This window comes from Esox lucius, chromosome 22, assembly GCF_011004845.1.
Source record: "Esox lucius isolate fEsoLuc1 chromosome 22, fEsoLuc1.pri, whole genome shotgun sequence".
NCBI lineage: Eukaryota > Metazoa > Chordata > Actinopteri > Esociformes > Esocidae > Esox > Esox lucius.
In genome coordinates, this window is record NC_047590.1 from 22,909,298 (window position 1) to 23,053,476 (window position 144,179).

The 144,179-nt window shown below is 40.8% G+C and overlaps 1 protein-coding gene and 1 long non-coding RNA gene across 5 annotated transcripts; one reads left to right on the forward strand and one right to left on the reverse strand.

The window, feature by feature from the left end:
* The first annotated feature begins 3,423 nt into the window (after positions 1–3,423).
* LOC105009052 (protein ITPRID2) lies at positions 3,424–85,459 on the forward strand. 2 transcript variants are annotated; one of them, XM_034289626.1, is made up of 9 exons: positions 3,424–3,444; positions 12,923–13,120; positions 13,571–14,184; positions 14,382–14,445; positions 21,800–21,882; positions 49,086–49,158; positions 59,547–59,629; positions 69,388–69,457; positions 72,421–72,543. In XM_034289626.1, the coding sequence occupies exons 2-9, from the start codon at positions 13,003–13,005 to the stop codon at positions 72,513–72,515; spliced, it is 1,200 nt and encodes a 399-aa protein (XP_034145517.1). In that variant the 5' UTR covers positions 3,424–3,444; positions 12,923–13,002; the 3' UTR covers positions 72,516–72,543. The 2 variants fall into 2 exon arrangements, with proteins under 2 accessions (XP_034145517.1, XP_034145516.1); XM_034289625.1 differs by lacking the exons at positions 3,424–3,444; positions 12,923–13,120; positions 13,571–14,184; ... (4 more) ...; positions 69,388–69,457; positions 72,421–72,543 and adding exons at positions 79,052–79,510; positions 83,133–85,459.
* A 24,145-nt stretch (positions 85,460–109,604) lies between these two features.
* On the reverse strand, positions 109,605–114,311 carry LOC114839376. Of its 3 annotated transcripts, none has more exons than XR_003781847.2 (9): positions 113,956–114,311; positions 112,590–112,769; positions 112,160–112,280; positions 111,919–112,016; positions 111,756–111,821; positions 111,464–111,547; positions 111,192–111,329; positions 110,779–110,988; positions 109,605–109,811 (listed from the first exon to the last, which is right to left on the reverse strand). It is a non-coding gene; the product is annotated as an uncharacterized LOC114839376 (long non-coding RNA). The 3 variants fall into 3 exon arrangements; XR_003781846.2 differs by having other exon boundaries at positions 109,606–109,811; positions 112,590–112,741; XR_004575135.1 differs by having other exon boundaries at positions 109,650–109,811; positions 112,590–114,306.
* Between the last annotated feature and the right edge of the window lie 29,868 nt (positions 114,312–144,179).

The following is a 144,179-nucleotide window of genomic DNA, read 5'->3' on the forward strand; positions in this document are numbered from 1 at the left end:
AAATACATTTAGTGTTCACAGACAAATACACCTGTACAAAACTATAAATTCAAGAATCAAGGATCTTGTTCCACACTGAAGGCTTATGCACTCAAGGGGAGGGTTTTTGTTTGTTTAAATGGGCTGTCAGATGAGACATAGGCCTACTTTATTTGCACACCTTTTCTTAAAATAGGCTTTATTTGCATGACAAATATTATTTTTTCTTAAGTAAATGTAGTCTACATAATATGAAACCACACAATGGACAAGCATTAAGGACCAGAGTTTGAAACTGGAGACGTTAAATAAAATCATTACATATTTTATTCTATTTGGAGTAATCTATTAATACAAAATTAGAATAATCTGAAGAAAGGTAAGCTCACTCATTTTGTGTACTTACTGTTTTACTACTACAGTATGTATGGTCTTGATCCACCAAATGTGTATTTTGACTATTCTGAGTATGTAAGATGACTTGTTTCAATTTGCGAGACTGTAGACAAGCCGTTATAATTTGCATGCCTTTTTGTAGTTTTCTCGTTTTATGCTTGTATTTTAATAATGTTTGCTTTTTTAACATTTGAAACTGAAAAAATTGTGCAAACAAATAAAACTGAAAGTAGGATTTGAACTACAGTGCTTGCATTTCAGGTAAATTGTCAAGAGATCACCAGTTATAATTGTTAAAATAATAGTTAATGACAATAATCATATTTTTTTAAGTTGTTATATATTTTATCAAGTGAGATCCTGAGCAAATATCTAAACGTAACTGTTTCACAAATCACAAATCATGGTTAATTTAGAACTGTTTGTTTTGTCATCTACACTGATGAGCCAAAACATTATGACCACTATAGGTGAAGCAAATAACACTGCTCATCTCCTAACAAGGGAACATGTCAAGATCTGGGAAGATGGTTAGCGAGCAATTAGTTCTTCTAGTAAACGTGTTGGATGCAGAAGAAGTGGGCAGTAGTAAAGACCTGAGCGACTTTGACAAGGGCCAAATTGTTATGGCCAGGAGAATGTGTCAAAGGATCTCTGAAAAGGCATGGCTTGTGGAGTACTCCCGGTTAGCAGTGGTCCGAGGACGGACAAACCACAAACCAGCGACAGGGTGTTGGGTTCCCCTCGGCTCATCAATGAGCGAGGGCATCAATGACAATCTTGGCTGGTTCGAACCGACAGAAGGTTTACTGTGGCTGATGTCACAGAATATTGTAATGAAGGCTACGGGAGGAATGTGTCACAACACACAGTACATCTCACTCAACTGCGTATTGGGCTGCGTAGCCGCAGACCAGTCAGAGTGCCCATGATGACCTCTGTCCACTGTCAAAAGCGGACACAATAGGCACGCAAGCATCAAAACTGGAGCAATAGAAGCAGTAGAAGGTCGACTGGTCCGATGAGTCCCATTAGTAGTTGATATATTGTTTTTACTGTCACTTTGATGATTTATTATCCTGGCAGGTGAGACTTCCTGTTTGATGTGACAGATTGGCAGGACTTCCGGTTTTGTGGGTGGGACATCCTGGTGACGTATGCTAGGAGTGGAACTTCCGGTGTGAAGTATGCTAGGTGTGGAACTTCCTTTATGACATGCAGTGGATATAAAAAGTCTACACACCCCTGTTAAAATGCCAGGAAAGTGGAAAAAGGAGTGTGTAGACTTTTTATATCCACTCTATGCATGTCTGGGGGATGATATATGGCAGGGTGTGTGTGTGGCTTGTAATTTATGGTTGCTTTGATGTGTTTGATGTTTAACAATGAGTCTTCACGGGTCAGGCTTGTTATTTCCCCAAACATTCAATGTTACGATAAGTAAAACTAAGTTTGATGTTTAACAAGAGGGTGTTAAACTATCAAGTTAAATTCCCAAGTCAAACATAGGTTAAACAGGAGGCCCCACCCAACAAACCGGACGTCCCACCCATCAAACCAGAAGTCCCACCCACCTGTCACATCAAACCCAATATGAATTACTCCCATTTTCTTTTACATCACGTGGACGGCTGTGTACGTGTGCACTGTTTACCTGGGGAAGTGATGGCATCAAGAAGCACTATGGGAAGACGACAAGCTGGTGGAGGCAATGTGATGCTCTGGACAAAGTTGCTGAGAAACCCTGGGGCCGGGCATTCATGAGGATGCCAATTTGACCTGTGCGACCTACCTTAAAATTGTTGCCGACCAGGTATATCCCTTCATGGTAATGGTATTCCCTAATGGCAATAGTCTCATTCAGCAGGATAATGCATTCTGCCACACTGCACACATTGTTCCGGAATGGTTTGAGGAACAAGATAAAGAGTTCTAGGTATTGCCCTGGCCTCCAAATTTCTCAGATCTCAATCCGTGGGATGTGCTGGACCAACAAGTTCGATCCACGGCAGCTCCACTTCGCAATTTACAGGACATGAAGGATCTGCTGCTAATGTCTTGGATACCACAGTACCCCTTCAGGGGTCTTGTAGAGTCCATGCCTCAGCAGGTTGGCACTGTTTTGGCAGCACACGGAGGACCAACAGCATATTAGACAGGCTGTCATACTGTCAATGTTTGTGCATGCATATTCATTGAATAACCCTTTAACCTATAGCAGCTGTCAACAGAGATTCTTTAAATTACTGTAGCAACGGACCTTGTTTCTTACAATAGTATTTCTATCAATATCGGAAAATCTTCTTGCTAACAACCTATGATTGTAAACAGAAACCGGTTATGCTGTCATTTTACTTTTTTAAGTTTTATTCATTACTCAAAATGACAAAAAGAAACATCCCTGCTCATTGAAATCATTGATGATAACTAGGTGAGTAGAATTAATAAACATCAGATATACAAGTCAAGTCAAACCATTCCTGAACCATTTTTGCTTTGTGGCTTTTTCTTCCTTGGACCACTTTTGATAGTTACTGACCACTGTAGACTTGGAACACCCCACAAGGGCTGCAGTTTTGGAGATGCTCATAGCCATCACAATGTCCTTGTCAAAGTCACTCAGATTCTTAAGCTTGCCCATTTTTCCTGCTTCTGAGACATCAACTTTGAGGACAGAATGTTCACTTGCTGCCTAATTAATCCCACCCACCGACAGGTGCCATGATAACAAGATTATCAGTGTTATCACTTTACCTGTCAGCGGTCATAATGTTATGGCTGATCGGTGTATGTTAGGTGTTGTCCCTGTTTAATGCTGTGAACCTTCAATTATATCTTTCAGATTAAAAATAGCAACCCTGATCACTTGATAGGTGAGCAAATTAGTTATTACGTTTTAATGATTGCTTTTGTAGTTTTGTCATCAAAAGTTTTAATGTCCTTTGTTCTTGGTCATGTGGAGATATTGACATCTGTGTCCTTGTCTTGGGGATCAGAGAGATGTTGGATCTGAGCTAAGTTGGCCGCGACAGGATGAAGGTTGTTGGAGGGTGTTGTCGCCATGTTCAGGTTTGTAGAGGAGGATGGTGCTGTGACTGGAAACAGAGGTTACTGCTGTTACTGATTCTGTGGGAGAGGGCTAGAAACCTTAGATTGTTACTGGGTTAAGTTGGTTAAAGGAAGTGGAAAAGTGGTAAAAGGATGGGTGCAGTTGTTGAATTTAGGATATGGGTCTGTAGCCCTTGCTCTAGAAATCAACTTCTCTGTGGTCTGCCTGCCTCATGTGAAAGTCTGATGATTGGTCTGATATTATGTGAAATATCTTGAGCTGGTGCAGGTATTAGTCTCTGGCTTGTTCGTAGAGCTATGTGACAGAAAGGCTGGATGCTGGAAGACAGAAGAAAAACAAACAGGGCATAGACTGACTAGCCACTGGGCACTCACAAATGTGAAAAGGTGTATTTAATGTTAGTGTGCCTGTGGGGCAAGTACTATGTACTACCTCCACATCTAAAGACAGGTTCACTAGTTGGAAGGCAACCATGAAAGGCCATGTGGATTTTGTACCGGTGTTTATACATTGTCCAGAATTTATCAATATTATCTACACTCCAACAACTTTTATAGTACTTATAGCCTAGAAAGTGTTCCAGTATTCTACTTTACCAGGAAAGGTGACATGCAAAGTTTCCTTCCAAATAACCAATATTTCAGTAATGTGGTTCTCATGTGTAAAGTAATAAAATAACTAAAATCTTTATACTCATAGCTGTGTTTATATAATGTGTCATTAAAAGTACATTCCTGAGAAAGATAATAGTTAAATTCAAGGAAACACTTAATTTCATGTCTAGAAACTAACGTTCTGAACATGGTGAAGGGCAGGCAGGACTAGTGATGGCCATACAATTACAGTTTCTCTAGCAGTACAATATTATGCTAGCAGCGCTAACTCAGATTTTCTTTTTCAAAATAAAAGCCATCATTGAAATATATAAGGCAATATAGTTAACGATCTAGTCTGTAAATTTATGTTTAATGTCCTTCCCTATACTGTCCTTGTTTGTTCTTTTTTACGGACTAGATTGTTAACTATATTGCTTTATAAAGTTCAATGATGGTTTTTTTTGTGATAAAGAAAATCTGAGTGCTGCCAGCATAATATCCTGCTGCTAAAATAATGCTAATGAAGCATAGCTTTAGAAGGGAATCATTACTTTTAATATTCTTTAACAAAAAGAGAGGTACACCGAAAACTGTAATAATCAATTATCCACAAACTGAAAGATTCAAAAGGGCAACTTAAATAGGGCCCCCAAAAATGGTATCAGAGTGCGAAGATTTACTTTATATGTCTTTGTTGCTGTACTACGTTTTTTACACAAATGGCTACATACAGAGAAGAGATATGAGACTAGGCTAACTTAGCTGAAAATGCAAGGGGTAATCATTCAGTTTTTCACTTTGAGGCTCTGACTGACAATTTGTTCAATTTAGATACTAACACAGAGGTTGACCATGACCATCAACTCCATTTTTCGTTCCATAATTTGGATGACGTGGACCACTTATAATATATAACCTCAGTGGCCTTAACTGACTTTCAACAGCAATTTCAAATGTTTATTAAGTTGGTTTGATGTCGAAAGTAATAGCGTAATTAGTGTAAAATCTCTGCCTTCCAGTATTGTAGTTGGCAATCATCTCTGATTATTGGCAGTCATCTCTGAAATCCTATTCTCGATATAAATGCAGATTGCATGTTATGCAACGATGCATAGATATTATATGGCATATAGAATTCAATGATTAACACTAAGACCGCCAAGCCTTTCAAACGAACATTAACACCCAGAGGCGAACACCATTTTCCATCATTAGCATATAGATCGGCCCTATTAGCATACACATCGATTCCCCTCTTAGACGTTCCAAATTTTGTCTCTCAGAAATATTTATCGACTCTGTACTTTTCAGCCGTCGTACAACAATATATATCTCCCTGTAATACTATGAATCTCATATATTTAAAAGAGTAAATGTATTATTGTTTTCAAAAGAAATGAACCAGCCATCGAGTGACTGGAGTCATTGTTTTCTTTATAAGTACTGTCTAGCTATTAGCTAGCCATTTACAGTAATCTTTGTACAAGAATATACTTTAGTTCTGTTAATAAATGTTCTTTCAGCAAAAAATGTATGGCTGAGGTAAAAGTTGCATTCCTGCTGTTTAAATAACGTAATGGCTATTACTTAGGCATCAATAGCAAAATGTAAAACTCAAAGAAGTAGTGAAATTTTGGGTGGACAAAACATTATATCCAACCAATGGGGTGGATTCCAGCCAATCAAAATAATATCTCCAGAAATCAAATTATCTGTTTCTCAGGTAGCTATATAGAATATATGTTACAGCAATCAACAGATGATTGGTTAACTGGGAAAACAAAGCATAGTTGGAATAATCCATTTGAATTGTTTGAAACAAAAATGGAACATAAGAGAAAACAAGCATTCAGGGCTGAAGAAATCAATATTCTTCTTGACGTGGTAGAGAGGCACAGGCACCAAAGTAGCCTACTAGTAGCCTACGATGTGGAGTTTTAGACTTGTGAACGTTCATTTGGAACGCTTTTTCTTAATTATTTCTTGTTTTACGTACATTTATATCAGCAAGACAATGCAAAACATGTGGCACATTATGTAACGAAAAATAGACCCTGAACTTTTGAGTAGATTAAATCCTATATCAAGCAAGCAATGGGAAACCATTTCATTTTCAAAACTACAGCAGTATTTTCAAAAACTAAGAGTATTGTTAAAAGAAGAGGTGATGCAATAAATTGGTAAACATGCCCCTGTCCCAAATTTTTTTAAACATGTTGCTGGCATCAAATTCAAAATGGGCATGTATTTTTCCCAAAACAATAACATTTCTCAGTTTCAACATGTTGTCTTTGTACTAATTTGCATTACATTTACTCCTGGGCCAAACTGTAAGCTAATGCAAATAGGTGTTTTATTCTGAAGAAATGGTAGGACAAACTCTGTGCATGTTTTTACCCAGCTATCAAGCTAATCGTGGCAGCTTGGATGGTAGATAACATGGGTGTGTGAGCATAACTGTAACATACTCATGATCATTGGTTTGATTGCTGCTAAATGTTTTAATGTGCATGTATATATTTTTTTGTGTAAAGTCTTTTTGAATTTTCAATGTTCGATTTCATCTCTCTAGCATCTGAGTTTTGTACTATACATAAAACCATGAGATGTGATAAAAGGTTCGGAAAAAAATCTCTCAGAAAGATATTTTTTAACTAATCGCTGACAGCCTGCATGTTTAGAGTTTTTTCATTGTCAGTATGAAAAATACTTAATATTATAAGCTGATGTATGGTTAGGAAAATTATTTGACTAGCTACATTACATACCAATCATTAGCATGACAGCCTTGTTTTGGCTGTATGCATACTTTCTATGCTTTCATGATTTCGTGAAGTCCTGAGGTGATTGCTTTCCTGTATGGCTGAAAAACCTGTTTATTAATGATACTCGTGCCTTTGAGCTAAGGTCCAATGTGTTCCATCAAATAACACACAACGCTAGAAGACACAACAAAGAATATCTTCAGAGGTGGGAAAACCGGCCCGCGAGGCAGTTCCATTCAGCCCAACAGGCAATTCCATCCGGCCCACGAGGCAACTCCATTCGGTTTGCAGTAGGTAATAAAATAGCTTTGAGGGGAAATAAAAAATAACTTATCGGCCAAGTCACAGTACATCTGAATCTGGATTAAATGGACATTATAATAGACCTACTGTATGACTCTGTTAATTACTGCCCTTTTCTGGGCCGCAAATCATTCATAATTAACAAATTACAAAACAAATGTGTCCCTCCATTTAATTTCTAAATCCTGACCAAAAGGTTTGCCCTCCCATGGTCTAGATAACAAGTGAAATTGAATACTAGATTTGCTTTAGTTTACATTAAATTATGTCACTGCCACTTATGCCAGTAAAGATCTAGACCATTCATTTAAACTAACATTTCGATCAGAATATCACAAATAATGTCCTAATTGTAGTTAATGAGGTTGTCTTTAAACAACCAGACCTTTACCAGTTACCATTAATATGAAAGATGTAGCAAATGCCGTTTCTGTATTATACATTTTTTATTGCAATATTGGATGTGATATTGGATTTTTGATTTGATGAGCTGTAAACTGTAATCATCAAGATTGAAACAAAAAAGGCTTGAAATGTTTCACTTTATGTAATGAATCTAGAATATAAGATGTCACTTTTTTATTTGAATTACAGAAATAACTTCTCCACATATTTTTTTTTAGATGCACCTTTATGCCATTCAAACATATAGCATCTTCATATAGAAATGGCTTTTGATTTTAAATATGTAGCCCTTATGTGGGCTTATAAATGTTTTGTCGTTTAAGCCTGACATTTATGATTCTGTACTTGGTCTATAACATAAGTGGCCCACCACTTTAGAAAGTTAACCACTAAAATGCTATATATTTACTATACAGAGAATTAAACTATGTAGGCCACCCTCTGCTTATTGACTTATACAATCAATCCTGTCTTTAAAATACCTCAATACCTCTAAACTACAACAGCATTTTAACTTTAGATATGAAGCAAAGACAATAATATTATATATAGATTAGATTCAACTTTGTCATTGAACAAGTATAGTACAACAAAATGCAGTTTGTATCAAACCAGAAGTGCTGATGAGGGATCACAGAGTTCAGCAGGGTTACAGTAGATGGAAAGAAACTATTCCTGGGCGTGCTGGTGTGGGAACGAAGAGACCTGTACCGCCTGCCTGATGGTATGAGGGTAAACTGTTTGTGGCATATAGCAAGTTTACATTGCAAGTTTTGGTGTGTTTTTTATTTTTTTGTCCCATGTTATTGAATGTAGCTTGTCCTTCTGTCATAATTGTTTACACCTGTGTCTTGTTAGCTCCCTATTTAGCCTGCCCAGTTCTGTTCAGCCATTTTTGAGTCATGTGTGTCTTGCCTACTGCTGTGTATGTGTGTTATATAAGTTCTTTAGAGGGAACAATAACACCATGTTTTATTGCTGCCCATTCATGAGGTAGAGTGGGTGCAGTGAGGGCTGACTATAGGGAGCAGTGAGGGCTGACTATATGGAGCCGTTTAAACTGGTTTATTAACCATACGGACTGAAAACAAATTGGGGAAAAGGGTCTGGGTGGAACCTAGTGATGGGCAACTGAGGCTTTCAGAAGTGTTTGAGGCTTTCATCAAAATTGTTTGAAAATTGGTTTGATTTCTTGAGGGTTTGAAACTCACTGCACAGTAGTGTCACCTGTTGGTCAAGAAATTATCCAAAATGACTAGGTTTGTCATGCGCTTTCCTAAGGGAAATTAAAATGCCGGTTTGTATCCCGTGTTCTTCTTGCCTTTCCAGCTAGCATTTTTCAACTCTGCATCCTTTCTAATGTTTTGTATAATTAAGGCAGGAGTGTCATAAGATACACAAAACAAAATATGGCTGCATAGCAACAATGGATGGGGTCCTCCAATATGGTGAGTATAGGAAAATGGTCTGGTAGGGTACACTCACACTGCACGTCTTTGTATAGTCATATAGACCTCTGACTCAACAGTCCGCTGTCTAAGATGTGTGAGTGCCTGTGTATGTTTCAAAGAGAAAGACAGCATAGAAGCATATTGAGTATATGCAAAGTACTTCCATAGTGGGTATAGCTTAAACATGTGAAACAAAGTTGGTTTCCTGTCTGTAGCTTAAACGGTATAATAATTATTTATTAATTATATTAAAGCATGGGTAAAATCAAAAACCGTTCCATATGAACTGGGGATAGCCTAAAAGTGTATTAAAAAGTTGGCTTTGTGTGTCAGTAACTCGAACAGTTCAAAAGATACAGCCTAGTAGTTAATTAACACCAATTATGCTAATTAGCATACGTAAACTCGATAAACGTTTTCTTATTTGAAATAGGGATAGCATAAACTGGTGAAACAAAGTTGATTTTGTGTCTCTAGCTCAAAATGTTCTAAAGATACAGCTTAATAGTTAATTAACGCTAGTGGTCATTAGAGTTAGCATAACTTTGTGAATTCAGAGTTTGATTTTTGACAAAGCAACTAGTTTCCTTGTCAGCCCTGTTCAGAAGTATGGCCTACAGTCTGGAAATATATTGGTGAGCAAATCCTATGTACGGTTCAGGAGAAAAACAGTTTTCAATCCATTAATTAGCATTAGCTTGTGTTGAAAGTGGACAGAATCCTGTCAGCTGCAATTTTGCTGTCTTTTGAGATATCCACCAACAAATGCAGGTGGTCTCATATGGGGGTTGTATCTGGATGCACAATGAATATGGTCTGTATAGGTTATTGTTCCAATGAAGAATTGCACACATGCACATTGTGCATACATATACAGCGGGGAGAACAAGTATTTGATACACTGCCGATTTTGCAGGTTTTCCTACTTACAAAGCATGTAGAGGTCTGTCATTTTTACCATTGTTACACTTCAAATGTGACTCCAACCTCTCCACAATGGCCAAGACCAGAGAGCTGTGTAAGGACATCAGGGATAAAATTGTAGACCTGCACAAGACTGGGATGGGCTACAGGACAATAGGCAAGCATCTTGGTGAGAAGGCAACAACTGTTGGCGCAATTATTAGAAAATGAAAGAATTTCAAGATGACTGTCAATCTCCCTCGGTCTGGGGTTCCATGCAAGATCTCACCTCGTGGGGCATCAATGATCATGAGGAAGGTGAGAGATCAGCCCAGAACTACACGGCAGGACCTGGTCAATGACCTGAAGAGAGCTGGGACCACAGTCTCAAAGAAAACCATTAGTAACACAGTACGCCGTCATGGATTAAAATCCTGCAGCGCACGCAAGGTCCCTCTGCTCAAGCCAGCGCATGTCCAGGCCCATCTGAATTTTGCCAATGACCATCTGGATGATCCAGAGGAGGAATTGGAGAAGGTTGTGTGGTCTGCTGAGAAAAAAAATAAAGCTTTTTGGTCTAAATTCCACTCACCATGTTTGGAGGAAGAAGAAGGATGAGTACAACCCCAAGAACACCATCCCAACCGTGAAGCATGGAGGTGGAAACATCATTCTTTGGGGATGCTTTTCTGCAAAGGGGACAGGACGACTGCACCGTATTGAGGGGATTATGGCCAACAACCTCCTTCCCTCAGTAAGAGCATTGAAAATGGGTCGTGGCTGGGTCTTCCAGCATGACAATGACCCGAAACACACAGCCAGGGCAACTAAGGAGAGGCTCCATAAGAAGCATCTCAATGTCCTGGAGTGGCCTAGCCAGTCTCCAGACCTGAACCCAATAGAAAATCTTTGGAGGGAGCTGAAAGTCCGTATTGCCCAACGACAGACCCAAAGCCTGAAGGATCTGGAGAACGTCTGTATGGAGGAGTGGGCCAAAATCCCACCTGCATTGTGTGCAAACCTGGTCAAGAACTACAGGAAACATATGATCTCTGTAATTGCAAACAAAGGTTTCTGTACCAATTATTAAGTTCTGCTTTTCTGATGTATCAAATACTTATGTCATGCAATGAAATGCAAATTAATTACTCAAAAGTCATACAATATGATTTTCAGGATTTTTTTTTAGATTCCATCGCTCACAGTTGAACTTATGTACTTATGATAAATGACAGACTTCTACATGCTTTGTAAGTTAGAAAACCTGCAAAATCAACAATGTATGAAATACTGGTTCTCCCCACTGTATATACATAATGCCGTCTTGTACCGTCTTAGTACCCACATTTTTGATAAGTCTCAGATTTTTTTTATATTCCAAAGATGGAAAAAAGCTGTTCTTGAAATACAGCCCTGGAAAAAAATAAGAGACCCCTGCACCTTTTTCTTTCCTTTCCAAAAAAGTCGAAAGGAAGGTTTTGGGTGAGGAACAGAAGGGTTCAAATGAAGAGACCACTGCAAATTGAACAGATGTGTTTTTTTTGGAAAGGAAAGAAAATTGTGCAGTGGTTTCATAATTTTTTATGGAGCTGTATATTTTACTTGTCTTGCATTACATGTCTGTAAGGTTCATCTTAATTTTGAGTCTTTTACATGTTTGTTGGTTGTAAGTGCAACTGTCATTTGGAGTCTTGTACTATTCAACGTTTGTTGACACTTAATTATGGACAACAAAAATCCTACAAACTAATTTAGTTTAAATACCTGTAGCAATAGCTGATCATCAAAGATTTTTGAAAATAATCTACCTGCATGTTTTCACCATAGCGCAAGTACAACTCATTCACTTTTGTAATACAAAGGGTTATATTGGCTCAAGTTCTTTCCTCTCACCCAAATCTGGCCAATCCTTCATAAGGAGGTATTCAACAAGTAGAAAAGAAACAAATAGGAGCCATGAAAACAGATGTGCTTGAGCTATTTCTTCTTTACAGTTGCTTTTTACAATCAGTTTATTTTATTAAACATTCTAAGATGGGGAAGCTTGATGCCTTCCAGACATCATTATGCAAATACAATGGGAAGCAACACTCCTTTGATTCATTACAATTTCTACAGGCGCATGACCAAAAAAGAAAACTTTATTCGAGTAGGATTACTATGATGAACACCACCTTGTTTTATTTTGCTCATTTAGATTGAATCACAGTATCAATGGAGAAAACTAGGCTGACTACTGTAAATAAACTAGCAACAGACTCCACTAAGATAGCAGGCTTGCTAACTGCCATTCAATCCCCACAATGGACAACTTGGCCTGTAATTCCAACTCCAATGGTAAAAAAATTATTTAAGAGTTCCCACATTTAGCAGGCGAACAGCATTTCTTCCCAGTAACCATAAGAATGTTGTCTGGCTGCAGGACCTGTGTAGGAGAGTAAACACTACTAATTCCACTATTTCTGCCTGGTGGCACATATACTGTTTTGTTATTTTCTACATTAAGATAATCACAGTCGTGAAATTACATCTGATGCTGACCTTCTGACTTTGCTATCTTTCAGGTGATAATTCTCCTTTGTGTAAAAATTACAACTGCAATGAAAATGCAACTTTGGCTTGGTAGGGATGTGTGGCTCCATTTAGGTCTAGATTCCTGGTTTTAGAAAAAATGGATGAGGACAAAACTAACATAATTAAACTCGTAGATAGTTTATAGTAAGTAAAGAACAAATGTAGATGGCCAAGTAGGCAACAGCAAGTAGAACAACAGGAAGCAAACCGATATGATGCCAGGACCCAGAGTGCAGTGTGAACTGCACACATCCCTAGATATGGATGCTATATTCAGTACCTTCTCAGTCTCAAGAGAATCTTACTATAAACATTAAACTAGGTCCTAAATGGAGCAAGTATCAAGTGGAGTATCATTTTGAATCAAGAGAACCACATTTCCTCCACACTGTTGTGTTTGTTACCCTTATTGTTGAACTAAGTAATAGTGATGCAATGAAACAAAATCTAAAAAACTATTAAAAAAACATAATTTTCTAGGAGTGATTGGGGTGGAGCTGAATTATAAATAAAACCCAGCAGAGTCATTCCATCACCTGGCCAGGAACCTAGCCGGAGCTATGATACCCCGGCGCTATTTCAGCCCTGGATCCCGTGCCAGAGGGATCAACCTTGCAGTGTACCTGAAAGCCCAGTTGCAACGTGCAGAGCAGGAATGCCCCATGGTAGCCCTAATGAGTATGTCCTGCATTTAGTCCTGTCACTTTGTCCTTTCAACACTTGTGACTTCATCAAGAGTATAAGAGCTTTTGGTGTAACCCAGAAGTGTCAAACTCAATTAATGGAAGGCAAGTGTTTCTTGCTTCTCCCTTGAATTTTCCCTTCATTTGGTTGTGTATGTTTCCTTGTACACACTGAAAAGATAATAGCAAATACACAGTCCTCCCAAAATTGAGTTTAAACCCCTGGTAGATATTATTTACCTTGTGTTGTTCTTTTTGTTACCATTTGCATTTTTGTATGCTTAACATCAATCGAAATAGTCATCAGTGTTTTTGTTTGTATCTGTCATTTTGTAACAGACAAATTGTGCGTAAAACTGCCTATGATAATTTTTGCTTACAATATTCATTCACTCTTGCTGCATATATTTTACAATGGCTTTTCCTCTATGATCTTGCCCTTCAGGTCGTTTGTATCAAGCCACAGGGAGGGACAGCCTCTTCTCCTTCAGACAAGCCTCAAGTAATCTGACTGGGGTGTATGATGTCACTGACACATCTCTCATTCCCAATGTAAATATGAGCAGAATGAAGCCCAACCAACATGAGCTCATTACCCCACCAACTGCCTTGGGCATGTGTACAAAGACAGTCAAACGTGAGGGAGAAACCCATAAGACAAGAGATATAGATGAGAGTGACTACTCTGATTCGAGTGAAGACAACACATCCGGGTCTATGTTTGTGGAAAGTGGGCAGGAGGGCCTGAACGTCAACCTAACATCCGTGTGCTCTGACACCGAAAGGAGGTGTGAAGATAGGACAGGGTTAACTTATGGCCTGTTGTCCAAAGAAAGAAAATATGATTTAGAGCCGCACCTGAATGTATATGGCTCAGAGGCGGCTGTCAGGCCCAAAGTTAATCTTACAGAGGATAGGAGCTGTAACAACCAGGCTGATCTAGAGAGAGTTACAGAGAGTGGAATATCTTTGAAGTCTATCCCAGGTTCGGAGCCCGTAATTCGGCCACCGAAGATCCACATCTCCGAAGTCCAAACGGACTCTTTTGACATGGAGGAGGTACTGTATTGTAGAAAGTCTTTTGATGTACCTTAGGGCTTTGGGCTTTGTCAGGGTCTTGACAGTGAAAGATACAATGATTAATTTAATTCATTTGCATGTTTTATTTATACTTCTCTTAGATTGTCTTAACAATAGTTTTTGTTTTTGATCAAAAGCTGAATTATATACTACAAATATATTAACTTCTCTATCAGGTGCAGAGTCATGATGGTGAGAATGCTGAGAAAGGGACATCTAGACCCTTGTTTCCACTTAAATGTGAGTTTACTCCAATTGTCGTTCATATAAGAAAAATCTGTAAAACTTTATTTGAAGGAGTGTGACATTGTCATGATACTGTCATAGCCATGACATGACACATGTAAGAATCATTATGAACGTTTATGAATGTTTTCATTAGGTGTCATTCGGTTGATTATGTCATTTTTTATGCAAGGTTGACATTGTTTGGGATGTCTTTGTTATGAAAACTTGACATTAACTGAGTCAACACAACCTGTCAATGTCTTTATGACAACTTGACATTAACTGAGACAAAATATCCTGTCAATGTCTTTGTTATGACAACTTGACATTAACCATGACAACATTAGATTAGATTCAACTTTGTACTGTACTTGTACAATTACAATAATGAAATTGAAGGACTAGGGTAGCAGTTTCAACTGAAATGCAGGGATAGCAGCAGTGAGGTTCCAGTAGTACTAAGGGTGGATATGGTTAGTGATGGGTCAGCAGGGTTACAGCAGATGGAAAGATAGTGTTCCTGAGCCTGTTGGTGAGGGAACGAAGAGACCTGTACCACCTGCCTGATAGAAGGAAGGCAGTTTGGAGCATGGAGGTGAAGGGTCCCTGATGATGCCACACACCCTGTGCAGACACCACTTGTGCTGGAGGTCTACGATGGCCAGGTACCAGTGATGTGCTGGGTGGTTTCCACCACCCATTGCAGGGCCTTCCAGTCGGCTACGGAGAAAACGCCAAGTCATGCTGTGGCGCAGTTAGTCAGAAACATTACATAAACATGTCATAGCAGGCCTGATTATCAAACTTGAAGAAACTATTTAGCTTTATGTGTTAGCATTAAATACAACTGTCATATGTGTTTGGTTTTGACATTGGTTGTCATGAGACCATTATAATTGTGTCATGAATATTTTTCTTAACCTCAATTAAAGTGGCACAATTTGGATTTGTCATAAAGATGTCATGACGTGTTATAACACTGTCAAATGCATTTATAATAGTGTCATGGATATTTTTCTTGACCTCAAGTACAGTGGTACAATTTGGACTTGTCATGAAGTTGTCATGATGTGTTGTAACACTGTCACATACATTCATAACAGTATCATGAATACTTTTCTTGACTTCAAGTACAGTGGTACAATTTGGACTTGTATAAAGATGTCATTAAGTTTGTCAAATACTGTCATAAATATGTAATTAAATCTGTCAAATGCTTTTAAATACCTTAACAAAAGCAAGACATTTCCTTTATTGTTTTTGCACAAGAAATGTTTCCAAAAATAAAAAGATTTTTTGCAAGAACACAGTACTGTAATTTTTTAAGGTTGATACAGGACATCCATTTATGTACAGTGCCTAGTTCTTCGCATGAACAATATACTAAGTAATATAAACTATTCATAATATAATCACATTGAAAGCATTATTTATATAGTAGGCTAGATAGTGATAGAATAACAAATTACCTTCATGTTAACACAAATAGAACATGGCTGAGCAAGTTAGCAATTGCTAACTTACGTTTTGTTGCTGCGGCCGTTGAGCATTTCTGCAAAGCGGTCGGCAAGCGGGCCACTGGCGGCAGCCGCTTTTTTTTATAGTGCGCGTCGCAGTCGGGCCGCCGGTGGGCTGCTTTCATGACAATGCCTTCTAACAATACCCTGATCAGCGGCTCACCAGCGGCTAGCCACTTTTATGCAATAAACCCAGCGGGATGCCTCACGCCCCAATATTAGGTTTTATTTATAATAATCCTTTATAATCCTTTATAATAATTTTTATAATAATCCTTTATAATAATTTAACAAATGACAATGAACTGAATAAAATCTAAACAATTTATTTTAAATAGTGCAAGATGCATAAAAAAAAAACATGCATTATACAGCAAGCGTACAAAACAGACAAATTAATGTGCAAATTAATTGAAATAAAAATTTTACCAAATCAAATAGTGCAAGAAAACATGTCCAGCAACAGATAGTAAAAGTACAGTATTTGAATTTGAAAGTACAAAATAAACATAATACAATACAAAATAAACAAGGGCTAGAATGGCAGTAATATACATAAGAATGACCTAGCAGCAATCAATAGTTATTGAATATCAGATACATCAGTGATATAAGCTTATGAATGGTGGCATAACACTACAACTAGTCAGAATTAAGAACATTCACAGAGCTATAAATATATTAAGAGGATAATGCAATCATATATATATAACACTGTACATAGCAGCAGTAAAAAAAATATTTAAAAAAAGAAATAGGCAACAGTAGTGCAGCTTAGCAGCAATATTGGTTGTGCTGGAGATGTCATTCATATTCACGGCAGGTCCCTTGTACTGCCGCGACATCTCCCACCTGCACGGTAAGCTGCCCCTTTCTGGTACCTGGGGACCTGGTTCTGGACAGCCTCATCAGTGGCATCCTGGTTGGAAAGATTCTTCCTTATGGCTCCTGTAATACAGTAATCAGATATTGTACTTAAATGGTCTGACATGATTTTGAGAATTGCATGACATTCAAGACAAATGAAATGTTTCATGAAGACAACATGCTAGCGCAACTATAATCTTGTTTTTACCTGATTGTAGAGGCAGCTGTGCCCTCGGCTTGACATTATTTTCAGTCACACGTTTATCAGAAGCTAAAAAGCACAATGAAATGTCAATAACTTAGTGAAATAAACAAAACTGCCATATACATGTAATTTCAGAAAGGCTGTACAGTATTGCATTTCAGTAAAAGGCTCAAACAAATGCAGTTTCATTATGACAAGATGCTAGCGTAACTATAGTCTTGTTTTTACCTGATTGTTGAGCCAGCTGTGCCCTCAGCTCGACCCTCTCTTCAGTCAGCCAGCCACTTGATCTTCTCCAAATGTTCTGAAAGTAAAGACAGTTAATTATTCAGTCCTAAATATTTTACAATCAGAACTCAAATTGCAGTGTCCACCAAAATGTTAATTTTTACCTTCATGTGCAGAGCTAAAACTTCCCCCTACCTCTGCCTTCTTGCCCGTAAAAATAAACTGACATTGAAATAAAATTGGAAGCAACATGCTTTAATAACAAGTTAAGCATCTGGGTTAAGTGAATGAACCCACACATACCTATGTAGCCAACCTCTACATGGTGGCGTGGAGTACCTCTCTGGTGCCTTGGAGTACTGTGCTTGCTCCATCCTAAAAATAAACATAAAAGTTGCTGAACAGGTAAATATGGTGAAACCAACATGCGAGAAACCAACATTGCGAGATCAACATGTAATTCACATACCTGGCGTGGAACTGCTGCCACACAGTCATCCTCCTCCGGGAACAAAACTACAGGAAACGTCATCACCTGAAAGCAATGTTTAAAAATTATTTTTTAAACCGGCAGCATAAGACACACACAGGCTACCTAAGAACAATATGGATACACAGACAACAGGTCCAGCTAATCAAAATTTACTACCAAGAGTAACGTTACCCACATGATGTGGATAACGTTACACAAAGAAACACGATTTAGCCAACGTTACGTATCAGTTGATAAAAGTTACAAGGAGTAAGCACATATTATAAAATTCTAACTTGTTGATACCCTAAAAAAAACGATTTAGAAGTTAGTTAACGATTTTACCATACCTGTTCAACTGTTGATATGCGAAGAAGCACAAAACATCCGAACTTGAGGATAAACAAAGAAACAAAATATAGTAAGCAACCAAATGTGTTAGTACACGAATAAACAAGGGTTACTGTAGGTATTTAATCTCAGGACAACGCTGAGTTTCTCTAACTCTTTTTCCCGCCAATGATTTAAAACCTGCGTTCAGCTACCAGTAACTTGACTAAATAATCATAATGTTAATAGAATATTGCAAACAGTCATTGTTTAATACAAACCGTCATTACATTCTTACTCAGTAACCTAACAACACTTAACGCTAGTTATTTATAATAGAACAGAACTCACCATAGATGTAGGTGACTCGGCGTTCAACAATTTTCGGTCTGATGTCCGAAGAATCCTTGATCTTCGTTTGTTTCGGGAGTTCATCAAATTGACGATCCACATGTTGTATTGTCCAATTCAGAGCATATAGCTTATACACTTTGAACAAGAGTTGACGAGAGAACCAAGTCGCTAAAATGAATGTTCTAGTTTGCACGGTACAACAGCGTGGAATCCAAATGGCGTCAAAATGCCCATTTGGTCTTGCCTTAAACATGCGTTACTATAGCGCCATCTACGGACACGGTGGTGTTTAAACACAGTAAAGAACTGTCCCCCATGAAGCAAAAGTCGAGGCTATAGATGAAGTTGAGCTGGTACCATGCAGTGAAATTACCATTAGTTCGTGAAAATATTATGGTAAGCAATGGCGAGATGTGTTTACTGTACATGTCTACACAAAGTCCTTTACTCAAGCAATAGTGTCAAAGTCTATTTTATTTAAAAACCACCAATGTTGACCAAAATTCTGTACACTAAGATTTAACAATATTAAAATAAATCAAATAATCAGTACAAGAAAGGGGTACAATAGCATCTCTGCTGGAAGAAAATGGCAACACAAGCAGATAAAGCAGACTAAAGCACACGCCCTCTTTTCGGCGGCTAGCCGCCAGCGTAACGCAGTCGGGCCGCTGGTGGAAAGCCGCCTGAGATGCAAATTATCTTATGCAAATTGAGATCAGGAGAAAAGCGCCAAAAGCTGGTGGCCAGCTGGCTGTATGACATTATAGCAAAACGCCAGTGGTGCGCCAGTGATTGCTTTCTGGGAAAGTACTATCCGGAACACTTGACTGGAACTAGCATACAGCTAACTGGAGCCAGTTAATAACCAACCGAAGCCAGCTAACAACAAGGAATAAGGAACTAGCTAATCACTAACCCTTACAGTGCAACGATTGCAAAGTTCCTAAACAATACAGTTACAAAATTAAATTATTTTAATCCTAGGGATATTTTCAGGAGTGTTGTTTTTGAAAAAATAAAACAAAAATCAGTACAGTACACTAAAAAATTCCAAAGGAATGCACCACCGTCATGGCATTTTACATAGACATGGGTCTCTGTCATAGTTATACAATTACCACGCTTTTCCAACCCTCTACATACACTTTAACAGGCTAGTTATCAAACTGTATTTAAATGTCCAGTGTACTTTTGTACTTTACCGACCAGGAAAACAGGATAAATGATGAGAAAGACATGGCTTTTCCTTGAAGAGTTACGAGAACACACAGGTGTTTGCACCGTTAACGGTCCCAACGCAACAAGACCACATCAAACTGCCCCCTATAGGCCAACCGTAGTAAGTGTCCTTCAATATAAAAGTGTCCTTCAAATTTCTGTATCAACCCCAAATGTGACCATACATTTGTATGTGTCACACCTATTTGAAGACGCAAGTAGCCAGTCTATCTTTTAATAATGGTTACCGCACTGTAATCATATTAACAAATTTGATTATGTATATTATCTCTTGAACATATATTTACTTAGCCTATTGTTCATGCAAACCACTAGTTACATGAATGGATGTCCTGCATCATTAACAAAATTACAGTACAAACTATGTTCCTGCAAAAAACTTTGATATTAACTTGACTTGTTTTTTCACATCATGGAAAAGTCTGCCCAAGAAACCATTATAAAGGCGTATGGCTAACCAGTGGTGCCACTATCATTTTGAGGTGAATCTTCAGTGACTCAGGAGTGCAATTACCTTTATGACTCCATATTTCCAATTTGTATTTCTGCCATGGATGCTCAATATGCTGAGTATGAGCACCAGTCTCAGGAACAGCAACGTTCCTTTTATGGCAGACAGAATACTGGCTAAATAGGTTCTTCAAGTTTGATAATTAGGCCCATGACAGGTTTATGACAGGTTATGTTGTCTTCGTTACTGTCATGTTGTCATAAAAAAGACACAGACAGGTTATGTTGTCTCAGTTAATGTCAAGTGGTCATAACAAAGACATTGACAGGATATTTTGTCTCAGTTAATGTCAAGTTGTCATAACAAAGACATTGGCAGGTTATGTTGTCTCAGTTATTGTCAAGTTGTCATATCAAAGACATCGACAGGATATGTTGTCTTAGTTAATAACAAGTTGGCATGACAAAGACATCCCAAACAATGTCAACCTTGCATAAAAAATGACATCAACCGAATGACACCTAATGACAACAATTATAAATGTTCAAAATGGTTTCTTCATGTGTCATGTCATGGTTATGACAGTATCAAGACAGTGTCATGTCATTCCTATGCACACCCCTTCAAATAGTGTTACCGATAAATCTGTGTGTCTAATAAGAAGTTTTTTTTTGTTCTGCCCTCTAATGGTCAAACAACCAAAGACAAAAAAAGGAACTATACTTAAATGTATTATTTTGGAAACATTTTGAAATGTAGTATTAAAATAATTGTTATTTATGTAATGTTTTCTGCAACAAAAAATGCAATTGAATATATATTAACATTCATAGATGTCCAATCTCAAATTCTCTTGCTCGCTCTCTCTCTCTGTCAATCAATTACATTTTTCTAAGCATTTTTTACCTCAGCACACAAAGTCCTTATATACACACCCAGTCTAAAACCCTAAAGAGTATGCAACAACAAGAAATGAATACACAGTGGGTACGAAAAAACTAACAAATGAAACATAAAACAATGTGTCTAGTTCCGAGGCGCAAACTGCTGTAGTGTAAAACTAAGAACAGACATTTGAGATGGGTGGAGACACTGTGGTCCTATCCAATGACACAACAAAGCAGGAAATAGCTCCACCCATTTTGCCATGCACCAGACCACCAAAGGGGCACCAGACCACCAAAGGGACACCAAACTAATTCAAACCACCCTGAAGGAGGGCTGTGTATAGCCCCCAGAATTCTCTCCCATCATGAGTATTTCGGATGGCATGGGGTAACAGGAGTACGCCGTTGACTCTGCCCAATATGACATTGGAGAGAGAATATCCCAGGGCAGAAGGGAGCCTGTCAGAGACAGCAAGAATAGTTAGTTAATTCAGTGCTGTGCCATTAACTGTGACACCCCTAGCCCAAACTACACTTAATCAGACCCAACTGAAGTGAGACTGAGTCTGCATTTCACATTTATTGGCCGATCATTCCACAATAATGGAGCTCTATGGGATAAAGCCCTGTCTCCAGCTGTTGGTTTCCAAATTCTAGGTACTTTAAGGAAGCCTGTCTTGTGATCGTAGTGTATGTGTCGGTATGTACGCCAAGAAAATAGGAGCAAGTCTATATTCTCTCTCTATTTTTTTCAATTAAAGCACCCCTATTCTCTCTTTCAATGTATATTATCGCTCTCTCTTTCAACCACAGTGTTAGTTAGAGGAGCCAGTCAGCAGTCGGACAGCAGTGGCTTTACAGAAGACTACCCACTAGAGAAATCCATCCATGCCAAGGTAAATAATTGTATCATGGTCTATGTGAGCCCACACTCAGCTCCCTGAAACAGCTGGGGGTATGCAACTTGTGAATGATTGATTGAATTCACATCTGGGAGTGTGCTTATGCTTAAAGGAAAGTAGGGCATTACTGACAGCCTTATATCTGTGTGCTCTGAGCCCATGTTACATATACAAACTGCAAGTTGACACAAGAAGCCTAGGCTGCTCTGTTGGACAATGCTTGAGGGCATGTTGGTCCAAAAATGTAATCTCTACGTTATGTTCTTCACTAAAATTTTTATAGAAATTGTACAGAAGAGTGTTCATTTGAAAGGATATTCAGTTGTGTTTGATGTCTTGAACATAAGTCATTCATCTGAAGCCGTTAGTAAATAGTTGACTTCACAACAGTTCAATTATTCCGTTATGTTGTGTTGCATATGGTGCTGCGTAGCGGCAATCCGGTCAGAGTGCCCATGATGACCCCTGTTGTGATGGCAAATCCATTGAATAGAACTCTTCAGAAGTAGGTAGAGACACAATTCTCTTGTCAAAATTAACAGTTTTATTACTTGCAAGGTTGAGAGGAATCATAGTTTACAAGGTAAACCGTGAGACATCTCTGAGGTAATTCAGAGAATCATCATTACTTATACAACAAAAGGGGTCTGATACAGCACAACTGTCTTATGTAAACAATACATGTTCCCTTCCCAAGTGTTAAAGCAAGTGGGCAAATTGCCCCTCCTTCCCCGATGGGGCATGTTATATGACTTTTTCAACTGAGCTAGGCCACATACCTTCAAGACAAAGAACAGATACACTGATGGTTTTAACAGGTTAACAAAGGTCAGAGGACACAATGATCTGCTGATTCCATTCAGACATGTATCACAAACAAAGACCAAATCCCTTTTCCCACATTCATAACACTCTACACATCTAGCAAACTTCTTACTTAGTAGTAGTAGTTTTCCATTACACTCAATACTTAACTAGAAATATACAAATATACAAAGCATTAAATATCAGTTCAGTAAAATTATCACTACAATCCACCCTTGGTCAACATCCAGGCAATCCTTAATGTTAAAACAAAAATGTCACTGAATAAGCGTTAGGCTGCTACAAACAATACTCTTTTAACAAAATATCATCACTTTAATAGTTAGGGAATGGAAACCATCTGAAATGCCTGGGTCCTCGTTGGCATGAGTCTGGAACATTTCCTGTGATGTAACTATAAAACCACATATTTTCAGGACTATAACATACAACAAGCAAACAAAAGGGCAAAAGCAGCTAATACAGTAACCAACAACATGAATATTGCCATTCCACATTGACATTGCATTTACAATTACCCCTCCTCAGACATGCTATTAAGTAGAGGTTGTTTTTTTTCACAAGGGTTTCAAGTTTTTTTTGTCAAATTCACCAAACAACACAGCGTCATCATGCACAATGAAATTCTTGTGACATGACACACGACAACAACGTAGTGAGAGTTAACAAGAAGAGTATACAGTGGGGCAAAAAAGTATTTAGTCAGCCACCAATTGTGCAAATTCTCCCACTTAAAAAGATGAGAGAGGCCTGTAATTTTCATCATAGGTATGATTCAACTATGAGAGGCAAAATGAAGAAAAAAAGTCCAGAAATTCACACTGTAGGATTTTTTATGAATTTATTGGTAAATTCAACAGTAAAATAAGTATTTGGTCACCTACAAACAAGCAAGATTTCTGGCTTTCACAGACCTGTAACTTCTTCTTTAAGAGGCTCCTCTGTCCTCCACTCGTTACCTGTATTAGTGGCACCTGTTTGAACTTGTTATCAGTATAAAAGACCCCTGTCCACAACCTCAACCATTCACACTCCTAACTACACTATGGCCAAGACCAAAGAGCTGTCAAAGGACACCAGAAACAAAATTGTAGACCTGCAACAGGCTGGAAAGACTGAATCTGCAATAGGTAAGCAGCTTGGTGTGAACTGTGGGAGCAATTATAAGAAAATGAAAGACAAACAACACCACTGATAATATTCCTCGATCCGGGGCTCCACGCAAGATCTCACCCCATGGGGTCAAAATGATCACAAGATCGGTGAGCAAAAATCCCAGAACCACACGGTGGGACCTAGTGAATGACCTGCAGAGAGCTGGGACCAAAGTAACAAAGGCTACCATCAGTAACACATTACGCTGCCAGGGACTCAAATCCTGCAGTGCCAGACTTGTCCCCCTGCTTAAGCCAGTACATGTCCAGGCCCGTCTGAGGTTTGCTAGAGAGCATTTGGATGATCCAGAAGAGGATTAGGAGAATGTCATATGGTCAGATGAAACCAAAATAGAAATTTTTGGTAAAAACTCAACTCGTCGTGTTTGGAAGAAAAAGAAAGCTGAGTTGCATCCAAAGAATACCTACTCTGGGGGTGGAAACATCATGCTTTGGGGCTGGTTTTCTGCAAAGGGACCAGAACGACTGATCCATGTAAAGGAAAGAATGAATGGGACCATGTATCGTGAGATTTTGAGTGAAAACCTCCTTCCATCAGCAAAGCCATTGAAGAGGAAACGTGGCTGAGTCTTTCAGCATGACAATGTTCCCAAACACACCGCCCGGGCAACAAAGGAATGGCTTCATAAGAAGCATTTCAGGGTCCTGGAGTGGCCTAGCCAGTCACCAGATCTCAACCCCATAAAAAATCTTTGGAGGGAGTTGAAAGTCTGTGTTGCCCAGCGACAGCCCCAAAACATCACTGCTCTAGAGGAGATCTGCATGGAGGAATGGGCCAAAATACCAGAAACAGTGTGTGAAAACCTTGTGAAGACTTACAGAAAACGTTTGACCTCTGTCATTGCCAACAAAGTGTATATAACAAAGTATTGAGATGAACTTTTGTTATTGACCAAATACTTATTTTCCACCTTAATTTACCAACAAATTCATAAAAAATCCTACAATGTGATTTTCTGGATTTTATTTTCTCTTTTTGTCTCTCATAGGTAAAGTGTACCTGTGGCTGACTAAATACTTTTTTGCCCCACTGTATAAGCAAAAATACAGCTAGACAGAAAATTATAAAATAAAGCAACAATATACATAAAACTGTACACTAGCAACAGTTTAAGAAAGAATACTGTAAACTAGCAGCAATCTGGGTAGTATTATTGATTTAGCAGTAATCTGGGTAGTATTATTCAACATTTAGATACTGCAAATATGGCACTTTATATACATAAGTGTGTATATAGCAGCAATTGGTAGAGTTATTGAATATTATGGATACATATGAGTGCAATAAGCTTATGAATGGTGGCATAGCACACAACTACGTAGTGAGAATTAATTTACACACTGCAAAAAATATCAAGAGGATGAATAATAATATAATAACACAGTAATATACATAACACTGTACATTGCAGCAGTTTAAAAAGAGTACTGTAAACTAGCAGTAGTATTGAATATCGTAGATATGGCAAGTACAGCAGCAATATACATATTTTTTTTTAACTAGTATAAATTTTGAAAGAGTAGGATGGGGAGTATGAACATTATGGTAGAAGCATTGAGTATTATATATGAATGTAATATGCTTATGAATGGTGCATGCAAAGGAATATTCTAATGCCCATTAAAATTAACTGAAAGGACATCAGAGCAACTGGAATGTTTGTGTGTGATCAATATGATCATGGATCAGTGTTACTGGTTGAAGCTTTATGGCCTGCGGGATTAAACAGTTTTTGAGTCTGGAAGTGTGTGCTCCGATGCTCCGGTAACGTCTACCAGATGGCAGCAGTGAAAACAGCCTTGATGATGTTCCGTACTTTTCTTAGGCATTGTGTATGGTAGATGCCTTGCATGGAGGGGAGATGGCAGTCGATGATAAGCTCCACAGACATTTACCCGCCCCCGCTGCTCCTTAAGTCCACAATCATCTCTTTAGTCTTACAGATATTGAGAGGGAGGTTGTTATCCTGGCACCATGCAACCTGGTTCCTTACCTCCTCTCTGTAAGCGGTCTAATCGTTGTTGGTGATGAGACCCAGGATGTTGGATCTGTGTGTGGCCACACAGTCATCCGAGAACAGGGAGTGCAGGAGGGAACAAAGTAAGCAGCCCTGTGGGTTTCCAGTGCTCAGTGTAGAATAGGTGAAGTTGTCTATTCTCACAACCTGGGCTCTGCCTGTCAGGAAGTCCACTGAAGGAATTGTTTTGGTCACCTCAAACTGTGCATTGAACAAGTTGAGCTCATCTGGAATGGCCATCATTGCTGTTTCGTCCTTTGTAATCTGTGATGTGTTGCAGTCCTCCCCAGATACGTCTGGGGTCAGAGATGTAGTAATAAGACTCCAACTTGTCCTTGTATTTTCTTTTTCCATCCCTGATAGCCTTCCGTAGGTCATGTCTGGATCTCCTCCAGGCCTCCAACTCCCCAGAGCTATTTGCGGAGGACAGTGCTCTGAGCTTAGCACAGGCATTACCATTTACACAGGGCTTTTGGTTGGGGAAAGTCCTGACATTGACCTTCAGGACGACATTGTCGATGCATTTGGAGATATATGCTGAGTCTGTGTATTCATACATTTTCCCATTGGCTGCATCACAGAACACCAGCCAATCTGTTGTTTCAAAGCAGCCCTGTAGGGCAATAATGGATCCATCATTCCAGCGTTGAGCTGTCTGAGAAACCAGTTTTTCCGGTTTTAGGCATTCCTAAAACCGTCTCCCTTCCCAAATGTAGAGTGGGGGAGGGGTTTGTAACCATTCTGTATTTGTGAATAAAAATGGTCAAGAGTCTGATCGCCCCAGGTAGGAAAGTTAATGTGCTGGTGGTATTCTGTTAAAATCACCAACAACAACAGCTGCCTCGGGGTGGACATCCTCTAGTCCATTTAATATAGGACTTACAGTGCATGCATTTTATCCGACTGTGGGGGTATATAGACTGCTGTGGTAATAGCTGAGCTGAATTCCTGCAGAAGGTAGAAGGGCCGTATCTTTACGGACAGTAGCTCCAGGTGAACAATGTGTAGCTAGCAATGCAACATCCGTTCCCCATCGAGAGTTAACCATAATGCAGACCTCTCCACCCTTACTTTTACTTGAACATTTGCGAGTAGAATGGTTGGTAATGGTGGCACGTATGGCCCTGTACTTTCTCTTCCGTCAGCGTATTGGTTAACAGATCAGCGGCAGAACAAAATAATTGTAGCCGTCGCTTTGGTGAGTAGTGGTAAAGTCTGGGTTCAATGATGAACGAATATCCAAAAGTGCTTGTCTGTATGAGCGACTGTGCAGCATGAACAAAAATAAATGTAGTTAAAAAAACAATGTAGTAAATTCAGAGCCATTGTCAGTGCAACCTTACTCTCTGGTGCATGGGAAGTAGCATTTCTTTCATCCTTATTTCAGTATGGCTAAAGGTATCATGATAGAAACATGGCCAAGTTAGATCATTCCAGTTGACCTATATATACTGACAGTTGGGGTAAGATGCAGTGACATGTAGATGTGTAAACACCAGTCATTGAATACATCCTTAAATCTGTTTTTGGTACAAGGTCCTTATACGCCATTCGTTCAATCCCCTGAAAAACTTTATTTTGGTTCCAATAAGATGAACTTCCATAATAGTCATCACAAGTGTTCTGCTTATCTACATACCAGTCAGTCTGTCGTGAACCTTTCTTGGCAGACAGATGTAACAGACCGTAGAAGTCTGATATATTCCAGTGTTGTCCTTCATAGTTCAAATGCTGGTTACAATGACACAGATTTTGTTATCTCTCTAATCTGGTTGCTTTATCAGCCATGTCCAGAGAATCTGTGTGCTCTCCTTTGTGTATACCAGATGTTCCCAAACTAGAGGTCGCGACCCCATGTGGGGTCACCTGATATGAAAATGGGGTTGGGGGAGAATGTTTTACAATATACTCTTATAGCCTCAAATTAATTGTTGATTATATCATTTGATTATATCATTGTTCTTCACATGGTTGGGGTCGTGAGAATTTTTAGATTGGGGTCGTCGGCCAAAAGAGTTTGGGAACCCCTGGTGTATACCAAGGTGACCAGTTCATGTCAAAGGGCTCCATGGCCGCAGGCTGGGTTGGAATAGACGGCTACTAGCACCACAACTCACTCCGCTCTTAGGTACATTTCTCTATATCTTTTAATTCTGGAGCCCTCCAGTACTGTGTGGTGTGGACCCAACCAGCGTGGCTTGATGTCGTGCAGTGGGCCTTTCCCACCCCCGCTTTTCTTAACCCCCCTGTTGTTGGAGATTGTCCTCTTCATCTCAAAGTAGAATCATCAGGACTAAAATTAGTCCTGCTGTCAAGAACAGGCAGTGCTGGGGACTCGCTCCACCCTGGGAGTAGAATCCTCTTGTAGCTGTGGGACAGACTATGTGTGTGAGATCCATAGGGCTGGGTTATTTCAGCCCACCTCACTATTGTCCTGGGTCTCAGTAGAATTTATTTGTTTGCTCCACATATGTTCTGATGATCCGTACCTGTCATGTCCTTTAAGCAGAACTAAATCTCTGGTTTATAAACAATAACAGTCTTTGTCACTGAATCACTTTCAAGTGTCCTGTACCTAGGAGTGAATGCTCCTTAAAAAAGTTAGTTGCGGCTGCACAGTACATAATCAGAGATTCTTCCATGACACTAATATGTGACTCTTAGTTAATGCTTAAGAAAATACATTCCAACCAAACACTAACATATCCAACAAAACACGTAACAAAAAAACGTATACACATGAATATCCTATATCTTTTTGCTTCACTTGCCTAAATAGATTGGAACAGTTGTAAACTGTGACATGATAGTTAAAAACTAACTCTTCTGGCTCTTCTGTTCTGCCATTGTTGAAAAATATCAATGTTACTCTTTTCTACAGCTGGTTCAATAACCAACAAAAAAAACCCTGCAAGAAAAGAAGAACACAATTTCCTTTTACAGTTCCAATTACTCATTATCTGTTAACATAGCTCACTAAGGTTGAATAGTCATTTAAAAAAAAGTAGTGAATAAACAATTCTTGGTTCATAATCTAACCATATCTCATTTGATTCATAATAACATCTGATTGTTTTATGCCTTGAAACTACAATCAAATTCACCTTTGTGTCACACAAATGATTAAGTACCTTATTGTAAATCATAACATTTCCCATCATCTTGAGCTAAACTAACATAATCTTATATTTAACCTAATTATTCTATTTAACCTAATTTTACGTAAGATGATACCCAGTGTGAATTTCTCCAAGCCTTTTCGTATTTGAACTGACACATCAGGGTCTTGATTGAAAATAATTGGGTCCTGATGTAAAATTTTTACTTTCTTTAGAATCTCTTTCCCAACAACACTGAACTCTAAAAAACACAAAATATTCAGTGTAATAGAATTGGAATTACTATTTTGATGTCACCAGTAAATCAGTTTATTTTCTAATGAATTCAAATAATATTTTAATACACCTAAATCTAATTTACACAGCCTAATTTACACAAGGACATGACAAACCCAGAACACAGAAAACACGAACTGGTCCCATCCAGCTAGGACTGTTACAACAGGAGAAGGAACTGAAAAATGTCAAATCTATGTTTATTTACATATTCAATGATTTTTCATTATTTAGTATGAACATTTACACCTATGTACTTAATTTTTGTTCTAGCAGGCAATCATTGGAATGTTAATAGTAAACAAATGTTTCTGTAAGGTGTGAATGCAGGGACAAAAGAATTGGTTGTTATTGCCTAGCTTGCTTGCTTGCTTCTCGAGATAACACCACTCTGTCATATGAGATGCCCCAGAACAGATCAAAATGTGTCCCGAATTGATAAGGGGTCTATGCTTCAGGATTAGTTTTGTTATCCTTAGGTCAGAAAACCAACCCCCATGCCTTTAGTTGAGGGATATAACCAGAGCTGGGTTTGGGAAAGCACTCCTTGCATTTTCCTCCCTACTGCATGCATTATTGCTCTTGCACTTCTTAGATCTCCGGATAACTTTTTTCTTTGAAACTTGGAATGTTATTGAAATACTCTCTTTATATATTACATTGATTTGTTACATTAATTCATTGACTATTTTTAATGAACCTAAATAGAGTCAAAATTCCTTCAAGGGTCAAACAAAAAACTCACTCACATATTGTAGTTACAATTCATTCCAACAAATGAATTCTTACTAAGCCAAATCAAAATGTTATGATGCATTTTACTCAACCATTACATTTTAGACTCTACATGAAACTAACCATTTTCAAAAACCAAATTAGACAAATACTATGAATGGAAACTATGGGCCATAATGGATGCCAATATTCTGTTATGTCTATCCAAACAGGAAAAACACAATGTTTCATACAACTTTATATGTACCAATTTGATTGACTTTGAGTTGTGAGCTCAGCTCTTTTAATCCCTTATAATTAATAATCATCAGTATCAATAATCATATCATTGCTCACAAGCGAGTTTGGCTATCCCGACCGCATGGAAATGGTCCCCACTGACACAGCGGTGCTGGGCTGGGCAGGACGATGGAGCACTCTATTGTGGAAATCACTGAATGGGAAAGGCCCAGAGGTGGTAGATTATTTTCACAAGTAAAGCTTTATTCATAATTTGCAAACCTGGAGCAATTAACACTCACAAGAGAGTCAGGTCAAGAGCTCTCCATTGAAGGTTGAGATCAGGCCTGTATATATTCAGTACAGCCCACTGTACCCCTCCCATGCATGTTGTTGCGAACTGTTGCAGCAACATAAGATGTATACAGCCCGAAAAGTTAGCTAAAGCTATACACTCACCTAAAGGATTATTAGGGAACACTTGTTCAATTTCTCATTAATGCAATTATCTAATCAACCAATCACATGGCAGTTGCTTCAATGCATTTAGGGGTGTGGTCCTGGTCAAGACAATCTCCTGAACTCCAAACTGAATGTCAGAATGGGAAAGAAAGGTGATTTAAGCAATTTTGAGCGTGGCATGGTTGTTGGTGCCAGACGGGCCGGTCTGAGTATTTCACAATCTGCTCAGTTACTGGGAATTTCACGCACAACCATTTCTAGGGTTTACATAGAATAGCGTGAAAAGGGAAAAACATCCAGTATGCAGCAGTCCTGTGGGCAAAAATGCCTTGTTGATGCTAGAGGTCAGAGGAGAATGGGCCGACTGATTCAAGCTGATAGAAGAGCAACTTTGACTGAAATAACCACTCGTTACAACCAAGGTATGCAGCAAAGCATTTGTGAAGCCACAACACACACAACCTTGAAGGGGATGGGCTACAACAGCAGAAGACCCCACCGGGTACCACTCATCTCCACTACAAATAGGAAAAAGAGGCTACAATTTGCACGAGCTCACCAAAATTGGACAGTTGAAGAATGGAAGAATGTTGCCTGGTCTGATGAGTCTCGATTTCTGGGTTGTTTTGGGTTTATTAGCTGATTAGAGTGTGGCACCAGGTGTCTTCAATATTGAACCATTTCACAATATTCAAATTTTCTGAGATACTGAATTTGGGGTTTTCATTAGTTGTCAGTTATAATCATCAAAATTTAAAAAATTAACACTTGAAATATATCAGTCTGTGTGGAATGAATGGATAAATTATACAAGTTTCACTTTTTGAATGGAATTACTGAAATAAATCCACTTTTTGATGATACTAAAATTGTATGACCAGCACCTGTATATGAAATACATTTTTTGCCAAGCTGATCGTAGTTTACATTCACACAGTTCACTATTTTCATGGTTGTGGGAAAGGACATGAGGTGCAGAGTAGGTGAAGTTAGGCCTTCCTTTTATTATCTGTCACTCTTGAACAAAATAACAAAAGGAGACCATAACCACGAGCTGAAAAATACAACAAAAACATTGACCCAAAACTGTCAGTAAGTGGCTTAGAACTTAAGTTAATGTAGGGGACATTACCAATGTCAGAAAATTCTATAGCAAGTGAGCTTCACCAAAGGAGCCAGAATGAAAACCTGGTCAGGGTCACCTGAGCGCCCCGATCTTATAGTCACAGGACCTGGCCCAGGAGAAGGAATGAAACTGGTGTGGGAAGAGGGAGTGGAGGCAGACGGAGTAGGGGAGATTGTGAGGTTTTCCAGCTTCAGGTAGAGGAGAGACGGGGCGGTGCCTGTGTTGAAGAAGGAGACGGGCCGGGGACAGGTGCTGGTACATTGGAGTACAGTGAGGAGGTGGAATGTTACGCTCATAATCCTCTCTATTGCTATTACTTTTCTTAACTTTCTCATCACCTTCTGTCACATTTTCATTTACCATTGTCTTCTTACTCTTACTCTCACTCTCAGTACTTTTCTTGGCCTATCTCTCATTTTCCATAATTATCCAACTTTATTTTATCTTTCTTTCCTTTCTTACTTTTTTCAAACTCTTCAAACTTCCTTCTACATTCTTTTAACTTATCCTTGTTAAATGTTCCTTCTAATGGAAGATCAGATACTTTGTGCCACAATACTACCTGCGGCATCCTTGCCCCACTTTACCACCATTATCTTTACTGGTCCGACCAGTGGATCTGGCAGACAGGTGTGGTTCTTACTGCTGCCAGTTCCCGTGGTGAATCTGCTCACCGGTCACTTGTACTCAAAACAGATGATAACACACCCAAAAAAGGGTTTAGTTGAGTGAGAGATCTCTATATTAGCACTTGTCACCAAACCATAAAACTGGACCATTTAAAATGTAGTTTTTTTTCAATATTTTTGTGCATGTATATGCTGGTATATCTGTTTATGCTGGTATGTGCTGTTAAGATTTTCGTTTGTGCTGCTATCATTTTATAGATATAAAAAAATAATTCGGAGGTCACTCAGCCCCCCAACATGCTCCAAATTCAACCAATTTCTTTGGTTTGTGCTTCCTTTGTGCCGGTTTGTGCCGTTAAAAGATTTCTTTGTGCTGCTTGGGTTTTTTATAGATTAGACATTTAATTATAGGTAATGTCACTCAGTGCCCCAACATGCTCCAAACAGAGTAAAAATATATTTTTTTTATAACTCAGGAGTTTGTGAGTCCTAAAGAACATTTGTTTGCGCTTCGTTTGTGCTGTTACAATTTTGTTTGAGCTGCTGTAACTTTTTAGATATTAAATAAAATTGTATAGGTCAAATTGTTCTGAGGTCACTCAGCCCCCCAACATGGCAAACTGAACCCGACGATTCAAACGAACCTGACGATTTGACACCCTGACTGTATTGCAGATACTGCAAGATTTAGATGAGATGGATTCAGATGGAGGATTAGAAACAGATCCCAAAATCAACATTCCGGATGCTGGGTCTTTCATTTGATTCTGATAATGAGCCACCATCTGGGATTTGGGTAGAAAAGAGTAATGAGAGCACACCAGGAAGACGACCTTCGCAGAATATCCTCAGAGTGCAAGCCCAACAAGCCATGCCAGAGGACACATTGGCAATGGACTCAACAGTTTTCTTTGTTTGTGTAACGTACAGATGCTGCAGCACATCAGAGATTGTACTGTTACTTGTGCACACAGAAAAGGAGAGGGTACGTGGGACGTGTCTGTAGATGAACTAAAAGCATTCATTGCGCTCTTGTATTTTCGTGGCGCATATTGTGGGAAGAGCATGGATTTGGAGTCATTTTGGTCTGAACGATGTGGGGTGGACCTTTCCCGAGTGTTCATGCCACGCAACTGCTTCAGAGAGATTATTTGATACCTGCTTTTTGACAACAAAGAGACAAGAAGGTACCAGTAAACACAACATTACACTGTCGAAAACTGTAATCTGCCTCCACTTTCCACATACTGTAAGTCTTCCCAACTAATTTCCTTCTGCCGGTCTGCAACACAAATACTTATATTCCTCAAACTGCTCCTTCAGCCCATGCATCTCTCTGACTAATTAACCGGAAAACCTAATAAATCCCAGAGACACAATTGCTCACGTCCATTGTGTAGTTGTACGAAAATGGTAGGTAAGACAGGAGAAATCAATTGCGCAATAAACGGTTTTAATGAAACTTGCAAGGAGAAAGTATACAGGTTACAAAGTAACGGTGGATAGTTTCTAAATAAAAACATCATTTCGACAGTATTTATTACATAGGAAAAAGGGGTGTGGTAAGATGCTGCCATCTGTTTCATGTCAATCAAACACCTTTCCCTTTGTTCTATCACACACGTCAAATGCTATCTTCCCCAACCTTATCCTTCCTGCAATAATGTTTACCCAAAGGGGCCAACTGACCTTACTGCCCCCTGTTGTATCTTCTCCTATCCTGTCCTAAAACCCATTGATCTCCATCTGGACAGACAATAGATGTCCCCTATGCAAATACCAGATCCCACACATTCCTGTACCTATCTTAACAGTGGGACTCACTCCTTTATACAGTCAGAATACATTGTATAAGAAATTTCCACGTAGACTGCAACAAAACAGTACTCTTTAACAACATGACCCAGTCAATATTATTACCCTTAATGATTAGAGAACTGAACAAATCTGAAATGTCTGGATCCTCCTTTGCATTCTTCTAGATCAGTACCTTCCGTATAAACACCAAGATCACACATTGTCATCATACAGAATCATAACATAGTACAGCAAAACTTTTATGTTAAAATCATCATAAACACCTATCACTGAATGCATCCTTCAATTTATCACTGTTACAAAGTTCTCTCATGCCAATTGCTCGATTCACTGAAAAGTCCTCTCCATGGTTCCATTTGGATGTCATCTCAAATGTTCTGCTCCTTCAAACGTCAGACAGTCAGTTATGAACCATTTCTTTGACAGGCCAATGTAACAGAACGAAAAAGTCAGATGTATATTCCAAGGTGTTGTCCTTCACAGCTCAAATGCAGACACAGCTCTTGTTGTCTCCATTCTAGCTGCTTTATCAGCCAGGCCAGGAGAATCTGTGTGTTCTCCTTTGTGAATTCCAAGATGACCAGTTTTAGCCAAAGGTTCTAGAGCTAAAGGCCATGTAGAAAGTGACTGGTTACTAGCACCCGAAAATTCACTTTTCCCTCAGTGACTTCAATTCACTGCGTCTGACCTTTCACCACTGAAATCCTCGTGTAGCGTGTCTTCAACCCCAGGTTCCTCTCTCAGCTACCTGGACAGCAGATGAGATGTACCTGGTATGGACCCAATCAGCGTTGCATGATGTTGTGCAGTAGATCTTTCCTACACCTCCATCCTCTCGGTCGGAGGTTGCCTTCTCCATCACATTGCAGAATCAGCAGGACTCGAGTCAGTCCAGCTCACAGGAACTCAGCATCCTGTAGACGTGCAGCACCTAGACGTGCAGTGCTCCAGAGTCGACTCCTCTCTCAGCTGTAGGACAGTCTGTCTGTGTGTCTGTGAGATCCATCTCACCTCAGCCACCTCACAGTTGTCCTTTTAAGCCAAGCTCAGTCTCTCTCTGGGCTCCAGCAAGTCCTCTGTTGCCGAATCGCTTTCAAGTGTTCTGTATCTGAATGTGTGAATTATCCTTGAGAAGATTAGTTCCAACGGCACAGTACATCATCACATATGTCCATCACGTTAGCTTGTTGCATCTCGCTGATACATTTGAACCACACACTACCAAACACTCAAACCCTATATTTCCAATATTTCTCTACTTCTTTTCTCCAAATAGATTAGAACAGTTGAAATCAATAACAGTATCGTTAAAACATTAACATCTCTGGTGCTTCTGTTCTGCTAGTGTAGCAAAATAACAATTCCAACCTTTTCTATAGTTGGTGTAACAACCAACACAAAGAACAGAAGAACACAATTTCACATTTCTTATTACTGTTCCAAAAACTCATCAGTTAAGATAGTTTGCTACCACTCTCTAAGAGCAGTTCATGAACAATTCTCAGTTCACCTATATGATTTACATCTGATTGTGTTGTATCAGAACTACAATCAAATTCACCCATTGTTTCATATAAAGGACCAAATACCTTATTTCAAATCAAACATTTCACACCAACTTGAAGGTCAGCTAACATAACTGTTATTTAGCCTAATTTCTCTACAAGATGAAACTTAGTGTGAATGTCTCCAAGTCTCTTCTTATTATCCTAGCACATCAAACACTCTGAAATCCTGTCATAAATCATGACCCCCCCTTTTTACTCCTTTATCACCACAGGGCTCTCCCTGGAGTGGGCGGTGGTTTACTAACCTAAGGATAACAGACCCTGGTCTTGGAGGATTGTCACCTTATCACTAAGGGACACTGTTGTTATCTTGAAAAACCCCAGGCATTGACAATAGTAAAACAACCTTTTTTCTCTTCATTCACCTCAAAGAAACATCTGTTAACCATTAACTTTCCAATGATTGCCTACTAGGACAGAACTTAAATTAGAATTAGAATACCCAATTTTGATAATGTCTGTTTCTCTTCTAAAGAGTCCAAACAAGTTAAAATCCATCTCAAACTGTTTTTTTTGTGTCAGTGAGTGGAGTGCTCCAGTGGGTCTGTACCTCTCTTTACAATTTTGACTATGTAAGACTTCTCAACTTGTAAATATAAATTGATGCAGAATTATTTTCTCAATATCAAATGAAAACATGGCAAAATTTTGTAAACATGTAAGGAATAACAAAATGTGCTCCCTGCACGTTTTTACCCACTTATTCCATAGTGCATAAGATTAATATGATTACTTCTAATCAAATATTAAACTAACTGAAAAGTAACACACCCATCAAATTAGTTATTGCTTAGCCAAACCATTTCAAAAATGGCAAGATGTATTCCATTCAACCATAACCATGTTAGATTTCACATAAAACATACATTTCAAAAACCCAATTTGACAAACTAGATTATTCACGTAACTTCTTTAAGTACCAATTTAATTTGCTTTGAACTCTAAGTTCAACTCTTTTTCATTTGAACTCTAAGTTCAACTCTTTTCCACTATAGATAATCATTTCATACAATCCCCCCCTGCTTTCAAGACAGAAAATGACTTCAAGCTTGAAAGCAGAACCATTACAGGATCAAAATTAAAAGAAAATTCTAACATGCATTCAGTAAATGTCGCAAACTGAATATCCAACCAAAACAACCGAAAATAAGAAAAACAAAGGAAATAAAAACTGTACCACACACACGGTCGCTCTTGTGAAGGAACTCCCAAATTAGCATATCAAAATTTGCATTTACACAGGCAATAGCCAAACCAAGTTGAGACCAACAAACATCATGACTCAATTTACCTCTTAAACTCTAGGGAATTTTCTCAATTTTAGATGTAAGTCTATGTCATTCAAAATAGTGGCGGTCACCCAAAATCGCTACTTCCATGCATATCTCATGCAAAGACATCGAATTTGTTCTAGCAATTTAACAATGTTGGATGACTCAAGGTCTCCACCCTTACAACAATTTGATTCGAAATCATAAATGTAAACATTAAAGCAACCAAAAGGAAAACTTATTCAGCTTTCACTTAATGTTTTATCATCCCAAAACTGAACATGTGTTGGTAAAATTACCACGTGTGAGAACAGGCTGAACACTCGAATTTAACCCTTAGTAATATGCTACCTTGATATAATGTTAAGGGTGGCGGAAGCCATCCAAGTGGACCTGCCCACCCTTCCTGAAGCTCTGAGCTTCACACATATATGGTGAGCCATTAGCAAGGCCAAATGTTCGTTTATGGTCCCCAGACCATCCTCTCAACTTAGCCTACATCGTTCGTTAACTGAAGATTCTAGATTTAGTGTCCAACCTATCTAATATTTTCGCAGTTTGTAAAAATGTGCTTATCAGTATCTATACAACAACTCAACATTATGGTGGAAATTAAGAAACTCTTAAGAATGGCAATCCAGGCAGAAAACAGATTTATGACGTCACTATAATCAAGGTACAATGAGAAATCCAAAGGAAACTCAATGTAGCCTTAAACACCTTTACATCAATACCCTATTTGTTCACAAACGTACCATTCCAGAATTTAAATTCCATGAACAAGTAGCAGGCGCTGGTTTTAAAAACACAAGTATTATCCCAGTTATCGTTGGAAAATACTTAAGAGAACTCCATTATTTAACCAAACTCAATTTAGCATTTAAAATAGGACGTCTAATTTTAGGTTAATTTAAACGGGGAATAAACTGGCTTTGGCTATTTGGGGAATAAACGGGCCGTAGTCATTTCACCCTCTTTTGCAGGCTATGACTATATTGGCTGAATCCAGTCTTCATGGAAAACAGCATGTTATCTTAATACTAAAAACTTTTGCTATCGTCTGCATCCCACTCCATACAAGGAGAGAGAAAACACTATTTTAACCCCTCATTACAAAACCACGAGACCATATTTTACCAAATCACAGAATCATCATTATATCAATTTCTAAGCTATCCCTCTAATTATATTTATGCCATTATTTTCTTAAACTCCTAAGTTAGCAGGCTAACACTCCCACGTGTGCCAGCCATCAGGCAAATTCAATTTCAACACAAAGGCAAAAGCCAAAAGAGTAGGCCTCGCATAATAACCATGTTAACAACGCAATGTAAGCGTTCGCCCAAACGCACACCAAACAAGAAGAAACATTGCGATTACAAATACTTCCAAGTTAACACCAACCTCGGTAAACGAGATCCAATATTCTATCAAGGAATACTCAATGCAGCCAATCGGATCCCTCGTGCACAGGGAATACCAAAATGGACAAATGCATTTACTAGATGATGACCACAAACAGAACAAACACAAGTGGTGCGTGCATATACAACTTCTGTAGCATACTGATCCAAACCATAAGCTGACTAACAATTGCGGCAATTTTACAGGAAAGTATGAGATCCAATCTCAATTGCATATTTAAGTCCAACCTAAATTGCAGACGTTCAAGCAGTCCAACCGCTTATAATCCAGCACTAATCGCAACGCAATAGGTTAGCAGCATAGGAATGGTTGTCAGGCCTAACTACAGTCGCTATTAACCAAAACACCACACTTAGACAAATGCCCGTGACTCGGGCCATAACAAACACACATACAGGAGCACGCTATACTCCATCACGCAGTCCAACTGCTGCACGGGAATTGGTGTCAGGACATGGAACAAAAACGACATGTTTCTAACTACAGCCGCCCTGACTGCAATACTCAAAAAAAACTTCTAGTCACCATACTTACTCAAATCCATCTATCAATTTCCACAAAACCATCAAATCTGACTTACAAAAACAACCACATTGTTTACTAAAGCATATGAAAACTGTATTAAGGAACAATCTCACCGGTTGATGCTCCCTCTGGTCCCCTGTCTGACCGTCCGCACCCCTCCCTCAGGCGGTTCAGCGTTCCTGCGTGTTCCCGTTGAATCACTCGCGGCAAGGCCAAAGAGATTACGGGTGTGTACACCTGGTGTGTACAACTCCCCACTTTTGGAACTTTTCTTGAAACTCGTAGACATGCTCAACACTTCCAAAGCGGAGCAGAAAATGGCCTCCAGCGGCCCACAGCATTTCCACGTTCACAACGAAAAGGTCCACAGAGCTTATGACTCCAACGATGCAGTGTCCCGATCGGGCCTCCAAGGAGACCCACCTATCGGTCCAGCTGAACTCCGCGGGGTGGGGTGACGGGCGATCAGAGGAGAACGAGCCATCTAACCTGAGCAAAAAAAAACTACAACACAGAACAATATACTCCACACTGTCTACACACCGTAGCCTACGCTTTCCAAACAACTTTTCATACGTTACCACGTCCATCTACCTCCAATCAGCCCGACAGGCCGCGCATCCATCACCGAATGAAAACGCCAGTCATCGGAAAACCCTAATAACACTCCAAGAAACATTGTTCACATGTCCAAACACCATATACGTCAGTGATAATTTTTGCCGGTCCAGCGTAAACACGAGAGACCAGCAAAGATTTACTGTCGCACGTCCCCATGTTTCAGATTTACCCAGTAAATCTACTTTATACTCAACCAACCAGAAAGCGAAGTCAAGCTCGTCAGCCCACAAATGAGATTTTAAAAAGGTCCAACCTTTTACTGCAGATTTTAAACTATAAAGTCCAACTTTAAGTTTTTAGACCGTATTGCGTTCTTGCCTCCAAATTCAATTTCCGCAGGAAACCTGTACTGATCAAGCACGAGTCACAGCTCCCGTCAGGCACTCTTTCTCAGCCCGTCAAAGGATAAGCCTTTTCTGGACGATACTAGAATTCCAGAGCTTTCTCTGGCCGTGCACGGTTAACCTGTTAGGAAAGGGACTCAAACCGATCAGGATTAGGATCCCGGACGAGCCCCCAAATTGTGATGGCAATTTCTAAAATCCAAATAGTTGTACGAAAATGGTAGGTAAGACAGGAGAAATCAATTGCGCAATAAACGGTTTTAATGAAACTTGCAAGGAGAAAGTATACAGGTTACAAAGTAACGGTGGATAGTTTCTAAATAAAAACATCATTTCGACAGTATTTATTACATAGGAAAAAGGGGTGTGGTAAGATGCTGCCATCTGTTTCATGTCAATCAAACACCTTTCCCTTTGTTCTATCACACACGTCAAATGCTATCTTCCCCAACCTTATCCTTCCTGCAATAATGTTTACCCAAAGGGGCCAACTGACCTTACTTCCCCCTGTTGTATCTTCTCCTATCCTGTCCTAAAACCCATTGATCTCCATCTGGACAGACAATAGATGTCCCCTATGCAAATACCAGATCCCACACATTCCTGTACCTATCTTAACAGTGGGACTCACTCCTTTATACAGTCAGAATACATTGTATAAGAAATTTCCACAACACCATACACCTTATTTGTCTTGCGTAATCGTTGCTGGTCCATTGTAGGTACGAGAGACCATCAAAGATTTATTACCGCATGTACCCATTTCCCAGATTTACCTAGTAAATCTATTAAATCTCGATTAACATGCCTAGGATGCGTAAATCAACCCGTCAATTCTTTAGCGAAATTTCAAGGCCCAGCCTTGTCTGTAGAATTCAACTTAGCAGTCTAACAGCTACCCCCTAGTAGGAGTCAGTCAACTGAATCGTATCCTCAACAACAGAGTTACATTTTGTCCTAAGGAACCAGTAGTGATCAGTTACGCAACCCATTCCAGACAAGCACTCGCCAACACAATTTGTTCAAGGCTAAAATGTGAGAGGTTTGAGGTCCAGGGACCCAGATGGTTTACGCAGCGGTTAGTGGACATGAAACGATCATTGCAAGGTAAACCGGACGAACCTCCTCAAATAGAACTCTTTAGGAAGTAGGTTCAGATCCCAAATTCTCTTGGCACAATAAACAGTTTTATTAATTGCAAGAGAGAGACATCGTTGAGGAAGCTCAGAAAATCATCAATACTTCTACAACAAAAGGGGGTAAGATACAGCACAGCTTGTCTATATCAACAATATAAACTCACCTAAAGGATTATTAGGAACACCATATTAATACTGTGTTTGACCCCCTTTTGCCTTCAGAACTGCCTAAATTCTACGTGGCATTGATTCAACAAGGTGCTTAAAGCATTCTTTAGAAAAGTTGGCCCATATTGATAGGATAGCATCTTGCAGTTGATGAAGATTTGTGGGGTGCACATCCAGGGCACGAAGCTCCCGTTCCACCACATCCCAAAGATGCTCTATTGGGTTGAGATCTGGTGACTGTGGGGGCCATTTCAGTACAGTGAACTCATTGTCATGTTCAAGAAACCAATTTGAAATTATTCAAGCTTTGTGACATGGTGCATTATCCTGCTGGAAGTAGCCATCATAGGATGGGTACATGGTTGTCATAAAGGGATGGACATGGTCAGAAAGAATGCTCAGGTAGGCCGTGGCATTTAAACAATGCCCAATTGGCACTAAGGGGCCTAAAGTGTGCCAAGAAAACATCCCCCACACCATTACACCACCACCAGCAGCCTGCACAGTGGTAACAAGGCATGAGGGATCCATGTTCTGATTCTGTTTACGCCAAATTCTGACTCTACCATCTGAATGTCTCAACAGAAATCGAGACTCATCAGACCAGGCAACATTCTTCCAGTCTTCAACTGTCCAATTTTGGTGAGCTCGTGCAAATTGTAGCCTCTTTTTCCTATTTGTAGTGGAGAGGAGTGGTACCCGGTGAGGTCTTCTGCTGTTGTAGCCCATCCGCCTCAAGGTTGTGCGTGTTGTGGCTTCACAAATGCTTTGCTGCATACCTCGGTTGTAACGAGTGGTTATTTCAGTCAAAGTTGCTCTTCTATCAGCTTGAATCAGTCGGCCCATTCTCCTCTGACCTCTAGCATCAACAAGGCATTTTCGCCCACAGGACTGCCGCATAATGGATGTTTTTCCCTTTTCACACCATTCTTTGTAAACCCTAGAAATGGTTGTGCATGAAATTCCCAGTAACTGAGCAGATTGTGAAATACTCAGACCGGCCCGTCTGGCACCAACAACCATGCCACGCTCAGAATTGCTTAAATCACATTTCTTTCCCATTCTGACATTCAGTTTGGAGTTCAGGAGATTGTCTTGACCAGGACCACACCCCTAAATGCATTGACGCAACTGCTATGTGATTGGTTGATTAGATAATTGCATTAATGAGAAATTGAACAGGTGTTTCTAATAATCCTTTAGGTGAGTGTATATCCATCCATCATCTTCCGCTTATCCGGGGCCGGGTCGCGGGGGCAGCAGTCTAAGCAGGGATGCCCAGACTTCCCTCTCCCCTGACACTTCCTCTAGCTCTTCCGGGGGGACACAGAGGCGTTCCCAGGCCAGCCGGGAGACATAGTCCATCCAGCGTGTCCTAGGTCTTCCTCGGGGTCTCCTCCCGGTGGGACGGGACCGGAACACCTTCCCAGGAAAGCATTCCGGAGGCATCCGAAACAGATGCCCAAGCCACCTCAGCTAACCCCTCTCGATGTGAAGGAGCAGCGCCTCCACTCTGAGCTCCTCCCGGGTGACCAAGCTTCTCACCCTATCTCTAAGGGATCGCCCAGCCACCCTGCGGAGAAAGCTCATTTTGGCCACCTGTATCCGGGATCTTGTCCTTTCGGTCATGACCCAAAGCTCATGACCATAGGTGAGAGTAGGAACGTAGATTGACCGGTAAATCGAGAGCTTCGCCTTGCTGCTCAGCTCTTTCTTCACCACGACAGACTGATACATCGACTGCATTACTGCAGAAGCTGCACCGATCCGTCTGTCAATCTCCCGTTCCATCCTTCCCTCACTCGTGAACAAGACCCCTAAATACTTAAACTCCTCCACTTGAGGCAGGCACTCTCCACCAACATGAAGTGGGCAAGCCACCCTTTTCCGACTGAGGACCATGGCCTCGGATTTGGAGGTACTGATTTTCATCCCCACCGCTTCACACTCGGCTGCAAACCGTCCCAGTGCATGCTGAAGGTCCTGGTTAGAATGGGCCAACACGACAACATCATCCGCAAAGAGCAGAGACGAAATTGTGTGGTCCCCAAACCTGACACCCTCCGGCCCCTGGCTGCGCCTAGAAATTCTGTCTAAAAATTACGAACAGAACCGGCGACAAAGGGCAGCCCTGCCGGAGTCCAACATGCACTGGGAACAAGTCTGACTTACTGCCGGCAATGCGGACCAAGCTCCTGCTTCGGTCGTACAGGGACCTGTCAGCCCTTAGCAAAGGACCCAGGACCCCATATTCCCGAAGCACTCTCCACAGGATGCCGCGAGTGACACAGTCGAATGCCTTCTCCAAATCCACAAAACACATGTGGATTGGTTGGGCAAACTCCCATGAACCCTCCAACACCCTGTAGAGGGTATAGAGCTGGTCCAGTGTTCCATGGCTCGGACGAAAACCACACTGTTCCTCCTGAATCCGAGGTTCTACTATCGGCCGTATTCTCCTCTCCAGAACCCTGGCATAGACTTTCCCGGGGAGGCTGAGAAGTGTGATCCCCCTATAGTTGGGGGGAACACACCCTCCGGTCCCCCTTCTTAAAAAGAGGGACCACCACCCCGGTCTGCCATCCCAGAGGCACTGTCCCCGACCGCCATGCGATGTTGCACAGGCGTGTCAACCAAGACAGCCCCACAACATCCAGAGACTTGAGGTACTCTCATCCACCCCCGGTGCCTTGCCACCGAGGAGTTTCTTGACCACCTCTGTGACTTCAGCCCGGGTGATGGACGAGTCCACCTCTGAGCCCTCATCCTCTGCTTCCTCAATGGAAGACGTGAGTTTTTGCCTCCACAACCACCCGGGCTGTAGCCCGCTTGGCCTGTCAGTACCCGTCAGCTGCCTCAGAAGTCCCACAAGCCAACCAGGCCTGATAGGACTCCTTCTTCAGCTTGACGGCATCCCTTACTTCCGGTGTCCACCACCGGGTTCGGGGATTGCCGCCTCGACAGGCACCGGAGACCTTACGGCCACAGCTCCGAGCGGCCGCTTCAACAATGGCGGTGGAGAACATGGTCCACTCGGACTCAATATCTCCAGCCTCCCTCGGGATCCAGTCGAAGCTCTGCCGGAGGTGGGAGTTAAAGATCTCTCTGACAGGAGACTCGGCCAGACGTTCCCAGCAGACCCTTACAGTACGCTTGGGCCTGCCGAGTCGGTCCAGCTTCCTCCCCCGCCATCGGATCCAACTCACCACCAGGTGGTGATCAGTTGACAGCTCCGCCCTTCTCTTCACCCGAGTGTCCAAGACATACGACCTGCGGCCTAGGGTGTCCTGGTGCCACGTGCACTGATGGACACCCTTATGCTTGAACATGGTGTTCGTTATGGACAAACTGTGACTAGCACAGAAGTCCAATAACTGAACACCACACAGGTTCAGATCAGGGGGGCCGTTCCTCCCAATCACGCCCCTCCAGGTGTCACTGTCGTTGCCCACGTGCCCGTTGAAGTCCCCCAGTAGAACGATAGATTCCCCAGTCGGAGCACTTTCCAGCACCCCTCCCAGAGACTCCAAGAAGGTTAGGGTACTCTGCACTGCCGTTTGGCCCGTAGGCACAAACAACAGTGAGAGACCTATCCCGACCCGTAGGCGCAGGGAAACGACCCTCTCGTTCACCGGGGTAAACTCCAACACATGGCGGCAGAGCTGGGGAGCTATAAGCAAACCCACACCAGCCAGCCGCCTCTCACCATGGGCAACTCCAGAGTGGTGAAGAGTCCATCCTCTCTCAAGGAGTGTGGTTCCAGAGCCCAAGCCGTGCGTGGAGGTGATACCGACTACCTCTAATCGGAACCTCTCAACCTCACGCACGATCTCAGGCTCCTTCCCCACCAGCGAGTTGACGTTCCACGTCCCTAGAGCTAGTTTCCGTGTCCAGAGATCGGGTTGTCTAGGCCCCTGCCTTCGACTGCTGGCCGATCCTCTTCGCACTGGGCTGAGGCCTGGCTCCAGGGTGGGGCCCCGGCCGCGCCATACCGGGCGACTTCACGGAACTCAAAATTGTACGCATCATTAAGGGGGTTTTGAACCGCTCTTAGTCTGACCCGTCGCCTAAGACCTGTTTGCCTTGGGAGACCCTACCAGGGGCATATAGCCCCAGACAACATAGCTCCTAGGGTCACTCGGGTACTCAAACCCCTCCACCACGTTAAGGTGGCAGTTCATGGAGGGGGTGAGTGTATATATTTATTTAAATTTTTTTAGAAGGAGTGAACTAAAAGTGAAAGTTGACAGAAATATAAAAACTCAAGTAAAGTACAGATACTCCCCAAAACTACTAACTACTTTTACTTTTAACTAATATTACTCCGTTACTGTACACCACTGATACATACATGCCCATATCCAGATTTGCGTAGCTACATCACTCACGCACACAGACACACAACCCCTCACCTATAACTGATAATCTTCTGGCCCAAACCCATCACAACCCAATACGATAATGCCTAAACCAAAAAGCAACCTCAACAACAAACTCAAGTCCCTTTTAACTCCATCCCTCCAGATTCCAGAGATTTAACAATTTTTCCCTGCACACTAACATGTTTTAATTTTCCCTGGAATATTCGGTCTGTCTTGCTGTGATGCTTTACTTGATATTTACGGCTTTTCAGATGGTACAATCTAAAAGATGAATATTTTTCACAACAGGATATTAATATTTTCCATTGATTGAACATGATTTTTCAGATCACAAATCAGTATTGTTTGTATGTTCCTCTCAATTGAGATAGCATGACTCAAAAAACTATTATGGACTGCCCCAATTGAACAGTACCACAAAAGATGATCCACTGATTACATTTCATTATGATAGTGTCGGCACAGTGTAGACTAGGGATGGGCACGGATAGTCCAATATTTGAATACCAGAAAATAATTTATTATTCGAGTACTTAATAAAAGTTTTCCCCCTATATATTATTTTTTGGTTGAAATAAATTGACCTGAATATTTTTTTTTTAAATACTATTAAAAATCTAAAATGTTTCCATATGACGATATACCATGACATTTATAAAAATACATTTTTAAGTCGTTTTCATGACATGGGCTCCATCACAAGTGTTTGTCGTTTGCAATCGTCAGTAAGAGCGGTATTACTGTCGTGTGGTTGGGTCCAGAATGACGCAAATGTTAGCAAATGGAGAGAAAGTTAACTATTCAAAGGGAAGATGGAATATATTTACTGAATAATGTTACCTACGGAATAAATATGTGGCCACAAAATGCTATGTAAATCTCAGCTGTGGAATCAAAAGGCATTTGCAGAAAATGTTGAGTTAAGCAAATAGCATATAGCTGGCTAGCTTAGCTAACGAGCTTCTCTAGACTCTTCCATCCAATAAACTCAATGTTACGTCTTGATAAATATTGTCTTATAGTTCTGTTGCTGAGTTTTGCATGTCAACCACACGGCTTCCTCCATACTTGCGGTTGCTCTTTTCTCGAACAAACATTAATTAAGTCAATGTTAAATGAGAACGACACCCACTCCTTTGCAAGTTATGTAGTGGGGCTCATGTTGTATTGGTAGTTTTTAAAAACATGTATTTCGGTTAACCAAATACTATTAGAATTAATAACACAAACTATATGGATAGTAAAATGTTCAATGCACATACCTAGTGCCGACTGTTCACTACACCATACATTCAGCATTTACTTTGTTGCAAGAATTTTATATAATAGTTTCAACTGGAAGGAGTGAATTGAAACAATGTTATTCCATACACAGAATTTGTTCCCAACAATCCTGAACTCTATTTGGTGTAGCAGTCAAACCTTTTGCCCTTAATTGGAAAACATACATATTACGGTTAATACTGGTCATTTTTAGCAGTTTGTGGTTTTTATGGTGGCATACCTGGTAATTGAGTCCGAACATGATTCTCCATATACCTCAGTTGTAAGAAAGCATTTTACCGTCTGTACTAGTTGTCTTTAACAAATATGATACTCTTCTTCTATGAAAATTGGTTGACCTTCTATTAATATATCTGAGTTTACCCATATTATTTGCTGTAATATCTGATCTGGGTGTTCTGGATGAAAGAACTGGAATTGTTACTGTTTTGGATTTTTTTTTACATTTTTCCAGCCAAATATATGCCAAAATTTAGGAGATTGTGAATTAAAAAAATGTACTTTAAGGGTGATCATAAAAGCTGTGTTGATCTGCAGAATAACCAACCTGTCTAAGTCTCAGGTCTCACTCTCGATAGACTTGCATCGCTACAAAACAAATTTTCTGATTTCAATGATTCTTTGTTTTCTGTGCTCAGAGATACAATCAACTTTTCAGAGATTCTCACTTTCCGAAGAAACGTTCCTCCCCGCCCACCACATAAAAATAAAAACACTATTCACTCATTATACAAATCATGGGCGTAGTAGTGGAGCAGAGGCAAAAATACAGATAGGAAGATGCACTTGCAGTCCTTCTTAGATATTCATAGTGTACATTGTTGTTCATTAGTCATACTAAACTAACAAAATACATGTATTCTTGATTTGTTCTTTACATTTGGTTCCATTTTCCTTCTTTTCATATTCGTATGTAAGAAAGCTAACTTAATGAAGTCACACATCAGCTTTTATACCAAAAGAAGGGAAATACATTTGGAATGGAACCAGTCTTGGAATGTCGTCATTTTAGGGTATGGCTATTTGGCCTTCGGTGTCACAAAGATATTTAGGGCACAAAGGCCATTTTGTGAAATAAAACAACTTACAATTATGATAAGAAAAGAAAACATGCATGACAAAAACATACATTATTCACTTTTTTTATATAATTATTTGAATAATAACTTATTATAAGTGATAAGGTTTTTCCACATAAAAAGTTAAATAATCATGTTTTTTATCTTTGAAATTACATCTACTCCTCACTCAAAATCTTTATAGATTCTGGAATTTGTTTCATTTCAGGTTTTGTTGAGAGCATTCTCATGTTGACACCAAACAGGCAACTGAATTTACAGTTAAGTTGTTTTAAGTTTAACTAGCAAGAAGGATAACATTACCTCAGTTACACAAAAGTAAACTGCAAAGTATCCTTTAACATCACAATCACCTGCGCAAATGTGTATGACCTAAATAAACAAATGTAGTGAATTATTTTTTTTAAATCAGTTAAGAACTAAATAATCTAAAAAGATATATCGATCGATACTTTCTAGCTTGCTTACCTGCATGTAATCCGATCTTGTGGTGGTTCTCAGTTGCAAACTACACGCAAACTTACAAACAAACCGACTGCTGACCACAATATTTTTACAGTAGCAGGAGCAAAAAGGCCATGGTGGCCGTAGGGCATACAATAACATTTGGGGCATCACGGCCAGAGTGAAGGGCAACGACGGCCATGGCTGTCGTGAAATTCCTACACTGGAGGGAACATAGCCTGATTTCAAGCCAATACATGTGCCCTCAAGATAGTATTCAGTAACCTTAGTTGTTACAGATAAGCTCTATAATAAATCAGTCATTAAACAACAATGAAGTCTTATCCATCAATTGGTTTAAAAATAGTTCTCTCCCCCTTTACATTCCTAGCTAATGAACCACTTAAGGCTATCAACAGTTGGTAAACAAAATTCTATTCTGCAGTGGATATTGGGCTTTTTCAATTAAAAGCTGTATTTTATATGGTGTTACATAAGAGAACAGCCATATGTACTTCTTAAAATGCTTTTCCTTTCTCTATCAGGTGCAGAGTGATAAAGACACTGATAATCATTTGGCAACGAAAGGGACTTCAAGTCACTTATTACCAGTTAAAGGTGAGTTTACTGTCATCAACTGTACGGGAACACAGTGTCTAAGGATTAGTTTGAAACCACATGAACATAAAGTAAAGTCTTGCCATCTCAAATTAATCAAATGTATTTATAAAGCCCTTTTTTCATCAGCAGTTGTCACAAACTCGACCTTAAATCCCAAGGAGCAAACAACAATAGTGTTGAATTTCAGTGGCTTGGAAAAACTCCCTAAGAAGGCCGAAATGTAGGAAGAAACCTAGATAGGAACCAGGATCAGAGGGGTGACCAGTCCCCTTCTGGCTGTGCCGGGTGAACATCTTTTAATAATTAATAAATGCATGTGGGCTGAGTCCAGAGTCAATCTGTACATAGTCCAGGTCGGAAGCATGACCAGATGGACAAGGGCAGGCACAATCCTGGGGGGGTCCGCAGAGTGACAGCTGAAATCGTCAGGTATCGTCTTGATCTGCAACATAACCAGGAGGACTTTGGACAGGGACAGCAATGAGTCTTTCAAGCCTGGTACTCCGGAGGTGTGGGCCAAGACCTCTAGTCCTCCTAAGTTTAAAACAGGGCAGGAGACAGTGAACATATTGAAAATGCATTACTTAGATCTACAAGGATTTATAGTGGAGAAGGAGAACTGACCCTACTGCCCGGCACAATAATATGGCAGCGTAACACCTTGGGGCTGAGATATCTAAGACTGAACAAAATTAAGTGTTACCTAATAAGTGTCATGTCCTGGCTGGGGGCCTCTAGGCATCTCCATGCACCTGGGGGTCACAGTCAGGACCTGACCACAGAGGTGATCGCCCTAATTAGATACAGCTGCGTCTCATTGTCTTTAATTGGGGACCCTATTTCATTTGCCTTGTTTTTCCTTAGGTTGTTGGTCATTGTTTGCTTTATGTTTGCTACTCTTCAGTTCAAAATTGTTCTCTTCTTTGGTTGTTTTCTGTGTTTACAATTAAAAGGATGAATCCCTATAGCTCTGCGCCTCGTGTCCTGCCTCATCCCAGCCGTGACAATAAGAGTCTGCCTTAGGATGGAAACCTTTCCTTGCAATGTTGTTCAATTGTATAAATCATTGAGGGATTAAATTATATGTGCAGTAAATAAGAGTATAGTGACTGTGGAGGGTTGTGGGCATGTGTGGCTTAGTAATAGCAAATACCAGCGTTAAATCAACACATGCCAGATTAAATCTGCACAATATACAGATGGGTGAAAAATTCTAGTAAAAACCAATATAAAGGGTCGGTTTCGCCCTTTGACACGTAGGATCACACCAGTGTGATCAGGCTAGAGTGGTCCCTGAAGCGTACGATCACACCGGCGTGATTAGAACGTATTGTTTAGAACGCACCATTAGCACGCCTAGGTTACATAAGAATGGCTGGTCAGACCGCGCTGTTATTTACTCACATTTAGCTCAAACAGTGTTTATAACTTTATTTCCTGATTGTTTCAAGACCACACTATGATATTAACCAGGTAGCAAGAATTTAGGAACACGGTCCAATCACAACATTTTTAGTTAGGCTTTTTTATTTTTTACATACATACATACATTTTTTTTTACATACATACATACATCTATCTTATTCCGCTTCATCCGGGGCCGGGTGGGACGGGACCGGAACACCTTCCCAGGAAGGCGTTCCGGAGGCATACGAAAAAGATGCCCAAGCCACCTCAGCTGACCCCTCTCGATGTGGAGGAGCAGCGGCTCTACTCTGAGCTCCTCCCGGGTGACCGAGCTTCTCACCCTATCTCTAAGGGATCGCCCGGCCACCCTGCGGAGAAAGCTCATTTCGGCCGCCTGTATCCGGGATCTTGTCCTTTCGGTCATGACCCAAAGCTCATGACCATAGGTGAGAGTAGGAACGTAGATTGACTGGTAAATCGAGAGCTTCGCCTTGCGGCTCAGCTCTTTCTTCACCACGACAGACCGATACATCGACTGCATTACTGCAGAAGCTGCACCGATCCGTCTGTCAATCTTCCGTTCCATCCTTCCCTCACTCGTAAACAAGACCCCTAGATACTTAAACTCCTCGACTTGAGGCAGGCACTCTCCACCAACCTGAAGTGGGCAAGTCACCCTTTTCCGACAGAGGACCATGGCCTCAGATTTGGAGGTACTGATTCTCATCCCCACCTTTTCACACTCGGCTGCAAACCGTCCCAGTGCATGCAGTGCAGTGCATTTTTTATTTTTATAAATGTCCAGATTCAGAGCTTTGTAATGGTATTTAATACTGTTTGATGAAGTAATGGTAAAGATATGCTGGTTTAAAAGTTGATAATCTCCTCTACTAAGCTCTGAGAAAAGAGGTTTGAAAGACACTTCCCAGAGATCTGTTTTTTGATCAGTTTTTCTGCCGCAGACTCCAGAAAAAAATCGACCTGCCCAAGCCCATTAAAAATAGCCCAATGAGTAGAAAACACACCGCATCTGGCAACACTCAATATGGCAAAAGTTTCCTCCTACTCTAATTTTAGCTGCAGTGTTCCGCTGGTATTTCATATATGAGCGCAAAATCATGTTTTACCATCCCATCGGTAAGGCGATGTGAGATTTTGGGAAGGCTGTTGCCATTGAGCTTTTAATGTAGGAAAAACCCTTTGTCACACATTAACATCAAGCCATGTTTGAATATTTCGTTGGACACCATTAACCATTTTGTTAAACTGAGTAACGTGTCTAAAGTTTTCCTCCACTACAAATAGCATCAATGAACTGTATGTCTTTTGCCACTGGCCGTTTTAACAGCTTATTAGCCATTATTAGCCATAACTACTGTATCAATATAGGTGATGATAATTGAATTTTTCGTCAAGTGACGAGACGAGAGAATCGAGAGAATCGTGTTTGTCTATCTTAAACACATCCTAAAACATAATTCAAAAATCCAAAAGAAATAGTCGTAATATAACAGTAAACCGTTTCATTTTAGGCTTCCTATAACGTAGCTTCTGAAGTTTGTAGCCAGCATGTCTATCATGGACAAATCCTCTTTTGCCACTGGCCGTTTTAACAGCTAATTTGCCATTCGTGAATAACAATGATACAGTATTTATCAATATAGGTGAAAATAACTGACTTTTTCGTTAAGTGGAAAGACATGTAGCAAGCGAAGTGTTTGTCTATCCTAAACAAATCCTAAGATCCACCAGAACTGTTTTATGTTAGGCTTCCAATTACATAGCTACTGAAGGTTGTAGCTAGCCAAGCTTTTGTCTGCCCTGAACAAATCCAGAGGCATAATATGTTTTGAAAGTGACAGGAGGCGAACGGGGGACCTGTTGTTCCATAGTCTGCATCTAAAACCACTATTTAACAAGTCAGTCAGGCACCGCAATTTCACAAGTCAGTCAGGCACTCACTCACTCAGTCCTTCAGAGACATTCGCCCTTCTAGGCCGGCTCCGCTTATGCGGCCCGGCAAAAGCAGTAACTCTAAACTGTTACCTTTAATATATAGTAATCAGATTGCAGATACTTTTGAAAAAAATAAATATATATATATATATTTCAATTGAAAATAATTAGTGCGTGAAATAATTATGATCTGTTGCATGTTTGATGTTTTAAATGTTTTAAAAACATCTTTATTTGAACCCAAATAACAGTTTTGGGTTCAGGCGTTGTGTGTGATTATCATGCACACAGAGGTGGTCGCACAACACCTAAAATCAGACATTTTCTGGCTTTATTTACACAATATCCAAAATGTAGCCTGCTTATGACACTGACTTTAAACTAAGTGCGCAGGTGTAAATAACAGTGTATTTCTGTAATTTACGTTTTGAAAATCCCTGACTAGTGGCCCCAATAATCGTAGGTTACATTTGAGAGGGTAAAATGTATTTGTGTGTGGTTGTCAAGTGCCTGGGGTTTCGGCAACTTCTTGACGATGGTGGTGGTTGTGGAGGAAAACATCAGACTACTGCAAATGCAGTTTATGTGCGTAAATCTATGGATATCATGATTTTTATGTACAGTAATGTCAATACCCTTTTTGAGAATGTTTTGAAGCAATAAAAAACATTAATAAAACAGATATAACAGAATAGGCTAACTTATTTTTAGATTTGGGTTATGTTCAAATATTCATATCATAATCTAGAAGATCAAGGGTTATTGGATTAATTGGAAATAATGAATATCTGACAGACCTTTAGTGTGTAATGTAGAGATGTAGCCCAATCATAATGAAAAAAAAAACAGTATTTTATTTAAGGACCATATTAAGCCATTTATTATCACATAATTGTTTGGCTCCATTTTAAATCATAATGATAACAGAAATCACCCAAATGGCTCTGATCAAAGATGTACATACCCTTGAATGTTTGGCCTTGTTACAGACACACAAAAATGAAAAGGGCAATTAAATGTCAATTTCCCACACCTGTGGCTTTTTAAATTGCAATTAGTGTCTGTCTATAAATAGTCAATGAGTTTGTTAGCTCTCACGTGGATGCACTGAGCAAGCTAGATTATGAGCCATGGGGAGCAGAAAATAACTATCAAAAGACCTGCATAACAAGGTAATGGAACTACACTCACCTAAAAATTTTTAGGAACACCTGTTCAATTTCTCATTAATGCAATTATCTAATCAACCAGTCACATGGCAGTTGCTTCAATGCATTTAGGGGTGTGGTCCTGGTCAAGACAATCTCCTGAACTCCAAACTGAATGTCAGAATGGGAAAGAAAGGTGATTTAAGCAATTTTGAGCGTGGCATGGTTGTTGGTGCCAGACGGGCCGGTCTGAGTATTTCACAATCTGCTCAGTTACTGGGAATTTCACGCACAACCATTTCTAGGGTTTACAAAGAATGGTGTGAAAAGGGAAAAACATCCATTATGCGGCAGTCCTGTGGGCGAAAATGCCTTGTTGATGCTAGAGGTCAGAGGAGAATGGGCCGACTGATTCAAGCTGATAGAAGAGCAACTTTGACTGAAATAACCACTCGTTACAACCGAGGTATGCAGCAAAGCATTTGTGAAGCCACAACACGCACAACCTTGAGGTGGATGGCCTACAACAGCAGAAGACCCCACCGGGTACCACTCATCTCCACTACAAATAGGAAAAAGGGGCTACAATTTGCACGAGCTCACCAACATTGGACAGTTGAAGACTGGAAGAATGTTGCCTGGTCTGATGAGTCTCGATTTCTGTTGAGACATTCAGATGGTAGAGTCAGAATTTGGCGTAAACAGAATGAGAACATGGATCCATCATGCCTTGTTACCACTGTGCAGGCTGGTGGTGGTGGTGGTGGTGTTATGGTGTGTGGGATGTTTTCTTGGCACACTTTAGGCCCCTTAGTGCCAACAGGGCATCGTTTAAATGCCACGGCCTACCTGAGTATTGTTTCTGACCATGTCCATCCCTTTATGACCACCATGTACCCATCCTCTGATGGTTACTTCCAGCAGGATAATGCACCATGTCACAAAGCTTGAATCATTTCAAATTGGTTTTTTGAACATGACAATGAGTTCACTGTACTGAAATGGCCCCCACAGTCACCAGATCTCAACCCAATAGAGCATCTTTGGGATGTAGTGGAACGGGAGCTTCGTGCCCTGGATGTGCATCCCACAAATCTCCATCAACTGCAAAATGCTATCCTATCAATATGGGTCAACATTTCTAAAGAATGCTTTCAGCACCTTTTTGAATCAATGCCATGTAAAATTAAGGCAGTTCTGAAGGCGAAAGGGGGTCAAACACAGTATTAGTATGGTGTTCCTAATAATCCTTTAGGTGAGTGTATATTAAGATGGAAAAGGATATAAAAAGATATCCAAAGCCTTGCAAATACCAGTCAGTACTGTTCAATCAATTATTAAGGAGTGTAAAATTCTGTGATCTCTTGATACCAAGCCAAGGTCAGGTAGACCAAGAAAGATTTCAGCTGAAACTGCCAGAAGAATTGTTTGGGATACAAAGAACCTCAGGAGAAATACAGCCTGCTCAGGAAAAAAACAGTGTGGTTTTTTCAAGAAGCACAATACGATGATACTTTAACAAAAATTTGCTGCATGGTCAAGTTGCCAGAAAAACGCCTTTACTGTGCCAATGCCACAAAAAAGCCCGGTTACAATATGCCCGATTACACCTTGACACACCTCACAGCTTCTGGCACATCATCATCATCGAGCTACTCTGTGGAGATCTCAAACGTGCGGTTCATGCATGTCCTGGAGGCATTTTGCCAAGACGAATGGGCAGCTAAACCACCTGCAAGAATTTGGGGCCTCATAGACAACTATTACAAAAGACTGCACGCTCTAATTGATGCTAAAGGGGGCAATACACAAATTCTCCAAGGGTATGAAAACTTTTGAGCACAACTGTATTCACTGCTGTTAAACAATAAAACAATTATTGTGATTAATTGCATAAACCTCTGTAGTTAACCATGATTAATCATAATTTTTGTACGTTCAAATTTGGCACTAAATAAAAAAAAATGTGTTTAAAATGAGGTGCATTTGGTTAAAGACAAATTCTGTTTTATTGTGAACTATGGACAGTGCTGGTCCAAGTTTGTCTATTAGAACAGGGTATGTCATGGCCCTTAAATGTCAAATCTTGAGTTACCACAATGACTGGCAGAATCTATTTGTAGACAATGTAAATCTAAACAGAAAGTTGCTGGTCTCTGATCTAATGTTTCTACCGTCACAATGTACAATAACGGCTATGTTAGGATTCTGTATAAAACATACAGTGGGGAGAACAAGTATTTGATACACTGCCGTATTTACAGGTTTTCCTACTTACAAAGCATGTAGAGTTCTGTAATTTTTATAATAGGTACACTTCAACTGTGAGAGAATCTAAAACAAAAATCCTAAGTCATAAGTAAGTCATAACTATTTGATCACCTACCAACCAGTAAGAATTCCGTCTCTCACAGACCTGTTCGTTTTTCTTTAAGAAGCCCTCCTCATTACCTGTATTAACTGGACATGTTTGAACTCGTTACCTGTATAAAAGACACCTGTCCACACATTCAATCAAACAGACTCCAACCTCTCCACAATGGCCAAGACTAGAGAGCTGTGTAAGGACATCAGGGATAAAATTGTAGACCTGCACAAGGCTGGGATGGGCTACAGGACAATAGGCAAGCAACTTGGTGAGAAGGCAACAACTGTTGGCACAATTATTAGAAAATGGAAGAAGTTCAAGATGACGGTCAATCTCCCTCGGTCTGGAGCTACATGCAAGATCTCACCTCGTGGGGCATCAATGATCATGAGGAAGGTGAGGGATCAGCCCAGAACTACATGGCAGGATCTGGTCAATGACCTGAAGAGAGCTGGGACCACAGTCTCAAAGAAAACCATTAGTAACACACTACGCTGTCATGGATTAAAATCCTGCAGTGCACCCAAGGTCCCCCTGTTCAAGCCAGTGCATGTCCAGGCCTGTCTGAAGTTTGCCAATGACCATCTGGATGATCCAGAGGAGGAATGGGAGAAGGTCATGGGGTCTGATGAGACAAAAATAGAGCTTTTTGATCTAAACTCCACTCGCCGTGTTTGGAGGAAGAAGAAGGATGAGTACAACCCCAAGAACACCGTCCCAACCATGATGCATGGAGGTGGAAACATCATTCTTTGGGGATGCTTTTCTGCAAAGGGGACAGGACGACTGCACCGTATTGAGGGGAGAATGGATGGGGCCATGAATCGCGAGATCTTAGCAAACAACCTCCCTTCCCTCAGTAAGAGCATTGAAGATGGGTCGTGGCTAGGTCTTGCAACATGACAACGACCCGAAACCCACAGCCAGGGCAACTTAGGATTGGCTCCGTAAGAAGCATCTCAAAGTCCTGGAGTGGCCTAGCCAGTCTCCAGACCTGAACCCAATAGAAAATATTTGGAGGGAGCTGAAAGTCCGTATTGCCCAGCGACAGTCCCGAAACCTGAAGGATCTGGAGAAAGTCTGTATGGAGGAGTGGGCCAAAATCCCTGCTGCAGTGTGTGAAATACAGGAAATGTATGATCTCTGTAATTGCAAACAAAGTTTTTTTTTGATGTATCAAATACTTGTCATGCAATAAAATGCAAATTAATTACTTAAAAATCATACAATGTGATTTTCTGGATTTTTGTTTTAGATTCCGTCACTGACAGTTGAATAGTACCTATCCCTATCTGGAAAGCTGCAGACCTGTCATCCAACACTGAATCACACCTATGCTTTTTGTGGTATTGTCCTTTTTAATTTTAGGCCAAAATGTGGTTAGAATTTCTGATAGGTGTTTGGTATGTCGTTAGTTACGTCTCAGTATTATTTTTGTGAACAGACATGCAAACTGTTCGTAAATGTGTAATCTGTATGAAGAATGACAATCCCAGGGCCCATTTAGTTTTTCTGTGATTACGTTTTATTCACAAACAACAGAAAATAAATCAAAGACATTCTGAAGTTAATTTAAGCAAGTGCTTTCAGAAAAAGTACTAGTACAATACAGAGCAACTAGTAAACTTACTTAACGTACATCTTATTTTTGGAGCGAGCTTTCATTTTCAAACTTTTCAAACTATCCTGAGTATTTCGTAAAATACATTCACTGCGGCACTGAATAATTTTTCCACTACAAAAGGATCACTTGTACATTACAGTGGGGAGGGATAATATAATGTTGTTGGATTTATAACACAGTCCCTCTCCAGATTTAATGACGAGTAGGATGACAACAATAATAATATATATAAAAAAAAGATTGGTAATGTCCTCTCCATTAACTTAAGCTCTAACCATTTCTCAATGTGCTCCATCTTATAATATTATATACATTATGTAAAGTATTATTGAACAAGTAATTTTTTCATGTCTATTTTTCCCACATAGTTTTTCCCTTTGAAAATGTATATTATAAAATGTATGTATAATATAAATATATAGTATAAAATATATACTGTAATATAGTGTTTATACTATTATATAGTATATACACCACAGACCTTTATTTTGAAGGCACAGCAACATAATTGGAAGTCTTATTGTCGCTGGGAAAAGTATATAACGTTTCACCACAGATTTTCATTTTGAAAGTAAAATATGAAAACCGGAGGTCTTATTGCTGCTGCCGAGTCTCTAATGTTCCCTGCATGACGCTAATCTATTTTAGCTATGGAGTTGTGACAGTTAGCTAGCTAGCTAACTTTGATTGTCGCTCAGATACTGTGAGAAATAAAACCAAAGGATTATTCCTAATAATCCTTTAGGTGAGTGTATATTGTAAGCAGGAGAGTTGAGGTCAGTTTGTCATGTCACAAAAATGTTATGGAGACCATTTACAGATTCTAAGGATATGATCAAAAGGCACACAGAGGAGTGTCATTTTAAATGTCTCTATTATTATTGGGCTTAGAAACTTTTTTAAATCACAAATTCCTTTCTTTTTTTTATTGTTATTGAAACAATACAAATTACATCCTCAGCAATTCAATAAACGTATTAGGCTACATGTTATAGTTTCTCATTAGGAGAGAAACAAAATATAAAACATCCTCACGTCTCTTTATGAATTTGGATTATTTTACCAAAGATTCAGCATCTTATGTAAATCAACAAATGTATTACTCTTAATAAATATTTGCGAAATTAAATACAAAAAACATTCTTAATTGACTATTCAGTAGATTAACTGATGCGGTGGCTGTTGTTCTGGTTGTCTTCACCTGTTTGCTGTTAGCCCTCGTTAGCACCCTATTTAGTTTTCCCAGTTTTGCACTTTGTCAAGTTATAATGTGTGTGTCTTGCCTGCCGTTCTCTGTTTTTCTGCTTGCCTGCCTTGTTCCTGCCATTTTGTCATTTTTGCCTGTCTCAGTTTCGTTTTTAAACCGTTTTGTTGCCTGTTAATTAACTCTGCGCCTGGCATACTGCTTACTAAAATGTGACAGTACAATTTAAATGTGTACATGCAGAATTTAGATCCACAAATGTTTTTCATGTATTTGTAAATCTTTGTTATTTGTGGGATTTGAATGTGTATTTTTTTTGTGTTCACAGATTGCTAGTACTTATGGATTGTCAATCTCTATTCAATTAATTTGGTAACTTCTAAAGACAATTTGTTGCACCACTGCTCATTCAGGTGTCAATACATATGCAATCAACTATTATCTGTTTGTAATTAATTTAGTATAATTAGCTGACTTTTCAGAGCCACTGTACATTTCTGCTCTCAATCCTGAAGTGGAGTTGTGTGTATTAATGAATTATAATATTTAATGCAAATCTAATATTCTAAACAATTATAAAAAAAAATGCATTGATTGATGTTAGAATTCAAGTTTGGATTTTTCCCAAAATCTTCTATTAATATTTTCTCTTTCCTACAACATCTCTCTCCACCGAAGTCCTAATAAGAGGAGCCAGCCAGCAGTCCGACAGTAGTGGCTTTACTGAAGACTACCAAATAGATACATGCATTCATCCTAAGGTAAATACCTTTCATGGACTTTGTGAGCACACTGTCAACTCCCTGAAACTGGGGACAGGGAATCTATGAATGAATGAATGATTGGCCTCCCATCTAAACATTACTTGTGTAGAGATGGGAGGAGGCCATGAACTAACTTTGGACAGAGTTGGGTGACATGAATCTTCACAGTGCCTCGCAAAAGTAATAAAAATCACCAATTCTGTTAATTTACTGAATTACAAATGGTTTATTTGTTCTGTTAAATATTTTTATTTGAGACTGACACTCAAAAACAATTATTGCATAGTGAGATAGATTATAGGATGGGGAAAATATAAAAAAATTAAATAAATGGAAATGTTGCTTTAATGAAATCTCCATAGACCAATATTGGCAGTACAACAGGTCATACTGAAGAGCTCAGTGAATTAAAACGTGTCACTATCATAGGATGTCACCTTGATAGTGGGGAAGCGTCAAAGAGAAACAACAACCCGGCCACAAAGTGGTACACCACAAAAACTCACAGAGCAAGGCAGCTGAGTGCTGAAGGGTGGAGCGTGTAAAAATCACCTATCATCTCTTGCATCACTTGCAACAGAGGTCCAAACTGCCTCTGGAAGCAACATCAGCACAAGAACTGTGCATCGAAAGCTCCACGAAATGTGTTTCCATGGCCGAGCAGCTGTACACAAGCCTCACATCAACATGCTCAATGCCAAGCATAGGCAAGTCATCACTGGACTCTGGAACAGTGGAAATGTGTTCTCTGGAGTGATGATTGCGCTTCACTAACTGGCAGTCTGATGGACAAATCTGGTTGTGGCGGATACCAGGAGAACTCTCGAAATGCATAGTGCCTAATGTGAAGTTTGGTGGGAGATCTGGGGCTATGTTTCAGGTTTTGGGCTAGGCCCCTTAGTTCCAATGAAGGATTAATGAATCATCTTAATGCTGCAGGATACAAAGACATTTTATATAATTGGGAGCTTCCAGCTTTACGGCAACTGTTTGGGGAAGGCCCTTACCTGTTTCACCATGACTCTGCCCCTGTGCAAAAAGAAGGATACATAAAGACAAGATTCAGCGAGTTTGGTGCGGAGGAACTAGAGTGGTTTGCATAAAGACCTCAAACCCATTGAACTCCTTTGGGATGAATTGGAATGGCAATTGTGAGCCAGGTGTTCTCGTTCAACAACTCACAAATGCTCTTTTCGCTGAAAAGGCACGAATTCCCAGAGACACTCCAAAATCTTGCAGAAATCCTTCCCAAAAAAGAGTGGCGTGGGAGGGGGGGGCAACTCCATATTTATATATTATAATAAATTGTCTTTCTCTATCAGGTGCAGGGTACTGAAAGAAGTAATGAAGGTGAAAATCATGCTAAGTTTACATGGAGCAGGACACAAGGAAATTTAAAGTGCGCATTCTTTAGATTTACAAAGGAATTACAAAGGAGAAGAACTAACCCTACTCCCCCATCACAATAATATAGCCATGCAAAACCTTGGGGCTGAGACGGGGCTTCGGTATGACCCTAGCCGAGGGTACAGTAACCCCAGACAGGGCCCAACAGGTAGGAAGTCACTCCACCCAATTTGTCTAGGAACAAACAAGGAACAACAGCCAACCGCAACCACCCTGAAAGAGGGCTGAGTATCGCACGCAGAGTTCACTCCCATTGCATGAGGACAGCAATGGAGAACAACAGTAAGCCAGGAATGGCATAAGAGAAAGGACATCCCTGTGGAGATGGGAGCCCATCTGGCAAAGGCAGCAGGGGTCAATTGTATCCAAGCCTTTCTGTTCATCTTCACATCCCTGGGCTAGACTACACATCATAAACCTTGCTGAAGAGATGAGTCTTTACTAGACACTCAAACGTTTGCACTGAGTCTGCATCTCAAACTTTAATCAGTAGATCATTCCACAGTAGTGGAGCTCTATTGGAGAAAGCCCTGCCTGCGGCTGTTAAGAAATTCTGGGTACAACTAGAAGTCCTGCTTCTTGTGATTTTAGGTTACATGTAGGTATGTACCATTGTGCTCAAAAGTTTGCATACCCTTGGAGAATGGATAATATATGTACCATATGTAAAGAAAACACGAGGGAGCAGGCAAAACACATGTGGATTCACATTTCACTGTGCGTCATAACAGAATGGCACAATTATAAAACAAAACATGGAAACAAAGAAAATAATAAACTGACCCCTGTTCAAAAGTATGCATACCCTTAGTTCCTGTTACTGTGTATTGCCCACTTCAGCATCAATGACAGCGTGCAGTCTGTTGTAATAGTTCTCTATGAGGCGCCCAATTCTTGCAGATGGTATAGTTGCCCATTTGTCTTGGCAAAATGCCTCCAGGCCATGCAGTTTTTGGTTGTCTTGCATAAACCACACGTTTGAGATCTCCCCAGACAGGCTCAATGATATTACAGCTGTAACCACTAGAGGGTCAACTTGGCTAAGGGTCATTGTTGCGCTGGAAAGTCCAAGAGTGTCCCATGTGACGATTTCATGAATAAGAATGCAAATTGTCTGTGTATTCTCTGATAACATGCTGCATTCATCATGTAATCAATTTTCACAAGATTCCCCATGATTTTAGATCTCACCCTCCCACCATGCTTCACAGTGGGGATGGTATTCTGATCACTATAGGCCTTGTTGACCCCTCTCTAAACATAGCATGTCATTACTGGTGTCAAAAGCATATTCACAATATAAAAAATGTATACATTTTAAATGCACTGCATTAAATGACTCACCTTCCCCATCTTAATTACTCATGTGAGTATTCATTATAAATAATTAATCTTTAAGGAATTATTGAGCTCAAAAGTCCCAAAATGTCCTTCCGGGTAACTGTTCCGGCTTAAAATCTGAATACAAAAATCAAAAGAAAATGAATAAATATATTTAAAATCTACTTGGGCATAACTGTATTGATGTTTTCAATGATACCAACAAATATAATGATATTAAGCTTATTTAGTTTTAGGACAGAAAGACTTTTGTATCCAAATTGTAGTTTCTCTAATTTCATTCCTGGATAATCATTGACCATGTTGGTCCATAATGCATTTTGGTATGTCTTGTGATATAATATTGTATCCAAAAGAAGACCCTGGAGGAGCTGCAAAACATGTGCAAAGGTCAGTAAGCATCTCTTAAATTGTTGATATTTTGACCTTTTAGGTTACTGTTGCACTTTGTGTCAAAATCACGTGTCCTTTTGGATAACACTATTAAAACATTTATAATGTTTTTATATTAAAAAACTATTTGATCTAAAAGATTACCTTAAAGTGATGATAGCTAAGTTGTAGTTTTCCCCCGGTGGTCAAATTAATGCCTGATTATAAAGAAAATGTTTTGTCATTCCTGAATAACAACTTGTCATTCTTGGATAACAAAAAACCTCTGTTAGCCAGGACATGTTATCTGTTATCCAGAATGACATATGTATAACAATCTAGTTTTTAATTAGTATTTGTAAACCTGTAGGTGTAGTTATTATTAACATATTAACAGTATTTTAATGTTAGTTTTTTTGGCTGTTATTCATCTTGATTTCATATGATTAAATGGGTCACACGGGTCATTATCATTTAATTGAAAATGTATAATGAAACTGGTCACATCATGATTAATGTAATCATAGGTATTAATATAGCAAATAGCTTCTGATGTTTTATGGTTAATTCTGTCCTTCCAGATGCCATCTAAAGAGAGGCAGAGACGGTTCAGAGCCAAGATAAACATAGATTCAGAAGCTAGGGCTGAGTATCTTATCTAAAAAGTGCAACGTATTATAGTGAAGAATCAGTGATGTGTTAGTAACAAGCAAACTTGAAATATTCATCAAAATAGAAACACACTCATCTGTAATAAGCCTAAATGCTTTTGTTGTGTAATGTGTCAGGCTATACCCCTCTATGATTAATGTATTTGGTTTGATTACAACCTGCATCAAATACTAATAATTATTTTGTTTCGCTACTACAAATCAAGGCCAGTTCCCAAAATGCCTGTACGGCTTATGACCCCTTCTGCTGCAAAGAATAAAAGAGAGCAGTGGAGGGTAAACCAGAGGAATCAGTGGGAACGATTGAAGCTGGTCAATGAATTAATGAATGACACTCCAGTCTCAGTGATTGAGTCTAATCTTGAAGAACCTCCACCCAGAGAAGCAGATGAGCCTCAGTCCCACCCACCCCGACCCAGAGAGGCAGATGACTTTCAAGAGAATGTCCAGCCACTTGCTTCATCTACCCCAGAAAGAAATTATTGCAACGTGTGACTATAACGCACAAACAACACCAAACTAAGAATGAAAGTGAAACTTAAAAGGCAACTTGCTCTGTCAAACAAAACATATTAAAAACTAAGAAAACGTCTGCAAAGGGTTAACAAAACAAATAAAGGCAACATGTGCCTGCTTTGAACACAAAAATGTCCAGATGTTTGTGGAGAAACTATTTCAAAGTGGCTTTATGAAAGTGGGAAGTGTTTCAGAGTTGTTGGCATCCATTGTGTGTGATCCTCTAAGAAAAGATTGCATGTATCGTGTTTGTGTGAAATGCTGTTACAAAGATGTGGAAATAGCTCCTCAAAAACAGAACCTCACCACCACATGGCTAGGGTGGGAAAGGGTAAAGATCACATCCGGAATTCATAAACTTTGTGAAAGAAACTGAATGCGGAAGATGGCAGGACCTACAAAAGAACAGTGCATGAAAACCGTGACCTGCTTGCCAAATATCACTACAACTGGATACACCAGGTTGAGCAGAGGAAGTGGTCCACCTGGATTTCTCTGAAAACTATGCTTGCAAACACAACACCAAAATTCAAGCTTTCCATATATTGGTGGAAGTCGTAAACAGGCCACAATTCACACCAGTGTGGTCTACACATCAGAAGGGAGTCAATCATATTCCACAATCCTACGTCATGATGGAAGAGCTGTGTGGGCACACATTGAGACAATTTGAAAGGAGTTGAGAGAACAGAAGCCCACTATTACAACCATCCACTTCATGATTGATGGGCCTGTTACCCAGTATAGGAATAAGCAGAACTTAACATACTGCCCTTTATTTTGGGGTTGAAGGAGGTGACCTGGAATTTCTCTGAGAAAGCCCATGGTATGGGTGCACCTGATGGCGTTGGTGGTACTGTATAGCGTCCGGCTGATCAGAGGGTGAAAATGGGACCAGATATTTAGACACCAAGAGCTAAATAAATTCTCGGACTACAAATAAATTCCTTGATATTCTTACAAGTTCGCTCATTAACGACAGAGTAAATAAATCTGTTAACGATCAAATCGAGGATCTAAACTCAACACTGCGAAATACATTAGACACAGTTGCAACACTAAAAACTAAAGAAATATGCAACAAGAAACTTGCTCCCTGGTACACAGACAACAAGGAAAACAGAAATGCTTGTTTTAGGACCCAAGAAACAAATAGCATTGTTAGCAGATCTTACTGTGAACCTCGACGGCTGCATGGTCGTATCCCAAAAACTGTAAAAAGCCTTGGCGTTACCCTTGATCCTGACCTCTCCTTTGAAGAACATATAAAATATGTCTCAAGAGTTGCTTATTTTCATCTTCGAAACATTGCAAAAATTAGAAACTTTCTATCAAAAACTGATGCAGAAAAATGTATCCATGCTTTCGTTACTTCTAGACTAGATTACTGCAATGCTCTTCTCTCCAGACAAATTAATAAATTAACTTCAATTAGTGCTGCACACGGCTGCTAGAATCCTAACTAGAACAAAAAACATTTGAACACATTACTCCTGTCCTAATATCCTTACATTGGCTGCCTGTTAGGGTTAGGGCTGATTTTAAGGTTTTACTCTTAACCTATAAATCAATACATGGACTTGCTCCTACTTACCTTGCTGAAATGATCCAGCCATACATACCTACACGTAACCTACGATCGCAAGATGCAGGCCTTTTAATTGTACCTAGAATTTCTAAACAAACAGCTGGCGGCAGGGCCTTTTCTCATAGAGCTCCACTACTGTGGAATGATCTGCCAATTAAGGTTAGAAATGCAAACTCAGTGCGAACTTTCAAGTGTCTACTAAAAACTAATCTCTACAGCACAGTTTATAATTAGGTGTAGCCTGGCCCGGGGGCATGATGGTGACCAGTAGGCTTGATACTGTACACCCTTGCTGTCTTGCCAGATGGGCTCTCGTCGCCACTGGGATGCCCTCCCTCTAATACCTTTCTGGGGAAGAGTCACTGGCTTGTTGTTGTCTCTCTGTTGCGCACTTGTGCCATTGGGCTGTACTCTGGCAATACTCGGCCCTCATTCAGGGGGGTTGCGTTTGGTGGGTGTCCCTTTGGTTGATGCCTGGCAATGTGGGTGGATTGATTTCCTGCCTGTTGGGACCTGTCCGGGGCCCAACAGGCAGTAAATTAAAAAACATTAATATTTCTTCTGTATTTCTTTTTCACAACAATAAGCAGTAAAAATACAGTATTTTACATTCTAAAAACAATTACATTTACCATTATTTTCTGGATATTTTCATTACTTGTTTATACAGATTACATTCTAAATACAGATCATTATAGCTAAAATAAAGTTCAAAAACAGAATTTCAATCTCAATATACAGTCCTGTTATCTTATATATATCTAATTATATATATATTTTAAAAGGTTTTGGTGTTCTAATGCTATTAGCATTGATGTCATGTGGCTATGCTTCATGTATTTTCTAATGGTATGCTAAAAAGTCAGTCCAATTAGTTCCAGTCCTGTTACTCAAATTAAGGGTAACTGAGTAGGACTAACATGAGTGAGAAGTTTGAATGAAATAGTCCATGTATCAGGATATTCTCATGATTATACTGTACATAGAAGGTTGCTGGTCTGTTTTACCATCTCCCACCATTGTTCTCTTGATTAAGGCACCATGTACAATAACTGCTACGTTAGGCTACTGTATAAAACACATCAGTCCCTCTCATCTTGAGAGGTGCAGGGTGTGCATGCATTTGATCCAATACTGAATCACACCTTGCTTTTCAAGGTATTGTCCTTTGATGTTTAGGCTCAAATGTTGTTAGAATAGGGTTCAGGTGGTGGCCTTTTGATTGTTAGCCACAACTTAGTCTCGCGAGGCCACACCTCCATCCTCGTCTGGCCTACTTGGAGGTCTGGAAACTTTCGTTTTCAATTAATTTAAGCGTGGTTTTGCCAGTTCTTCAAACTGGATAGTACACATTTCCTGAAAGTTTTTAGTTCCTACCTAGGTTGTAACATATTAGAAAAGAAGCAACGATGGAGGAAAAATGTAATTCTGTTTTAGAAGAACTGTGCTGTGTTCATAAGATCAAGTCAATAAAGCCATTAAAACATCTCTGCTTAAATGCTGTTCTGAAAAAAATGTTTTGGTATGCCTTCCTACAGACTATGGTAAAAGTCTAATTTATCATGCTCGCCGACAGTCTGCGATTTATTGAAATTGAAAACGAACATTTCAATGACAGTAGTGGTTACTCCTCTGATTTCAATAATCGAGGATCAGGTTCGAGTTACGCAAAAGGAATCACAGCAGCATATGCAGGTCTGTATGGAGGAGTGGGCCAAAATCCCTGCTGCAGTGTGTGCAAACCTGGTCAAGAACTACAGGAAATGTTTGATCTCTGTAATTGCAAACAAAGGTTTCTGTACCAAATATTAAGTTCTGCTTTTCTGATGTATCAAATACTTATGTCTTGCAATAAAATGCAAATTAATTACTTAAAAATCATACAATGTGATTTTCTGGATTTTTGTTTTAGACACTCACAGTTGAAGAGTACCTATGATAAAAATTTGACTTCTACATGCTTTGTAAGTGGGAAAACCTGCAAAATCGACAGTGTATCAAATACTTGTTCTCCCGACTATAGATTTACATGGTCTACACATAGGTACTTCCAGTTATTGTGGCCCGACATTTAAGAACTTGCACTTTAATTCCAAGTGAACCACTGTCCATTATTTACAATAAATCACAGTATGTCTTTAACATAACTGCACTGCTTTTTAAACAGAATGGAGTGTATTAACATTAAGACCACCAAATGCCTATGGGATTTGGCGTTTGAGTTTGTAATTAAAATAAAACTTCCATTTTGAAAGCTACACACTCCTCCTTCCATGACTTCCTAAATAGACATATATTACATTGTTCAGTTATCAAAATTCTAAACTCACAAATGGAAAACTATTTAGAGACTATTTACCGGTTTCTTTTATCCTGTTTTCCGACTTAATCGCCAATAGCCCACGGCTGTGTTGGTACCCAAATAGTTCCCAGGCGCTAGTCACCCCTCACTAAATGCATGATATCAATGGATTAATGCATGATACTCCCAGATGGATGATAGGGTCTTGGTTGAACTTACAAATGATATACAAGATTTTCATGACCATTCAATAATTTAATTAGGCTATTATTGAAACATAATACAAACGATATAGGCCACTTGACAGTTCTACTTCCTTCAGCATTCTTGTGTAGGCTAATTCATCAAATGTAAATCTAAAATGTAAAACCAATACCAATTCAACAAACATATTAGGCTACACATTACTGTTTCTATATTAGGAGAGAAAAAGAAACTAAATCGCACACACATCCTATCATCTCTCTACTTATTTTACTGAAGATTAATATTCTACAAATCTATTAAGCAAAATAATTATTCACGAAAGGAAATACCAACGATATTCTTTACCACTAGAGCTATGCATTGGTGATGAAATCAACTCGATAGCCCAACTAGAAACCCCCGGGAGAGACCTGCAAAGATGCGCCATTCACATAGCCTATTCATATTGGACCTCAACCTTTTCTAATAACTCCTCTCGGTTATTCGATAACTTATTCATTTCACCTATAGACAATTCATGGCACATATAGACTGGATGTGTAATTCATTTTGTACATTTGTAGGGCCTAATAAACAAATGAAATTACTGTTGCCTGTGTGCTTAGAAATATTAGTTCCATGAATTATTTTTTTTATAGTTTTTTCATATGATAAGACCTTCAATATAAACACATTAACCATTAAAAACAAACAAATTCTGTAATTCATTATATTTTAGACTATTTTATATAGTTTGATAATGACCCAGTAGATGAACTGATGCTCTGGCTGGATGGTAATGCTGCGGAGAGAGAATGTATATGCTATTAGGACTGATTCATATGCTAATGACGACAAACTGCATTCGACTCTGGCTTTTAATGTTCATCTGAAAAGCTTGGCGGTTCTACTGTTAAGGGCAAAATGTGAACACATTCTTAAATTGTGATTAACTGCGATTAATCAAGTTTATTGAAATGGCCAAAGCATTTTTGTTATCACTCAGGCGAATGGTGCATTTAATCCACCAGCATTGCATAATTGCATATGAATCAGTAGCAATCTAGCATAACGAACAACTACTTCGTTACCAATTCGACTGTGTGATGAAAGGTGGAAAATGTATTTCTAGGCTCAAACAATGACTATTTGCAGATAAGCTGAAAACATATTCAATAAAGGTTGTATATCTGCACTGAAAAGCCACAGATCGAAACCAGCCAGGGACAACAACATTCATGTCTTCTAATTGCGGGCCAGCAGAACTAGGCTTGCCTGGTTCCTTTTCTGGTTTATTAAAAAAATATGTATTCTCTACATTTCTTTATGCAAAAAACACATTTTACTTACAATTATTTCCCTTCACTGTCAGGTACAGAGTAAAGAAAGTGAAAATCATATGGGAATGAAAGGGACTCCTAAACACTTGTTGCCATTAAAAGGTGAGTTTACACTTTGGAAATACAACGATCAGCCATTACATTATGACCCGTCGAGGCATGGTCTCCACTAGACCCCTGAAGTTGTGCTGTGGTATCTGGCTCCAAGACATTAGCAGCAGATCATTTAAGTCCTGTAAGTTGCGAGGTGGGGCCTCCATGGATTGGACCTGTCTGTCCAGCACATCCCACAAATGCTAAATTGGATTGAGATCTGGGCATTTTGGAGGCCAAGTCAACACTTTGAACTTGTTGTTGTGTTCCTCAAATCATTCCTGAACCATTTTTGCTTTGTGGCAACAAAGCATTATCCTGCTGAAAGAGGTCAGTGCCTTTACGGAATACCGTTGCCATGAAAGGGTGCACATGGTCTGCAACAATGCTTAGTTAGGTGGTATGTGTCAAATTAACATCCACATGAATGGCAGGACCCAAGGTTTCCTAGCAGAACATTGCCCAAAGCATCACACTGCCTCTGCCGGCTTACCTCTTTCCCATAGTGCATCCTGGTGCCATCAGTACCAGCATTTTTCAGCAACTGAGCTACAGTATCTCGTATGTTGAATCGGACCACATGGGCCAGACTTCACTCCCCACGTGCATTAATGAGCCATGACCTTGTCGCCGGTTCACCGTTTTTCCATCCTTAGACCACTTTTGATTGTAACCGGGAACACCTCACGTGGGCTGCAGTTTTGGAGATGCTCTGACCCAGTCGTCTAGCCGTTACAATTTGGGCCTTTTCAAAGAAGCTTAGATCCTTATGCTTGCCCATTTTTCCTGTTTCTAACACAACACTTGGAGGACATCATTTTCCCTTGCTGCCCTATATATCCCACTCACTGACAGGTGCCATAATAACAAGATTATCTGTGTTATTCACTTCAACTGTCAGTGGTCATAATGTTATGGCTGATTGGTGTATGTGTGTATCTAAGGTTGTTTTTTGAAATCACATAAATAGAAAGTGAAGAATGGTGGAAATATCTTTGACACATTTTTTATTGATAAATTAGAATGGAATACTCACTTGAGATGTATCTGTAAATTATGCTTTGATTGGAGTACCTTAATTTCCCGTTTATAAACCGTAGCTTAAAATGTTCACTTCTTTGACGAAGTAGAGGTCTACTCATGTAGCAAATATGATAGTGTTTTCAAAAACATTTTATTCTCCAACAAATTAATTTTGGTACTGCCCTATGACAGATGTTTAATATTAATGTACAAAGTATGTATGAGTCATAATTCTCTGGGTGGTTTATATATGGGTGTGGTTAATACTCAGATTTGAATACACACAAAGCTATAAAATGAATGGTACGGTTTATACACGGTGAGGGTTATAAACAAGGAATTACGGTATGATTGTTGTGGAGGCATGTGGGCATGTGAGGCTAATTGATCTGGTCAAACTAGATCCAAAAAAGTATTTCTGTTGCGAGTGGCAGGGATAGTTGTTTTGAAACCAATATTATATGGATTCAACCAGCTGTAAGGAGATTAACAAGGCCCCTAATCTGAACATCTTTTTGGTTTAGAATCTAGGCAATACAGTTTTTTGTGAATAATCTTCAAGGTGCACTGTCATTTTGAATGTGCTTTAAGTCTCTTTACCCTGTTGCCTTATATACAGTGCCTTTGGGAAAGTATTCACTTCTTCACTTTCTCCTCATTTTCTTGTGTTATAGGTATAATTTACTGTTGTTTAAATATTTTCTTCCCACTATTGAAAATGTGAAAAGCACATTTTTAAAAAGACTTTAGCAAATGTTTTTCTACATACTGTAAGTATTCAGACCCTTTGCCATGACACACCATATGGAGCTCATATGCATACTGTGTCCTTTGAGCATCTTTGAGATGTCTCTAGAACTTGATTGGAGTCCAGCTGTGGTAAAGTCCATTGATTGAACATGATTTAAGGCACACACCTGGAAAGGTCTCTCACATTACAGTGCAGGTCAGAGAAAAAAGCAAGCCATAGAAGTCCAAGCAACACTCTGTAGACTTCTGAGAAGAGGCACAGATCTGGGGAAGCTTATTAAAAATCCCAGGAGCTCAGTTGGCTCCATTATAGTTAAATGGTGAAAATATGGACTCTTTCTAGAGCTGGCCATCCAGCAAAGTAAGAAGGTCACTAGGTCTCGGAGGTAACAAGAACCCAATGGTCACTTTAACAGAGCTTTTCTGCAGAGATGGGACAAAGAACAACCATCTCTGCAGCACTGATTCAATTATGCTTTTATGGTAGAGTGGCTAAACGGAAGCCACTCCAGACTAAATGGCATATGACATGCAGTTTCAAGGACTCTGAGAGCATGAGGACAATATTCTCTGGTCTGATTACACCAAAATTAAATGATTAGACCTGAATTTCAAGCACTCGTTCTGGCAAACACAATGTACTGCACATCATCTAAGGTTGGGTATGGTGAGGGGAACATGATGCAGATGATTCTCAGCAGCAGGGACTGGGAGACTAGTCAAGACTGAGGGAAGGATCAGTGGAGCACAATACATACAGTAGGGATCCTTGCAGAAAACCTTATCTAGATCAGACTGGGGGAGGGAGATTTAACTTTTAGCATGGCAACAACGAGAACCTCACAGCCAAGACTTCAAGACAAGGCTGCTGTAATTGTCCTTGAGTGGCCTAGCCAATACCCGGAGCCGAACCTCATTTATTATCTGTAGGGAGAACTGAAGATCACAGTTCACCGACCTATTGATTGATAGAAGAAGAAAAAAATATTACAATCTTGTATATTTTACAAATTAAGTTTATAACATTACAAAATGTTGAGAAAGTATAGGGATTAGAATACATTCCAAAAGGCACCAAATGTATGAACTGTAATATTTCCTGCAAAAATAGAATATTATTTTAAAACAAATGAAACTATTAATTGATTTATATAAGAGTTTAAGTTTAGATTTGTGTTAATATTATTTCTCCCACTTAGCTCTAGTGAGAGGAGCCAGTCAGCAGTCAGACAGCAGTGGCTTTACAGACGACTACCCAGTAGAGAAATCAATCCACCATAAGGTAAATATGTGAGGATATTCTTACCTCTCTGAAACTATTGGGGATTGGGAACCTGTTTGATTGAATGATTGGCTGGTTTAGTAATTGTTTTGCCTGTTTATTTCATTTCTTGCTACAATTTAAATGTTTTATCTTCCCAGAGACTACCAAAAGGCTTCCTTTCATGCCTGTTAGTCGCATAATGCAACTCTCCTGCTTCCTGCCTTTTGCCAGCCTTTCTTTCTTTTCCTACTTTTTAATTTTAAACTTTAAATCGTTTACCATTGTTTCATTTTTGTTCTATATTTGTTTTAATCATATTTTTTTATGATTTTATTTGAGGACATCTGCATAGTTCTTTTGTATTTCTGAGTGATTTTTTCCAATGGAGAAGCTGAGACAGCTGTTGGAGAAACAGATCAACCACTTAGAAAATTTTGTCACCCGAGCGCTCCTCCGGTCGGACTGTGGGTCTTGTCCCGCAGGTGAATCAACAAATGCTAATGCTAACATAGCACAACAGGCTAACCTAAGCCTAGATAGCTCTAGAGATTTCCCTATACTTGACAGAACACAGTCAAAACTGGTGAATAGATCAGAGCAATTTCAGAGCGTGCGACTGAATGAGACGATAACACAGCTTGAAATACATGAGTGAACAATGAATTGACTCTGCAGCAGCTACTCTAGGGGTTGAGCTAAGAAACGCTAACGGACAGACAGATTGGTATACAAGGCATTATTCCAAATCTAAACCACTGTCACGGACCTGGCTGACACTCTCCCCTGGACATGTGCTAATGCCACTGGATTAACCGCAGAGGCATCCCCAAACCAACCTTCCACAATGACACATCTTACTGGCACAGCACCGGGGCTAGACCGTAGGCATCAACTCCAGCGGTGGCTTGGTCTGACCTTGTGCACCACAGAGGCAAATCCAGCAAGAAATTAAATAAGAGATCATCAACCCTCAATCCACCACCTGAACTCACACTTCAAAACAGGTACGATCCACTGACTTGGAACGAAATGTGTGTAAATGAACCTAGGGAAGCTAACCACACTAGCATTAGGGCTAGCCAAAATCCAAGAAATAGCCCTAAAACCACTGATAGGACGAGGGAAAGAAGAAACTTAGCTATCTCCACATCTGATAAATCTGATACTACCTTGATTGGGGACGACATAGCCAAGCATATCAGAATGGCAAAGACTGAAATCCTAACCATGGCTGACACATCATTCAGAGAGTTAACAGAAATGTTGCCAGTTATTCTCTCTACACATCCAAGCAACATGCAGATTATTATCCACACTGGGTCTTCTGACATTCTACAAAGGAAAACTGGCTCTGAGATCCTGAAAAAACTTTCAACAACATGTTTTCATCTCAGGACCCATTCCAACCTTGGGGAAAGAAATTGGAATGCCATTCCCAAACAAGATAAGCATGAAGGACAGTACTCATAGGCAGAGAACTCTCTCCTGACCCTCTAACTAAAATAACCCAATGCTTTGAGAAGTTGTCCTTGTCCCAAACGGGGGCACAATCAATCAAATGTATTTATAAAGCCCTTTTTATAACAGCAGTTGTCACAAAATGCTTTTACAGAGACACCTGGCCTTAAACCCCAAGGAGCAAACAACAGTAGTGTTAAATTTCAGTGGCTAAGAAAAACTCCCTAAGAAGGCCAAATTTTAGGAAGAAACCTAGAAAGGACCCAGGCTCAGAGGGGTGACCAGTCCTCTTTTGGCTTTGCCAGTCTATTTAAATTTAGACTAGGAAGTATGGACAGGGACAGCAACGGGCCCCCCAAACCAGGTACTCCGCAGGTGTGGACCAGGACCTCATGTCCTCCTAAAGTTTAAAACGGGAGAAGACTGGGAAAATTCTGAAAATGCATTCCTCCTATCAACAACGATTTAAAGTGGAGAAGGAGAACTTAGTGGGGAAGGAGAACTGACCCAATCCCCCAAACCCCCCCCCCCCCCAACATACCCATCCTCTCCACCTCAATCGCACCCACCCTCTCCTCTCTATCACACTCCCCCTCTACCACACTCACCCTCTCCCCCTCCACCACACTCACCAATCAGGGAGCTAGTTCTAACCAAAGATAGCAGAGCTCATCTTCCCCTATGTCCCAATCCTCCCCCCCGTTTAAAACGATAACTTTATAACTGTGACACATCAACCTACTAGACCAGGAACCCCTATTATATCTATTAAGCTGGCTTTACTTAATATCAGATCTCTCGCCAACAAATCATTCTTGGTAAATTACATTATAATATCCTACAACCTAGATTTTATGTTTCTCACTGACACGTGGCAAACTGAAGATTCTAGTGCTATTATTCTTAACGAGACAGCACCTGATAAATGTGGCTATATGAATATGTGTCGAAATGGCAGGAAAGGAGGAAGAGTGGCTGCCCTATTCAAAGATACATTCCAGTGCAAAGAAAATACACTAGGTAATTGTATTTATTTTGAATACTCCAATTTTACCTTGAAGGGTACCCCTAACATTTTGTTTTTAACCATTTACAGATCTCCACAATATTCTGCACGTTTTATTGATTATTTTGCTGAACTATTCTCTGTTATATCAGTTGACTATAACTTGTTTATTATTACAGGGGATTTTAACATCCACATAGATAATAGTACGGACAATAATGCCAAATAACTTTTTGCACTACTTGACACGTTTGATCTCACTCAACATGTGAAAGAGCATACACACTCAAGGCTACCTTCTAGATCTGGTTATTTCAAAAGGTCCCGATATTTCCTCTGTCATGGTTAAAGACATGGCCCTGTCTGATCATTTCTGTGTCTTTTTTGAATCACTTACAACCCCGAATGTTCCAGTAAACTCTGTTTCTGTTAAGAAAATGTACTTTAATGAAAGTACCAATGCACAGTTTATGGAAGCCATAGCTATCTCTCCAACAAAAAGTGCTGCGTCAGTTGATGTACTCCTTGATAATTTTATTACCAAAATATTGAATGTCATGGAACATAGAACAACACAGTCTAACAAGGACTCTGTACCGTCACCAAGACTTATTAAAATATGAACTCTATAGCAATGGACCTGCAGCAAATAGTTAATAGCTCTCTGCAATCAGGCATTTTCCCAACGTCTCTAAAAACAGCTGCCATTAAGCCCTTATGATATACGGCTGAATACTGATTCAGAAAAAACAAAAGTTCTAGTTCTATTAGACCTCAGTGGAGCATTTGACAATGTAGATCATAGAGCACTCATAGATAGGCTGGAAAATTGGGTAGGACTCCCCGGGACAGTCCTTGATTTGTTCAGATCTTATCTAGATGGGCGGAGTTACTTTGTCACCGTTGGTAATCATGAATCTGATAGGGTGTGGAGTTCCACAGGGAACTATATGCTACCTCTAGGCCAAATTCTACAGAACAACAACATGAACTACCACAGCAATGCCGATGATACTCAAATATATATGGCTCTCGAACCCTATGACAACAGCTCAATAGACTCTCTGTGTCACTGTATAGAGCACATAAATACCTGGATGAACCAAAATTGTCTACAATTAAACCAAGATAAAACTAAGATTATTGTGTTTGGCAACAAAAATAAAATAACTAGTATTAGTAAAGAGCTGGATTCTCGGGCCCTTAAAACCAGGGATCAAGTGCGTAATCTTTGTGTTCTGATAGACTCAGACCTCACATTTAACAGTCATATCAAATCGGTCACCAAAACAGCAAAAATATAGTCAGAATCAAAGGCCTGGTGTCCCAAAAAGACCAAGAAAAGTTCATCCATGCTTTTTTCTCGAGTAGGGTTGACTACTGTAATGGCCTTTTGACTGGACTCCCCAAAAAGACTGTAAAACAGCTGCAGCTCTTTCAGAATGCAGGTGCTAGAATGTTAACCAGGACCAAGAGAACAGAGCACATCACTCTGATTCTAAAATCTTTGCATTGGCTTCCAGTAAGTTACAGAACAGATTTTAAGGTGGGGCTTTTAGTTTAAAAATCTCTTAAGGGTTTAGGACCCAAATAAATGTCTGATATGTTTGAGGAATATAAACCGAGCAGGGCTCTTAGATCCATGAACACAGGTCAGCTAGTACAGCCCAGAGTCCAAACTAAACATGGAGAAGCTGCGTTTAGCAGTTATGCTGAACACAACTGAAATAAACTACCAGAAGACATGCACCAAACGTATCCATTTTTAAATCCAAGTTAAAAACACTTCTCTTTTCACATGCCTACTGTGGGGAGAACAAGTATTTGACAAAGCATGTAGAAGTCACATTTTTATCATAGGTACTCTTCAACTGTGAGTGTCTAAAACAAAAATCCAGAAAATCACATTGTATGATTTTTAAGTAATTAGTTTGCATTTTATTGCAAGACATAAGTATTTGATACATCAGAAAAGCAGAACTTAATATTTGGTACAGAAACCTTTGTTTGCAATTACAGAGATCAAACATTTCCTGTAGTTCTTGACCAGGTTTGCACACACTGCAGCAGGGATTTTGGCCCACTCCTCCATACAGACCTGCATATGCTGCTGTGATTCCTTTTGCGTAACTCGAACCTGATCCTCGATTATTGAAATCAGAGGAGTAACCACTACTATCATTGAAATGTTCGTTTTCAATTTCAATAAATCGCAGACTGTCGGCGAGCATGATAAATTAGACTTTTACCATAGTCTGTAGGAAGGCATACCAAAACATTTTTTTCAGAACAGCATTTAAGCAGAGATGTGAGTGACGGAGTCTAAAACAAAAATCCAGAAAATCACATTGTATGATTTTTAAGTAATTAATTTGCATTTTATTGCATGACATAAGTATTTGATACATCAGAAAAACAGAAACCTTTGTTTGCAATTACATAGATCATACGTTTCCTGTAGTTCTTGACCAGGTTTGCACACACTGCAGCAGGGATTTTGGCCCACTCCTCCATACAGACCTTCTCCAGATCCTTCCGGTTTCGGGGTTGTCGCTGGGCAATACGGACTTTCAGCTCCCAGGTCTGAACCCTGGCTGTGTGTTTTGGGTCGTTGTCATGCTGCAAGACCCAGCCACGGCCCATCTTCAATGGGCTGATCCCTCACCATTCTTGTAATCATTGATGCCCCACGAGGTGAGATCTTGCATGGAGCCCCAGACCGAGGGAGATTGACCGTCATCTTGAACTTCTTCCATTTTCTAATTATTGCGCCAACAGTTGTTGCCTTCTCACCAAGCTGCTTGCCTATTGTCCTGTAGCTCATCTCAGCCTTGTGCAGGTCTACAATTTTATCCCACATATTCTATGTGTGAATTGTGCTATATAAATAAATGCTTGCTACTATGAAAAAGAATAACTGGTCCCTCAGCCATCGGTTCAAAACATTTCACCCCCTGAATTCTTTCAATTACAAAATGAATGACAAATTATATTAACTAGGAAATTCATGGTTGTAAAGCAGGTGGTGTGTCCTGGATGTCCCTGGCTGTAGGGCACAAGGTGTGTTGGACGTCCCAGGCTGTAGAGCAGGTGTCCCAGATGGGCACCTGAAGAGTTATAGAACCAATGAAAGTCAGAGAGATTCACTACTAATACGTTTTAGAACACCCCCATTTTTCCAGTGAAAAACCTGAAATGGTGCAAAACTACTATGTGCTAAATTACTATAGGTTAAAAAAAAAAGAACAAAAAATTTAATTCACCCATTACTATTTTTGCCAGACCACGTTAGCGGAGCTGGCTTAGAATAGCGAATGGCTCTTACCGATTGACCAACCATTTTTAAATAGCTTAGTGGTTAGAGACATGGCCTCTCATGCATGTGACCAGCGTTTGATCCTTGCCAAGGCCCAAACAAATCAGGCATGGGTGGGAATATTTGTTTGAGGGTGGGGGTGGGATGGTTGTCTGGAAGTGACTGAAAAGGCTACGCAGTAATGTTCTTAGTGTGCTTCCTTTTTTCTTAGCATTTCGATACCCTATATGCTAGTGTTGCACACTTGAAAGATTACGGCGACTTTCAGCATGCTTGATTTATAACAGGTAACTGTCGCGTCCTGGCTATGCCCCTAGCCATCTCTGCGCTGGGCTCGGGGCATAGTCAGGACAGGACAGGAGGTGGCACATCTAGCCACCTCCAATCCTTTTGGTCTCCCCAATTGGAGGCAGGTGTCGGTCGTTGCCTCCAGTTGGGGACCATATTTAAGTTCCTTGTTTTGCCATGCCAGGGTGGTTCATTTTGGTTTTGTCCCTGTATGGAATATCCCACGTCACTGGTTGCTTGTTTTGTTTGAGTCTTTTCTTTTTATTAAACATGGATTACCTACGTTTATTTGACTCTGCACCTGTGTCCTTCCACAACCCAACTCGTGACAGAAACTTTATTTCTGCAAACACAAAAATACAGGAGCACATGAGTTTGGTGTTCTTGCTATCATAATGGTGAGAAACAGGCAATTAACAAAAGGAAGACAGACAGACCCTTGTAACCCTTAAAGTTTAGGTTGTTCCTTTAAAGAAATTGTAAAGAAAGCCAGGGTATCAGTGAGTAGTTTACTACACCATCAAAAGGCACTTGGAAACTGTAGGAAACTCTGACAGGAACATGTCTGGCAGACCCAAACCCACAACAGAATCAGAAGACAGCTTGCGTAATAAACGGCTCACAGGACAACAGCTTCAAACACAGCTTAACACTGATCGAAATAAGAAAGTCTGTTTCAAATGTGAAGAGAAGAGCTGCAGGTTTGACAGGTCAAGGGGCAGTAAGGAAGCCCTTGCTAAGATGGCAAAATAAGAAAGAGGCTTGCCTGTTCCATGAAGCACCACCAGTGGACTACTGAAGACTGGGAGAAGGTCTTATGGACCTATGAATCAAAATGTGAGATTTTCAGTTCATCACGCATGGTTTTTGTACGCCATCGAGTAGGCAAAAGGATGGTTCCTCAGCATGATGGTCTGGAGTTCTTTTGCTGGATCCAGAGTTGCCGACTTGAACAAAGTGAGTGCCACCCTTACCCAAAACGGCTATCACAGCATTTTGCAGAGTCATGCAATACCCTCTGATGTACATCTAGTTTGTTAAGGGTTCTTCCAACAGCAAGAAAATAACACAAAACAAAGCTCCAGGATATGTCAGAACTACCTTCAAAGAAAAGAACAACACGGTAGGCTTCAAATCATGGAATGGCCTGCACAGTCTCTAGACTTCATCTTCATTGAGTTGGTTTGAGATTAACTGTGCAGAAGGGTGAAAGCAAAGCAACCTACATTTGTGGGAACTTCTGCAACAGTGTTGGGAAGAATCTTCCTAACCAGAAGTACAAATAGAGGAGGGCAGAAAAAGTATTAAGTATATGTATACTACAGTAGCATTGGAATGTGTAGATGTGCAATGAAGGCAAATGCAATACAAATGGCAATACTAAATGTACAATAAGGCAAATTTACTGGGATAATAGTTGTTTGGGTACAAATGGCTATTTCAAAAATGTCATTCAAGATGTGCAAACGAGGCAAATGAAGGAGTGATGTTGTAAGGTAACATGAGTTCCCGAGATGCAGAGATAGCAGCAATGAGGTCCTGAGGTAGACATGCGTATAAAACAACTTAAAAGAAAATGCAGGCACAAAGGCAATTCTAAATGTGCAAAGAGGCTAACTGAATGTACAAGTTGTATGTGCAACTAAAATGCAGGGATAGCAGCTGTAAGGTTCCTGAGGTAGACACGTGCCTTTAACAACTCAAAACGTCCATTATCAGGCATAGCAAGGCAGTGTCAGAGTAGTACAAGGGAATAGTGCAACAAGGTCCCAGAGAGGTGGGTGGGGTATGGTAAGTGATGGGTCACATTGTTCTGAGTTCAGCAGGGTTACAGTAGATGGGAAGAAACTGTTCCTGAGCCTACTGGTCCGGGACAGAAGAGACCAGTATCGCCTGCCTGATGGAAGGATGGCAAACAGCTAGTGGCATTGGTGTGAAGGGTCCCTGATGGAAGTTTTTCATTAAAAAAGGAAATGATCTTTAGAAAACCCTTTTGCGATTATGTTAGCACTGCTGAGAACGTGTGCTGATTGAAGAAGCAATAAAACTGGCCTTCTTTAGACTAGTTCAGCATCAGTGTTTGTGGGTTTAATTACAGGCTCAAAATTGCCAGAAAGATTTTTCTGAGAAATGAAGGCTATTCCATGTGAGAAATTGCCAAGAAATTGGATATCTTGCACAATGTCTAACCAGAATAGAATGAGTGGGAGGCCCCAGTGCACAACTGGGCAAGAGGTCAAATACATTAGAGTATCTAGTTTGAGAAACAGATGCCCCACAGGTCCTCAACTGGCAGCTTCATTAAATAGTACCCACAGAACACCAGTCTCAACGTCAACAGTGCAAAGGCAACTCTGGGATGCCTTCTAGACAGAGTTCTTCCTCTGTCCAGTGTGTGTTCTTTTGCCCATCTTAATCTTTTCTTTTTATTTGCCAGTCTGAGATGTGGCTTTTTCTTTGCAACTCTGCCTAGAAGCCATTTGATTTTGTTTTAATGGACAAAAGCTGTGTTTTTTAAAGAAATTCAAGAGGACATTTCTTTGTGACCCCAAACTTTTGAACGGTTGTGGTAAGTTATTTGTGTGATTATTACTTTAGGCTAAATGTAATGCAATACAAAAATACAAAATCAAAATCATTCACAGCGAACCGGAAGTCAAGTAACAGCTCTTTTTGCCAGACCACGTAAGCGGAACCGGCTAATCAGAGCGAATGTCTCATACTGACTGACTGAGTGAGTGAGTTAAATAGCATAGTGGTTAGAGAAGCGGACATGCAAACAATAGGTCCCGCGTTCCTATCGCCTCACAGTCCAAACAAAGTATGCATTATGGATTATTCCGTATAGACGAAAACTTTGCTGGCTATAACCATCAGTATCTACATTATAGTAAGCCTGAAATAAAACAGTTTACGTTTTTTCGAAGTATGCATGCGTTTTGGTCAGGATAGACAAACACTTAGCTGGCTGCAACATTCTTTAGTTAGCTTATAGTAAGCCTTAACTAAAACTGTATATGGTTATATTGCAACTGATTCTGGCATGAAAAAGATAATCTTCAGTCTTCGCTATTATCTTATGTTAGTAGATACCAATAAGCCTATTACTGGCTAATAAGCTGTTAAAACGGCCAGTGGCAAAAGCCATACAGTTCATAGACGCTATAAATCTGTTTACGGTTATATTGCGACTATTTCTTGTGGATTGATGAAGTATGCACCTGGCCATACTTTTTGGGTCAGAATAGACAAAAACGTAGTTGGCTACAACATTCTATAGCTCCGTTGTGGTAAGCCTAAACTGAAACTGTTTACGGTTATACAGTATTGCGACTATTTCTGGTAGATTCCATGATTCTCTTGTCTATTCACTTGAAGAAAAAGTTAGTTATCGTCACCTTTATTGATAGTTAATTTTTTTTATGTTGTTTTGCCATGAAATGAAATAGCTTTGGCAATGTAAAGTTCAGTCTCGCTAGAAAAAGCTAAATTCTTATGACTATTCCAGTAAGTTAGTAGATACTGGTAAAGCCTATTACTGGCTAATACACTGTTAAAACGGCTAGTGGCAAACACCATACAGTTCCTAGACGCTATTTGTGGTGGAGGTAAACTTAGTAAGAAACGTCAGTCAGTTTAACACAATGCTTAATGGTGTCTAACCACTGGGTAAGCATGTAGTGCTGTGGTGTAGTGGTTAATGACAGTGCCTCTAAAGCAGGAGACCTAGGTTTGAATCTGGTGAGGGCAACAGTACCTAATTTTCATCGCGGGTCAGCTGAACTAGGCTTGCCTGGTTCCTTTTCTGGTTTACAATGACTGAAACAATAACACATACTGAAACCACATGCTGTTTATATTTGAAAAGGTATTAGGTAGCATTGTGTATTATAGTTTTCAGTAGTTTATACTGTATATTACACAATGACAGATTATTTTATAACTTAATAGGGTAACAGACACGGAGGAAGAGTTCAGGTCCCTGGTTGGAGTTTTATTAACATGACTCAAAGGGTGAGGGGAGGAGGTGAGGGAGAAATCATAAACTGAAAACGAACTGCTGTGAGGTTTGGGAGAAACAGGCTTGATTGGGTGTACATTTGACTGCTACTCCACCCTTCTTATCCCTTTGGCCTTTCTCCTTCCTTGGCAACAGGGCTAAGAACAGGCCTACTTCTAGCTTCTGTTGCCTCCTCTTCTGCCTGTCCATCGCCTTCATCTTGCCCCAGTGCATGGCCTTCTTTCTTGACTTTTCTGACACTCCTCTCCCTAAACGGCTGCTAGGAAGTTTCTTTATACTTCCTCTGACAAGGTCCTGATGGGTTTTGCTACGCAGGGACAGGGCTGGCACTGCTGGCAGCCCCTGGAAGGTTCTGAAACTCTCATGAGGCATTGTTTGATGCGAGGGGCCACATGCCCAAATCTATAATGTCAAAATATATAATATATATATATATTATAGCTTGGATAATGATGGGAATAATGAGACGTTTCCATTTTATACCATTAGTTTACATAACTGCTCACTACATAAAGTGTTCTGTAATTATGATTTTTCTGTGTATTTTTCTGTTTTAAGGTGCAGGACTCTAATAACCAGTTTATCAGAGAGAACAGATTGACCACCCCAGGGCCGAAGTGTCCTACCTGTTTCACAGTCACCCAGGGCCCAGCTCTAGGTTTCAACTCAGAATCCAGCTCTCCCTATGACTCCTGCTCAGAGTCAGACTCATCCTCAGGTCAACCAAGTAGGGTTATGGGGTCCGCGGTCATGCTTCCTCAAGTGCCTGTGAGCAAAGACTGCAAGCTTTTGCCCACTGGTTTAGAGACACAGGCCAGGCAAGATCTGGGGAAAAATATAGCCCCCGATGAGGTCCCAGAGGGACGAAGAAGGCCACCCCTAAATAAAAGCCATTCTTTACCCACATCTCTTCCCAGCTCACATCGTGTGGTGTCCTCCCTGAACGTTCAACTGTTCCCAGGAAATAGTATTTGCCCTTCACCCTGCGTCTCATACCATTACAGCTCAGTGAGGAAGGAGGATGGGGCCGAAGATGAGAAATGGCAGTGTTCTGTTCAGTCATCCCTTATCATTAACAAGCCCAACAGTCAGAAAAGAGATCTTCCCCCCCTGCCTCCTAAACCACAGCCAAGTCATCTAACTAGTCTGCCCCATATCATGCCAAGCAGTACCTTGGTCTGGCCCGTACAGTCTCATTGGGAGCAACAAAGTACCTGGAAAGCCCCCAGTCTGCCAAACAAACCCTCAAACAATATTACATACTACACGCCATCAGACAATATCCTCAACAACACACATATGCCAGGCTACCATTTAACACCACAGCAACAACAACAACCACCACATTATCAGAAAAAGTGGCAAGAACTCCAGAAACAGCTACAGCTGCATAAACAGTGGGAAACACCTCAACTTCAACAACAATGTTGGCAACAACCACAGCCCCAACTGCAGCCATACTTGCATCCTCAAAGTGCCCCCTATGCTGTCAGTGACCATCCTCCTAGCAGTGCCCACCACCAATGGCCTATTAGCAGGACGGCCAATGTTCCTCATGGCTGGGTTCACAATGAACTCCATCCTGAGTTCTACACACATCCAGACAGTAGGCTTTACACAAACATACACAGCCGACCACAAAGACTGCCAGCCCCTTTGCCAAGTTGCTTTCCACACTGCGCCACTTGTGCCAACTGCAGCTCTTCCTACCCTAATAGTGTGAAACCTTCTCCAGGTTACCTTCGTACTGATAGAGAGCTTCAGCTCAGAGCTCTCCATGATCCAAGTGGGACAGCTGCGCATGACATAGCTACAGTGAACCCCTCTAAAATCCTCAGTGGCTCAGCCATTAAAAAATCTGGGCCACGCAAATTTGGTGGGTTGACTTCCCGAAGGAATTACACACATAAAAAGAAAGTATTAAATGAGTTATAAGCCACATTGTAATGGAATGAGAGACGGTGATACTAGTGACTGGTGGTTTATTGGCCCACTGTGTTGATTTAACATGGTCCCATCTGGACGGATGGCTCTCCCTCTCACTTATTGTGTTAGTTTTTCAGAAAAGAGAAACACACCTAGACATGGTATTTACTGGATGAGACACACAAATGTATTATTGAAGTTGAATATAGCAACATTTATGTTATTGGGTGTTTTAAAATGTTGTGTATGGATTTATTGAATTGCTTATAACAGAGTATTCTGAAATGTTTTATTGTGTTTTATGTTTCACATGATCTTTTATCAGGTTTGTTCAAATATAGAGAGAAATTTGGTTTCCTATTGTGTTGTAAATATGTTTGAAGTTGTTGATTTGTCTGGGCCAAATAAAGTGGTTCAAATTAAACTAATTCCCTAAATTAAAGGGATATCAAGTTACTTCCTCTCTTATAAAGAATGGGTTCATTTTTAGGTTATTATTTACAAAAACCACACACACACAAATATATAGTCTCTTTAATTATTGCATTCTTATTGCTTTTAAACTGTAAATATACAGGGGATGTGCAAAATAACGGAAACACCTCACAATGTATTATATCATTATAATAAGAAGTAGGGATACCCTTTTTCTTCAGAACCTCCAATCTTGGAATGCTATAATGGGTCATCTAATGTAAGTCCTGAACTGTGTGTAGTGGGATATTGCACCATTCTTCAAGAAGAAAAGCCTCCAATTCTTTTTGGGATGAAGTAGGTGGAAACTGGCTTCCCACTGCGCTCCAGAATTTTACATGATGTTCAGATCTGATGATTGGGGAGGCCATGGAAGGCTTTTGATGTTATACTGGTGTTTATAAAACAACTCTTGTATTCATTTATCAGAGTATATGGGGACGAAATTCGATTAACATAGCGTAGTGGAACCAGCCATGGATTGATTGGAGTCATTGTTTTCATTACTGTATAGTTATTAGCTAGCCATCTACAGTAATCTCTTTTTAATTATGCGTTGAATGTAGTGTAGTGGCGCTGTTATACCTGTTGTTGGTTTGGATTTAAGCTAATTTAAGGAACCGATTTCAAGATATGTAGAGTTTCGACTAATTGGTTTGAAAATGCAGAAATCTGCCCCATATCATGTGCAACATAGACCGAAATAGTTGACGCGTCGTAATCCCCATAAAATCTAGCGGCAAAATGATATACTGGTTAGTTTCCGGTTCATTTCACAATTTCCCCATACATTTTTCCCATAAGGGATTATGGAATAGTTTCAAATAAGGTCTGTGTTTCGTGTAGACTTACGCCACCTCGCCATTTTGATAACCATTTAAATCTTGTTCTGACAAATGTCAAAATTGTTGTGACAGAAATCCTGAACAGGGTCCTATCGCAAAACTTTTGTTTGGCTTTTAGTTTATAAAGGTTCCGGATTCAGAGCTTTGTAATTATATATAATACAATACTGTTTGATAAAGTGTTACGCATGCAGGTACCCTGTATGTGCGTTTGTGTTTTTCCCCTCCTGCCCTTTCCCCAGGTGTCCTTTATGTTCCTGATTGGGCTCGTTGGTGTTGGGCTCGACTGCTGAGGTGGACCAATCAGTGTAATTGTACCACCTGTTCCTTTTATCCTTTACCCAATCACATTACACATCCCTGGTAAAAAAATTACAGTCAGTTGGTTCTCCAAGTGAGACTCTTTTGCTTCCCCCACATGGACGTAGATACTCTTGGGATACATACCCTTTTGATAGACATACACTGTTCATTCAGACGTCTCACTTTGTCCTGTTTCATGTGAGTATGTATTGCTGTGGTGTTCTGTTTGGTGTGGTCTAGTCAATTGTTTGCTGTTTAGTCCTTGTTCAACCTGTGTGTTTCGTTGGTCCCTCTGTCCCTGGTAAAGGTTTTCTTTAGCAAGTCGCCCTTGGGCATACACAACCCGTAGGAAAACTTTGTTTAAAAACACTAGTTAGAACTGAGCGGACCACCCACTGTATTTTTGTATTGGTTAGTAGTTAGCTAAGCGGTTCTTGAGGCAGGCAAGTTCAGTTTAGGGGTGTTTGACTATATTATTTCATTTCTTGGGTCCAGCTCAGCCCCTTTTCCCTACCCCCTTTACCATGTGTTCAGAATAAATGTTTTATGTTTGACAATAGCTTTGGTTGTCTGTCGTTTGTTCTCACTGTGCCTTACACTACACTCATTTGCATGAGTTTTATGTTACAGTTCTCTGTACCATCCACCCTAGACTGCGGGTAAAGATGGGAAAGATATGCTGCTCTAAAAGATAATCTGCTCTACTAAGTTCTGAGAAAAGAGTCTTGAAAGATTCACACTTGCCAGAGAGCTGTTCTTTGTTTATGCCCATTCAGCATTGTTCACACCCTCTTAGGCCTTAACCCCACACAGCTATTTAAGTATTCAAATGGGGACGCTGGCCTTGTGCTAAACTGGTCTGGTTGGTCTCTAATAACACTTACTATACCAAAACAAATAACATTAAAAAAAAATTCACATGGACTTGATACATCAGGTATAAATAGTACAGTAAACGGTAAAGTAGCTTAGCAGCAGGATTAATAATGAGTAGTAGCAGAAGTGTAATTGCAGATAGTTGGAGTGCAGGCGGACAGCCACTGAGCCATTATGGGGTTATAGATTAGGCATAATTACACACACATACACTGTAATTGGATTACAGAAACTTTTGAAAAATTGTATCATTACTTTTGGATTACTTCAATTGAAAAAGGTTCTATTAAAAAGGTTCTATTAAAATCGGTTTTAATAATTATAACACGTTGTATGTTTGAGTTTATTATGTAATGTTATAAAAACATTGTTATTTGAACCAAAATAAGAATTGCGTGCCTCAGTTGTGTGTGTGATCATCAATTATATTTTTTATTCAAATTACCTTTGGGGTACAACTTGCACTGTTTTTGCCATCCTGCTGGTCCTATTGCAAGAGGATAGTGATGACCACAGCAGTGGTTTTTATATTTTCCCTCATTAAATTAGATTTGGTTCAGGTAATCACCTAATCAGTACCTCATTAACACATTGACATTGAACACTGAATAATCATACAATTAATTAATTAGAGCAAAATTAAAACGCTGTCGGATTTTCAATGTTGCTGAATTTATTGTGATAAACAATATTCACATTTCTATCAACACCTCTACCCTGTTGATTCGCTCCTGAATAGGAAGCCTGTGACTCTAAAGGATTTGGCTGTGTCATGTGAGAAGCTGTTTCAGGATTTAACTCATCATCATCATAATTTTCTACCGCTTATCCAGGGCCGGGTCGCGGGGGCAGCAGTCTAAGCAGAGATGCCCTGACTTCCCTCTCCCTAGACACTTCCTCCAGCTCTTCCGGGGGGACACCCAGGCGTTCCCAGGCCAGCAGGGAGACATAGTCCCTCCAGCGTGTCCTAGGTCTTCCCCGGGGTCTCCTCCCGGTGGGACGGGCCCGGAACACCCTCCCAGGAAGGCGTTCCGGAGGCATCTGAAACGAGATGCCCAAGCCACCTCAGCTGACCCCTCTCGATGTGGAGGAGCAGCGGCTCTACTCTGAGCTCCTCCCGGGTGACCGAGCTTTTCACCCTATCTCTACATGATCGCCCAGCCACCCTGCTGAGAAAGCTCATTTCGGCCGCCTGTATCCGGGATCTTGTCCTTTCGGTCATGACCCAAAGCTCATGACCATAGGTGAGAGTAGGAACGTAGATTGACCGATAGATATAACTCTTATTTATCTAATCAGCGCATCAAAGTCAGGGTTTATGTGTAATGCTTCTGGACTCGAAGCTGTGATTAATTCATCACTTGAAGCAGGTGGCTCTGGGATTAACTTGTTAATTTGTTCAAACAGCACTGAATGATCAATGTCTGATGGTTCTGTATCGAAATGTTGTGATGGTGTTATGTTAGAAGTAGGATTTAATGATTTAATTTGATCTATCTAGGCCTCATAATCAGGTTTTGGATCTGGCGGTGGATCCATTTTTCAGATGTTTGCCTATGAGCCTTGGAAGCTAGTTTTTCCAGAAAGCTTTATCTTGACGCCGTCGACTTAATAGATTGAGTATACGTATATGTAACTGATCTTCCTTAGCTTTTAAAAGCCTTGCAATCTCTTTCCTGAAAACGATCTGTGGATCTGCTTCATCTTCACTATTAGAACTCTGAAACAATGATTTGCGAGGTGGCGTTATAGAAGTAACAACACGGTTACCCTGGGCAACACCATCGTTACTACTTGCATGTATGTATGTGGGGCATGTATGTGGGGCAAGTTGATCAACACTGCCATCTTGTGGACCTTCGGAGCCTTATACATTTACATTGTCTGAAAGGATTAAAAAGACCTAATTTGAAAAATGTGTAATACATTTTGCAATAGAACGTTTATGATAATTCTTACCATTTCTTACAGCTTGAGTGCTTGGTAGAAACTGATCCAGGGTTTGTTGTCGGCAATTTTGCAGAGAAACTGTTTTGCTGTTTATTCTTTATTCTGTGCGGGCTCCAGGAGGACTTCCGGTAAATCTCAATACGCCTCATCAGAATCTGTAATTACCCATTTTAAGCGAGAATTTAAAAAAAGGTTGTATAAAATGCTCTTTACAGAACGATTAATAATACCGTAAGCACCTGCTATGCTTATTTGCTCCTCTTGGACCTCTAGCGCATCTCTGTATGCCTCGTCAGAATCTGTAATAAAAAATGTTTTTTATGATAAATGAAGCGTACGTCTTTTAAAATTATAAATTCTTTATAGAACAAATCATATTCTTACCGTAAGTTGCAACTTCTTACAGATATCCTGGATCAGACCAAGAGTTCAGTGAATAACTTAGATGCACTTGCGCTGATATCTGATTATTTAATAACTTCGGAGAAGGAGGAATAGTCGAAGCGTAGAGTTCTGGGGAATTGTCCTGAAAATTGGGGTTTGTACATAAAAAGGGGGTAGCTCGTCATTTGATGTGAGGGCAGGTTCCATGGTCTATACAAAAATCTTGATATCGGTGGCGGAGTGTCAGCTATACAAACAACATAACAGTTTTAAAAAAACTATTAATTATATTGATCAATTGATCAATAAATGATTTAAATCTCACCTATAACATATCTAGATGGAGAGGAACCACCCAGAGCTTCGATCTCTTGATTCCGTTAAGTCTATGACCTCCGATATAAACTGATCAAACGACATGTCTACAATCCTAAGAGTTTAGAAATTCGTGTAAGTGTCTTTCATCATCATCTTAGTTAAAGATAAGGTTACATTAGCATCATATACTCACCTAAAGGATTATTAGGAACACCATACTAATACTGTGTTTGACTCCCTTTTGCCTTCAGAACTGCCTTAATTCTACGTGGCATTGATTCAACAAGGTGCTGAAAGCATTCTTTAGAAATGTTGGCCCATATTGATAGGATAGCATCTTGCAGTTGATGGAGATTTGTGGGATGCACATCCAGGGCATGAAGCTCCCATTACAGTATCCTGAATCATGGTACACCTATAATAATATTTTAGTCCAGCGGGTCGCCGCCGCTGTGGAGTAGCACAGGACCTGGGTGACTCGTCCATAGTCATAAACGGAGAGAAGTAGCGCCGGTTACAAAGTAGCGCCGGTTACAATTCTGTTTATTAACTGCTAGAGCGTGAAACAAAACCAGCAGCGCGACAAATAAACTGCGTACCTGTGTAGTGCGTACGTGTGTATCTGTTGTTAAAGTGTATCGTTAATTTGATACTCATTTTAACAATTGGGAGTCATGTAAACATGACATCACGTGCGTCTTTTCTGGTCAGTCATCATGGAAACATGAAGCCTTGGCGTTTGGACCAGAGTGAAAACAAACATATCTCTGTATACCACCAGTATGTGTGAAAAAACTCTGGCTATTTAAATGATTTGTTATTCATTCCTAGATTTATATCTGTTATTTTCAGTTGTGGCTGACTCAAACTAGACAATAAAATAAAGTTTAATGTTTTTCTTTTGCTGTATTTATTCATTCCTCACACACAGAGGATTTAACCTGAACCAGGCTTAACTCCTGAACTCCTAGCATTACTCTCTCTCTCTCTCTCTCTCTCTCTCTCTCTCTCTCTCTGTGTGCGTGTGTGTGGCCTGCCAGTGAGCAATGGACATACGACAGTTCTTTAAAAGAACTGGTGAGAGACTAGGGACAGTCCATAATGACCTCTGTCTTGTTTTTTTGTTTTTCTGAAAAGTGTTAAGCTACAGTAACAGATAATGCAAACCAGCTATCTGTTGTTGTATCAAATTACTTATCTAGGCAATGGTCCCCTGCTTTTATTTTTTTAACCTACAATGGAGAATACAGCTTCTCTTGTGAAAGGAATTTGTGATTTTAAAAAGTTTCTAAGCCCAATAATAATAATAATAATAAAGACATTTAAAATGGCACTCGTCTGTGTGCCTTTTGATCATATCCTTAGAATCTGTAAATGGTCTCCATAACATTTTTGTGACATGACAAGCTGACCTCAACTCTCCTACTTACAGTATATTTGTGTATGATTGTCAGTACCAAGCGAAAGAGAGGGAGATGGAGAAGGAGAAAGGGAAAGGGAGAGCATGCAGGAAGAACCAGGTGAGGAAACAACAACAATAAATTTACATATAGAGAATAGTGGCAAGCAAAACAGTAACTACTCATACTCCTATACTAACTTATTGGCATTAACAAGCCTATATTACATTTACTTTTTGTAACATTATTTTACACCACATTTTTTCATAATAAAGGAGGAGGAAAACAACAGGGAGAGTCCATAAGGGATGAGAGAGAATTGACAAGTGAAAGAAATGAAGAGACAGAGGGAGTGCAACATAGAGACCACCAAGCCAAAGCAGCAGAGACAGAAGAGAGCTGTTCAGACTTAGGGGATAAGGACACTGGTCCTAAACAGTTAAAGCTGTCTCAATACCCTCATACTCTGTTTGGCACACAAAAAAGAGCCTTTCAAGAACAATGGTTCAATAGTTTCAGATGGGTGGAATACTCAGCTAGACAAAATGCTGCTTTCTGCTTTCCTTGTAGGGTATTTGGCAAAAATGTCAGAAAGGATGCACTTGTTAATGATGGAGTTAATAACTGGCAAAAGGCACTTGGCAAGTTTCAAAAACATGAAACAACACAGTCACATAAGGACAGTGTGGTTTGTTGGAACAGCTACAAAGCAAGCCTGTCAAAAGGGAATGTTGTAGAGCAGATAGAGGCAGCAAGTACCACTGAAATTAGTGAAAGAAGGCAGTACCTAGAGCGTATTATGGCAGTAACCTGCTTCTTGGGGAAGCAAGGCATAGCATAGCATTGGTCATGATGAAACAGATGAGAGTCACAACAAAGGCAATTTCCTAGAGTGCATGTCACTTTTGACCACATTTTTTCCCTTCTTGCAGAGATACACAGCCCCTTCAAACACCACGTACCTCTCATCTGAAAATGAGATGATAGAGTGCTCTGAAAAGCTCTCAAAAAAAAAGAAGAAAACAATCTTGGGAGATTTTTTTTTGGAGTTAGTTGAACCCAAGTTATTTTTCAATAGACATATTTTTTGTTTTTGTGTGAAAAGAGGGTGGGTGGTGGCAATGGGGCTCATTGGGTGCTCAGCACCCCTAAAGCTCTGACCCTAGAATCGCCCCTGCCAGACAGGATGTATCAATATATTTGGTTGTCAAACGGCAACAATAATCAGAACTAAATAGTTAAGTTTCATCCAGAATTTTTATCATTGCAGCCTGTATAGTTCTAACACAATTTGAATCTAACGTGAAGAACGATGACAAAGTTAAGAGGCGTGACTTGCTGGAGGTGCCCTGGCTGCGATGTAAAGACAGTAATTAAACCCGCAGCATCCACAGAAGTCAGCTGTTGTTGCAAGTGCGGAGTATATCGTTTCTGTTGTAAGTACAAGTTATTTTATTTGAAGTAATTTATTTGAATTGTGCTGCAATTACAAACGCTAACAAGCGAGACATTCAAACTTTTTAAGAATGTGTAAATACATTTTACGATTGCGCAATCCATGCATGTCTTTCAGATAGCCTGTTTAAATCTCCGGTTTAGATTGAGCGGAATTAGATTGAGCGGTAAACACATTTTTGGACCTTCAAATCTTGGTAAGTAGACTTTTGACATTATTGTTAATCAGCTTTAATTACCTGTATGCGTTTTTTAATGTATTTAGACCAAGTGAACAGCATCTGTGTCAGTTGGACTGGGCGGTTGTGATCTTATAAAACCTGAGCAGATACTTTTTGTGTTTTTGTGTAATATTTACAGAAATATTTAGGCTTGTTCTAAAGTGTTATTAACAACTGACTATGCATAAAGCTGAACCTTGGTACAACATTCTTTATTCCAACAGATTGAGGACAGCCCGGTGATGATACAGAGTACGGACACCCTACCATGTGGCTGCACAGCATGAGGGGATTTTTGTTTCATTGTTTTCTTTCATGCTTGAAAGCTGAAGGTAATACCGTCAACCCATCAAAAACTGCACTGCATGTAAATGTATGTTTGAGTTAGAATATTTTAACCTGATAGTGTATCGTTGTTTACACGTTAAGCTAGAGAAATGGTGAAAGATAATGCTAACAACAGACCAGACACGGAACAGCCAACAACCTTTACACATAATCAATTGATCATACCCCAAAATACAAATGAACCAAACATTACTTTGTTACTCAGCGATGCACACAATAATCCTCAAATACAATGCTTGTCAAGCGAGCTTAGTAGCCCCCATTTTTCACATGATCTAGTTGACTCTCCTTCGAGCTCTCTGATGCAAACTCAATGCAGTGATGGCGATGTTAGAGTTATACAACGTAATGCGTTTGACAATGTTGAATTACGACAGTTGATACATTTACAAAATACTGGGGAAGTTGGTGATTTTGGTACATTCTACGCAAGTATTATGGCAGGCTTGGATACTTTGATTGTTAGATCTTCAGACTTCGTACACGGGCCTGGTTATCGTCTGCAGATTGAGTTGATTGGTGAATCTCTGATAGACCCCGTACATGTGACCATGAGAGCGGATGAATATAATGAACGCACGTTTGGTAATTTACTTGAAAGTGTTATGCAGAGTAATGCCGAGATTATGATTGATGAATCACTAGAACTGGTGGTACAAATTGTCAAAAACCGTGAGGGTGGTGCCCCGCGACGTAAAGCTCAAACACTGTTGATAGAGCAAATTATCAATAAAAAGGCATTCATATGTGGCTGTGAATAATGATTCTACATGTTTTTCTGTTTGTTTGATGGGTATGTTGAACCCGCAGTACACATCCTGAGGCCCTGGTTAGTGGTCGTGAGTTACATGAGGGCGCTGGTTTAGCTTTAGATGATATTGTTCGGTTTTGAAGAAATGACAGGGTGTAAAATTGTTGTCTTTCAACCGAACACAGGATGGTCACTTTACCAAGTTTCAAAACAGCGAGGACACACACTCTAGAACCGTCTTTATGTACTTACACGATAACCACTTCTATGGCATCATGAATCTGAAGGGTTTTCTGGGTGTGTCTTATATCTGTGACTGGTGCTATACCGGTTTCAACACCCGTGGTGATCATGGTTGTAAACATAGCTGTAGTCTCTGTCTTCATGAAGATTGTCATACCCACACCCATAACACAAAGCAGTGCCCAGACTGTAAACGGATATGTTATTCAGATTTTTGTCATAGCCAGCATAAACGCTTGAAGCACCACAAAAGTGTGGATCGTTGGGTTAGCAGTTGTGACCAGAAGAAATATTGTGTCGATTGCGGCCTTTATTACAATGTTGGTATTACCAACTATGAAGCACACAGGTGCACAGTTAACATGTGCCCCAATTGTAATGTGGATCTGACGGTTGAAATTAATCATCAGTGTTCTATAAAACCCTCCAAGCCCGAGGACCCCAGTGTGTGCTACATATTTTATGATTTCGAGACAATTGCCAATCCGGTGAATGGTGTACACACTGCAAATTTTGTGTGTGCAATAAGCTTTGATAATAAGACGTGGTGTTCAGCCGGAGATGGTTGTGTCACTGCTTTTTTTCAAAAGTTTAGGCATCCGAAATATAATGACTACACATTTATAGCACACAACTCTAAAGGTTTCGATGGTTACATCTTGATGCAATATCTTGCTAACAATGGTATTGGCACAACACTAACTGCTAATGGTAGCAAGCTCATGATTTTTACAGACATCACATTCAATCAGAGATACATTGATAGTCATTGCTTCCTACCTATGAAGCTGTCGGCCTTGCCACGTGCTATGGGTTTTAAGGATTCGAAAAAAGGTTTAACATCAAGGAGAATGAGAACTATGCTGGCCCCCATCCGGAACAGCAATACTATGGTGTGAATACCATGATGGCTAAAGAAAAAGATGAGTTTTTGCAATGGTATGCAACTGTTTCCGCAGACCCCTTTGTCATGCAGGATGAAATAAAGGCTTACTGCGTGAATGATGTGGTCATCTTGAGAGAGGGTTGTATGCGCTACAGACTCAAGTTCCTGGAGTGTGGTGGTGTTGACCCATTCCGGTCAATTACGATTGCTTCGGCTTGCAATCGTAATTGTCTTTTGCAACAGATTCCTCACCAAGGACAACTACAAACGTCAGAAGACATTCTCAAACAGCTCAATACAGTGGCTTGAATATGTGGCCTCCGATGAGAATATATCAATACAACACACCCTGAACAAGGGTGAAGTGAAAATTGGTTCCTACTGCGTTGAATGATATGCAGAACGCGATGTGTTGAGCACGGTCTATGAATTTCTATGTTGTTTCTGGCACCGTCACCCAAAGTGTCATTGTTCAACAAGCATCAATCCAGTGACAAAGATTCAGTACGGGTTGATGCACCAGCAATGGTTGACAAAGATAGAGGATATGAAAGAACAACACAACGTACATGTTCAATACATATGGGAGTGTGAGTGGAATCAGCTTAAAAACACATCCGCAGATGTCAAAGCTTTCTTGAAGACCTTTGATGCTCCAGAGTGCCTTGACCCTCGGGATGCTCTTTTTGGCAGTCGTACTAATGCGATTCATCTGAAGTTTATGGCTCGAGAAGGGAAGACTATTCAGTATAACGATGTCTGTAGTCTTTACCCATTCTGCAACAAGACAAAGACTTATCCGACTGGGCATCCAGACATAATCTTTCGAGATTTCAAACCACTAGACACCTACTTTGGTATTGTTAAGACCAGGTAACTGATTGTTCACATACTGATTCCGAAAGATCTTTAACCGGTACCTGGGTTTCTATTGAGCTGGTTAAGGCTGTTGAGGAAGGTTATCGCATTGTGGAAATATTTGATGTCTGGGATTTCACTAGGACATCGGATGATCTTTTTGCAGATTACATGAGAACATTCCTGAAGCACAAGCAGGAAGCTAGCAGCTTCCCGCCATCTGTGGTTGACAATGAGGCTAAAGACCAGTATATCCGTGAATATAATGAAAAGGAGGGTGTGCAGCTTGACAAGGAAAACATTGTTGTAAACAGTGCAAGGCGATATTTAGCTAAATTGGATTTGGGGTAAGATGGGTGAGCGGACTAACCTTATGAACACAATGTTAATTACAGAACCGGAGGAGTTTAGTCACTACCTTTTTTCCAATGAAATAGATGTTGGTTATTTCTTGTTCATCTCAGACACTGTTGCGATAGTACAGTGGCATTACACAAAACAGACATCAATCAAACCACGTAACGGCAACATTTTTATTGCCGCGTTCACAACCGCTTATGCTAGACTCAAGTTGTATTCACTCTTGGAAAAGTTGGATAGACGTGTACTCTACACAGACACTGATTCCGTGATCTTTGTCACACGCCTTGGGGATTGGGTGCACCCACTGGGTCCATTCTTAGGTGACTTGACCGATGAGTTGGTGACAGCATAGCTCAATTTGTTAGTGGTGGGCCAAAGACATACGGTTACAAAACCGTTAAAGGTCTGACCTGTCTCAAAGCAAAAGGCATTACGCTCAACAGCTACAACACAACCATTGTTAATTTGGAGACGCTGACACGACTGGTTGATAACTTTGTACGGGGTGAGGGCGGTGATGATGATCATGTCCTTACTAATGCAGACGCAATCGCTAGAGATAAAAGAACATTCACGTTGAAAAACCGAGTAGTGTCTAAGCGTTTCAGAGTTGTGTAAAACAAGTGGGTACTGCTCCCTGATTACAGCACAAGGCCTTAAGGGTACTAAACCACAGTCAAGGATGAATAGTGGTTTTGACCCACGACTACAACACCCGTTCAGCTGTGTCGTTAGTGGCCCCAGTAACTCTGGTAAAACATATTTTGTGAAGATGTTGCTGGATAATGCTAACGTTGTTTTCTCAAAAGAAATCCAAAACATCGTCTGGGTTTATTCATGTTGGCAACCGCTGTATGACGAAATGTTGAAGGCGAGGGAGATTACTTTTATAGAAGGTCTACCAACATCGCTGTGTGATGACAATCTGCTACCAATTCAGAAAAACAACCTTTTAATTATTGACGATTTAATGAAAAGTGCAACAGAGAGTTTGGAGATGGAGAGAGTTTTCACACAATATTCACACCACCGTAACCTGAGTCCAATTTACCTTGTCCAAAACATGTTTGTTAAAGGCAAATCTAGTAGAACTATTAACTTGAACACAAACTACCTCATCTTGTTTAAAAACCCCCGCGACAATCAGCAGATTAGCATTTTAGGCAGACAGATATACCCCGGTCTTTCTCGATTCTTCATGGAGAGTTTTAAAGATGCAACACATCCGCCTTTTGGTTATTTACTTATTGACTTTAAAGCTACAACACCAGAAGACTACCGTCTGAGAACAGGGTTATTTTCAGGGGATTGGCGTGTCGTGTACGTTCCTAAGAAAGTTTTATCATGTCTAAACGCATTCGTAGAAATGTATCACTTTTGAAGATGATATTTAAGGCACCGGCAAGTCAACGAAAAGTTATTTTAGAAACAGCATCCACCGACCTCATTCAATCTCTCTGTAAAATAGCGCTTAATCTAAGGCGCAGAAATATACCCTTAACAGAATCACTGCCTAGAAAGAACACTTCAGTCGCAAGGAAAAGAAAAACCATCAACCAATCTGGAGGTTTTCTACTGCCGTTACTAAGCGTTGTGGTTCCATTCCTAACCAGTCTAATTGCACCGAGACCCGGTTAAACAACATGGATCATGCTCAGAAAATGTTTCTGGTGCTACAACATCAGATAGCAATACTGAGAGAATACAAAATGACTAGCACCGATGTAAGACAATCTGTTGAAAATGATTTGGACTTATCGATTCTCAATATACTGTTGAAGCCTGATATGGATTTACATGAGAAAGCTAAAAGATACTCTGCCATTTTACAAAGATTCTTGACTGTTGTGTGACAGGGGGAGCTTGATACCAACACACTGACTTTAAGTCTACCCGGGGGCCCGTTCTTCGTACGTCGCTAACTCAGTTAGCTGGATTTGATTGTTGACGATTTGGCATGATCTTGGATCGTTTGGTTCTTCGAAGCTCATCCTAGACCTAATTCCACACGAACACGGGTATTTTTATAACCGTGACTTTTTTTACGTGGTTCGGTTTCAGGGCACTGTAACCGAACATTTTTGAAAACTCCGGCCAGGGTGAGCATTTTCAGAAACGCCGGTTACAGTGTTGTCATGTGGACAGTATAACCGGGTTTTTTGCCTTGCGACGTCAGAGTGTGCGCCGTTATCCGCTGTGTTTGACGTCATATTGTGCGCCGCTAACTGCTTTGTTGATGTTTGTTGACGATTCTTTGCAATGGCGGATGTAGCCCAAATCGTGGTTATAACAACTGTGCTGCTAACAGGGCTTCTAACATGTATACAGATACATGCTCAATTATATCACTATATTGAGGAACAAAGGCGTCAGAATGCAATTCTACGCAGGGCACTGCTAATGACAACACTCCCAGTCCACATTTTCATGTGTTTTGTTAACTTTATATTCACGTGTGACATTAAGTAAAATCTCAACTTCGCCATCAGTCCAAACATACGACTCTCCCTTTCCTCTGTTCGTCATGTTGTTAGTCTAGCGGAACCGGTAATAACTTTTTTCTAGGCTTCTGATTGGCCAAGGTGACTTTACGATTTGGGTTATATCGCCGCCTGCTGGTGTGGCATGCTCTTGACAGCGCGTTTTTGTGTTTTCATGTGGACGGAGATTTATTTTAAACCGAGCATGTGTGGACGGGGTTTTTTTTTTAAACGGAGGAGAAAAAACTCCGGTTATAAAAATACCCGTGTCCGTGTGGACTAGGCCCTAGACTTGCTGTCATAGCAACAGGTCCGTAAGCTTTAACCTGCTCGGGAGCAGGCTTATTTCATGTAAACAGGATTAGATGATTGAGGCTTTATAAGCGGAGGAGATAGGGAAGTCTGTCGTAGCCATGTCTTGTCCGCTTTTACGCGAGCAACCTGTTGCGGAAGGTGCGAGAATAATTCGCAGAGCTTTTCAAATGAATCGGGTATTGCAGGATAGACAGGATCCTTTAGCCCAGCGCAAAAGTGTAATTGTTGAGAGATACCGTTTTTCCCGTGAGGGTGTCATTTATATCATTAATTTGTTGGAACCACACATTAAGTGTTCAACACGGAGGAGTCAGGCTTTGACAACTGCACAGACTGTGTGCATTGCCCTGAGATTCTTTGCGAGTGGCACTTTCCTTTATACTATTGGAGACGCAGAGAACTTAGTGAAAAGTGCTGTCTGTCGTGCCATTCGCAAAGTTTACCTGGCACTCAAGCAGTTTTTAGGGGTTTTTGTGGTATTCCCAAGCCACTTAAGACCCCAGGTTGTAAAGCAGAATTTTTTGCTTTTGCAGGTACATTTATAATTGTTAATGACATGCAATCATGACCATGCCAAAAAGTATGACTAACAGTATGTGTCATTCAGGCTTCCCTAACGTGATTGGTGCCATAGACTCCACACACATCCCCATCAAGGCCCCACCTGGCCCAAATGAAGGGGATTTTGTGAAACAAAAGGGGGTTCACAGTGTAAATGTGCAGGTAAGTTACTATTACAATTTATAATATTCCAGATCAGTAAAATATTACATAAAAAAAAAAAGGAATGAAATCAAAAAGTATGCAGTTGACTGACTAAAATCTCTCAGATGGTGTGTGACTCTATGTTCCATATTACAAATGTGGAAGCAAAATGGCCAGGATCAGTGCATGACTCAAGAATTTTCAAAGAGTCACATTTATGCACATTATTTGAACGTGGTAAGGGAACATAAATGTCAAGCTCACAGTATTACACACACTTATGCTGAGCCTAACAAAACTGCATTTTCCCATTATACAGGGGATTTTGATGGGATCCTGCTTGGAGACAGGGGCTATGCCTGCAGGCAGTATTTTATGACGTCCTTCCCTGACCCAAACCCTGGACCACAAACCTGTTACAATGCAGCTCTAGCCAGGACAAGGGCACACATTGAAATGACCTTTGGGCAACTAAAGGAAAGATTTCAGTGTCTGAAAAGTCTGAGGGTTGCACCTGACAGGGTCTGTGACATAATTGTTGCATGTGCCATATTGCATAACATCACCACTATCAGAAAGGAGAGGATCCCTGTGGTGGGGGTGCAGCCTGATGATGACCTCCAGCCAGTGCACTTGGACCAACCTAGTGGCAGAGCTGCACAGGACAGAATTGTGGAACACCATTTTTGAATGTGTAATAAAAGACGACTAATATGCTTAGTTCCCAGAGTTTTATTTAAACAATTCATTATAAAGAAAAGCCAGCAAGTCATCTTTTGCCTGCAATAAGAGATAGTTATGTAAAGTCAGCAATACTACTATGTGTCAAATGGTGTATTAGCACTTACTCTGAAGGTCCTTTTGAAGCAACTCTATCTCTAGAGCAATTTGTCTTTTTCAAGTTGTCAAGTTCAATTTATCCTCTTAATTTGTGTTTTTTCAGCTCAAAATACTCAATTTGTTGTTGAAGATGCCGTTTATAGAGGGAACGGATGTCACCCTGTCATTTTGTAAAAGAAAAAAAAAGGTCAAAACATGCCTCATGCAACAAAAGTAAAAAGTAAAAGTACAACACTGTCCACCTCTGTATTAGTTTCTGTAGGCCTTTCTCTAGGTGTGGACTCCTGTAACTCAAATTGCAGACAGAAAGAATAGGTACACAAGTAGGCTATATACAAATTAGTGTAAAGTTTTTTATGCACTTACAGGTTCTTCCTCCAAAGGACAGTCTTCTGAGAGAGTTTCTTCACTGTCCTGTGCAATGGAAATAAATGGGTATTACAGAGTGTTGCACTTTCTTCCCTTTATGCAGGTTAGGAAAAGTACACAACTTACTGCATATGCTTCAGCCACCACTTGCATGGGAACAGGTAAAAGTGTTGGTGTATTATGTAAAACTGAACAAAAGGGGGGGGGGGATTGTCATTACAATTAACTGCACTGTAAAAAATATAATGTGATCAATAACTCATGGCAACATATTTTGTATTAACTAAAAGTTTAGAAGTTTTCACTTTCACAAAGAGTTGAAATGACAGTACCAGCCATTTGGATTATACTTCATTTAATGCAGCAACAAATAATTTTACAGTGTACTAAGAGAATTGAAAGCTCATTTAGCCTACCAGTAATGAAGGTGTTGTTGCTACAGGTCCCTGTCTTTGGGTCTGAGGAAGAGCTGCCCCCAGGGATGCCCTCCACAATGGTTCGGTTTTCATTCAATCCAAGGGCCAGCTCCTCTGCTGGGGTATATTGTGGTGGTGTAGGACCACCACCTGTTTTTTTTTTTCCAGCCTTTTTCTTGGTGGCTGTTATAAACAGACAAACATTATTTAACAGTGGCTTTTAAAAAGAAGGGAAAAAAAGTGGCTTTTTAAAATAAAGACAGTATGAATTAAAGGCTACCATTTTGTAGAATATTCTTGTATTTCACTTTTACTTGTTCCCATGTTCTAGTGGTGGCTCTGACATTAAAGAAAGTAAATATTAAATTATTAAAATGCAAAAATACATACTGTAGAAAATGATAGAAACATTACTATGGACAGCACTTACGCATTTAATTTGTCTGCTACTTTTTGCCAGCCCTCTCTCCTGGCTTTTGCAGACTTTGAAGTGTTCCCTCCATCCATCCATCCATCATCTTCCGCTTTATCCGGGGCCGGGTCACGGGGGCAGCAGTCTAAGCAGGGATGCCCAGACTTCCCTCTCCCCAGACACTTCCTCCAGCTCTTCCGGGGGGACACCGCGGCGTTCCCAGGCCAGCCGGGAGACATAGTCCCTCCAGCGTGTCCTAGGTCTTCCCCGGGGTCTCCTCCCGGTGGGACGGGACCGGAATACCTTCCCAGGAAGGCGTTCCGGAGGCATCTGAAACAGATGCCCAAGCCACCTCAGCTGACCCCTCTCGATGTGGAGGAGAGGTGTTCCCTGTCGTTTTAATTAACGACTCAAATTCGGCATAACCTTCCATTACAAGCTCTTGTTCTGCTTGGGAGAATAATTGGGCACGTTCTTTGGCCATGCTGAACAGCCAATAGCAGCGTTGCTGATCAATGTTTCTACTGTCGATACATATCCCCTTTTAAGCCAACACATGAACGCGCAATTATCTCAGATAACTCAATCCAGCAATACTAATCATACACAACAGGTGTGTTCGAAGAACCCAATTAGCCGGATCATGATTAGCACGATGATATCATCTTGGATGTGTCATTTGATCTGGGATGTAATAAGCGACGTACGAAGAACGGGCCCCGGGTCTGAGACTGGGTCTGATGCATTAAACGTGACTGAGACTAAGCAAATTGTTGACCGAAATGTTGAACTTGTTGATGACATTTTGGATAATGTGCCTGCGAGGCGTAGAAAGAATGTTGAATATATTCTTAATAGAATGCACCGGTCTAAAGATTTGACTTCATGGAATTCAAATGGTGAATTTGTTTTCAAAGGAGAGATATTCAGGGGTTCCCACATGTTGGATCTTTTTAAAAGTGTGACAGCAACCAATAAAATTGTTGATGATAGAAGACCGTTGGGGTGGGGGGTGTTTTTAGAGGCCATGGCATGACTCAACATGCATTTTACAACTATTCCAAATGCGCTTGTAAGACGTAAAATTTATTTGTATGAACAAATGTCTGGTGACACAATGGATGATTTAGCCACACAACCACCAACTGGTTTTCAACCAACCAAAGCTTTCTTTGAAACGGTTTCCTTTTTAATGGGTTTTTATTTCATACTTTTTTATCATTTGTGATCCATTGTCAAAGTGTATGTTTTACCTTGAATAAATGTTGTATGAAAAATACTATGTAAACATTGGTGTGTTTTACAAATGGTTTTATTTTTGAATAATTAAGTTGACAAACACGTGATTTGCTTTTCTATTTCTTCAACAACCATGGCACAAATTAAATGATTCACAAGATTGAGCATGTTGTATGCAATCAAACATTTGCTTATCACGCTTACTCTGGTAAATCTTAGCTACAAACTTTGTGACTAGGACATAATTTTCTCGTAAATCATCAACATAAAAAGACATACCATCTTTATAACTCAGTCCTTTTGTCATTTGATAGAGAAAGAACACACGATGCTGCCCACACGTGGTTGAAACCATGTCCTGTACTTGTTTTGAACTGTATTCCACATTTTCACAAGGTTTTCATAAAGGCATTGATTGACTTGGGAAAATATGTAAAATCCGGGGGGTTTCCAAAACTGTCATAAAACCTTCCAATACCATCGTCTGTTATGTAAATAGCCAGCCAGTGCTCCCCGGGTTGATTGCTTGGGTGTGTATTAACAATCATCATTAATGCAACATCTCGGACTGGCCCTCTAGGTAGTTGGTCGCTTGCCAACACAACATAGAAATGGGTCCTAGATGAAAATTGGTTCACCACACTAGTCAACTCTGCGGTATTCATTTCCACACCGTTTTCCTAATAGTAGTCAACCATGACTTGTCGCCGGTTTGACACTTCGATAATGATCAAAGATTGAATAAACAACTAAATTGTGTGGGGTAGTGGTTGTCTGAACCTCATCTCAAGTCATACATTCCCTGACTTGATCAAGGATAGGTGCTGACCAAACTCCTCATCGGGTGCGCAGTTGAATGCATAAAGGGCATAGCCGTGTAAGAAGTCTGACATGTCAATAGCCAAGGCTTGGTCCTTTAGGTGTTTTCCTGAAGCTAAGGCCAATTGGTAAAATTCACGCACTGCTGAACCTGTTGTGTAATTTGGTATGGTTTGCTAGGAAATTGCTGACCATCTACATACATAGCCATAAACTCCAAATTATAATGTTTGAAATTAAATTGATTTTTTGTGTAACTTCCGTTAAAACTGTGATTGTCCACCAATCCGATTACAATACATTTTGGTAGAGGTCCTAAAAATAGGTTTTCCTGGTTGCAAACGCGACCCCCAGCCGGTACACTAAATGTCTTCATACACACTCTTTCAATTGGGTACTTGGCATTAGTTGAGAGTAACGCTTGAGTGTGTCCAATTTCCACGGCTGGCGAAAAAGACACTTTCTTGACAAATAGTGACGCTGATAATATATGCAAACGATAACACACATCCCCGACCCCCATAAGGCAGAACTCATCTTTACCGCGTACCATCCTAACCTTTATATCAACTCTGTTTAACATAAGTTTCTCTTGAAAGAAGATATCGCTATGAACAGGGCCAATCATTTCATATCTTGTACTATCCGCTGAATAGGCAGCCCTTTTCATGAGTCCATCATTCTCCCCTCAGGGTCCGTAACATCCATGTGACCTGCGGCGTCCTTGTAAAACAAACCAGCTGAAAACTGTCTTTAATGTATCACATCCATAATTCAGAATGCTCTCTATAACGGCTCTGTAGGGGTATGTGTTGCTACTCTGACTAATTAAACAATCACCCAAGGAGACATCCACTAGGGTGGCTATCGGATAGTTGATAACCCCAACACGTGCTCCGGCATCAATATTAGTTCTGTCCGGTTTAGTGACTTTTACACGTAGGTACAGCAAAGTATTGTTTAGATCAATGTAGTCTTCGCCATTCCCGGCAATAAAGAACTCCAGAGGGGTTGTGTCTGATATTGCTGATAGGGTCGGTATTTCAACGTAAGTATTTTTCTCGATAGATGTCTGTGTGAATGGAACTGTGAATAAATCCAACTCTGTTTTCATACATTCGCCAGACATACGGTGTAGGAGTGCTATCTTTCTAAAATATATTCTTAATCAGCTTTGCTGTGTTCCCTTTGAGTGTCCTCATTCTTGCGTTTTTTACTCTTTGGTTGGCTCCTCCTACCAGGTGGTCTCTTTCTAACACCTCGAGTCATAACCATCAATCCAGAACCATCCTGCTGTTTTGTTTGTCTTGACATAACACTGTTGACAACATCGCCAACTATATTCCTAGCCGCATTCTTCAGATGTGGTTTTGCTATTGAGAACCCTCGTTTCAACAAAGGTATTGCCATCCGGAAAAGCCCTCGAAAAAGGCCCCCTAGACCAGCCCCATTCATTGCAGCGCTACCATGATACCCTGGTAAACCGTTACCGGCCTGTGTTGTGTAGTATTCAACATACCTTTGAGGATCATCGTAGAGTTTCTGAGGCTGCATCTTTCATTCTAAATGAATGTTTGACGGGTCTGAAGTGTAATTTTGCAATCACCTTACCCACTACAAATGAAACCAGCTGGTTTTGGTCAGATTTTACTTCAATACAGATCTCATCAAACTGGCTCTTACTAAGAGCTACGTAGTGTGGCTTGTCGTACGTCACTGTGACAATTTCATTCTTTTTCCCAGCAATATGTACAGTTATGCTGCTGTAATAACCGGTGTTGAGTTCATATTTCCAAGTTTTGTCGTTTTCACCCCATGTAAAAGTCTTCCACGTATGCGGATATTGGAACTCTATCAAAGATACTTCCCAGTCACCTTTCAAAACTATACCTTTGACACATTTTGTGGTATAGCACGAACTCGTACTCGTATTTCTGCACTTTCTCATTCAAAACTGCTTCCACAAAGTTTATCCTTAGCCACGATTATTTTCAACAATTCCTGTTCATAAAAGGTCCCAACTATCACATCATCATCATAATCTTATATTCTATATACAGGAGGTACCCGAGGAAAACATTCTGTTATTGTAAAATATTCATCTGTGTACCCTTTTTCATAGACTTTTGTAAACGCACCTCTCAGCTTTGAGAGTCTCACAGTATCCCCAACCTTGAACTTGTAGTTTTGATTAACATTTCTCGTTAATGTTGTACCATACAGGTTCTTGAGAACTAATCTAACATTTTCTTCACAAACGTCAGCAGGCTTCATCTTAATAGACCGATGGTAGCTATGGTTGTATCCATGAACTAAATCTTGAATAACTTCAACATAGCGATGAGTGTTGGCAGCTGTGAGATACCTCCACATTTGTGATTTAATTGTTTTATTAAATCTCTCAACGATACTGGCTTTCACATCATTTCCTGTAGCAAAATGTTTTATGTTGTACTTCTTCATCAACATTTCAAAATGTGAATTAAATTAAAAAACTCCTTCCCCTTTTTGCGGTGTCCTTCTTTCTTTTAATGTTTTCAAATGCTCGCTTTACCTCGATAGCACTTTTATTTCTCAGCACGCGAATCCATGCGTATTTGCTTAATACATCTATGCATGTTAACATAAATTTCATGTTGTCGTTTTCCACACTGTAAGCACTAATGTCAACCAAATCCAGCTCAAATTGTGAATTTATATCATGAACAATAACTCTTTAAAATGTATAGCTACAGGCCTGTGTAGCGTGTATGCATCCTGGGTGAGCAGCCAGTCATCGGCCTCACAATTTTTTAGGATCTCCCCGTTTTTTTCCAAGTATGCTCTTTTCAAACCCTCTCTACCCACATAAGCACCAGGGTTTGCTGGGTCGTAGTAAATACTTTACATAACCTGTTCAGACAATCGTAGAGTGTTCGAGCAATAATGAGAATTAATACATGTTTAACATCGTTTTATTTGAGTTTTCGAAATTACACAACCAAGATATTCAGAAAAGTTACACAAACATTCAGATTTCTCATAGTCTTTGTTTATATATCTGTTAACATTAGAACTGAAGCTACATTGGCCTTAGACATCAGACTCTTTGCTTTCATCACACCATGATGCCGCTGCGTCGCATACAACATCCTCATTAAATTTGTCCATGTATTCATCCCTGTTCTCACTCAGTCTCTGTGTGATGTTCTCAGCGGCCTCGTAAACATCAGTCATCGGTGCGTGAAAACCTGATGCGTTCAAAGCCTTGACCAACACATGTTTCAGTCGCGGTGTTAAAACTGTCGCCACAATGTCATCATAATGGGCCTCAAAAAAATACTCAGGCAGTTCGAGACATGAATGTCTCGTCTGGCTTGGGTGGTCCACTTCACATCCGATGCATGTTTTGTGTAGAATAACCCCAACAACTTTTTCCAGAATCATACCCATTGTTAAAACTTTTGGTACAAGGTGTTTTTTGTGATAACTCTTGTTAGCAATTGAAATGCATGACAGATTAAGAGGACCTAGCTGATCACCAATCCTGTCAATCCAGTGGTAGTTTTTTGCTGGGTATGCCGGTGGAATCGAGCTGTCTGGGTCAGGGGTTCCGTAGAAGGCTTCAGCGTTGTCATCCCAGGTGTCACACAGCCAGTCCTCGGCCTTGGGTTCTTCAATCACCGCTTGGTTGTATTCTTGAGACATGTTTCGTAAATTCTTCCGACTGCTTGATAGTCTTTGGCAGTCTGTCTGTTTTTATGCTGTGTTGAGGTCGGTGTTAGCTTATGGCAGGTCTTATGTCAGTCGATCCGTCCACAGTCACAATCCGCTGACATTTTCCGGAAATAGCTCCAATCTAACAGTCATACACTTTCAACCCCTCGACAACTTTAAACAGTACATCTACTGTATTATGTGGGCCTTGTTTTGGCCCCAAATAAAACACTTTTTGAAAGGTGCCCCATAATCCGGCATTAAAAACCATTTGATCGGTCACACCAACCTTAAACACATGGCCTTCAGGTAATTCATAAAATGCCACCTCCGGTAGCTCTGGGTTGAAAATGTGTCCACCGATCCGACCATCATCCATTCCCCATTCATTTGCCAACATATCCTGGTGTAGTTGATGGATTCGTGTTAAACTCTGCATCGGTTTCTTCGGGGCTGGCATGTTGATTGCATCTCTGCGGTCCATCTGTAATTTCGTACAAAATCGCTGAGCTGCGTTTAAGATATTAGCTTTCACCGGTGTTTCACCCAAAACATTGATCGTAGCACAATCCTCCATGTTTTGTATTGTGTATGTAAGTTTGCTCAGGCAAGACTGAATGACCATCACCGATGTCTGCGTGATTTAACCCTTTGACGCGTACGATCACACCGGTGTGATCAGTTTAGAGTGGTCCCTGAAGCGTACGATCACACCGGTGTGATTAGAACGTATTGTTTAGAACGCATCATTAGAACGCATATGTACGAGTGACGTAACAATGGCTGGTCAGACCGCGCTGTTATTTACTCACATTTAGCTCAAACAGCGTTTATAACTTTATTTCCTGATTGTAACTGTTTCAAGACCAAACTATGATATTAACCAGGTAGCAAGCATAAAAAAGTGTTACTTACGTACCAACGGGCAGCCAACACTAGCAGTTAGATTTTCTACAATAAACATAATACGCAAAAACTAATTATATTAGCGACTACTATAGAGCATCTAACCATTTCCTGAAAGAACTGACAACCGGTCAAAATGTTTCAAGTTACGTTACCTGTTGAGGGTGCTGCTATGCTTTTTATCAACCAAAGATAAAGAAAGGTGAGTAACTCTAAGACCTGATGGTCATTTACATTTGCCAGTCTTTCGGACAGATTTGCCATCCTGGGAAAACTATGATCTTCATTTTAGCTGCACTGCATTACAGGTCACACTTTGTTAGCTAGCGGTTAGCTGACGTTTGCTAGCTAGCTACAGTTACACATAAACCAGCTTTTGCAGCTCTTTGAATTCAAGTCAAAAAGAGAAGCTTGCAATGCAATGTATTTAGTGTTCCTTACCTGGCTGGCAAAGTGACTGTTCATGTCAACCGTCTGAACGCCACTCAATGCATGTAGCTAACTTCCCACACAGCAAAAGGACTCCGCGGTGGAACCGCTGCGGAGGTATTGCGGCTTTCGGAACGGACTCGCGAAGCGGAACTGTATCGGTGTCTGTTAGAGCTCAGTGACGGATCCGCAACGAAGGCGGATCGCGGACCCGCCGCGGCTCCGCGCTGCATCTGTTCCGCATCCGCGATTAAAACCTTGCCTCCGCGGCGGGTCCATTTGGGACCCGCTAATTGATACATACATCTGCCACGGATCCGTAACGGCCTCATAAAATTCCTGGCTCATCTGGCCGGGTCCGTTTTGGACCTGTTTTTCTCATTTTCAAAATCCCTAGGACTGTTCTTGCTGTAGGATAAAAATAGGATAAACTAAACCATAGGATTTCTATCACTAGGCCTAGTCTAGGTTACTCCAGCAATATAGACCTAATCTTAAATCTGCATTGCCTTGTATTTTTAACCTAACAATATTGTCAATAGGCCTAACAGAAAAGGTTCAAGTCAAGACATCAATTCACTCTACAAAAGTAATCACTACTTAATATAAAATTGTCATTTACATTTATGGAAAGTTACAAGTTCTTTCTATTCCGTTTTTGTTAAGTAGCCTACGTTGGCTAAGCTGCTTTACATTCATTTTGTGGTCAAAACCTAATTTAGTGCTTTATAGGCCTAGGTCGGTGCAGACATAAAATATTTTATCCATTAGGCTAAAACTTCAATGAAATGCACAGCTAAAATATCAGAAAATTAATAACTGGTGAACGACAAGAAGTTCAATAAAAATATTGTTTATTGCTTATTTCTCCTATTACTCCATTTGTGTGGCTTGAGGCGGGACACGTCTCCTCGTTGCCCGATCCGCTGCCAGGTTGAACCACCTGATTGCGTGCTTGGTGACCTCTGCGTCCGTGGCTGACCGTGTCACTGTGTTTTTCCTCACAGCACCTGTAATCAAACAGACAGATATGATTATGGTATGTGGCATCCAAAGCCAAGTATGCTTACACAATACAATATGAGATAGAGATTAAATAAAAAAAGAAACATGACTATAAATTATTATAAAGTTATAAACAGGGTTGCGGTGGTTAAAATAAGAGGTGGGTAAACTATGAATTTGTGATCAGGGTAAGGTTTGCCACACCTTTCGCTATCGGATGTTTAAAAAAGACATCCAAAATGTTCAAACAATATCAGTGGTATTAAATGGTTTTTGATCAGAGCACAATTGTATGTGGATAAATCAGTATTTTAAGTTTGGTAGGGTCCTACATAGATTCTATTTGGAGGTAAACTCTTAACAGATGGATAAACTCTATTTCTGACATTTGAGCGGTGGGTAAACTCCATTTACTTGCGTTTAGTCTCTATTACAGCCCTGGTTAACATTACGTCAGTTAGCAGATGCTTTTATCCAAAGCAACTTAACATTCAAGCTATATGTTGCAGCAGAGACCTTAGTGTTAGATTAACCATTCCAAAAGCAACACTAAATTAAAATACAACTCACATGGTCATTTACAAACCACACAACTGCATTCCATCAGTGTTTATTATTATTATGGAGAGCCAAGACAAATGTACGCGAGCGAAGCTATCACAACCACCAGGCAGCCAATACATTTGCGTGCATTTACTTCGATAACATGACAATCCACTGTGATTCCAAACCCCAAATGTCGACCGTAGTTGCGCTCTTACGCACAAATACAGGTATGCCACTGTCTTGCCCAAGACTGTGCCGGAAATTAGCATCTCCACGAGGGAGATTGTCACTCACTGACAGAATCTAACCACTGGGAAAAGGCGGATCAGGACAGGCCTGTTCAGGGCTGTTCAACAGAACATTTGCAATAATCATGGACAATCAATAAACCTAAAGGCAAGATTCATATTAAGTAAGAAAACTCACCACGCTCTGTCGAGCTGGGCCATTGACGGTTCCTTTAAAAACATTTCAAATGCCTCCACTGCCTCCAATTGTTCCAGGGGTAACCGGCATCTCAACATCTGGCCCCGGGGTTGCTGTTCAGCCTGCTGCTGAGGTAGTTCACCTTTGCCACAAGCTGGTGTTGTTGTTGTTTAATGGTCTCCAGCAGGCTAAGGATGTGGACCTCAGCCACTGTTGACACACAAGAAATATAGCTAAAATGTAGCGGATAAAATATATCACGTTTCAGTGTTTATCCTCATTACTCATAATACTAACCTTAGTTATTGACAATAGTTAATGACAAAAGTTATGAAAATATGTGATGGTTGTGGGATGTGTTTCCAAAATCTGTGGCACAGAATGCCCCTATGGATTTTTCAGTTAGTGCTCACCAGAGCAGGGAATGGTATCGGTCATTCCTCCCCCTCGCCATGTTGGTCTGTAGGCCAGGCTTGAAGAGGGCGCCTCTGTTCGCCTCATGTTGAGGGCCGGTGCGGGAGGTGGAGGGAGTTGAGGAGGGACTGCCGTTCCTGGCCCATAGTGAGTTGGGTGGTGTGAGAGAGTGGGAATTATTTTTAATTAAATGGTAGTCATCTGTTAACCATGACTAATAATACACTTTGGGGCCTTCCAATTCACTAATATTTCAGAAATCAGTCCCTACCTTGAGTAACTCTCCTCATGTTAAATGCAGGTGCAGGGAGTTGAGGTGATGAAGGGTGTTGGGGTCCGGCCCCATGGTCAGGTGCTAAGGGAGAGAAATTGCTATTAAATGGTTGTGATCTGTTAACCAATGGTATGCTGCGAGCTACAGGGCCAAACAATGGCAAACAAAACATCTCTGGTCAGGGGGAACATGAATTTGTATGTTTCAACATTTTGGTATGAACTACCTATTTCAACCCCATGAATGGATTGCCAGTGAAAAACAATTAATCTAGACGGGGCCCCTTTACCTAGACAGTTTCCTCCAGGTTGAGGAGTAGTGACTCTGCTGCATGGCACTCAGTGAGATGGTGGAGCTGGAGGAATGGATACAAGGAGAGGGGAATATCTTTAGCACTAACAAGGTAAACCATATCTATATTATGATTTTGTTATTAAGAGATTATTCCTTACTCTGCCAGTGTAATTGGTTTGGGCTTGAGGCTCCAACTGATACACCAGCTGAATTTTCTGGCTCTTCTTCACTCTCATCAGAGTCCCCAAAACGATGGCTGTTAAGTAACCATATCATTTTGGTTATTGCAATCCCAAAATTGCCAAATATACATATAATACATAGTATTTTTGAATGCTACAGGAAATAACCTTCCTATTACTGTAGAAACATAACAAAAACAAGACCGAACCGACTTACATTGGCTTCCTGAATAATTTCTCTGGCAGCTATCCCTCCTGCTCTGCCTCAGACTGTAGCTCAGAGGCGTTGCAGCCGGTCTGATATTGATTCATTAGCCTGATGGCGTCTTTGTAGTTGTCTAAAATGAAATATGTTAAAATGAACATGAGTTTCAAATTAGCTGTAGAGCTGCACAGAATATTATTATTGATGATGATAATTGTTAGTATCACTATTATTCTTTATTTAACCACGTTGGTCTCGTTGAGAGACCAAGAGAGACCTGGCCAAGAATAGCATCAACAGATATAAATTTAACATTTTAAAAATTGCAAGGCAAAGACAATTTCATGTGCATTTTCAGAAAATAAAAGGGTTTGTTATTCCAAGCATAAGGAGAAGCAACCATGAAATTATTTTTAAACAATAATTTTATGAATTGGCATACCACAAGTTCTGATGACCTTTACGTCATATCTTGGCCAGTTTGGCTTATGCTTCTCCTCGTTAGCAGCTGCCCGTTTCACACGTTCAGCTGGGCCAGTACACCATCCCGTCATCATACCAGTCAACTGGCACAAAAGCAATGTCCTCGCTTGCCTGAAATTCAATTAGATGAAAAGGCATCCTTAACGTAGAAAGAAAGAAAAAGGGTATTTATTCATCATCAAAAAAGGAATAACATGGACTAAAGCATGCACAAGTATAGGCCTACAATGTATACAAATAAGCAAGTTAGATGGGCTGAAAGTTAACCTGAATGGTGCCCCAAGGTGGGAAGAAGTATAAGGAAGGAAAAAGTACTAGACTGTTTATTAGACCCCAAATGAAACAAGAAGCTAACGTTAGCTAACGCTGCGGTGACTGTCCCTCTGCCTCTGACTCCCCCGCTGCATGGAGTATTCCTCCGTATTAGCTAGCTAGCTAATTTTACTGTTTTAAAACTATTTTCTAGGTTAGTGGGGGAGCCTACCGCTCAAAACCAACATGAAAAACGTAGCTAGCTAGCTAGTAATGTTCACTCATTACTAGCCGCTCATTTTAAACGGTGTGTAAAATGAGCGGTGATGTTAAATCTCCATATGTACTGTGTATTTGCTGAATGGTTTCAAAGTAATGTTCGGTAGCTACCATTAGCAGAAAAGCCCGTACTTCTTGACGTTCAAACAGGCGCCAATACCCATTAGTTGTCTGAACCGACTTAAACAGTGATTAAAATGCCGAAGCTTGATTTTCATTATAAAGAGGATGGCAGATAGACACTACACATGAGACCAAACTTGACAAAATGCAAACTTAATGCACAGCTAGCTAGAAACTAAACATGCTAAAATTGTACCTGCTAGCTATCATAGCAGACAAGTGCTTCACTGACTGTAATATTGACCCCACTTCATTGACTGAAATACCAGTGCCAATTTATCAGTTATAGGTTTGCATCGCAAACGTGAACTCAAACATATAGCTATATATAGGCATTATCAATACTTGCGAAATGATGCAATCGCGCCTAGCAGCATGCTAGCTAGCAGCTACATGCTGCTAACATAGCATAAGCTACATATGGATAGCAGCGACACATTAAAACAGACCAAACCAGTCTTTATCACACTACCATAACATATTCTGCCGAAATGACTATCCCATTTTAAATCAAATGGGCTACAATATCATCATAATCTCTCAGCTAGCAATAGCATGTTGCACAAAAGTCCTAATATCAAACAACGTCATTACAATCATTATACATGATGAGCAAAAAAACACAAAGGCCTATGTTTGCTGTGAATGTCGCAATAAATCAATACACTTACTCAGATAGTTCAGCGCAACCGTGTCCCAGGAAAGAAAATCTCCACTGATATGACTCTTGTCTCGGCGTAGCAAGAGCACACCAAGAGGTTGTAGTTCAACCTTTACAGTAAAGGCGCGTCCACTTCTGCGGATCCGACACGGATCCAGTGTCGGACAGTAGAATTCACCGCGCTGCCCGGAGGCGGAGCGGATCCGACACGGGTCCAGTGTGGGACAGTAGAATTCACCGCGCTGCCCGGAGGCGGAGCGGATCCTCTGGGCGGTGCCAAAACGAATGTGACAGTCACGCGGGTTTCACGACTTGGATGCGGATCCGCGTAGGCGTCTACTGCTGTGTGGGGTGGGGTTAATCCAGTCAGTTTGTTTTGGTAGGGTTCATGCACAATAGCTCAATTGGCAGATCTAGCAGCGAACCGATGGCGCAAACTAAAACAGTATTACTACTTTTGTTGAGAAAAAAGTTCAACGTAATCTTAAAAAAATCTACCTTTTCACTGATCGCATTTGTCCATTACTAAATGCAAGAATCGGAATTTATAATTTTTTGAGAGCTTCTGAATAATTACGTAAAACAATTTACACACCACCTATTGCCTGATAGATTGCGTAAGTTTTATTGATACAACAAGTGAAGTGTTTCAGTATCTTTCTCGCCGCAATCTTTAGAAATAGGACAGCATTTTTAAGATTGGTTCATAATTATTCAATATACATTTTTAACAGTTACTACCGGTAGAAGTTTGTTAATAAAATTTAAATAAAAAAATAGATGCATAACTAGTAAGCAGCATGGTGTTTTTGGGAAGCTGCAGATTAAATGTATTGTGACGTTACAATCAAATTCTGGAACTCTGAGTGAGTGCTGAACTCACGCGCAAAAAAACTCACTCTGGGGGGCCGTTAAGGCATATTTGAAACTCACGCGTGAAAAGGTTAAATACGCAGACCACACCAATCAACCCATAAAACATGAAAGGTTAACAATCACCGGTTGTAGGCCATCTGTTGCACCACTTGTCAGAAGATTAAACACCGGGGGTTTTAGATCTGACAAACACCATTTGTTGAACATCATGTTGGCCGAATGTCTGCTCTTAAGCCGCTTAATGTTGTTTTTAATTCTTTATGTAGATTTGTTTTGAGGTGTCCTTTTAAAACACATCACTGTGTAATGTATGCATCATTGAATTGGCTTCAGTTGAATGCAAGAAGAGACTTTCATTGGTTTCTTTTTGTTTTTAAGTGTGCCTACTTTGATTGCCCTCCTTACCTGAGAGAACTTTTGGTTCCAAGTAGTTCGCTGTATCTTCTTAGAGATATGCAAGCTCTCGCCTTTACTGTACCAGGAATCTTTTCAGTCATTGGTCGTAAATCCTTTCATTATAAAGCAACCAGTGATTGGAATAACCTTCCTCTTTCCTTGAGGTCTATCTCTTCTTTTCATAGATTCAAGTTATCTATATTCCAATATCTAACTAAGGTGTGTGCATGTTATTAAAGCCTGACTTTCTATTATGTATGTATATACGTATGTGTGTGTGTGTGTGTGTGTGTGTGTGTGTGTGTGTGTGTGTGTGTGTGTGTGTGTGTGTGTGTATGTATATATGTGTGTGTGTATATATGTATATGTGTATATGTAAGTGTATGTTGATATGTATATATGTATATATATATATGTACATAGGTATATAACTGGATAATTGATTTACCTCTCGTGAATCCAATCTTTGTCCTTTTTATGTGCCACTCATTGTTCAATGAATTGCTTGTACTTTTTTGAAACTGTCATAACATGTCAAAGCTTTGAGGCCTAAGGTAGTGATGTAAGGTGTATATTAGTTGTTGTTGTTTTTTTTTATTTTTTATTTTTTTTTTAGTGCTGTGGATTTATGTTCTGGTACTTGGACCCTCTTGAAAATGAGATGCTGCATCTCAAGAGGCTATCCATTAATAAATTGACATTGAAATTGAAAAATGTCCCGCCCACCTGTCACATCAATATGGAAGCCCCGCCCTCCAGGGCCATAAATCACCATTCTGACACATTATATCCTACATTAACTACTATTAGGGCCTGTAATGGTATAGCCGGACATTTAAAATTACGTCACGGCTTTATATTCTTTGAATTTGAAGGATGTTCAGTATAGATAACTAACACATTGAATATAATAGTGTGCAATATTGGGTATGTGTTGTATTTTGCAAAGTTCTCTGTAATCTTCAAAATGAACACTGGAGTGGTAATTGCCATATTTACACCATATGTGCAGGTTAATTCTCACGCAGGCACAGATCACTTATCTTTCCTATGTTTTGTTTTAAACATATCTTTCATATAAACATATTAATGGTTTTATGAGACCATTAATTAACTTTCAGTTTTAAACATATTTTGGGATTTACAATGCAATTCCAATCTCTGTTAAAGCATAGCCAAAATAGGACTGGGTTATGTTTATTAATAGAGCTGCATTGGTTATGGGTCATTCCCAATCTGGTACTGTAAAATAATCAAATAGATTAAAGGCATGAGACTCAAAATTGTTTATAGTTTAACTTGCTAAGATTTCGCTGTGTGCTGAGATGTGAATGTGTGACAGTTATAAAGTAAGAGTTTAGTCTGAAAGAAATAGTGCACTATTTGAGATGACGGTCGCCTGGGGTTGCTGTCCAATTCCAATTGGAGAACTCAGTGTGCACAAAACGAAATTGTCCTCCCTGGACAATCTGGAATATCTAAATTATGAAACGCAACCAAGACTCACTTAAGTTAAGAATCAACTGGCCAATGTTAAATGTATTGTCTTGTGTGTGTACGTTTAAATGTTATGTGTTTGTTGTCCAAGACTTGCAAACTGCCTGCTTAACAAAACAAATAATTAACTGTAAGCCTGCTTATTCTTTAAACCTCTTATGGTGGTATTTGTTTTGTTTGTCAAGTATGTCTGGAGGGTCAGTGATTCTACCGTTACCTCAAAGTTTATGACCTAAACTAATTCGGAGTGAGTAGATGGTACGTGCTATGTTCATGATGACATTTGCAGAACGGGTATTCATGATTTAAACTTCTACTAGTGTTGCATTCATAATGACAATTGTTCCCAATTTTGGTTAAATATCCTCTACTAGTCTCCAAAAAAGAATAGATGAATAAATAAACATACTAATGGTGGGCTCCATCCCAACACACACGGAAAAGGTGTATTTGTTTTCCGTGTTGGGAGTTGGTGGCTGTATACTAGATCCCTCTCATCATTGATTTGTTGATCGGCTTTATTTAATGCTTATACAATTAAATTCTGGTTTAATCAAATTAGAAAGTATACAGATTAAAATTAAAATGTTAATCCTCTCATATGTTCTACTTCTCTGTCACCAAAGTTTAAAAAATAGTAATTTTATAAACAACCCATGAAATTCTGTTATTAAATCTCAAATGAATAAATACCAACTGTAGTATCCACACAGACCTCGATCAAAATGTCTCCAATGCAAAGTTTCATTTCTATGCCAATGATACTGTGATATACTGCTCTGCACAAACTCCCAACCAAGCTCTCTGTCAGCTACAACTTGCTTTTGATACTGTACAACGTACCTTGTTCGATTTAAAACTTGTTTTGAATGACGACAAAACAAAACTTATGTTGTTTTCCAGTGCAAAATCAAAGTCACAGAACCTTTTACCTATCACCACTTCTCAGGGCTCCGAGATTAAGTTTGTATCTCAATACAAGTATCTTGGTATCCTAATCGATGATTCACTCTCTTTTAAACCTCACATTCAGCAGTTGGTGAAAAAACTGAAGCTGAGACTGGGTTTTTATTTTAGAAACAAGCAGTGATGGACGAAGTACACAGACCATGTACTTGAGTAAAAGTTGAGATACCTAGTGTAAAATATTACTCCAGTAAAAGTGAAAGTGCTCCCTTTAAACGTTGACTTGAGTAAAAGTATAAAAGTACTTGGCTTCAAATGTACTTAAGTATCAAAAGTAAAAGTAATTTGGTGTAATGTAGTTCCAATGTCTTATGTCCTTTATACACTCAATCAAGTCATTTAAGGTAACTAACACACTAACACCACTCTGAAAATACAACGTTTTCTATTTGTGATATCTGGTACTGATATCTTTAGAAATTATCATAAGCACATCATACTACATGGAAAGCACATGATTAGGAATAAATAGGGTGGGGGGAAACCACATTAGACTGTATTTCTTTAACAATTTATTGTTTGAAGTAATGTAGAAATCTTACTCCTTTATCACATGGCACATTGCTCCTTTACTATATCACAGTTGTGCAATAACTTGCAAAAACGTATCTACTCAAGTTTACAAAGGATGTCTTACTAAACATGACTCCTTACAACAACATGCTGTGTCTCCACTCTAAAAACAATTGTTAGTGTTTGCATAAATCACACAAAAAACTGAAACTAACACACCACCAGATTTCCCTGAAGACTTACGTAGTATGTAGAACTACTAACTAGTAGTGATGTGCTATAACAGAAGAATAACAGAAATAGTACTGTTAACTTTATGACCTACCTAAAGCTAAAATATGTTTTGTTTAGTTTGAGAAGGAGCTGATTTTCAAAATTTCTGGCATCCAATCTTGCCCTTCTTGGGCTGAAAATCAGTCCAGCAGTGTTAAAGAGACGTTCGCATGCAGCAGAAGCTGGTAAGGCAGTGTTGATTTTAAGAGACAATTTGCAAACCGCAGGATAAGATTGCAGTATCTCTTTGTTGTCTACTTTAGAGGCAAGGTACCCTTCTAGCTGTTTAACACTTTCCTGCCCATGAGTTGTCTTCATGCTTGAAAAGAACAACAATATATCTCAATTTCATAAATTAAGTGCACATTTCATGTTTTTTTGCATGTACCAAGTAGGCTGCTGAGAAGACTGAGTAACTAGCTAGCCTACATCAATCGCAGACTACTGTTCAAGTATCAATCATACTTGCATGTAAACCTTGTCAAATAGAAGCCTAAATGTCAGAAAAATACATCGGCCTAAATGCATTTTCATCATTTTACATTACATTTATTTTCTATTATTTCTTTAGACACACTACACATTCTATGAACGAGCTTGACTAGTAAATGGCATTTTTAAGGGGTAACGTTACGCTATTTCTAGCCAAGTGCCTTGGTGTTAATGAGGTTTGCTAACGTTACTAGCTGCAGTTTCCTAGCTTAACCTTGCACAATGCAACTGATGTCCACCTTTATTATTAACACAATGTATGAGCGTATTATATCCAGTTTGGGTAAAACGACAGGTAACTGTTATATTAGCCTTTAATTAATTTCAATTTCAATAAAAAATTACTTACCTCTATGTGTTTCTTTAGATTGGACGGTGAATTCTTGAAAGAATAAATTGTATGCTTCTGAGGCAGACAGAGAAGGCACTTAAAAATGAACGATTCGTTATTCCTTTCCACTACTTCAAATAGTTTGCTTAAATATGGGCATGGATGCGCAATTTCAATGTCTGGCGCTTTTTCCATTATTGCGTTGGCTATGAACGTGACAGGTAGGCAGCAGCCATAGACAGTAAAGCGCAGTCGCAGCCAGCAGCAGCGCGCGCCCAAACTGCACGAAAAAACGATGTGTTCTGATTGGTATACTTGCGGAGCACGTGCACTTATTTGGACCTGTCACGGGTCACGCATGTATGTTGTGGAAAGGAACGTAGAAAGAAACGACCGGTATTAGGAAAGTAGTGGAGTAAAAAGTAAGGTTTTCCACTTCGAAATGTAGTTGAGTCAAAGTAAAAAGTCTCACAAAACAATGATACTCAAGTAAAGTACAGATACACTAAAAAGTTACTTAAGTACGGTAACGAATTACTTGTACTTCGTTACTGTCCACCACTGGTCATGTTTTTCCTTTGAGGCTAAAAAGAGGCTTGTTGCTGCTACGTTCATGTCAGTGCTGGACTATGGCGATGTTATATACATGCATGCGTCCTATTGTTGAGATAAATGTAGTTTAAATAATGCTGATTTAATAACCATGTATTCTTATGTTTTTGTTTTATTAAATTGTATGCTGCAGCCAGGTTAGGGAAATATGATTGAATACAATAACCATCAAAGTTTAAAACCCAATTCATTACACTCAGCCACACTCACTCAGACTTTACACCTGGCTCAGATAGAGAGACAGGATTAAAACCCCACAATTAACATACAAATGAAACTGCCCCCTATACAGCACAAAGAGACCTTCTGTCTCCAGCCCCCTGATGTTCTAGTCTAGGTTAGGACAATAGAATGTAAATTACTGTAACCTGATTAAGATTTCACACCTGTATGCAAAGAACCTGTTGATCTATGACCTAGAGTGAGAGCATGTCCTTCCTCATTGGATGGCGAAAACCAAGAGATTCGTCCAACATGTCACCATGCCAACGAAGAGCCAATAAGGATGGGTTTTACTCACGAGAGTGAAAAGTAACCGCCCCTGTGGCGGGAGTATTAAAACCAATGTTCGATCTTGATTCGGGGCGAATATTTTGTGGAAGCTCGAGGGTTGAGCAAATATTTGACCGCTGCAGTGTATTTCATGTATTTTGACTTATCAATTCATATTAATAAATCTTTGTGCTAAATTTCCATTTGGACCGGAGCCTCGTCCTTCTTCATAAATTCTGGTACACGTAAAATACTCAACACTATACAAGCTTGAAATTGCTGCATACTGTTTATCACGGAGCTCTGAGGTTTATCACAAACTTTAGAGCACTTACTCATCACTGTTCTTTGTATGATCGGGTTGGTTGGTCTGCATTGTCCACCCATAGGCTTAATCATTGGTACATTTTCATTTATAAAGCTATTCTTGGTCTGCTTCCCCCATACCTTCAATCTTACATCACAAAGAAAGGTACCGGAAGATATTGTCTTCGTTCTGAGGACCTAATAATTTTATCTGTCCCTCACGCCCGGACTGAATTGGGAAAAGGGGCGTTTAAGTATGCAGCCCCCTGTGCTTGGAATCAGCTGCAAAATGTTCTGAAACTTCAAGCGCCGGTTTCGTTAGTTGGTTTTAAATTACTTTTAAATGAAATGCAGGCTACACAAACCGGCTGTAGGTGTTATGACTGAATATTCGGACGATCCTTGCTGTTGTCTATTTCTTGTGATAAACATTAATGAAACTATGATATTTTATGACCTTGAAATTCACTATTTATTATTGCCATAATTTGTTATATGTTGATGTTATATGTTTTTATGTCTGCAACTTTGTTAATTGTGCTGCTGTCTGTCTTGGCCAGGACGCTCTTGGAAAAGAGATTTTTTATCTCAATGAGTTATCTTTCTGGTTAAATAAAGGTTATAATAATAATAAAGACCTCTTGTTATACACCCACACCTGCACTGACATACCACATACAAAAGAGACTAATAACATCCAAGACTGAGTTTTAATAGAATACCCTATGTTTGACAAGTTTGTCCCAATCCCTTTTCATCAGGGCACTAGGCGCCAACGCGCTGGACTGGTGAAGGGACCGGGAAAGGAGTTGACTAGTTTCTCATTTTCACCTGGGCACATAGCGCCAACGCGCTGGACTGGTTAAAAGAATAGGAGAGGGGTTAGCAGGTTTCCTGGCCCACCAAAAGTGACAAAGTACTGTTAGAACGAGCGGATCGCCTTATTAGAGGTCCTTATCAATCCAACATTGGAGGCCTACTGAGATGGTGAAGTTCCCTATTTAACCATATCGGTGTCGCCACAATCGATCCCTGCATTTGGTTAAACTCTCTAAAAGCAAGGACAGCTGTCCTTGTAGGTTGACGTATACATTGTTAGCATGGTGATAACTTTCCCATAGCCTGAATATTACATTAGTTAAATTTAACATCCTCACAAATGCTGCTGGGTTAGATCCACTGTTTTTTTTATGGTAAAAACTAGTTAGATCCCCAGATGGGATCTATGTACAGAAAATATTTCTGTCTTCCCTCAGTGTCAAGAGAGTGATGTCCAAGGACATAAGTTGAATAGGGGGAGGGACTTTGTTAGCTGAAAGGTGGAGTAGAACGCAGAGTTACAGATCTATGATAAAATTAAGCATTTGTGAGGAATCTATTTAGGTGACCCATTCTTGTTGGTTTATATTAGGAGAAATATAAAGTGGGTCAAGGAGCAAGCTAGCATTAATCATTTAGCATTAATCCCACTACTGTCATCTAGCCTTCACCAGTGCTGAAAAAAATAAAACCTCTCCACCACCTATTCTCTTCTTTCTTTTTGACACAGCCTCGTTCAGTAGAGCCTCTGTTTTTTTTTTTAGAGAGTATATTTTATTTACACATTCCGGTTTCAGTTTTAGACAGCACTGGGAAGGACTAATGCAGGCCCTAACAGTAAACATTTAGACAGGTGCCAGAGTTCTATGAACCTTTTCACTTGTCATTATGAAGTACATTTTGTTTCTGTCTTAGTCCACCATGGAGGAAATGTTGCCTTAGAAATTGCTAATATGAATAGATTATTCTTATTGTTATTAAGGGACGACAAATTTAGCATTTTGTCCTAGTTGTTGTTACAAACTGGGCCTTGTTATTCTCTTTATAAAAAATGAAATAATAAAAGTGTGGGGAAGAATACATGCAATTGAGAAATGAAAGATACAAGAATGGAATTAGTTGAATACACACCTCCCTAGTTAAGATTTTAACTTTGTGTTGTGCTAGATTCCATCTTTTTTTCCCACAAAGTAGGAGTCCTGAATCCTGAATTACTGAGACCTGATACACCTTGTCCAATGACACCTGTGGCCCAGATCATTCCAGGGCCAAACCAAGTCCAGACCTATGAGACTGACTTGGGCTCAGTAAAAGTGGTGAGCCAGCCAGGACACTGACGGTTCCCACTTCATCAAAACCAAGGAGAGGTGGGTGACAGACTCATGTACAACAGACTGTCCATAGCTGGACCACTACTGGCAGCCATCACAGCCAGAGGAGCTGAGCTCTATGAAGAAGAGGTAACCATATGGACTGACTCATAGGAAGAGGAACACTTGACTTTGGGGTCACAGGGAGGTACAGTACAGACAATAACAAGCATTAAACGTGGGACCCCAGAATGGCTGTAAACATCAAATCACAAGGCACGAAAAAGCAGTATCAGTCTTTAAACCCCTGTAGTTTTTCACATCTAACAACTAGGAAGGTTGGAGGAATGTAGAGAACCACGCAACACAACGTGGCGTCAACATCCATGACTACACCAGTCAGGAGCCACTCACCAGGACATGGGGAGATCAGGGAGCAGAGGGAAGTTGTATTTTCATTTACTTAATTTTTTCTTGTTTTATTATTAAATGTTATGTTTGGGTCTTAGCAAATTTACCAGCAAGGCCTTATCGTCAATATTTGCTCATTATACTTCAAGGACATTGTGGGGTTTTATTTCAGCTAATTTGAGATGTCTCTGAAATAGCGCTTTGTAAAGCACTAGCCCTATATCACCAGAAGATCAGTCTTTACTCACCTTTCTATTTAGAACCTACTGGCCAGTGAACAGATTTAAACAACTTAATTAGATGAACCACCAAATTCACTACACTTTAAAATCATAATTCTAAGTTGTTTTTAAGTTGGTGTGACTTTTCACAGGATTTAAATATTTTTGTTTCTGAAATTTAAGTAATGGTCCCATCATCTTTTTAATGGTTCAGTGCAGTTTTTTGTGTTGTTGTAGTTTACTGGGGCCCAGGAGAATAATCAAACTGATCAGTGTTTTCTCTTGTCCTTTCTTTTATAAGGATGGTGTGGCAGAACTCTAGCTCAATGCATGGAGTCGAATTGGGAACAATGTGAAGTGAAACCACCTGCAACCTGTCCCTTTGGTACTTTTTGAGTTCCAGAAACAGATTTCTGGCATAACGGACATTTGTTTGGGAAAGGCGGAAGGCCTGACCACCTTGTTATGTCTGGAACACATCTCTAATCCAAAGGTGAGACAGAACAACACTACTTGAAATTGAACCTTGAGCCTTGTGCCCAACAGCAACAGATCTGAGGCACAGAGTTGCTTACTACAGAAGATGAGACTGTGTGTACGAGCATCAAGACTGAGGCAAAGAGGCCTTTTGGGTCAATATCAATGGACAAGGACAACAACAAGACTATGTGCCAGGTAAAGGGAGAGGACTGGGGAGTAACTTCACAATTAAATTTAGACTTTGACATGTATTGGGATAGAGGTCACGCTATATCAGGTCAAAATGGAGCGGGAAGTCAAAACTTGTAACTAGAATGTACTAGCCAAATTTAAATCCAATGGGAGTAAAGTTAAAATTGGGATTGGAAAAGATACATGGAATGGCTGAAACGAAAATATTCACACCAGAAGAAAATGGAAGGACTCCATTGGGAAAGCCCAAACAATTCCCGCCAACCAGGAAAACAGTGGTAAAAATAACTGATCTTCCTTCTGCGAAGGGAGCAACAACTGATCAACCAATTGACAATGGGCCTTAGCAATTGGCCCCAATGAACCACACGACAGCTTAACATCTTAGGAAAGGATGGGCCTGGAAATTTACTCTAACAGCTGAACCGAACGATCAAAGAGACCAGATGTCACAACACTTAAACGCACTTACACTGCACCTTTACATTGCACCTCAACACATCCACCACTCACCCACACACTCCAATAACACATTCTGGGGGCTCTCTCACCTATACATTACAATTACACGACAGGCTAAATATCCCTAACAAGTATTATGCTGTATACATGTTCTTCATTATGGATACCTCAGGAAAAGAACTAATCAAAAACAGGTTGCTCTCATTGCTCGAGATATCCAGGTGCGATGGTCCACCATCTGCAGGGCCAGGGTGGCCCATAAAAAAAGAGGACGACCAACTCTTGTCCCGCCATGGAACTACATTCTACTGTACTTTCTCCACTCCTGAAAGGGCTCCAAAACAAGAGAACTGGGTGATTCGCCCAGGCCATCAGGTGGTAGTGGTAAACTGTAACAGACCCAAGGTAACCGACACACACCATGATTCACCAAAGGGGGTTGGTCACACCCCGCCAGCCTCTCTTTTTGTTCAGGACCAAGCCATTAAAGGCAGGACCAGTAACTTATATAGCCAACTTGCTCTTGCTCATGCAAGAGCCATCAAGAAGGGAAAATGCGTAATATGTGGGGTAATACCACACAGTTCCACAGGTGGTGTGCCCCTTATGTCTGTTCCAATCTGATTGTGACATGTGCACTTTGTTTCCCAAGAGTATCCTGCCGGACAGTAAATGTGTGCTATGTCCAATGGTGAAAGATAACATCGGATGCTACTCTTGCACAAGAAAGGCTGTCCCGGTAACTGTGACTGTCCTGAAACCTCTGAAGTGGTGTATACACCGAGAAGGCACAGGGTCCGTACTGTTGGGACACTCACACTATCACATGCTCATAGCTATGGTTGTAAACGTTCCCACTTCCCCGACACTTAACAGATCAAATTCATCCTTATGATGTTTAAAGGATGGAATAGCCACTTTACTTGCCCTACTTTCTGTAGTCGTTGCCTGCGAGATAGTAGCCTTAAAAGGTACTTATTGGGTGTGTGGTAACCAGGCTTATGATTTTCTGCCTAAGAACTGGGCTGGCACTTGTGGATTGGCATACATCATTCCGGCGATGCGGGTCTCTGATTTTTTTTCCCTGTTGTTGTCAATAGTAGCCAGTGACCAACATGTGACCTGTCCTGGCTGACTCATAAGCAGACCTGGGCCACTCGATCAATGGGCATGCTATTGCCCATGTACGGTGTGACGCAGACCTTAGATCAGGTGCGTGATTTGGCTTTGGAAAAAGAACATCTTGCTAATGTGACCGCTAGGGCGAGTAGTCTGATCTGAGGAGCTGGGAGCTGTTCGCTTGCTGGCTCTCCAGGGAGGAACCTGTGCTCTGAAAAGACAGGAATGCTGTACATTTGTACCTAATTACAACTCCACTGTCTCTGACCTAATTAATGAAATTATTCAAGTTTCCCGCCAGGCCCACAATGAAAACAAAGGACCACTCTCCTGGATGGCCGAGTTGTGGGGTCAGTATTGCTAGGTAGTCTTTGAATGGATTGGTATAGTCATAGTGGCCATAGGCCTGTTAGTACTCTTCCTACGTGCCATTTGTCGAGTGGCCCTGAATGTGTTGTGTTACAATAATAATCAATTCAGCATAGAGCTAAAAGACATGTATTAGTCTAAAACATCCCAATGTTTAGAATTGATCTACTGATACTGATTTACTGATGCTCACCTATACTGACTGCCTCACAAGTCCACACTTGGGTAAATATTCATATTGTTAACATGGAGTTGACACGATGGTATACATCAAACCCAGAATGGGCCTTGACCCAGTGTGGTGAACCACAGGACGACTACAGTGATGGACCCTCCCACTGGAGAAGAGCCAGATCCTCCTGTTTCAGTTTCTTGTATTTTGGATAATTTATATAACCATAACAACGGTCTTGATTGTCAGTGTTTGATTCAGATGTAACTTATTTAAAGTAACTGTAACCTCCTGATCCTTGAGATCCAGGATAAATTTTTTTATATGTAATTTTTCTGATACATTTAATTCCTTTTAATAATCCTCTACACTCACCTAAAGGATTATTAGGAACACCATGCTAATACTGTTTTTGACCCCCTTTCGCCTTCAGAACTGCCTTAATTCTATGTGGCATTGATTCAACAAGGTGCTTAAAGCATTCTTTAGAAATGTTGGCCCATATTGATAGGATAGCATCTTGCAGTTGATGGATATTTGTGGGATGCACATCCAGGGCACGAAGCTCCTGTTCCACCACATCCCAAAGATGCTCTATTGGGTTGAGAACTGTTGACTGTGGGGGCCATTTCAGTACAGTGAACTCATTGTCATGTTCAAGAAACCAATTTGAAATGATTCGAGCTTTGTGACATGGTGCATTATCCTGCTGGAAGTAGCCATCAGAGGATGGGTACATGGTGGTCATAAAGAGATGGACATGGTCAGAAACAATGCTCAGGTAGGCTGTGGCATTTAAACGATGCCCAATTGGCACTAAGGGGCCTAAAGTGTGCCAAGAAAACATCCCCCACACCATTACACCACCAGCAGCAGCCTGCAGAGTGGTAACAAGGCATGATGGATCCATGTTCTCATTCTGTTTACGCCTAATTCTGACTCTACCATCTGAATGTCTCAACAGAAATCGAGACTCATCAGACCAGGCAACATTCTTCCAGTCTTCAACTGTCCAATTTTGGTGAGCTCGTGCAAATTGTAGCCTCTTTTTTTCCCTATTTGTAGCGGAGATAAGTGGTACCCGGTGGGGTCTTCTGCTGTTGTAGCCCATCCGCCTCAAGGTTGTGCGTGTTGTGGCTTCACAAATGCTTTGCTCCATACCTCAGTTGTAACGAGTGGTTATTTCAGTCAAAGTTGCTCTTCTATCAGCTTGAATCAGTCGACCCATTCTCCTCTGACCTTTAGCATCAACAAGGCATTTTCGCCCACAGGACTGCAGCATACTGGATGTTTTTCCCTTTTCACACCATTCTTTGTAAACCCTAGAAATGGTTGTGCATGAAAATCCCAGTAACTGAGCAGATTGTGAAATACTCAGACCGGCCCGTCTGGCACCAACAACCATGCCACGCTCAAAATTGCTTAAATCACCTTTCTTTCCCATTCTGACATTCAGTTTGGAGTTCAGGAGATTGTCTTGACCAGGACCACACCCCAAAATGCATTGAAGCAACTGCCATGTTTGATTGGATAATTGCATTAATGAGAAATTGGACAGGTGTTCCTAATAATCCTTTAGGTGAGTGTATATGCATTCTTTTAATACATTGATTGTTTATTGTCCCTAGTGGGACAAAAGTGAGGAATTGTTATTACCCTATTCTTATTCTATCCTTTATTCTGTAAATGAACTGTAATAAATGAACTGTTTTAGACTATTCCTGACATTTCTTTATACTGTTCATGGTTGCCACATATAGAAGAAGACCTAGTTCAGCATGTCCTGTTCTTAGAAGCAATTAGGGCCACAACCAAGGCGCCAGGCCTCAACCCTATCTTATCAATGACCCTGTTCAGTTGTCACCAAGGTAAAGCTGCCTGTGTCTCCTCTGTATTCTTCCTTTTGTATAGGACACTAGGGGTAGCTCGGATCAGGAGGTCTGGTAACTATGACCTAGAACTATGGTTGCCATGGCAGTATAGGGTTCCATCTTGTTTTCCTATTCAGTATGACTCCTTGTTTTGTATGTATCTCATAGCATTAGAGATAATATTCTGCCAGCTGACAAGGAGGAGTATAAAAAGCTAAAAGCCATAATATGTAACCAGAACATTTTTTATGACACTACTCTGTTGGTCTCTGTACTTGTACTGTGAAAGCAATTGTTCCTGTGGATCCACGTAATTAAACTTGAAATAATCAACTGTTATATCAGACTCTGAGAAGTTTTTACATGTATAAATCGCAAACATTTTCCACAAACCCTAACCTTTTATTGCTGCATAGATCTATTGACAGTATTAATAAGTATTAACCAATACTTAGCATACCTGCTTCCACATACATCTTGGTTTTAACTGGATCATGTTCATAAATATTGTCTGCAGCAAGACATCTTCTAAGTTTAACAATGCTCTGCCATTGTTGACTTTTACGTATAGCTCATCAAGTCTCTGAAACATGTCATTTTCCAGATCTCACCAGACTCTAACAGGTATCCTTACCTCTGACATTTTAGCAATCTTTCCATCGCTTATGTTCCTTGTGAGGGAAGAAAGCTCAACAAAACTGAATGGAAGTCAATTTTTCCTTTGGATTTTTGTGTGCTGGAGCTCAGTACACCTTCCCAATCAATCTCCAACAGGTCTAGATGGTGTAACCTCTCATGCTTGGCTTCATTCCAGGACACACCACATGTCGTAATACTTCCCAGTCAGTGATTTGGTACTCCACACCACAGGTTGCTTATGCATATTCAGCTACCATGGCTAAAATGTACAACTTCACTTTAGAAGCCAAGTAATCAAACGCAAAGCTGATCATCCGCCATGTCGTGCTGATCCAATCAGCTGCATAAACTGAGGTATTTCAGTTCTATACACATTAAGAAAATGCTTCTTTGGCGCATCATATATTTCTGGAACATTTTTTTTCACTCCTCCATTCTGCTGCCTATTTCGTAAGTCTGGATTCTCACAGGTGTATCACTATGCACAGACGCCATCTTTATTCTTATACATAGTGAAAAACCAATTCAACTGCAAAACAGGAGACGTCTAGCTCTTATTTGTAACTCTCAGAGAATGAACCAACGGTAGCACCTGCTCAACCCCCTTGCAACTCAAGAAACCCAACATAATTTTCATTATCTCACACATACAGGTTTTACTCTTAACCTATAAATCAATCCTCTCCTTGAACTGCCACCTTAACGTGGTGGAGGGGTTTGAGTACCCGAGTGACCCTAGGAGCTATGTTGTCTGGGGCTATATGCCCCTGGTAGGGTCTCCCAAGGCAAACAGGTCCTAGGCGACAGGTCAGACTAAGAGCGGTTCAAAAACCCCTTAATGAAGAAAGATATCGTGTGTTCTGTGACGTCGCCCGGCATGGCGCAGCCGGGGCCCCACCCTGGAGCCAGGCCCGGGGTTGGGGCTCGTTCGCGAGCGCCTGGTGGCCGGGCCTTTCCCCATGGGGCCCGGCCGGGCCCAGCCCGAACGAGCGACATGGGGCCGCCCTCCCGTGGGCTCACCACCCACAGGAGGGACCATATGGGGCCGGTGCAGAGAGGATCGGGCGGCAGTCGAAGGCGGGGGCCTAGACAGCCCGATCCCCGGACACGGAAAATAGCTCTAGGGACGTGGAATGTCACCTCGCTGGCGGGGAAGGAGCCTGAGATGGTGCGTGAGGTTGAGAGGTTCCGACTAGAGGTAGTCGGGATCACCTCTACGCACGGCTTGGGCTCTGGAACCACACTCCTTGAGAGAGGATGGACTCTTCACCACTCTGGAGTTGCCCATGGTGAGAGGCGGCGGGCTGGTGTGGGTTTGCTTATAGCTCCCCAGCTCTGCCGCCATGTGTTGGAGTTTACCCCGGTGAACGAGAGGGTCGTTTCCCTGCACCTACGGGTCGGGGATAGGTCTCTCACTGTTGTTTGTGCCTACGGGCCGAACGGCAGTGCAGAGTACCCGACCTTCTTGGAGTCTCTGGGAGGGGTGCTGGAAAGTGCTCCGACTGGGGACTCTATCGTTCTACTGGGGGACTTCAACGCCCATGTGGGCAACGACAGTGACACCTGGAGGGGCGTGATTGGGAGGAACGGCCCCCCTGATCTGAACCCGAGCGGTGTTCAGTTATTGGACTTCTGTGCTAGTCACAGTTTGTCCATAACGAACACCATGTTCAAGCATAAGGGTGTCCATCAGTGCACGTGGCACCAGGACACCCTAGGCCGCAGGTCGATGATCGACTTTGTTGTCGTCTCATCTGACCTGCGGCCACATGTCTTGGACACTCGGGTGAAGAGAGGGGCGGAGCTGTCAACTGATCACCACCTGGTTGTGAGTTGGATCCGATGGCGGGGGAGGAAGCTGGACAGACTCGGCAGGCCCAAGCGTACTGTAAGGGTCTGCTGGGAACGTCTGGCCGAGTCTCCTGTCAGAGAGATCTTTAACTCCCACCTCCGGCAGAGCTTTGACTGGATCCCGAGGGAGGCTGGAGATATTGAGTCCGAGTGGACCATGTTCTCCACCGCCATTGTCGAAGCAGCCGCTCGGAGCTGTGGCAGTAAGGTCTCCGGTGCCTGTCGAGGCGGCAATCCCCGAACCCGGTGGTGGACACCGGAAGTAAGGGATGCCGTCAAGCTGAAGGAGTCCTATCAGGCCTGGTTGGCTTGTGGGACTTCTGAGGCAGCTGACGGGTACCGACAGGCCAAGCGGGCTACAGCCCGGGTGGTTGTGGAGGCAAAAACTCGGGCCTGGGAGGAGTTTGGTGAGTCCATGGAGAAGGACTATCGGCTTGCCTCGAAGAGATTCTGGCAAACCATCCGGCGCCTCAGGAAAGGGAAACAGTGCCCTACCAACGCTGTTTACAGTAGAGGTGGGCAGCTGTTGACCTCAACTGGGGATGTCGTCGGGCGGTGGAAGGAGTACTTCGAGGATCTCCTCAATCCCGCCGTCACGTCTTCCATTGAGGAAGCAGAGGATGAGGGCTCAGAGGTGGACTCGTCCATCACGCGGGCTGAAGTCACAGAGGTGGTTAAGAAACTCCTCGGTGGCAAGGCACCGGGGGTGGATGAGATCCGCCCTGAGTACCTCAAGTCTCTGGATGTTGTGGGGCTGTCTTGGTTGACACGCCTGTGCAACATCGCGTGGCAGTCGGGGACAGTGCCTCTGGGATGGCAGACCGGGGTGGTGGTCCCTCTTTTTAAGAAGGGGGACCGGAGGGTGTGTTCCAACTATAGGGGGATCACACTTCTCAGCCTCCCCGGGAAAGTCTATGCCAGGGTTCTGGAGAGGAGAATACGGCCGATAGTAGAACCTCGGATTCAGGAGGAACAGTGTGGTTTTCGTCCAGGCCGTGGAACACTGGACCAGCTCTATACCCTCTACAGGGTGATGGAGGGTTCATGGGAGTTTGCCCAACCAGTCCACATGTGTTTTGTGGATTTGGAGAAGGCATTCGACTGTGTCCCTCGCGGCATCCTGTGGAGAGTGCTTCGGGAATATGGGGTCCTGGGTCCTTTGCTAAGGGCTGTCAGGTCCCTGTACGACCGAAGCAGGAGCTTGGCCTGCATTGCCGGCAGTAAGTCAGACTTGTTCCCTGTGCATGTTGGACTGCCCTTTGTCACCGGTTCTGTTCGTCATTTTTATGGACAGAATTTCTAGGCGCAGCCAGGGCCCGGAGGGTGTCAGGTTTGGGGACCACACGATTTCGTCTCTGCTCTTTGCGGATGATGTTGTCGTGTTGGCCCCTTCAAGCCAGGACCTTCAGCATGCACTTGGACGGTTTGCAGCCGAGTGTGAAGCGGTGGGGATGAAAATCAGTACCTCCAAATCCGAGGCCATGGTCCTCAGTCGGAAAAGGGTGGCTTGCCCACTTCAGGTTGGTGGAGAGTGCCTGCCTCAAGTGGAGGAGTTTAAGTATCTAGGGGTCTTGTTCACGAGTGAGGGAAGGATGGAACGGGAGATTGACAGACGGATCGGTGCAGCTTCTGCAGTAATGCGGTCGATGTATCGGTCTGTCGTGGTGAAGAAAGAGCTGAGCCGCAAGGCGAAGCTCTCGATTTACCGGTCAATCTACGTTCCTACTCTCACCTATGGTCATTAACTTTGGGTCATGACCGAAAGGACAAGATCCCGGATACAGGCGGCCGAAATGAGCTTTCTCCGCAGGGTGGCCGGGCGATCCCTTAGAGATAGGGTGAGAAGCTCGGTCACCCGGGAGGAGCTCAGAGTAGAGCATCTTTTTCGGATGCCTCCGGAACGCCTTCCTGGGAAGGTGTTCCGGTCCCGTTCCACCGGGAGGAGACCCCGGGGAAGACCTAATACACGCTGGAGGGACTATGTCTCCCGGCTGGCCTGGGAACGCCTCGGTGTCCCCCCGGAAGAGCTGGAGGAAGTGTCTGGGGAGAGGGAAGTCTGGGCATCCCTGCTTAGACTGCTGCCCCCGCGACCCGGCCCCGGATAAGCGGAAGATGATGCTATGCTATGCTATGCTATAAATCAATACATGGACTTGCTCCTACTTACCTTGCTGAAATGATCCAGCCATACATACCTACACGTAACCTTAGATCACAAGATGCAGGCCTTTTAATTGTACCTAGAATTTCTAAACAAACAGTTGGCGGCAGGGCCTTTTCTCATAGAGCTCCACTCCTGTGGAATGATCTGCCAATTAAGGTTAGAAATGCAAACTCAGTGCAAACTTTCAAGTGTCTACTAAAAACTCATCTCTACAGCACGGTTTATAATTAGGTGTAGCCTGGCCCGGGGGCGTGAAGGTGACCAGTAGGCTTGATACTGTCCACCCTTGCTGTCTTGCCAGGTGGGCTCTCGTCGCCACTGGGATGCCCTCCCTCCAATGCCCTTCGGGGGAAGAGTCACTGGCTTGTTGTTGACTCTCTCTACTTGTGCAGTTGGGCTGTACGCTGCTAGCAATACTCGGCCCTCATTCAGGGGGGTTGCGGTTGGTGGGTGTCCCTTTGGTTGATGCCTGGCAATGTGGTTGGATTGATTTCCTGCCTGTTGGGCCCTGTCCGGGGCCTCCCTCGGGTAGGGCCACAGTGTCACCGGACCCCCCCGTCTCAGTTTCCAAGGTGTTACGCTGCTATATTATTGTGCTGGGGGACATGAGGGATGTACTACTAACTTTTCTCAGTTTCCTCCAATTTTAAATTTTAGAAGGAGATGAGGTCCTGGTCCACACCTGCGGATTACCTGGTTTGGGGGGACCGTTGCTGTTCCTGTCCTTGTCCACCTGGTCATACATCTGACCTAGTCTAAAATCAAATATACTCTGGATTTAGCCCAGAGAAATGTATTTATTATTCCAATTGGACTCTTAATATCTCACCCGGCACAGCCAGAAGAGGACTGGTCACCCCTTTGAGCCTGGGTCCTCTCTAGGTTTCTTCCTAAAATTCGACCTTCTTAGGGAGTTTTTCCTAGCCACTGAAATTCAACACTACTGTTGTTTGCTCCTTGGGGTTTAAGGCCGGGTGTCTCTGTAAAGCACTTTGTGACAACTGCTGTTGTAAAAAGCGCTTTATAAATACATTTTGATTGATTGATTGATTGATTGACCATGGAAACTGCAGGGCTAGTGTAATGTTGGAGTTTGCAGATCATATTGAAAGCAATTGGATTTCTCGGTCAGTTGCTTATGACAGAATACAAATGATAACTGAAAATGTAGCTAAATTCTTAGCGATCACTAATGATGGTATTGACACTTTAGTGTTGGGAAATGTAACTGTGCAAGACTGAATCTAAAACAAAAATCTTGAAAATCACATTGTACCATACCATACCATCTTCTTCCGCTTATCCGGGGCCGGGTCGCGGGTGCAGCAGTCTAAGCAGGGATGCCCAGACTTCCCTCTCCCCAGACACTTCCTCCAGCTCTTCCGGGGGGACACCGAGGCGTTCCCAGGCCAGCCGGGAGACATAGTCCCTCCAGCGTGTATTAGGTCTTCCCCGGGGTCTCCTCCCGGTGGAACGGGACCGGAACACCTTCCCAGGAAGGCGTTCCGGAGGCATCCGAAAAAGATGCTCTACTCTGAGCTCCTCCCGGGTGACCGAGCTTCTCACCCTATCTCTAAGGGATCGCCCGGCCACCCTGCGGAGAAAGCTCATTTCGGCCGCCTGTATCCGGGATCTTGTCCTTTCGGTCATGACCCAAAGCTCATGACCATAGGTGAGAGTAGGAACGTAGATTGACCGGTAAATCGCCTTGCGGCTCAGCTCTTTCTTCACCACGACAGACCGATACATCGACTGCATTACTGCAGAAGCTGCACCGATCCGTCTGTCAATCTCCCGTTCCATCCTTCCCTCACTCGTGAACAAGACCCCTAGATACTTAAACTCCTCCACTTGAGGCAGGCACTCTCCACCAACCTGAAGTGGGCAAGCCACCCTTTTCCGACTGAGGACCATGGCCTCGGATTTGGAGGTACTGATTTTCATCCCCACCGCTTCACACTTGGCTGCAAACCGTCCCAGCGCATGCTGAAGGTCCTGGTTAGAAGGGGCCAACACGACAACATCATCTGCAAAGAGCAGAGACGAAATTGTGTGGTCCCCAAACCTGACACCCTCCGGCCCCTGGCTGCGCCTAGAAATTCTGTCCATAAAAATTACGAACAGAACCGGTGACAAAGGGCAGCCCTGCCGGAGTCCAACATGCTCTGGGAACAAGTCTGACTTACTGCCGGCAATGCGGACCAAGCTCCTGCTTCGGTTGTACAGGGACCTGACAGCCCTTAGCAAAGGACCCAGGACCCCTTATTCCCCAAGCACCCTCCACAAGATGCCGCGAGGGACACAGTCGAATGCCTTCTCCAAATCCACAAAACACATGTGGATTGGTTGGGCAAACTCCCATCAACCCTCCAACACCCTGTAGAGGGTGTAGAGCTGGTCCAGTGTTCCACGGCTCGGACGAAAACCACACTGTTCCTCCTGAATCCGAGGTTCTACTATCGGCCGTATTCTCCTCTCCAGAACCCTGGCATAGACTTTCCCGGGGAGGCATTGTATGATTTTTTTATAATTAATTAGCATTTTATTGCATGACATAAGTATTTGATCATCTACCAACCAGTAAGAATTCCGGCTCTCACAGACCTGTTAGTTTTTCTTTAAGAAGCCCTCCTGTTCTCCACTCATTACCTGGATTAACTGCACCTGTTTGAACTTGTTACGTGTACAAAATACAACTGTCCACACACTCAATCAAACAGACTCCAACCTCTCCACAATGGCCAAGACCAGAGAGCTGTGTAAGGACAACATGGATAAAATTGTAGACCTGCACAAGGCTGGGATGGGCTACAGGACAATAGGCAAGCAGCTTGGTGAGAAGGGAACCAATTGGCACAATTATTAGAAAACGGAAGAAGTTCAAGATGACGGTCAATCTCCCTTGGTCTTGGGCTCCATGCAAGATCTCACCTCGTGGGGCATCAATGATCATGAGGAAGGTAAGGGATCAGCCCAGAACTACACGGCAGGACCTGGTCAATGACGTGAAGAGAGCTGGGACCACAGACTGAAAGAAAACCTTTAGTAACACACTACGCCGTCATGGATTAAAATCCTGCAGCGCACGCAAGGTCCCACTGCTCAAGCTAGCGCATGTCCAGGCCCGTCTGAAGTTTGCCAATGACCATCTGGATGATCCAGAGGAGGAATAGGAGAAAGTCATGTGGTCTGATGAGACAAAAATAGAGCTTTTTGGTCTAAACTCCACTCGCCGTGTTTGGAGGAAGAAGAAGGATGAGTACAACCCCAAGAACACCATCCCAACCATGAAGCATGGAGGGGATGCTTTTCTGCAAAGGGGACAGGACGACTGCACCGTATTGAGGGGAGGATGGATGGGGCCATGTATCACAAGATCTTGGCCAATAACCTCCTTCCTTCAGTAAGAGCATTGAAGATGGGTCGTGGCTGGGTCTTCCAACATGACAACGACCTGAAACACACAGCCAGGGCAACTAAGGAGTAGCTCCGTAAGAAGCATCTCAAGGTCCTGGAGTGGCCTAGCCAGACTCTCCCCTTCCAGAAAAAAGAAAGATGAATGGGAAACTTGGAGAAAGTCTGTAAATGATCTCAAACCGTTAGAGATACCTAGAACCTATGCTTATAGAACCATTTCAACACCAGGAAGGAGGATTCATATATTTTCCAAGGCCTCTGAATAGGCTCTCCATAATAAAAATCTGTGACTTTGTGGGTGTCTCCATTGATGGCTGCTCCATCTGTCCGTCCTCCAAGGTCAGAACTCTGGGTGTCATCTTTAACCCATTCTCTACTTTGAGTAGTGAGGTCAATCCCATACTACACAGAAGGTTGTGGAAAGCACTCTGCATGTAATTTGCTATAGAAACATAAGAATCATACAGTTTGTTATTTTCGGGAAATAAGTCTTGTAGATGTTCCTAAAAGAGAGATACTAATCTGCCACTGCTCCAGAAACATCCTGACTGTAATAGAGCATCAGGTAATTCACAATTTCAACTGAGTTCATGTCAAAGTAATGCATTGAGTTGAGGGCCTGAAAAAGACTTGCCATTCCTCTTAAGTTCAAAAACTCTAAAACCTCATCAAGTACATGGAAAAAGCAATTCACTTTGAAGAGCTTGGAGTTGGGCTCTGGCTAATCTTCCATGATTATGGCAGGCATGCTCCTAATGACTATCTCAGAGTTGTTTAGTAGCTGCTCCATTTATATATCTGCCCTTTTAGATGGTTCACATTCAATCCAAGGTCTTTAATCAAGTTAATGAGCAAATCTTGGAATGCTTCAGTACCAGCACTGGACAGATCCATGAACTTTTGAACACTAGTGTTATCCATATACTGTATCTAAGTAACAAAGAAAACAGGTCAATACGGGTTATGTCAACTGTGGAATCTGTGATAACTGATAACTGTCTGTAATGTTTCATGGGTGAGGCATGCAATCATTTAATTTAGCCTCAGATTAGGTTAGATCTATTTTGGCCCACTAGTGTGTTAGTTAGACTGATATGCTGTGCTGTGACATTATCATATTTGTCAAAAAAAAGGCACTGCTTGATGCAATAATTCGCCATCATCCCTGTTTTCATGCAGCACAGGTAAGTTTTGGTTCCCCTTTCTTTTTGCCGGACTGCGTAAACAGATTCAGCCAAGAAGATCAAATGTCTCTTACTAACCGACCTTTGTTAAATAGCGTACTTGTTAGAGTCATGGTCTTCCATGCAGTGGGACCGGTTTTCGAGCCTTGACATGGCCAAAACAAATTATGCATTAGGATTTGTGCAGTAGCTACCTTATAGTAAGCCTAAAATAAAACTGTTTACGGTTATATTGCAACTATTTAACACAATGCTTAATGGTTTCTCGCTAAATATTCTAACTTGGAGCGATGTTAATGATCTAAGCTGTTTACGGTTACATTGACGCTATTACTGGTAGATTCGAAATATGCATGAGTTTATGGAATAATATATCACAAACCTGGAACAGTCAAAAACCATCAAGCCCTGTGGTCTTGTGGGAAACTCCCTGACATTCAGTATTTTCACCAGGGTTTGATTCCTCACTCAGATATTGCAATTTTTGTCTTTCAGAAATATTTATCCACTCTGTACTTTTCAGCCATCGCACTACAATATTTATCCACTCAGTAATACCATGCATCTCATATATTTGAATAATTATATGAGATGCAATTATATGAGAGAATAATTGTAGGTGACCCTATCATACTGTGACCCTATCATACTGTTCTAGTTTTCTAAAGAAACAAACCACCCATAATGTGATTGGAGTAGTCATTGTTTTCGTTATAGGTAAGCTGTATAGTTATTAGCTCGCCATCTACAGTAATCTTTGTACAAGAGTACACTTTAGTTCCGTTAATGAACATGCTGTTTCAGCAAACATGTAATGGGTGAGGTAAAAGTTGCATTCTCACTGTTTTAATAGCACAATGGTGAAATATGCAGTCTGCCAACATAGAAAACCACAGATCAAAACCAGCCAGGGACAACAATATTAATCTCTTCTAATTGCTGGCCGGCTGAACTAGGCTTGACTAGTTCCTTTTCTGGTTTATCCTTAACTTTTTTTGGGATTTTCCCAAATGTCACTGGCACTTCTACTAACCCCAGATTACCAGAATATGCAATCATTGTTGGTGTGAATAAACAGGTTGCTGTCTCTCTAGGCCAGTTGTTATCATAGCTTGGGTCTCGGCTGTGTTTAGCTTTTCACATTGGAATATGGACGTGTCTGCACAATTTAGTTGCTGTGAGCCCAGGGCATCTTTGAGTGTCTTGAATACTTGTACTTGTTACCTCGATATTATTTATATTCCAGGGTCTCATTCCTTCCTGCTCATCATTTGGCCTGTCCTGCCTGTCCAACCTGGAGCCTCACTGATTTCCCTTTGTCACAGGTTTGGCTGTCAGTGTTATCAGTATTCTTCTTGTGCTGCAGATGATCCCCTCTTTTCCTGTTAGGCTAGCTTACTATCTTCCACAAAGCAGTTTTTCAGCTAACTTTTCATTACAGGTGCTGGTCATAAAATTAGAATATCATCAAAAAGTTGATTTATTTCAGTAATTCCATTCAAAAAGTGAAACTTGTATAATGTATACATTCATTCCACACAGACTGATATATTTTCTTTTAATTGTGATGATTATAACTGACAACTAATGAAAATCCCAAATTCAGTATCTCAGAAAATTAGAATATTACTTAAGACCAATACAAAAAGGATTTTTTAGAAATGTTGGCCAACAGAAAAGTATGAACATGAAAACTATGAGCATGTACAGCACTCAATACTTAGTTGAGGCTCCTTTTGCCTGAAGTACTGCAGCAATGCGGCGTGGCATGGAATCGATCAGTCTGTGGCACTGCTCAGGTGTTATGAGAGCCCAGGTTGCTCTGATAGCGGCCTTCAGCTCTTCTGCATTGTTGGGTCTGGCGTATTGCATCTTCCTCTTCACAATACCCCATAGATTTTCTATAGGGTTAAGATCAGGCGAGTTTGCTGGCCAATTAAGAACAGGTATACCATGGTCCTTAAACCAGGTACTGGTAGCTTTGGCACTGTGTGCAGGTGCCAAGTCCTGTTGGAAAATGAAATCTGCATCTCCATAAAGTTGGTCAGCAGCAGGAAGCATGAAGTGTTCTAAAACTTCCTGGTAGACGGCTGCGTTGACCTTGGACCTCAGAAAAACACAGTGGACAAACACCAGCAGATGACATGGCACCCCAAACCATCAGTGACTGTGGAAATTTACACTGGACTTCAAGCAACATGGATTCTGTGCCTCTCCTCTCTTCCTCCAGACTCAGGGACCTTGATTTCCAAAGGAAATGCAAAATGTACTTTCATCAGAGAACATAACTCAGTAGCAGTCCAGTCCTTTTTGTCTTTAGCCCAGGCGAGATGCTTCTGACGCTGTGTCTTAATCAAGAGTGGCTTGACACAAGGAACGCGACAGCTGAAACCCATGTCTTGCATACATCGGTGCGTGGTGGTTCTTGAAGCACTGACTCCAGCTGCAGTCCACTCTTTGTGAATCTCCCACACATTTTTGAATGGGTTTTGTTTCACAATCCTCTCCAGGATGCGGTTATCCTTATTGCTTGTACACTTTTTTCTACCACATTTTTTCCTTCCCTTTCCCTCTCTATTAATGTGCTTGGACACAGCTCTGTGAACAGCCAGCCTCTTTAGCTATGACCTTTTGTGTCTTGCCCTCCTTGTGCAAGTCAATGGTTGTCTTTTGGACAGCTGTCAAGTCAGCAGTCTTTCCCATGATTGTATTGCCTACAGAACTAGACAGAGAGACCCTTTAAAGGCATTTGCAGGTGTTTTGGGTTAATTAGCTGATTAGAGTGTGGCACCAGGTGTCTTCAATATTGAACCTTTTCACAATATTCAAATTTTCTGAGATACTGAATTTGGGGTTTTCATTAGTTGTCAATTATAATCATCAAAATTAAAAGAAATAAACACTTTAAATATATCAGTTTGTGTGGAATGAATGTATACATTATACAAGTTTCACTTTTTGAATGGAATTACTGAAATAAATCAACTTTTTGATGATATTCTAATTTTATGACCAGCACCTGTAATGAAAAGTTAGCTGAAAAACTGCTTTGTGGAAGATAGTAAGCTAGCCTAACAGGAAAAGAGGGGATCATCTGCAGCACAAGAAGAATACTGATAACACTGACAGCCAAACCTGTGACAAAGGGAAATCAGTGAGGCTCCAGGTTGGACAGGCAGGACAGGCCAAATGATGAGCAGGAAGGAATGAGACCCTGGAATATAAATAATATCGAGGTAACAAGTACAATATTTTCTAATTTTATGACCAGCACCTGTATATCCGCACAGTATTTGTGGGGCTTGTCATGGTTGACGCACACCCATAGAAGATCTGGCTGTGAGACACCGTTTCCAAACACTAAATACTGTGACATAAAAGTTGAAATTCTGGATCTAAAATCTAAATGTCAGGACTTGTATAAATATGCCACATTTTGAATGCAGACACTTTGCATTCCTGTACAAACATCATACATTATGACATAATATGAAATTTTGTTATCAGTAGAGTTGTTGGGGCTAACTCAATGTATTTGATTTGAAGCCAGAGACAAGGTCAGACCATGGACAAACAATCTGGCGTGTCCTCTTTGGGTGAATTGGGTCATCAAGTATCTTATAGCTTTCTCAGATGACCTGGCACACCTTGTGGGGGATCTCCTCTTTCTATGTGCTTGCTACTCCTGGCTTTCCTGACTTGTCCAACTCCTCTTTCTGTGGGTGTTTCATAATTCTAAGTTTACGTTTCGAGACCTCCTCATTCCAATGAATCACTATTTCACCCTATCCTGCCCATGATTGATATTGTTCTATTTTGATGTTTTGCATGCTGTATATAATAATATAATTTCCCTTACAGTGTGAAAAAGACATCATACTAAAATCTGTGTGTTTGTGCCTGTATGCATACATGTACTTCCCTGAACACTCTACATGTGCAAAGTATCCATTAACTTTTTCATCTACAGTGGGGAGTATTTGATACACTGCCGATTTTGCAGGTTTTCCTACTTACAAAGCATGTAGAGGTCTGTCATTTTTATCTTAGGTACACTTCAACTGTGATAGACGGAATCTAAAATCCAGAAAATCACATTGTATGATTTTTTTATAATTTAAAAATTGAAATAAATGTTTAAGCATTTTATTGCATGACATAAGTATTTGATCACCTACCAACCAGTAAGAATTCCGTCTCTCACAGACCTGTTAGTTTTTCTTTAAGAAGCCCTCCTGTTCTCCACTCATTACCTGTATTAACTACACCTGTTTGAACTCGTTACCTGTATAAAAGACACCTGTCCACACACTCAATCACACACTCAAATAAGCCGTCATGGATTAAAATCCTGCAGCGCACGCAAGGTCCCCCTGCTCAAGCCAGCACATGTCCAGGCCCGTCTGAAGTTTGCCAATGACCATCTGGATGATCCAGAGGAGGAATGGGAGAAAGTCATGTGGTCTGATGAGACAAAAATAAAGCTTTTTGGTCTAAACTCCACTCGCCGTGTTTGGAGGAAGAAGAAGGATGAGTACAACCCCAAGAACACCATCCCAACTGTGAAGCATGGAGGTAGGAACATCATTCTTTGGGGATGCTTTTCTGCAAAGGGGACAGGACGACTGTACTGTATTGAGGGGAGGATGGATGGGGCCATGTATCGCGAGATCTTGGCCAACAACCTCCTTCCCTCAGTAAGAGCATTGAAGATGGGTCGTGGCTGGGTCTTCAAGCATGACAACGACCTGAAACACACAGCCAGGGCAACTAAGGAGTGGCTCCATAAGAAGCATCTCAAGGTCCTGGAGTGGCCTTGCCAGTCTCCAGACCTGAACAAAATAGAAAATCTTTGGAGGGAGCTGAGAGTCTGTATTGCCCAGCGACAGCCCGAAACCTGAAGGATCTGGAGAAGGTCTGTATGGAGGAGTGGGCCAAAATCCCTGCTGCAGTGTGTGCAAACCTGGTCAAGAACTACAGGAAACTCTCTGTAATTGCAAACAAAGGTTTCTGTACCAAATATTAAGTTCTGCTTTTCTGATGTATCAAATACTTATGGCATGCAATAAAATGCAAATTAATTACTTAAAAATCATACAATGTGATTTTCTGGATTTTTCTTTTAGATTCCATCACTCATAGTTGAAGAGTACTGTGATGGCAATTCCATCGGTCAGAACTCTTTAATGAGGAAGTACAGAGACGAAATTCTCTTGGCACAATTTAATAGTTTATTAATTATTTGCAAATAAGAGAGACGCATCAAATGCTTACAAACAATATCGTCCGAGGAGTCTCTAACTCAATACAGGTCATTCAACAGTATTTATTACAGTGAAAAAGGGGTGTGGTAAGTTGTTGCCCATCTGTCCTATGTCAATAATACACATTCCCTTTGTTATGTTACTACCTAAGCTTCACACAAAGGACATGCTCTCCTTCCCCCATAGGTAACTTCTTCGATTCTAAGAGTTCCAACAGAACCCAGACAGACAATAGATGGCCCCTAGGCAAATACCAGATCCCCCACATTCCTTTTCTAAGTTGAATAAGGGTCTCTCAGTCCTTTAATCAGTGAGAATACATTGATTAGAAACATTTCCACAACAGTGCCTATGATCAAAATTACAGACTTCTACATGCTTTGTAAGTGGGAAAACCTGCAAAATTGGCAGTGTATCAAATACTTTTTCTCCCCACTCTACGTGGGGATGTTAGTGTAGTGTTTTGTAGGAGCTCAAACATCATATCCTGCCATGATTGTTTTTCCTCAGAATTTGACATATATTTTTGTGTGTTAATGCTACAGCTTACAGCGAGTAAAATTGTTAATGTAGATGACAGTATAGTTGAAGCCATTGGCACGGACCCGCACATGACAGGTCATGCAGGGCCACGCAGGTTGTAGTGTTATTTAACACTAACTTTACAAAAAGGGAAAATGATATGAAAAGATAATCAACGCCTTGCAAATGCCAGTCAGTACTGTTCAATCACTTAAGACGTGGAAAATGCAGGTAACTCTTGATACCAAGCCAGGGTCAGGTAGACCAACAAGGAGTTCAGCCAAAAGACTGTGTGGTTGTTTCAAGGAGCACAATACGATGATACTTGACAATTAGCACAAAACAATTAGCTGTATGGTCGAGTTGCCAGAAAGAAGCCTTTACTGCAACCAATGCCACAAGTAAGCTCAGCTACAATATGCCCGACAACATCTTGACACGCCTCACAGCCTCTGGCATAGTGTAATTTGAAGTCACAAGACCAAAATAAGGCTTTATATGGTCACAACCATAAGTACTATGTTTGGAGAGGGGTCAACAAGGTCTATAGTGAACAAAATACCATCCCCACTGTGAAGCATGTTGGCTCACTTATGTTTTCGGAGTGTGTGAGCTCTAAAGGTATGGGGAATCTTGTGAAAATTGATGGCAAGATGAATGCAGCATGTTATCAGAAAATACAGGCAGACAATTTGCATTCTTCTGCACGAATGCTGAGCATTAGACGCTCTTGGACTTTCCAGCACGACAATGACCCTAAGTACAAGGCCAAGTTGACCCTCCAGTGGTTACAGCAGAAAAAGGTGAAGGTTCTGGAGTGGTCATCACAGTCTACTGACCTCAATATCATCGAGAAACTCTGGGGAGATTTCAAACGTGCGGTTCATGCAAGACAACAAAAGACTTTGCATGACCTGGAGGCATTTTACCAAGACGAATGGGTAGCTATACCACCTGCAAGAATTCAGGGCCTCATAGAAAACTATTACAATAGACTGCACAATGTTATTGAT

Coding starts and splice junctions, on each gene's coding strand:
- LOC105009052 (XM_034289625.1), top strand. CDS start 79,460: ATGATGGTCTGGAGTTCTTTTGCTGGATCCAGAGTTGCCGACTTGAAC. Junction 79,511..83,132: donor GAGTTGCCGACTTGAACAAA/GTGAGTGCCACC, acceptor TTCTGTTTTAAG/GTGCAGGACTCTAATAACCA.